The sequence below is a fragment of the Leptidea sinapis genome, chromosome 15 (genome assembly GCF_905404315.1).
Source record: "Leptidea sinapis chromosome 15, ilLepSina1.1, whole genome shotgun sequence".
Lineage (NCBI taxonomy): Eukaryota > Metazoa > Arthropoda > Insecta > Lepidoptera > Pieridae > Leptidea > Leptidea sinapis.
Window position 1 is genome coordinate 1315548 of NC_066279.1, and position 128897 is coordinate 1444444.

Consider the following 128897-nt stretch of genomic DNA (forward strand, 5'->3'; position numbering starts at 1 on the left):
AACTTGTCTAAAAACATCATGTTTGCGTGTTTTCTGCTTACTCTTCGCCTTAAGGGGCTTTTTTTTTATATGAGAGCGGGCAAACGGGCAAGAGGCTCACGGGAGAGGGAGAGGTGAGGCAACCGCCCATGGACATCCGCAACAACAGGTGTGTCAAGAAATGCGTTGCCGGCCTTTAAGGTGGGAGTATGCTTTTTTCTTGAAGGTCCCTAAGTCGTATCTGTTCGGGAAGACCGCTGCCGGTAGTTGATTCCACAAAGTGGCTGTGTGAGGCAAGAAATTTCGAACAAAACGCGCGGTTGTGGAATGCCAGACGTCTACGTGATGCGGATGGTACTTTGCACGTAATGTCCGATGGTGGAATTCGGCCGCTGGAATCAACCCGAGCAGCTCCTCTGAGCACTCCCCGTGATAAATGCGGTAGAAGATGCGGAGCGAACCCACATCTCTACGCAATACTAGAGAATCAAGCCGATCGGAGATGACTTGATCGTCGATGATTCGAGCCGCTCTTCGTTGTATGCGGTCAAATGGAAGAAACTGGTATTGGGGAGCATCCACCCAGAGGTGAGAACAGTACTCCATGTGAGGCCGAATTTGCGCCTTATAAAGTTGCAGGCGGTGGCTTTTAGTGAAGTACTGTCTCGCCTTACTGAGTACACAGAGCTTTTTAGAGGCCAGTTTGGCCTTCTCTTCCAAGTGATCACGGAACTGAACGTCGCTCGATATATCGACGCCACGAGTGATCTCGAATCGAGGGCTTTACTACCTTTTCAAGAATGATAACTTGAAACACTTGTGCCGATGTTTTGATACCTTTTTCACAAAAGTATGGCTCAGTCACTCCTTCATAGCTAATACTCCACTAAACCATCGAACTGAACTGAAGTCGAATAGTGCCCACGATACACTCTGTCGACTAATTGGAAAGCTTCCTTAGTTGCTCATTGTAAAAAATTTCTCATCCGTAAACAATATTTTTCTCTGACCTCCCTTTGCGTACCGCTTCAGTGGTTGTTAAGATTTCACCACCCTATTCCCTTTTAAATTCTCAGTTACGAAATGACCAGTACATCTCTTATAGCGTACAAGTCCTAAGTCATCTTTTGAAATTCTTGACATGGTTCTAGGTCCTATCTTCATCTCCCGAGATACAATCTTTTGCTTTCGGACAGGATTTTTCGAATTCTTTCCCTTACTGCTTTGGCCACCTTTTATGTACGAACACTACGTGGACGGTCAGATCTTTTTCTGTCACAAACAAAGGAGGTCTCATTGTACCTGTTAATAACCCGGTAAAAAAACATTTTAGTAATACCAAGCGTATGGAGAGTTTTAAAAATTGCTCCATACCTAATGTGTAATGCAATCACAGCGATACACAAAATGCACTATGTATTGGCGCCAAAATAAGAAAACTCAATGAACAATCATAATAAAAATGACAGATTCCAAATTCAAATGTAATATTTTGTTTATCTTTAATTGTAACAGTATTTATGGCCAGACTAGGTATTCATATTAAATTGGTAAACCTCCCGCATGTAATTAATTAACATTTATTTCACAAAGCTGGAAGAATTTCTGCACCCTACTTCTTTTAATGTTATTGTTTTCTATTCCTTGTCGTCATCAGCCGGTAGGCGTTGAATGAAACAACATACTTTTCGACCATGTTTGCATCGACGATAGACGACTGGGAGGGGACGGACTGGGACCCTCTTCTGTCTAAATAAACGCAGTGTATAGTTACACTCAGTTTAAAACTACTTCACCGAACACAATAGTCCAATTCTGGACGCGGTGTTCCTAGGAACCTTTTAGGACCAGGAAATAGCCAAATACACTCAGTTTAAAATTACTTCTCCTTGTCATGTAATTCTGTAGTGAAAAGGTGAGGCAACTTTACATTCCGTTTATTAATGAGACAGATTAAGCTAATCTCGTTGGCAAAACCCAGGTCTAATCGCTCGTAGATTCATGATAGATGATGAACCGCGCTTTCGAAGAATGTTTTATTGACTTGTTTGTGTAAAAACTAATGTTACTCCGTAATAAGGATAACCAGTTCAGAAGTATTGCACATTTTGTGGCCACGCAACCTTCGTTTGTGGGTCGAATTTAAAAACATACTCGAAAAGGTTGATAAATGTCATGCATGGATACGAAATAAACAAGGCGAGCTGGTATGATCTAATTGAATCTCGATGGTGGTGAGTTAAGGTTGTGGATTCGATTCCTACATCGATTTAAATATCGATATTTTGTATCGATATTTGTTGAAACAACACCGGTATTAATCATGGCTTTATAGTTTAAAACCTTTTTAAATTTCCATAAAGCCAATAAACGAATTGAACCCTGTTATATTCTATTTTCAAAATGTTTAATTATCGATTTCGAAACAAAAAAAAAATCTTTGGCAATGAAATTTGAGTGCGAGAAAATCAAAATTATTTATTGAGCTTTTTAAGAAGTGCAATTGTTGTTTTTTTTTTATCAACTGACCTTTTTTATGGAAAAGGAGAACAACCGAGCGTACGGGTCACCTGGTCTTAAGTCATTACCGATTAAGTGATTCTCTTGCAATACCAGAGGAATCACAGAAGCGTTGCAGGCGTTTAAGGAAAGTACGAGCTTTTTTTGAAGGTACCTACAATCTCATTTTCCGATTTGTCAATGTTTTTTTTATTTATTTATAAAACAGTATACAAAGTTAGAACTAAACATATTGTACTCGCCAAACTTTTACGTTTGATGGCGAGATAACGCTCTTATATATAACAATACTTTGTAAATATATACACATATATAACATTAATGACTTACAATATTTTATTAACATTAACCTTATCACACATTTTCTAAGAGTAAGTATTTTTTTAGTTTGTTTTTTATACAATACTTGCTCATTTTTGATGTTTTCACGTCATGTCATCATGCCATGTCGTCATTGTCGATCGTTGGAATACGATGGATGAGGACAGCGCAGTACCTATCCTCAAGGAAATCTTTGGGGGAGGCCTTTGTCCAGCAGTGGACGTCTTCCAGTTGATGATATAAATTAAGAAGTATCTTATTATGCAAATTGAAAATGTAATAATTTTATCAAATTAATGTATTGTCATCGGTCCTCGATAAATCTACGAAGTTGGAACTAAATCTGGCCAAAATGAGTCAGTAACAAAATTTATTAAAGTAGGCTTTAATTTGCGGAAATCCATAATTATTCAAATGATTTGAGTTTTCTTTAGTGTTAAAAATCTGGCACGTGCGAAGACTCATAGTCTCGTGCCATATTTTGGCGAGTCAACACATCCTGAGAATGCCTCGTGTAGCGGCGAAACACGTGTCGAATTGTTTATTGGCGGAATTAACACTAAAGAACTCAAATCATTTGGAGAATCAGTTACAAACAAACATACTTACAGGTGAAGCTAATAAAAAGCGTGTAAAATTTGTAATTTGTATAATATAAACCCGTGCTATGTATATTATAATAAAATTGAAGTCATAGGATTATTTTTAAATCAACATATTGATATTGAAATTAAAAAAAAACATATTAGCAATGGCGGGTGAAGATCTTAGCCCACAGAGGCGAGAGTTAATGGTTCCACCTACTTCGCCACCGACAGTTATCACGCGCTTTTTTTCCCATGTCCCACGTATCATAAATTGTAGTAAACACTATAAACAGTTACTTAGTAGAATATCATTAATTAATGATTCATACAAGGACATAACCTAGGACTATAAATAAATAACATTATCGTGAGGAAGTGCGACGGAAGACCTAGGTCATGTGTGTCTCTGTATAATAATTAGCTGTCGTTCTTAAGCTTGCGTCGTTTACGTAGAGAAGATAACGTTGTTAATATTTATTACTGATGATAAATGCGTTTCCTGCCTCTGTTTGTTTTTATACTCTGTATAGTGGCTTTAGTAATCTATGTATGTAACGGAATTCAAATAATTTTATTCAAAATAGCATGTGATATCACTTATAGAAAATCATTCCACCCATTCCAAAAAGTATGCCTCAGAACTAAGAACAACAGGAGCAAGAAACTCAGAGGGTTTTTTTTTCATAAAATATATGGTTACAATGTAATTAATATTTAACAATAAAACTTATTATTTAATAAGCTGAGGCTAACCTGAGTCGCGTTAAAGTGTAGCTAGTGCAACGTGGGTACTATCCGACTTCAGTGATGATTTGGTGAGGTATTAGCTATGAAGGAGTGACTAAGCCATACTTTTGTGAAAGAGGTATCAAAACATCGACACAAGTGTATCAAGATACCATTCTTGAGAAGGTGAAGCCCCTTAACAACACCATGTTTAAACCAAGAATGTTCCTCGAGCAAGACTCGGCGCCGGGTCATAAAGCTCGGTCTACGCAGTCTTGCTTGGAAACCAATGTTTTGGACTTCATCAGAACTGAAGACTGGTCGTCGTCTAGTCCCGATCTGAATCAACTGGATTATAATTAAATAAACTGGTCAGTTTTAGACAGTACGGCTTGCTCTCAACGCCATTATAATTTGGAGTCCCTAAAACAATCCGTACGATTGGCAGTGAAGAATTTTCCCATAGATTATTGCGGCCAATGGAGACCACTTCGAATACGCTTTTTGTATTTTAAATTGTTTCATATTTATATATTAAACTAATACACTGTAAAAGTAATAAATTTTCTTTGCAATAAAATGTTATTTTCTTTGTTTCAGTATTTATGGCAAGACTAGGTACAAATATAATAATATGCTGGCTTTAAATAAAAAATAATGACTAATAGTAAAATTATAATTAACAATACACATGAATTCGTGCTCACAAACGGTACCAAGGCTCTCAGAACGATTGTTATCAGCTTAATTTAATAACAGTTTAGATAATCTGATTACAGTTTACTTTGATTGATTGAACTGTAATTAATTGGGAGGTGGTGTTGAGTTTAAGGGTTAGATGCAATGACGTTATATACACATATAAGAATAAATTAGCAGTCTGATTGTGGAACGGCAAAAGTGTGCTTAAAGCTCAGGATCACGCCAACGACTTTTAAGTTTTAGCACTTGGCGGAGGTAGCTATGTCGAGTCACGCGCGCACAACAATCCCAAACAAATATATTTCTTGTGAATGTCAGCGGCACACAGCCTCCCGTCGCCCGCACACAGATCCGGCGACGGCCGCTTGTAGTGAATATAGTGTAGAGTCCCTTTTGTCAAAGTTATATGTTTTTTTTAAGTTTTAAAACGTTCGATTTTTAGAGCAATAAAATAGCTTTTTCCTCTTGTTAGAGAGATAAGAATATCACCAGTAGCTTAAAAGCAGTAGCAAAATTAAAGTTGAAGACAGATTCATTTCAATAACCTTTATTACATGGTATTTTGCGTTTTACAAAAATTTTAAACTTTCGGGTTGGAGATTAAATGTCAGTAACTCACATATATATTTTTTTTTATATTTTAGCTATCTCATTGTAGAGCATTAGGCCCTCAAAGATGATAATTGCACGATACCAAGCGCCTTAAGGACAATGTAAGCACACTTTTCTCCCTAGGCATAAAAGGCATTTATTTTCTCAAAATTGATTCCTTTAGAATTCTTTTTGATGTCATTTCTAACTACTACATACTACTAACGCTTCGGAAACAAATGGCGCACTGAGAGAGAAGAACCGGCGCAAGAAACTCTCCCAGCATTCTTTTTTTGCGCTCTTTTCAATAAAAATATACAATATTGTACAGTCATTTCTATCGCTATAAAATAATCACAATCTAGTCCCAGGCTGTCCGATCATTTAGATATTCAGCAGTGGAGTAATAGGATTTACGACAGAGCCATTTTTTATAAAACATTTAAATTTATTATAGATCTAGTCGTGTGTCACTGTCCGAATCAAACCCTGAATATGTATATGTTTTATATATACACGCTGTTCATGTTCCATATTTCGTCTTTATTTTTATACGATGATATATTGCCTATATATATAGAACGTGATTTCAACTTTCGGGCAGGATTTCTTCAAATTCTTTCCCTTACTGCTTTGAACACCTTTTTCGTACGAACGCTACGTGGACGGCCTGATCTTTTTTCTGTTACAAAAAGAGGAGGTCTCATCATACCTATCAATAGCACAGTATATAAACATTTTAGTAATACCAAGCGTATGGAGAGTTTTAAAAATTGCATTTGGCTCCATACCTACTTTGTGTAATGCAATAACAGCGATTCGGTTCTCTTTATCAGCCCACTCCATTTTAATATCGCAAAATATTATACAATGTATTGGCGCCAAAATGAGAAAATACAATGTCAATCATATAAAAATGACAAATTCCCAATTCAAATGTAATATTTCGTTTATTAGTATTTATGGCCAGACAAAGTAATGTGAACCTTGGTCAGGGATGTGGGTTTCGAGCCTACACTCCCTCTCGGGAACTCCACCTTAAATCTGGCGCCTTAGTACGCGCACCAAAACTAACTTGAAAGCAGTAGTTAAAATTAATGATACAACTTCACCCCTACTACGGTCGCGGTATGTAAATAATATATCAAATTAACTTTACATTATAATAAAGTATTCACAAGTAAATAATTGAAGATAGTATGAGGCGTAACTTAACATCAAACTTTACTCTTAGTCATAGGACTGGAGCTAGGCGTGTATTAAGTTGTGAAGATTTCAATAGTTTTATTTCATATGCCCAGTAATTTCAGTAGCTAGGGCGCCCTTCAGACGGAAACACTATAATGCTTAACATTACCTGCCTTATTCATAATAAAACGCTTTTCGAAGGTATAAAGCTATATTAGTTAAAATGTGTTTTAAGCTTATCAAACGTTCGTTAAAATTTCTTTTTCATATTCGTTAGATAAGTTTCCCATAAATAATACGTCTTTATAGTACGCAATGTTGCCATTTCGTACAAAATAACATGATTTTAACTAATTTAATGAGGAACTGTCAATGGAAACAGACATCTTTTCAATGTCAATGATTAATAATTGTCAGTTGTCAAAAGTCGATGACAAAAGAATTTCAAGCTTAAAAAATCAAAGTTTTGAAGTCTATCGGTTGTCAATATATGACGGATATCCAACAATTTTGAGCGGTAAGCTATTTATCACATTATTTAACGAACAGCTGATTGATGTCGGCCATGTTTTTTTGCGTTGGAGTGCTTAAAATAGGTATAAAGAAGGCTCCTAGCTACTTTAAGTCACGTCAGCTTTATCGAAGACATAATGCGCGTTTTAGCTCTAATATGCGATTATGAATACCATCTTTTATCATTATATCGTTTTAAATCTCCGCTAAGTCATTATGAATAAGACAGTTAGTCTTCATGGCAGAAATAGGCGCGGTTATGGTAGCCATAATCTAGCCGGCATCCTGTGCAAAGGAACCTCCGACTCGTAAACGTGACGATGACTCAAGAAAAGTTTTCCATACTACACGTTATCACAACAACATCGTGGTAAGTACCAAAAATCGGAGGTCCTTGACTCAAAATTTCCTGAGCTCATAAATATTCTGCACAACCCTACACTACCGGCGAAAGACGTGTAGCGTCAACATAATAGTTTCTATATTATAAAACACACTCAAGTGAATAATTTGTTTATTCATAAAATTCGACATCTAGTTGTTGTTACAATATAAATTACGTATAAATATGTCTCAATAATCTACTATTAATGCAACACATTTTATGAATGTAACAAAAAGTAAAATTTGTATTAGATAAATTAAAAAAAATCCTGAAAAGTATTCATTAATAGAATAGTAACTTTTATCAGTAGCTTTGTAGCTTTTTTAAGAACTCTTGAATTTATTAAATGAATATAAAATTACTACATATTATAAAACAAAGCCCTTCGCCGCATGTGTCTGTCTGTCTGTTCACGATAAACTCAAAAACTACTGCACCAATTTTCATACTGTTTCCACCAACGGATAGCGTGGTTCTCGAGGACGGTTTTAGTATATAGTTTGTTAAGTTGTTGTATACATATACATTAACGATATTTGTTAGAGGTGTTGGAAAAAATAAGCCACCTGGGAGCTTTCAACGTAAACGCTGTCTAAGCCCTTTGAGATATAACAAAATAATGTATGGTGGAATTGTGTATCTTATATAGTTCTACAGAAAAGTCGGGATGGCATAAAAATTACTTTGTATCTAGATAAGACTAATGTGGCCTGTTCATACAAGGCTAATGTATTTATGACACACAAAAAAATAAGGTTAGGTTATAAATTGACTGCCAACTTCTTTATTTGATGTCGGGTGTATGTTCAATACCAATGTTCACATAGTAACGATAAGAATTAAGTTGCTAAAGCACTAAACCATGTAGTGGAAGAAATTGGAAGAGAAGATACTAGACTATAATATTAACTAGCGGCAGAAGAAGAATATTACAGGAATTTTAATGTCATATAAATCTGTAGGTGATATTTTACTTTAGTTTTTTTATCAATCTTTGTGATAAATATTAGTGTTTTGACTCACCCATAGAAATATCACTACTGTTGATTTTTTTGTGTCTATGTCCTTCTATTTTGGTTCAGGAAACTAACTTATTATGTATATTACAGCCATTGTAAAATATTGTATTTGATTGAAAATAGTGGCCGTTGAGTTTCTTAAAAACAACTTCCAAAGTAGGCCGATAATAGCAAGATAAAATATTAAGTATTATATTTTTGTGCTGTCGGTACCGATAATAATGACCTCCAAGAATGTCAAACGTGTGTACCTAGATATACTGTTGTTATCTCAAGGTCTATATATCATCGAGTTATTGTATTTATTTGTATAAATGTTTATCTTTATGCTCGTAAGCCTGGCTTAATAAATGATTTTGCATTCTCATCAATTGCTCATAATTAATTCTATGTAGCCTGGAATGCTTATAGAAGCGTAGAGGTAGATAATAGAGAGTACTAATAGTAATTGATGTCACCAATGGAGTTTTTCACCGACTTCGTAAAGGAGGAGGTTCTCAATTCGATCGGTATTTTTTTATGTATGTACACCGATTACGCTGAGATTTATGATCCGATTTTCGTGATTCTTCTTTAGTTTGATGGGGAATGTTTGCCATTTATCCTCATAAAATTTTGATATAGCTTGGCCCAGTAGTTTTCATTTTATGAATATTTTTTGTTTACGTGGATGATGTCGTTATAGTTTGTGGACTGGTTTTTTATGACTTTTCATTTAGTTTTACTATATATTATTATTATTAACTCGCCAATAAGTGGGTGTTCTTCACTTGGATATTTTAGTGTCTCACAAGAACGTGAAATAAACTAGATTGTTTATGGCACGCGGAATCTTTGTCGGCCTACTCTTATAGTTTACTTGATTAATGACACTAAAAAGTAAAAAATTAAAAACTACTTTTAAAAAAACCGACTTCAAAAACTCAAACTTATAGAATAACTTAATAGAAATTTAATTTAATACACCTCTTATAGCCTTCTTATAGCCCCACCTTTAATTTATGTAAAAAAAAACTATTATTTGTTTATAAGTTCAAACGGCAATCTTGATCTCGTTAAAGACAGCGATTTCACCAAAATATTGTGTTAAATGCGTTCACTAAAACCGATTTTACTTTTTATTAAGCAATAGAATGTATCAAATAGCTGTCAATAACTGTCATCAATAAGTTAAAAAAAAAACAAAAATCTTTTATTTCACTGTCACTTTTATGACACCGACGGTAACAGATTTTGAACGTAGTGAAATATGTTAATTAAAGTCCAAAATTCTGTGGTAAGCGCTTAAATTTCGGCCTCATGTGCGTTTAATTTTTCTTTTGGTGAAATACGAGTTGAATCTGTGAACTATTTTACAGGCGTAAGTAAGCTTGGTTCAAATTGTACTATTTGGGTTCTACGTCAATGGCCGTAGTGGTAACGGTTGTAGAATAGTTTTTAGATACTTTTGTATTTTATCCATCTTCATATAATGTTTGTAATTGACAACCTGTATAGAGTGGTTAGCGATCCTACCTACTAAGCTAGAGGTCCCGGGTTCGAATCCCGGTAGGTGCAAGCATTTATATGATGAATATGGATGTTTGTTTCCGAGTCATGGATGTTTAAATGTATTTATGTATGTTTATATGAATTTATGTATGTTTAAGTAAGTATATTGTATTAAATATATCATTGTCTTGTAACCCATAACACAGGCTATATATGCTTAACTTGGGGCAAGACAATTTGTGTGAAAAGTGTGTCAATATTATTATTATATAATGTTACTTTGAATTTATTAAATTTACGTTTTCTTTGAATAAAATGTATTTTCGTAACGCTTATTAGTTGTATGTCCTTCCATTTTCCTGCTCAAGAAGCATACACTGATCAGATTACTGCCAACACCATAAACTTAAACACCAGCTGATCAAACCTACATATTATATTAATCCATATTTCTGGAAAAAACGATCAAATAAATCAAATTTACCTTAAAATAACATGAATGATAAACAAATAACATTAATGCTGTAGAAATCGAATCGTATCCGACAGATAACCAATGAAAATATAATTAAAATGATTAACATCTGAACGGATATCATAAATCTTATGAATGTTAAAAACGCGTGGAACAAGTAATTAAAATATTAACATATTCAATATTTCAAGATGTCTTATAAAATTACCGTTTAATGCTTTTAATGCAGCTTTCACAATAATGTAGTGAATGAAAGCTATATTTATTATTATATCCATAAAGAACATGTTAGTAGACATAGATATCAACTCCGATGCATATTTGTACAAATATGCATCGGAGTTGATACATCGTCTGACATTCAGTTCTGATAGTCATTCTCTCTTTTCTGGTTACTTGAAAGAGAAGGCCACATTGGTCTCTAAAATCACTTCAAGCCACCGTCTGTAACTATTTAAGGCGCAAATTCGGCCTCACACGAAGTTCTGTTCTCATCTCTGGGCGGGGGCTCCACAGTTTCTTCCATTTGACCACATACAACCAAAACCGGCTCGAATCAACGACGATCAAGTCATCTCCTAAAGGCTTTATTCTTTTGCGTTGCGTAGTGATATGGGTACTCTCTGCATCAGCTTCTACAACATATATCACTGGGATTGTTCAGAAAAGTTATTTGGATGATACCAGCAACCGAATTCTGCCACCGCCATATGGTCTACAAGGTCTTGTGACTCCTGTTGTTTTATAAGACAGTACATACTATCTCACAGATCATATACCAGTGGGAGGCTCCTTTGCACAGGATGCCGGCTAGATTATGGGTACCACAACGACGCCAATATCTGCCGTAAAGCAGTTATGTGTAAGCATTTCTGTGTTTCGGTCTGAAGTGCGCTGTAGCTAGTGAAATTACTGGGCAAATGAGACTTAACATCGTATGTCTCAAGGTGACGAGCGCAGTTGTAGTGCCGCTCAGAATTTTTGGGTATTTCAATAATCCTGAGCGGCACCTCATTGTAATGGCCAGGTAGTATCAATTACCATCAGCTGAAAGTCCTGCTCGTCTCGCACCTTATTTTCATGAACAAAAATCTGTAGTGCTATTCTCGTAATTTCAAAATCGTTGAGGTTAAGTTTCGATCCTATCCAGGCTTTGCTCTATAGATTGGTATTCTAGTAGAATATCAATCTCATCATCAAATTATTTCCCCGGGAACGTTAAAGAAACTATAACGAAGTTACCAAAATTGTTCTAAAAAAACTAAAATATTTCTACTACTATTAAAAGGGTTATCAACTAAACAACGTAACTGTGTTTTTACATAAGATTTTTCGTAAATGTTACCTTTTTATTATTTTAGCCAACCCGACGTTTCAAGACCTTTCCAGATCTCGTTTTCAGGGGGACCTCAGATAAAATACTAACATAAAATTTAAAAAAAAAAACTATCTTGACGCATTTCATCCGCAGTTCCTCTGATAACGAGATCTGGAAAGGTCTTGAAACGTCGCGTTAACAATTTTAGTTATAATCATTGGTTATAATAATACAAATACAAGTTTTACGCAACAATCTAATGTAAAAACAAGGATACCACGTATACACGCGTATTAAGCAGTAACATCAAAAGTGTTTTATTTAAAATAGCTTAAGTCACGGACGATTAAAAAAGAAGGACTCCGCGCCGTGATATTAGCAAGTGCAGCACCGTTATGCTAGTGTGTGTGCGGTTACGGGAGATACTAGTTACACAATTTTTTCTCCCTTAAATAATCATATATGGCCACAAATACATATAAAGTATCGTTTTTACACTTTTTCACAACGCACGACGGCATTTTTAAAATGTTTTATTGAGATGCAAACTGATCTGTCACAGACGATGACAATTCTCATAATGGCCGCCTATCGGCCTGTAGTAGTGTAAGTGTGTGCGTGGGGCTATGTATTTACACGTTAATTGTCTTATTTTGGTGCTACACTGTTATGTAAAGTGATACGGACTCCTTATTTTTTACTAGTCCGCAGACGCAAATGTTTTTTGTAATTTTTTTAGTATCCTGTTATAAACACTTGTCTTATTCATCAAATCGTGGTATAAAAGAATTTATTATTAAATAAAGCCCTGTAATTATATTGTGGCTGGAAAGTAATGGATCTCAGCGTTAATGTTAATAAGTTGGTCGTGTATTGCACATACGAACGAGTGTGTACAGACAACGTACTCTAAGTATGTCACGGTCTTCTACTGATTTTTTAAAAATATCTTCTTATTACCAACTCTAGATCCGGTCTGAGAGCGGGGTTGCCGAGTCACAGCTTGGTAGAAAATAGTACAATATACAAACCTCACAAATATGTCGGTCTCAGTGAGTCTTACATCTTTGTGCAATCAAAAAAAGAAAATCATTCTTTCTTGCTTCAAAATACTTTTTTTATTGCATTATAACAATTATTGATTCATTTTGCAAAGAGGGCTACACCAACCTTTTAAAAACATAGGCATACATAATATACAATGAAGGGCAAAGCCAAATTAACTTCAAAGAAACTGGGCATAAATAGAGCACTTCAAGCCGGCCCACATTTTAGCGCTCTACAAAGCGCAGGTCCGGCCACATACATGTCACGAATTAGGATATCATCCTCACCATCTGGATGTGTGGTGGTCCTCCACAGTGCTGTTTTCACCGGGCTTTCGTCCACGTACTGCAAAGCTGTAGAATGAGCTTCCTTGTGCGGTCCGAGACCATACGGCATGGGTACCTTCAAAAAAAGCGTGTACACCTGCCTTAAAAGCTGGCAACGTTCCTATGATGCTTCTGGTGTTGCAAGAAAATGTGGGCGGCGGTAATAACTTCACACCAGGTGACCCGTACGCTCTATTTTGTCATCCATAAAAGGAATAAACACTAAGCCCAAGTTTTAGAAACATATTAAAAAGGCCTTCTTTGAAGGCTTCCTATAGCATAGAATAGGTTCTAGTCTGGTTCTGCACAGACCAACGAAAAAAAAGATATGCTGGGAGTTTCTTGCAGTTCTTCTCCCCATGTCAAAGGTCCTTTATGAACTGGTGTAGCTTTATGTCATATACCAAGTGTTGTTGTAAAATGTTATGTTACCAATTGTCACACCCTATGGTGGATTGATATATTTTATATCATCACCATCACGCCTAACTCCTACGAAAATAGAATGATAGAGGAGGTCTAAATCTGCGAGATATTTTAATGTCTATATTTTTTATTTCTCTAATATTTCTTTCTAAAAATATGTCTCTTATTCAATAGGACACGTACTTAAACCTATTTTAGGCCTGAAATACCTAAGCCCTTTCCGCAACAGATTGTTCTATAAAATTGAATGTTATCAATTAAAATATTTTATAGTTGGAATATCGCCATATACTCGTATATTTACATATCACATAAAATCAACTTGTGTTCTGATAAGAATGAAGGTAATTTTAATTTATATCGCTCAATATTATGCTGGCAATACTGTCGGGTTTTTAATAACTCATAAAGGCATTCTAGAGTGTGCTGTAAATCAATATAGGTACACGCATGACACTGTAATTACCGAATTTTATTATGGCAACACAGGGTTAACTGGTTTAATTTTAAAAACCTTGGAGACTTCTTTGAACACTGATCATTAAAAAACTTTTCTTTAGGTCATTCGTTGCAAACTTTTTAACATTACACATTGGAAATTGGTAGTCTTCTAAATTCGATTCGTTGTCAGTAAAGACCCCATTTTAGAAAATCTAGGAGATTCAATTGAAATTGAAATTAGTCCTGGGCGCCTACTCCTAAAATCGATATTCGATATATCGTGGCATTAGTCGTGTCGAATCCTACTTTTAGTTACATCGTATTCAATGTCGAAATGATGATTGAACGAACGAAACATTTTTCGATATTATCGGTCTAGCCCTACTCTTAGTTGAAACTGTCAGAGACGAATATTCGAATTCGACAAATAATCAAACGTCACTTTTACGATAATCTCAACGACACCTTCTAGGCTGTCGTTGCTATTATCGTTTCAAGTTGTATAGTTATATTTGCTATACATTATAAATACTTAATAAATAAAATTAAAATAAATATATGTGCTTTACTATTCAACAGGATTTATTTAATACTAAGTAATTTAAGTCATTTTGTTGATCGTTTATGCATAAAAAGTAATGCAAATGGCCGCCTGAGAAATAGGAAGTCAACGAGAAGGGTTGAGTTACTTTTTTTTTCAATTTATTATCCACAAGTTTTATAATATTTTTTCAATTTTAAATGGTCATATTATATTCATTACATAATTTTTGAATATTTACATTTTGTGTAAATGATGCAAATTGGTGCTGCAGAGTCTGGCATGGTTCTAAGCGCCTAAGCTATGTTTTGACTTTTGACACGTAGCAGCGACATAGCACAGATTATACATAGTTTGCGCATAATTCATTCACTCTAGCATCGTAAAAAATCAAAATATTAGTCTATGGTTACGATGTTGTTACGATAAACGATATGAAATACGAACATTTGTTAGAGTAGGGTAGGTGCGATATATTCGTGTATCGTATTGTTCCGAATATATCGTAGTCGATTTTGCGAGTAGACCTACTGATTAGTCCCACGAAACAAAAGACATATTTATACGATTTAAGTATTGTTGACTTTGAATTTGTCATCTGTAAATCAAAGCTTTCATTAATTTACTTCAATGCAATTTGTGCAGAAAAACATTCTGTAAGAATAGAGAAAACATATCACGAAGCAAGGTCTGCCAGTACTAGTGAAGAAAAAATTCCACTGTAACAATTATTTGAGTTTCATGCACGTTCATTGAAGGCTAAAAAATAAGTTGCAACCGAGCCTCTAATTAGCATGCCAAGCGCCTCTTATACAATTGTGCGTAATGTTATAACAGTTAATTAGTTTCCAGCTGAAATATCCCAAATCTTTCCTATAATACTGTTGTATTGATGGAAGAGAGAGACTTATGATGAGGAATTATTTGTTTTATTTACTAGGTGCGCCTGCCCGCGACTATGCCAGAGAAATTTTTGCCTAGCAATTAAATTACGGCATTAAATGCTTATATAATGTCAAAACTCAAATTGGTCTTAGGTACATATTTATTACCACGAACTTAATAATTTTGTTATTCTATTTTTACTAAATTTATAACAACACTTCAATTATATCGCAAAATTATCATCACAAAATCTTTTTCCTCTAAAACAACTTTACCAAATCGATGGTAATCACTTTCCTGGATTGCCTCCCTATCGAGGCAACTTTAAAGACGTTTTGCACCTCAAAAAACCTTCACGGTACATCAATCTTTGAAGATGATAATTAGTAGTTATGTAGGTATATTGTATTGCCCTATCACGCTGTTATCATCTGTCTATATGTAAATGTTAAATTAACATTTAAGTAACCTACATAAACATTTTATTCCATTGTTGACGTGCGTAACTTACTGCTATGTAGTGTGACCATAAATTGTGGGAATACTGGACAGCTATTTTTTTTATTCTGTTTAAACTCATAGCTAAGCTTTGCTGAGGTGTTTATTCTAGCACTGATACTTAAAAGGCGTAGTCCCGCATTTATGGAAGTCAACCCTTGTCCATCCAATCCCAAAAAAAACTAACTACACACGCCTATTGCTATTACCTCCCTGGCTTCCTGAATCTAAGTAGATACCTAACACCTAGATAGGCGGCGGCTATAGTAGCAAGTGGGGAAGGCTTGAGAGTTATGGTGAGATCTATAGAGCGTACTTAGACTTTGCTCAGACTTTACTTACGTAAAACTAAGCTGAATGTAATCTTACCATTATTTTGTAATCTTTGATTTCATTTCATTATAGTCCTTTGACAGGTGAAATTATGCTGTGCTTAAGCATTAGCATATTGGGATGTATTAACAGCCCAAAGTCAAGTTCGCGTTTAATCACACTCAGCTCAGTTTTACTTGAGTAAAGTCTGAGCAAAGTCTTAGTACGCTCTATTGATCTCACCTTTAGTCTGGATATATCCCATCCAAAAGACCTTTGATCATGTATGCCATAAGGCATTCCTCTCGAAACTTCCATCATTTGGTCTCCCTGAGAGCTTTTGCAAAAGGACCACCAGTTTCATCACTGGGTACAGCAAGCAAGTCACTATCGACGAATATTATTTTAATAATTTGTACAAATTTGAATTATAAGTTTATAGATCCCATGCCTTTCCTGCTATTAGGGTTGAGTTCTTGTGGCAGACTTCGTCATGCTCACTTGAATGTTCATTGCTTATCGTCAGGCAGGTGAATACATTCTCTAAAAATGGTCGAGGGGGGTGCTCGTGAACGGGCGCTGTGTGTGTGGATTGATAAATCTATTGTCCTCAATAACTCTTATGTTTTTTGAAGTAAAAACTTAAATTTGGTAAGAGAAAATGGGTTCGCGTCACCCACATGCTCATGACTTGAACACACGATTAATAAATAAGACATAATAACACGTTTTTATAACAAATAAAACTTGAAAAACAAAATTTTTATGAACGATGCGGTTCTCGAACCCACGACCTCCGGCGTTTTTATAACGTTTGTGAAAATTCAACGACGCTCACATTTTAATATTTAATCATCTTAAGCAAAAAATTATGGTATCCCTACTCGTGCTTATCCATAGCATACGTATACAGCTATTGCCAATTGCCGTAGAACGTTACACTTTAACTATTAATGATACAATATTATTACCTACAACATACATGTACGGTCAGCATATTAATATGAAGTTCTTATAATATCCTTTTGTATTTTTACAATGGGAAAGAGGACAGATTAACATGCAGTTCACCCGATTAGATCAGGGGTTGGTAGTGAGCACAATTAGTGCTGATGCCTGATCTAGTGTCATAACAAAAGATAATGCAATAGACCAGGGGAGGCCAAAATAGTTGTGAATTCAGAAATATTTTTTTTCACAGTCGGATTTGAAAATCATTTATTCAGCTTGAAACTACTACTCATTCGAAAAAGTTTGCTTCAGACCTGAGAAGAACGGGCGCAAGAAACTCAGTGGTATTCTGTTTTTTAATAGAATTTCGTCACCATGTAAAATCGTACAATTATAGAGGGCGGTCGCTCCATTCTTAATCATATCATTTATGTAATAGGAACTTTTACCACACAAACTTCTTTCAATTCTTTTGAATTTCGTTTTACATTTTCTGGGATGATGTTGTAAAAGAGTAAGAAAGGGAGAGAGAGTAAGTAGGCATTAAAGTAAAGGCAGTATACACGCTTATATATTTTTTTGTTCTGAATTTAAATTTAAAAAAAAAATATATGCCGTATCTTATGAGTGTTAAAGTGAGGATTTGTATTAATTTTGTTTTTTAAAATTTTTAACACAACGCCAACACCACAACAACAATTGATACACCGCAACAGGGCGATAGTTATTTGGGTCAGAATTGCGACCCGAATTAAGGATTGGTGTAATTTTTAGTAATATTCTTTGTAATTCTGGCTATTATAGCATTTTACCTTTTTAGTTCTGCAATTCTGTTTTCTATAACACCTACAATTCCTTTATTGTGGTTTAATATTATTAAAAATATTTGAAATGACAGGAAATCATTTAAGTTTCTAACATTATAAAGGCGTTCCAAATTTAAATTAAATCAAATAGAAATTAGAAGTTATAAGATATTTATGGCCGGACTAGTTATAATAGTAGATACTGTCTGTACAAGAGCATGTGTCATATGTGGCAGCGTGCAAGGCGAGCAACCGCGCCTATACCTGCTCTACCGCGCTAGTGATGTAGCTGAGGGCATATCGATAACCGCTAGAATAATTTCATTTAAAAAACATTAAGCTTTCATATTTTCGAAGACTATAAATGGTTTTACATAATCTGTTATATACTGTTAATATCAGTATTATACATCATCAAGGTATGTTTGTTATAGGTAGGTATATCATGTTAGAGTTCGGGTCAGTAGATTTTTTTATAAAAAAGACGGTATTTACTAGTGCCCACAATAGTGAAACTATAACCGGAGTGGCAACATGATACAATATAAGACATCTGTAATCAGATCGCATTGTAATTATGTTCTACAAAGTAAAGGTAAATATAAAAAAAAACATTATTTGAGAACCATCTCCTGCCACTTTCTAGTTACTTCACATATTAAAATTAACAACTTAGTTGAGTTTTTTTGTTGCTTCAACAGAACAGAAGCAGTTGTGGTGGTTGTGTTAAAAATAAAATAAATATGACCTTAAAAACAATCTGTATTCATCAATCATTATTTTTGCCTGCATTTTTGTCAAAAATAAGTTTCGAGATCCTTTTGGGCCAAACTGTATCACTCACTCAATCAATATCGACATCTTTAATAAAGGCGATCCCCTCACTAAAACCGATGACCCAACTCACAGTTCGCACGTGTGCAGCTCCGTGTTGTGAAATATGTAACAGCAATCACATTAGCATATAAGCACTGCCTATACTTTCCTAAATCAATCTGATGTAATGTATTAAGACCTGTCCAAATATATACCTCCTGTGTATAAACAAATAACAAAGGCAACAAAATCATGATATATTTTCTCTCCTTTTTCACCCCTCACGTTACAAATACTCTGTCTCTTTCGTTTCCCGTTTGTTTTATATTTACATATATTTTGATTTAGACAATCCCATACTTATGTGAGAGCTCATGGTTGCTCAGAGGGCAATGGAGGGGGCTATCCTCGGAGTTTCCCTGCGAGATCGAATCAGAAATGAGGAGATCCGTAGGAGAACCATAGTTACCGACATACCCCAAATGATTGCGAAACTGAAGTGGCAATGGACAAATAGGTCGACGGACAGATGGCCGTTGGGACAGTTAAGTCCTCGAATGGCGACCACGTACCGGAAGACGCAGTGTTGGTAGGCCCCCCACAAGATGGATCGATGATCTAGTCAAGATCGCGGGAACACGTTGGATGAGGGCAGCGCAGGACAGATCATCGTGGAAATCTTTGGGGGAGGCCTTTGTCCAGCAGTGGACGTCTTGCGGCTGATGATTATTAGTGCGGATTGCATATTTTTTTATAGAAGAGTACAAACGAGCAGTTATACGCGTCTCTTGATGGTATGTGTTCACCGAGGCCCATTCTCTCTTACATTGGAGAGTCATAAGAACGTTGCTGAACTTATAAAGCGTCGATTAAAAGTACATAATATGAATTCGAAAACTGACAACACATTGGTAGGTGGTGGCCGAGGATCAAGCTGGGAGCTCCGTGGTGAGAGTCAATGATCCTACCTTTTTTTTATGAAAATAAGGGGCGAGACGAGCAGAACGTTGAGTTGATGGTTGATTGGCACTACAATTGCGCTCGTCACCTTGAGATAAGATGTTAAGTCTTCTTTGCCCAGTAAATTCACGTGCTACGGTGCCCTTCAGACCGAAACACAATAATGCTTACACATTACTGCGTCACGGCAGAAATAAACGCCGTTGTGGTACCCATAATCTAGCCGGCATCCGATCCGGCGTTTGGATCGCATAAGAAGAATGAACGAAATAAATTTGTCTGTGGTCCGCGGTGTGAGAAGGAGATGCCGCTCTACAATCGTTGCATAAGTTTGTCTCTCTTACTTGAACCATATGCGTTGCGTTTCGAAACCTAAAATAAAATGATTTTAGCGGCTTTTTTGCATAGAAAATACTAAAGTATATAGAAAATGTATATTTTAAAATTGCGCTTTATATCGTCAATTTATAAACCATTTTTTGTACTTATAATATACTTATAATAATAAAATATTATTTATATATTTAGTTCTTTAAATTGCAAATTAAAGGTTTGCTTAGGTGTTTTCGTAAAAATAAAGTGATAAAAACGAGTTATGGACGCACCTCTTTTTTAATTAGTTCTTGCGAACAGGCTATAGCCAGCGGCCTTACTGCCTCGTCTTTAGTATTTTCATTTTCGGTATTTATTTTCAGTATTTTGTTTTACAAAAAAGTCCAATAAATTATACTCATCTCATCTTTCATTAATAAAATTTTCCTTTTCTCTATGTTTTCACTATTTTTTAAAAGTTTTTAACAACACGATTCACTTTCCTCTAAGGAAGTAGCAACTTTTTTCGAATCCCTCACTTTGACACATAAGCTATCCAGTTTAGATTGAAATACTACCTCATGGTACGAATGAACGAACCTTTGGAACGAACTAAATCAGTTTGCGATTCAATGTCTTGATTTGACGTCAACCTAAAATGGATAGCTCTAATGACGTCGTGGTACGAAATAGCAAAGCAGTTCATTTTAGGTTGTCAATTGAGTCGCAATAAGAGTTCATGGTAGGCCCGCAGGGCATTTATTGTTAGTGAGTTGTCACAACGTAATCAGGACAAATAACTCACAAGTAACTATCGTAGTACAAGTCATATGAATAATATGTACTTTACTAGAGCTACTTATTTTTTAGTTAGCGTTCGGGTGGAACCCTATGCAGTTGTAATGCGATATTTCGCAAAGATCTAGAGAGGATATCAAAAAGGTTTAACGGAGCTAGAGTTCAAATAATTTTAAAAAGCCTAGTCTTAATAAAAAAAAAATACAACTAGTAAAATCCCAAAGGGAATCATGAGTAAACATCGAATAATGTACAACCCACTAAGGTTCACGAGAAGTGTTAATAAGTATATTTGAATACATACAAGATTCAGTAAATATGAACTTAAGTATTTTATAATCAGAGAATAAACCGACAGAAATATGGATAATAACATTAATTTTATGCCGCATCGGTAAATATACATTAAAATGGAAAGGAGACGAGACTTTTTGAGCATTTAGGTTACGAAAATCATCAAAGTTATGAATCATTTAATACGTAAGAGATATGCATATATAGTTTTTAAATCTCACTGCTTATGGCAGCAATGGCTGGTGTGATTCTATCATCGTGAACTCTACTTAGTTGATATTATAAAGTTTATGTCTCGTCAGTCTCATGCCAGAATTTGGATACTCAACATCTCTTGAGGATGCCTCGAGTAGAGGCGAAATACGTGTCGAATTAATTAAAGACAAATCTTAGCGGAATACTAACTACTAATACACAGGCAAGTTTAAAGTTTAATGATTTATGAGTACGATTATGAATTGAACGAAAATCAATGATTCACAATTTTTTTCAAAATAGAAACTGATAATCCACCAGTGGGAGGCTCCTTTGCACAGGATGCCGGCTAGATTAAGGATACCACCAACGGAGCGCCTATTTCTGCCGTGAATTAGTAATGTGTAAGCATTACTGTGTTTAGGTCTGAAGGGCGCCGTAGCTAGTGAAATTACTGGGCACATGAGGCTTAACATCTTATGTCTCAAGGTGACGAGCGCAGTTGTAGTGCCACTCAGAATTTTTGGGGTTTTTCAAGAATCCTGAGCGGAACTGCATTGTAATGGGCAAGGTAATAAAATTACCATTCACCCGTTTCTTATTTTCATAAAAATCTAGTTTGGATCTTATAAATAACCGTGTAATTATTTGAAGATATTGTATAAATATTTTACTGGATGCCTTAGCTGTAAATGTTTCTCGCCACTTCTTATCATGAAAGCAATTTTTTTTCTTAGTAGAATATTTGAATTGGAATATTTTTTGAATTACTTCCAGTTAGTCGTCTCCTCACTATATTAAGGGGTGGCTGATCAGTACGTTATCCTCGTGAACGGGTGCTGCTTGGGGTGACTAGTCCAGTGTCATCGCAAACTCTGCTTTTGTTGGTAATATAAAGTTAAATGTTATTAAATTTTTGTTTGCAAAGAAGCCCTTAGATTTCAAATGTTATTAATAAATGACGTTAATTTACAATGTACTGTGGCTTTTAAATGGTACCCTTTTTAATTGTAAATACTTTTTAAATTCATATGTTTCATATTATATTAATTACCTAATGAATATTTTTTTATTTTTAATATATTACGTAATTAGTCTGTTAATTAACCTCCTGTTTGCTGCCGGTGGTCTCATGCCATATCGCAACGGCATGAGACCACCGTTTAGTATGTTATTTGTTTATCACACAAGACATTAAATCAGAATTCAGCTTACACAAATTTCTCTTCAATACAAGTATTTAAAAGGATATTAATATATAGTTGGTAAACAATAGACACATTTACAACATTAACACATAATTAAAACATTGGTAATGACGGTTTATAGTGGCCCTGACACCATTGGAAATACGCCATCTTCAATATTATGCTTCAATTGTATTTATTTCATTGTTTTGTAAGTATCTTATTGGAATAATTGTCTAGTTTTTTTTATTTGTGTCACCAATGACTGAGGGGTTCACTGTATAGAAGGTGATCCCACCTTTTACAATTGATAATTAATGGCTTCTACCGATTTTTGATTTGAAACTTTTTTGCGCGCCTTACGTTTTGTCCAAGAGGAGGGAGAGAGCGATTGAGACCGATTGAGAGAGAATGAGAAAGGGCGTACGTAGCATGAAGCACGTAGTGCCGCTAGTAAGTAGAACATCTTCCTTACTGGAGTTGTATCGTGCATGTTTAGCGCATAGCCGCGAGTAAGTAGAATTTCAGTTCTTCCCTGCTACCGTTGTATCGTGTAGGCTAAGCGCGCGGCCGCGAGTAAGTAGAACATCTTTCCTACTACCGTTGTATCGTGTAGGTTTGGCGCGCGGCCGCTTGTAATTAGAACATCTTTCCAACTACCGTTATATCGCGAATATTGTGCGCGTGTAAGTAGAACATTTTCCTTACTAGCATTGTATCCTACATACTCGCGGCCGCATGGTAAACCTGCTCGATATAAAAGTATTTATAATATAAACGAGATTTAAAAATTAATTTGCCAAGGAGTTTCACTTCTGACATGTGTACTATGTACGCACCCAACATTTTTTTAATGAGAAAGAGTGACAAGACGAGAGCAAGACTTGCTGTAAGGTTTGGAGCTGCATCGCAATAGTGCTCGTTACTTAAAAACAGAAATGTTAAGGCTGGGGACCAAGCTAACAGCCTTTAGGAAACGAGCGGAGCTAGGTTACCTCTTTCGCAAAATATCGCTATAGTTTTTAGTTCAGAATTAGAAGCATTTTTAATTTATCACAAACATAATACCTACAATTTTCTTTACAAAACTATGTCATGTTAAATAGTATTGGTGTACAATTAATAAATTTTCGTACAATTTTTATCTAGTTATAGTGAATGATAAGCATGGCTCCAACTGTAAAAGTAAGGTATTTTGGTGATGTTTCGCAGTCTTTAAAAAATAGAAATGTGAAGAAAACAGACGTGTGGCACTCGGGGACTGCGGCGGTAAAGCTATTGCATAGCATTTTTTACCAACTTGAGTAAAATTTAACTTGCAAGATTTGATTACAGACAGATAACTGGACAGGTAAAACTAAATAAAAATGCTTGTCATAATAATGATAAAAAAACGTGATAAAAAAATAAAGAAAAAAAAAATCAAGATGTACCCCAGGCTCGAACCTGGGACCTTCAAAAAAGCATACGTGATAACTGCTGTTTCACGGCAACTGTTATAACCGTGCCGAAATATTTATATACATCTAGTAAGTAAGTGTTAGGTTATTTTCGTTACGGAATTTCTGGATTCGGTCTCCACGCTCAAGGCCCACGATAGAAGCTATGCAATAACTCAGCAATGAATATTCTTTTCATATTATGTAGATATATATAATTTATTTGTTAAAATATAATTTTTATATAAAGCGTCAAGAAATGGTTTCAATGATGCGCTATTTTGGCGATTTCTTGGGCTAGCGGCCTTAAGTCCCTATAACTATTTACGTACGATAAATAAGTAGTCTCACAATCACGCCATAAAACTGTCTGAAGCAAAACTCCAAAAGGCCGGCAACGCTCCTGTGATTCCTCTGGTGTTGCAAGAGATTGTGGGCGGCGGTGATCACTTAACAACAGGTGACCCGTACGCTCGTTTGTCCTCCTATTCCATAAAAAAACAAACTCTGCATACGCGTCTTCTGTACTTTAAATACGTAACATAACCTTACCACAATGAAACTCAATTTAACATCTTCAAAGGATGAATTGAATGTTTTAATAAAGTTTATATCTCTGTATGGCTATGATACTTTAAGAAGATTAAGAAAGAATAAAGGTGCGTGTCGATTGGTATGCGACGGCGATTAATTCAATAAAATATGCTGCTTATTGAAAATTTATGGAGCTGCCCATTTATGAACGATAATAAAATAATCATGTTACGAAAATTGAAAATATTATTTTTGGTTAAATTAATAAGTTAATCACAAAATATTTTCATGTCGCTCTATCTTAACTCCATCTATGGAGTGTGAGTGGGAAGCTCCTTTGCACAGGATGCCGGCTAGATTATGGGTACCACAACGGCGCTTATTTCTGCCGTTAAGCAGTAATGTATAAACATTATTGTGTTGTAGATCTGAAGGACGCCGTAGCTAGTTAAATTACTGGGCAAAATAGACTTAACATCTTATGTCTCAAGGTGATGAGTGCAATTATAGTGCTGGTCAGATTTTTTTTGGGTTTTTCAAGAATCTTGAGCGGGACTTCATTTTTATATGCAAGGCGTATCAATTACCATAAGCTGAACGTCCTGCTTATCCCATCTCTTATTCTCATAAAAAAAGATAATTACGAATTTATAAATGTGCCTTTGATTAAAAAGTATAACTTCTTTTTAAATAATTGCACAACCAGTGTTTTATTTCTCATTGATTGTTTGATAATGATGCCTCCATCCTGCTTCAAAATGACCAATGTCATCCTTTAATCACAATAACGAGTCCTCAAATTCAAATAAGATAAAAAAAAAATTCAGAGGACAGAATATGGAGTTATAATTATATTGTACTTATCTTCTACAAAACTATGCTTAATATAGTTAATATTTTTCCAGCAATATTTAGCCTAGCCATTCATTCCGCCATATCAAAACTAAAATCAAAATTTAATGTTTGGGTACTTGGATGATGGCACTTTGGATGGTGAAGCGGACACTGTTCTAGATGATTTGAAGTTGTAATAGAAAGTTTTAGCTCAATCGGCCTTGAGTAAAATTTTTCGAAATGCGAACTTTTTATCGGCGAAAATTTCCAAATTTCAGACCGGGTTTGTATTACCAATAAATTTAATGTTCTGGCCCCCAATATTAAAGTTATGGATAAGAATTCACTTCACCTCCTTGGAGCTCCATTATTTCCTGTTTCAATTCCAACGGTCTTAGATGATCACATTAAAAAATGTAATAACGTTTCGGACAGATTATTTAAAATTAATTGTCATATGGCCTTAACTATCATTCGGTCTTGTTTATTTGTTCCAAAATTTACGTACCTTTTAAGGTCTAGCGAATTGAATTGCACGTTTACAGATCGTGCATGGTCTCAAGCCTCTTTACCGATACGGTTTGGTGGTTTGGGTACTCGCATAGTTTCGGGCGTTGCATTACCAGCATTTCTATCTTCAGTTCATAATGCGCAGCCTTTGGTTACTAGAATTGTAAATCATATACCAGGTAACTCAGAGATTGCGTATTTGAACAAAGCTAACAATGCTTGGCTAAATATTGCAAATATTATAAAGTGTCAGAAAGCATGGGACTCACTTCTTTGTAAGTCAGCCTCTGATGATCTTTTGACCTCATCGACAGAACAGAGCGTGCTCGTCTTTTAGCCGTGAAACAAAATGAGTCGGGCTTTTGGTTACAAGCGTTGCCTTCGGCGCCGATTGGAACACTACTTGATAATATGACACTGTCAATATGCGTATCACTCCGGCTAGGTATAAAACTGAATGAACCACATCAATGTAGATGTGACGTTCAGGTTCTTGGGCGCCACGGGCTATCCTGCTTGAAATCGGCTGGCCGTATCAGTCGTCACGCCAGCATTAATGAAGTCATTCGCAGGGCATTTGCTGCTCTTAATATACCAGCTGTTTTAGAGCCAAATGGTATTATCCGCCGTGATGGCAAGCGCCCTGATGGAATGACGCTGGTGGCTTGGGCGAGGGGAAGGGCGCTGGTGTGGGACGCGACTTGCGTCGACACTCTGGCTCCTTCTCATGTCCAAGTTACGTCAGTTGGTGCTGGGGCTGCTGCTTCGACTGCCGACGACGGCAAGCGTCGCAAATATGTTGGTCTCAGTGAGTCATACATCTTTATGCCCTGTGGTGTCGAGACACTTGGCCCGTGGGGCCCAGAGGCGCGGAGAATGTTCAAAATACTATATTCGCGCCTCAATAAGACTACTGGAAACCCAAGCGCTGGCAGCTATCTCGGTCAACAGATCAGCCTAGCTATCCATCGCGGAAATGCTGCCAGTATTCCTGGTACCCTTCCACGTAATGATAGTTTTAATTTTATGTAGTTCATAGTATTGTTAATATAGTTATAAGGTTTGTTTTGTTTGAATAAATAAGTGTTAATATTTACAATACTTAATATGATTGCATGAAGTTTAAACTATCACTGTGAGGACGTGTACCAAGAAAACTGGAAGCATTTCCACGTTGGCCGAAATACTTGCCAGCGTTTGGGTTTGCGTACATAGTACTTTGAACACTCTCCTCACCTGTGGACTCCATGGGCCAAGTGTCTCGACACCGTCACAAAGATGTAAGAAGACTCACGGTGACCGACATATTTGCGACGTTTGCTGTCCTCGACAGTAGAAGCAGCAGCCCCAGCAATAACTGAGCTAACTTGGATCTAAGAAGGATCCAGAGTTGCCTTCCTTTCCCCGTGCCCAAGCCACCAGGGTTATTCCATCAGGACGCGGTGGGTAATAGCATTTAGCTCTAAAAACATAGAAAGTTTATCACAAATTTACTTTTAAAACTTACATTTATATCTAAATTGTAACCTAAATTTTATTTAATTCAGTGTTACTTAGTGTAGCATACCTACTTTATATTTAGTATTCTACGTTCATAAATTAAATTGCGTGCTGTATTTGCCTATTATTAGTACGTACGTACGTACGTACGTAAGCTTTTCAGGGAATGTTACTAATCTAAGTCTATGTGTAATATCTGTTGAAGAACCAATAAATAAATTAGATAAATATTAAGAGAGGCAAATTCATCACAACTGGTACGGCTTACCGATCTTAGGCAGGATAGCCCGTGACACCCAAGAGCGTCTGCACGCCACATTGACGATAGATCTAGGTTATTTAATTTTACACTTAGCATCAATATCATCAATCATCATTTAGTACCAACAATATAAGCGTTTAGCCTGCAAAGAAGTTTTTCAAGTGAATAACTTTTGAAGACACGGTTAGTGTACTTGTACCTTTACATGTAGAGTGATTGATTTGCCGACCTCCGCAAGCTTGTCAACACCATAAGCACTAAAAGTAGGTGAATGTCACGCTGAGTGCTCGTGATTCTATACAGACTAATTGAAAGTGCTTGTATGTGAATAATTTATTGTATTGTGTTCACTATTATGGTAGCTTTGCTGTGTGCAATATACAACTTGTCTAAATAAGCTTAAATCACGGTGCGGACGAGATAAATGTTTTTTTTTTATAATAATACTAGCTGCCCCGACAGACGTTGTTCTGTAGATAATAAAAAAAATACTGTTTTATAGGACTTTACCATTAATATTTCAAAATATCAAGAATTATTTCGTAAACAATACCCCCTATTGTTATAATGAAATTGTTTCACAGCGGAACTGTCAAACCGAGCGTCACTCAATCCTCTCATAGAAAATATGTCCATACAAAACAAATATTGAAAATAAAAATAATATATCCTATCTCTCAAGTTGGACCAAACTGCACTCCATGAAGTAATCCCCATTGAAATCCGTTCATTAGTTTAGGAGTCCATCGCGGACAAACAACGTATCACATAATTTATATATACAAATTATTTAAGTTTTCTTTAGTGTTAATTCCGCCAATATTTGTCTTTAAAATAATTCGACACGTGTTTCGCCTCTACACGAGGCATCCTCAGGACGTGTTGTCTCGCCAAATTCTGGCACGAGACTCGTGTTCGAATTAACACTAAAGAAAACTTAAATAATTTGTATAATTATGGATTTCCGCAAAGTAACGCCTAATTCAATAATTTTTTTTTAATTTATATATATTAAGATTGACACACTTAAAGATCATTAATTCTCATTAAAAACAGATAAATTGTCACTAACATGAGAAAAATATTTATAAATAATAATCTATGAATCTTCCGTATGATAAACATAGTTATAAAACTAAATATAAGTGGATGCACTAGACAAAGGTAGTGTCATCTGTAATAACATTTGGATAAACGGAGCATGAATAAACTAAAAGTGCCTGCATCTTTGATATTTTTAAGAACATAAGGGACGAGATGAGCAGTAGGTTCAGCTGATGGTAATTGATACTCCGAATGAAGTGCCGCTCAGGATTCTAGGAAAACCCATTCACCGCAATAATTGCGCTCGTCACCTTGAGACATTTGCATTTAAGTCTCATTTGCCCAGTTATTTCACTAGCTACGGCGCCCTTCAGACCTAAACACAATATAGCTTACACATTATTGCTTAACGGCAGAAATATGCGCCGTTGCTACCCATAATCTAGCCGGCATCCTGTACGAGGGAGCCGCCCACTGGTATCCGAAGATAGTCCATTTTACAGTTTAGCACCTTCATAAATAATTGTTTTCAGTCCATAATTGGTTATGGCTTTGGAAGTATGAAGTGCGTCATTATTGCGTCTATTTTGTGTTTGTTTATTTTTTTAAATGTTAATTCTGAATGTAAGTATCTGTTTATCTATAATTTTCCTAATTAGTATGCAGGTTCTGTATTTGTATAACTGTAATATATTTATGCATTTATTTTCTTCATTAACTTTGTCTGCACTTTAACCGCAGAGTAGGGATAAAAACTTAGATATCTTTTACACAATTTGTTACAGGAATAGCCTATGGGTGGAGTTTCAAATTTCGTATTAACATAGTTTATTAAGTCTTTCAGTGTAATACATAGTCTTAATCTTGCGACCTCACTATCAAGTGTACCCTATTATCCGTCAATAACTGACATATAAATTAGTTAATCTCTGATAAACTTTTAAAAATAACTTGACACATGATTTATAAATAGTAATTATGTTTGAATAACATATAGTGTGATATTATCAGGCACATATTCACAGGTATTAGATCATCGATATTGCATTCATACCATACCCTGGGGCCAGGCAGCAAGGTCTGCCTTCGACCTTAAACGATTATGGCCTTACGAAGCTTTTTCTTTTAGCTTTAGTTATGTTTGAGTTGGTTTTTTGAGTAGTTTGGGTCTGACCATAGAGGTAGCAACTCTATCTCCGATGGTGGTCCGTTTTTAGGGTTCAGTAGCGAAATGGCAAAAAACGGAACCCTTATAGATTCGTCATGTCTGTCTGTCTATCTCTCCGTAAATTACAGCCACTTTTTCCGAAACTATAAGAGCTTTACTGTTGAGACTTGGTAAGTAGATGTATTCTGTGAACCGCATTAAGAATTTCACACAAAAATAGAGAAAAAAAAATTTTGGAGGTTCCCCAATCCCCATACTTAGAACTGAAACTCAAAAAATTTTTTTCATCAAACCCATACGTCTATTATATACCCTATACTTAATAATGATTGTGAGGTTTCTAATAATGAGCTTTCTTAACTAAATAATTTGCGTGAGAGACACTTCCAAAGTGGTTCAATGTGCCCCCCCCCCTGTAACTTCTAATATCAGAGAATAATAAAACTAAAAAAATGTATAATGTACATTACCATGTAAACTTCCACCGAAAATTAGTTTGAACGAAATCTAGTGAGTATTTTTTTTTAAATATACTATTAATAAAACATCGATCAAAGTTACAACGAACTACAAGAACTTTTATATTTTGTTATTTGCTACTACGGAACCCTTCATGGGCGAGTCCGACTCGCGCTTGGCCGCTTTTTTATTTAATTCATAGTGACACTGTAGGGATATAGGATATAGATTTATACAGGGTTATTAGTAATTAGACGATTTCCTGTTAGGAGTTGATAGAGATGACTATTTGAATAATTTTAAGCTTCATATGCATCATTCAAAAGTGAACCATTTTTGACTTATCAGGCTTTTTAGCTATCTATATATATAAAAATGAATTGTTGTTCGTTAGTCTCGCTAAAACTCGAGAGCGGCTGAACCGATTTGGCAAATTTAGGTCTTGAATTATTTGTGGAAGTCCAGAGAAGGTTTAAAATAGGAATAATAAAGGTGAATAAATAGGAAAATTCTGCTAAATTAAATAAAAACAACAAATTTGTTTTTCCTTTGATGTGTCCATACATAATTAATTCTACGAGAGAATTTATTGACGCACGGTTTGACAGTTCTGCTGTGAAACAATTTCATTACGACAGCAGGGTGCATATTTTACGAAGTAATTTTTGATGTTATGATATATTACTGACAAATTCATATAAAAACATTATTTTATTTATTACATACAGAACAACGTCTGTCGGGTCAGCTAGTATTCAATATAAGTCAAAAATGCAATATCCACATAAAATTTATAAAAATTATCTAAATATAATCTCATTTTTTCTTCTGATTTATAAAACGTTTAAACACTGGTTACTTATAAATATTAAAACAAAAGTGAAAGGTCCAAATTTAAAATGCGAGACCAAGTTGATATTATTTCAATATTTTTTTGAGATTTTTTTAATTAAATGCCTTAAAAAAACGTTTTAAATGTAGCTTACAGAAAATTTAAAAAAAAAATCATCACAAAGGAAGCACCATTTTCGACCTAAACTTAAGGTTGTTCTTTAAAATTTAAAACCAGGAACAGTTTAGTAGTGATATTTTCAACTAAAAACTTGACTATTTACTATATAATACTGCTACTAATCTTTTGTTAAATTTATACTATTGTAGCTAATGATTTAGAAATGTATATTATAAAATTTGCACGTCAAAAATGTGGCAAACATGTACTTAATAATATTTATGTAACATCAATCTAACATGTTTATGCAAAGAAAAACTTTGACTTTGATAACAATTAACAATTAATAATAAGTTACAAATAAGACATTTGTAATTTAGCCTAATTAAATATCTTGCTCGAAGTAATCACAGGATGATTATCCTGGATATCTGGACGCATCTGCTGCGTGTATGATTCTTGTTTTGACTTCCTCCGCAGATTACACAGGCGAGACCTCATAAACTAGGGATTTCATGTGACCCCAGGGGAGTGTATTCGTTTTCTAGCAAGGTAGGCACTGTAGATATAACTAGTCGTGGTTGTAGTACTAGGTACGTACTTGACAGTACTAGGTTTTGAAGTCAACATATTAAAGTTATTTGTGGTTCGCATACAGTTTACCAGGCTCTTTTGCACAGGATGCCGTGAAGCAGTAATGTGTTTCGGTCTGAAAGGCGACGGCCGTAACTAATGAAATTACTGGACAAATGAGACTTAACATCGTATGTCTCAAGGTGACGAGCGCATTTGTAGTGCAGTTCAGAATGTTTGGGTTATTCAAGAATCCTGAGCGGCACTGTAATGGGCATGGCGTATTAATTATCATCAGGTGAACGTCCTGTTCGTCTCGTCCCTTATTTTCATAAAAAAAAGTTGCCAATGGTCATCTAATACTTTAGTTTAATGAGTGGGTGTTCAATAGGTGCTACATATTGAATACAATACTATTGTATTGAATCAATAGAAGTTTGGTAATAGAATAACGGACCAAAATTGAACTAAATCAACATCAACACTAGTGCTATATTCGTTTAGGTTCTTAACGAGGTAGGCACTGCCTAATTGCCTGTATGGTATGCACACCCCTGTGTGACCCAGACTTAAGGCGACACTAAATGCCAGCGACCTTGAGCGATATTAGTTCACCGCTGCCGGCCCGCCACCTATGTAACAAAGCCAATATTTTCAAAATTCTTGCGTGGAAAACAGTTTATATGCTTACAATCCTCGTTATTCATTACTAATCTGAATAAATATACCTACACAAAAATGTAAAGCTATAAGAATAACTTTTTTGAGAGTTGTACTAAAAAAATGCGTCATGCCATGCCAAAAAACTTGTTTAACTGCAAGGAAAAGTGGTAGTTCAAAAAGGCTCTGGAGTGAAAACTATAACCAACAGCAAGCATTAGAAACCTACAAATAAGACTTAAGTATACGTGTAACAGTATTAAGTAGTGTTCATAGCTCGAATTGCTATATTTTCACCAAAAAACTTGTCTAAAAACACCTTGTTTGCATGTTTTCTGCTCTACTCTTCGCCTTAAGTCCAGCCGGCATTAAGTCCGGACTCCTCGCAGGCCTCGCAATGGGCCCTCCTCCCTATATCCAAAGATTAGGAAAATGGCCATCGAGCTATCGGCTTACATTGACACCAAAAAGTGCAGGACAAATCTGGCACGTCCCCACGGTTTGATCGCTAACTTAAACGACTCAACGACTCATGATTCACAAATATAGTTTAAATAATTAATCAAAATAGGATTTAAATCACTTTATGAAAGTCAATATCTACTACCCATTCGAAAATTATGCCTCAGGCCAGAAGAACGGGCGCAAGATTTTTTTTTAACATTTTTTTTTATAATTTCTTAACACATTTGCTTTGTACATCCTTGGATCATGTTTGAGTGCTTCTGCAGAATCTACTTTACCGTTGATAATTTGATTGGCCATAGCTCTTACAATCAGATAAAATTGATTACATATTTAACAGCTTGTAAAAACCAATACGAAACAAGTTAGCCTCTGTAAATGATCTGTGGCCGACAATGCGATCCTGTTCCTCTGTATATATATCCACATACGCGTTGCTCTTGGCCTACATAAGTCAACTACTTTCATTTTATAACTATTAAAATCATTTTGAAAAATCCACAGCTTGATGACGAGCCGTCAATTAATTTTTGTACCTACTCGAATAATTAGCACTGTATGTATCAATGTATATTAAAAGGCATAAAAGGCATTTATTTTCTCAAAATTGATTCTTTTAGACTTCTTTTTGATGTCATTTCTAATATACTAGATACTACTACCGCTTCGGAAACAAATGGCGCTCTGGCATATTTATCTCTAAACGCCACTTTAAGATGTCCGATTTGTTTAAGAAATTGTACAAGTATCGAGGGCAGGATAACAGTCTATACCAATGTTTCCCAAACGTTGTTCTGCCGTGGCCCGGTAAATCTCAGACTTCCACTTCGTGACACATATTACTTACTTTTAAACCCAAGCTGGTTATAGACCAGGGTAGATATTTTGAAACCAAAAAAAATATAGTAGGATAAAAGCCATTAGAAAAGCAAGAGAATATAACTAAAATGAAAGGAAAAATAAATAAAGGCCGGGAAGTGGAAAAGGGGGGGGGGGTGTTTAAGGGCTAAAAACGGTTGATCTCGATTTCCGGCAAAACTACAAGTCCTATGGAAAAAAGTCAAACGGCAAAGTTGTAGGTAATAAAAAGATCTACAACTTTTGTTCTACAAATTCTATATCTATTGTAAACTATTTATAAATAAATAGAAATAAAAAGGTATTAGGTAATAGAAATAATATACCAAAGCTAAGTTTTAATTATTCCTTGTAGTATGATCTTCTCACGAGTTCTCCTTTTTCCGAAAATACAGTAGAATAAGTAATTTAAATTAAATATTAATGATGACGATTCAAAAGAGATTAGTTTATTATTTGAATAAAGTTTATTTGACTTTGACTTCGATGACTGTCGCTTATATATTACATTACTAAGCAAAGTTTGTTTTAAAACTGTATATTGTGGGACTTGAGCAGCAATGGTACGCAAAATTAGGGCAATGTGCATGATCTCACTGTGACAAAAGATCGCCATATATTTTGTAGAAAAGCAATCCAGTACAAGTCCACCATTCGGGCTCCATTCTTAAAATTTATCCGAATTTTATTTAATTTATAGTCATAGAGAAAGTATTGTATACTACGTACGTAAAGGCCAAAATATTGTTGTATTGTGCCATTCAGCCACAACCTTTGCCTCATTACTTATTAAACTAGCAATCATTACTTGGCAGTGGCATTAAATAACTATTTACATTTCTTTGGTCATGGTTAAAACTGGGGTAAATTCAACTATACGCATAGAACGGTAATACAATCGTTGTAACTTACAAAATAGTACTTACTAGTACTACAGTTTATAGTCTACACTGTGTGGGTAGGGTCAGCACATACGCGTCTAGTACGCAATACCACGCCTAGCGACACACATTCGGTAATGTACCGTTGGCAAAGACTAACATCCACAAAATAAATTTTCTTAAGTTAATTTCTGTATTCTCGTGTGCTGCGGTAGAAAAGAACATACTCGTACAAATACCCTAAAATGGAGTAGAAAATATTACTAACTTTTGCTTAAACCAGAATTTTGGCACTATTTAATTTGAGTTTTACCAAGCAGAGCAGCTGGAATTGTCAGCGACCCAGTGCTCTGTGAACAGCTGGATCACTTAGCGTTGTATAGAGACATCGCTTCATTGTGTGTCTTCTACCGCATTTATCACGGGGAGTATTCCGAAAAGCTATTTCACCTGATTCTTGGCGCCGAATTCAACCTTTGTATGACACGCCACAATGTCGGATATCATCCCCACCATCGGATGTGTGACGGTCCTCCACAGTTCGGTTTTCAATGAGCTTTTTTCCACGTACTACAAACCTGTTGAATGAGTTTACTTGTGCGGTGTTTCCGAGACAATACGACATTCAAAAAAGCGCTTACACCTTACTTAAAGGCCGGTAACGCTCCTGTGATTCCTTTGGTGTTGCAAGAGAATGTGGGCGGCGGTGATCACAACCTCTATTTTCCTACTTTTCCATAAAAACAAAATAATCTTATTTAATATACAATTTATATTGGCATCGCCTGTATTGGCATGCTATTTTTTTTATTTGGCATCCTCTTTTTATGCATCAAAGAGCGATAAGAATAAAAAAAAATACAATTCTTACCAGAATCACCAGGACTTAGAAATACATCTTAAAAAAAGGAATTTTGAATTTGGAGAGTTTGTTTTATAGCAATACAAGCTGACTCGACAAACGCTGTTCTGTACATTATAAATAAAATACTGTTTTTGTCAATAATATTTCATAACATCAATAATTATTTCGTAACATATGCTCCATGTTTTTATAATGTAATTGTTTCACAGCAGAACTGTCAAACCGTGCGTCAATAAATTCTCTCATATGTCCATACAAAAGAAATATTGACAATAAAAATAATTATGGGTCCCAAATCGAAATAAAAAGTATCCTATCTCTCAAGTTGGACTAAAATGCACTCCATTAGTTTAGGAGTCCATCGCGGACAAACAACGTGTCACGTAATTTATATATATATTACTAGCTGACCCAGCAAACGTTGTATTGCCGATATTAAAATCGCGATACAAAATTAACTGCTGATCGTGGATGGGTGAAAATTTGAAGTTGTATGTATTTTTTAATGCTGACTCATAATCAAACAAATTAAAAAAAAAATTTAAAAAAATATCGTGTAAACCACCCTAAACATTTAGGGGGATGAAAAATAGATGTTGTCCGATTCTCAGACCTACCCCATATGCACTCAAAATTTCATGAGAATCGGTCAAGCCGTTTCGGAGGAGTTCGGTCCCGCACACCGTGACACGAGAATTTTATATATTAGAAGAAGATAAAGGCTTGCTCTGTTCTTTACAATTACAAATATTCTCAGTCAAAAGACACGCTTAGAAAAATGGGTTACCAACTACGATATACAAAAATAAATAACATTAGTTCGGTCTTAGTAAAATTATAAAATTAAAATTAGACCGTATTAAAATTAAAAATACTTATATTGTCTTTTTACGATAAATATAAAAAAATGTGAATTGGTTATGCTGTCGGTACCAAGCTAACACAGATCGATTTACTGATAATAATGTATGTGATAGTTCGATAGTATTGCTTAATAGCATACATACAAACGTATCTCACACGTCAGTTTCTATTTGTATAGCTACTGAGATTAGACTAGTTTGCGTAATACTTTGCTTAATGGTAGGTACGTACCTACCTATATGGAATTCACGTTGAGACACTCTTTATATAGAATAATAATTAATATTATTATTAATAATTTTATCAAGCTTTTTCATATACATTAGAGATGCTTTTACTATTGGTGTTACTTTGTTTATGTGTGTTTGTGACGTTGTTCTGTATATAATATATATATATGTACATAATAAATTTAATGCTTTTTTTATGGATTTGTCGATAATATTTCATAACATGAAGAATTTTTTCGGGAAATATGCTCCCTGTTGTAATAATGAAATTATTTCACAGATTGAGGCGGCCATCTTGGATTTAATTATTATAATAGATATTATTATAAAAAAAAATTATCCCAAATTCGATCTCTGCACCCTCGAGAACCTCGGACACGACATCCATATTGTTGAAATTATAAATTTGCGCGGCGGCTATCTTGGATTTAAAAAATGATGCCAAATTCGTTCTCTGCCCCCTCGAGAACCTCGGATTCGATATCAATAGCGTTGAAATAATTAATTAGCGCGGCGGACATCTTGGATTTAAAAAAATGGGGCGTATCCGAAAATCGTAACGATTTGCTATAAAATTTCTCTCATACGTCGATATAGTTTTACTTCAAAAACATACCGACGTATTGAGAACCTCCTCCTTTTTTTAAGGTCGGTTAAAAAGAGTGGCCGTTAATGTTCTCACGAGATCAACTTTTTACAAACATATGGTAAATTCAGTAATTTAAAAGAAATATTTATAGTGACTATTCAAAGCGCTTAGTTGAAGCCTAATTGAATGAAGATTATTTGACTTTGACTTTGAATACTTATAACATCATGTGGCGTCGTACAATATAGGCTCTCCCTTCAATATTGGCACGAACTACTAGTAGCTGATTCAATTAATGAAACAATTAAACTTTTTTATTCCATTCTAAACGAAACAATAATTAAATTTATACCAGTTAAAGTCAAACATCAAACTAATTTCCCTGCGTGGTATTCTAAGTCTCTAATTCATATAGTGCAAGAGAAGCTTCAAAAGCATAGACAATGGAAAAAAGATAAAAATCCTCGTGATTACGACGAGTTTGTTATGCTCAGGGCTCGCCAAAAACTCGTACAGAGCAGGTGTTACAAAAACTACACTGAGCGTATGCAATGCTTCATTCGTAAAGATCCTAAACTTCTCTTCTCTTATACTAAATCCCTTAGAAACAGCGAACAAGGATACCCCACTAAGCTTACACTTGGTAATAGTACTTACACGTGAAACTTCAGTTTGTAATGGATTCAGTCAATACTTTGAGAGCATCTTTGTAAAACCAGCAAACTCGTACGATGAACCAAGTTCTCTAAACTTGAATCATAATGAAACCATTTGCAAAATTACTATAAGTGTATATGAGGTTCGTAAATTGCTTAAAGCTTTAAAAACTAATAAGGGAGCTGGCAGTGATGGAATCCCACCGACTTTTTTAAATAAGTGTGCTAACAACTTAGCCTTACCGCTATCCATAATATTTAATCTCTCCATTAACGTCTTCAGTAGTTTCCCTGATGTGTGGAAAGAAGCACTTATAGTACCGTTACATAAAAGCGGATCAAGAGCCCAAATAGAGAATTACCGGCCCATATCGATTCTGAACGCAATGAGTAAGTTATTCGAAACAGTTGTCTATAGATACATATGCCCCATTATAACTAGATCTATTCCCTACGAGCAGCACGGATTTATGAAGAACCGTTCTACCGTTACAAATTTAGCTGTTTTTACGGATTACGTAGTACAGAGCATGGACGAGAGATATCAAGTGGATGTGATCTACACGGATTTCGAAAAAGCATTTGACCGAGTAGATCACGTAATTCTACTGCAAAAACTAAGCGTGCTAGGCATAAATGGGAGCTTTCTTCGGTGGTTTACTTCATACATTAAGAACCGTATGCAAGCAGTTGTGACGGGTAGTGCTAGAAGTAACTTTGTAATAATACCCTCAGGAGTACCACAGGGGTCCATCCTAGGTCCGCTTTTATATAACGCTTACCTATTTGATATTGGAAGTTGCTTCCACCTTGCACAGTATTTAATGTTCGCTGACGACACAAAAATATTTGTCAAAATACGTTCACTTGACGATTGTCATAAACTACAACATGACCTAAATGCATTGACAGAATACTACGCAAGGAACAGAATTATAGTTAATGTTAAAAAGTGCCATCATATTACTCTGACTCGTAAAAAAAATATAATTGAATTTAACTTCAAAATTAATGGCACATGTATACCCAGAGTGACTGCGGTTAGAGACCTGGGTATCCAAATCGATGCTAAGTTTTCAATGAATGAGCACGTTGATAATGTAGCAAATAGAGCTTTCAAACAACTAGGTTTCATAAAACGAGTGACCCGTTCCTTCAGTAATCTGGAATGTATAAAGGCACTTTACTTTGCGTACGTCCGGAGTATTCTTGAATACGCATGTAATGTCTGGACACCCCAATACATTATACATATCGAAAGGCTTGAAACCATACAGAATCAGTTTATTAAATACTTAACTTTTAAAGATTTTAAAGAATTCAACAGTTACGAGGAAGCGTGTTCTCACTATGGTATCGACACACTGGAACAAAGAAGGAATCAAAGTGACATGTTACTTCTGCAAGCAATTTTGAGTGGCTCCATCGACTGTCCTAGTCTACTGTCAGCCTTTTCATTAAACGCTCAATCTTTAAGATCGCGTCACACGCGCCTTTTACATGTTCCCAAACCTAATACAAATTATGCCCAAAATTCCATAATTCCGCGTCTGTCACGAATTTATAATAAACAGTACGCTGAGTTTGACGTATTTCACTTATCAAAAATTAAATTAAAAACAGAAATAATAAAACATCATCTTAAAAAATAATAATAATAGGTAACGCAACACAAACAAACACACACGCACACACACACACCACACACGCATACACACACCACACACGCACACACACACACACACAGACACGCGCGCGCTATTGTAATCATTTATTTGTTAGTATATATAGTACATTTTTAAGTCTATTCTGTTAATATATGATTTCTTTTTATAATTTAAAATTTATGTAATCTTTAGTGGCATTATGTAAACCCTAGGTTAATTTTGTAAAAATAATTGTTGTGTACGCTGTTGATTACTTTTAATAAATAAATAAATAAATATCTACCAATAAACACAAAAAACATTCCCAGCGGAGGAACTCGGGGTATATAGTACATTCATAGCTGGCAACATATTTTTTTAATGGCGTCTGTTTTATTTACAAAATATTTTGCTGTTTTGACGCATGTATTATCTTAAATTAAAAGTTGTGAAATAGTATTTAGGTGTGAAATGTGTGAATTTCTTATCATAATTTTTATGATAAGTCGCTTTGTGACACCCTTTTTTTGCACAGTTAGTAATTTTTCAATTAAATTTCGCGCATTATTGTCCTGGAAGTTGACAGAATGACACTGACGCGGCGGGAAACGTATGTCATAAAAGACCACATTGAAACTGCTTCATTTCGCTTGTGCCTACTCAAGTTCTAAGCGCTATTATTCTAAGATTCATATCTATTTTAAGAGGTCGCAATTTACATTATTATTTTATGTTCATTTTTGTACTCTTAAATTAAAAAAAAAACGATTTGAATCCTATAACCCTTCACCGAAAGTTCATGTATGTTTATGACGTTTATGGTGTCCCGATATATTTGACTACTTTGAATGACGCTATCTATTTGGTCAATTTCTGTGAATCGATGTACCTACTTATATGGTAACGATGGGTTTTGCCATGTTTTTCAATACAATGGATGACGCAATTTTTTTTAACGCTGACTGTACAATAAATCTACTACCGCGCTTAATTTTAAGTCATCTGTTTTTAAATATTATGCTCAGTCGATCGGCAGCATATTTTTAGCATAGTGAGGTAGGTAATCTGTGACCGAATGAACTGTTCATCACCTTCAAAGCGAATATACCAAATTGTATTCTTGCATCTATCCATAGAGCAACACGGTCCACCGGCAAATTCTGTTTCAGTCAGTATGAAAAGCCCTACTATTCAAGAAATTAAGTGTCGACAAAAGTCAAAAGGCAAAAAACTAGCTAAAACACTAAATGATATGCAATATAGAAGGCTATTTAAATATTAGCAAGCTATTTTAATGGTTTTGTGTCCAAAATCAGGAGAGAATACAAGATAATTAAACACATGGCCATATTTTGATTTTGGCCATAGGTCAAGGGTTTTATCGTTGCGGAAATAATTACAATTTCAAGACCAATTTACAAATACATGACGTGTTTATAAATTTTAATGTGATATTTTAAAATGTTAATGTTTTTTCGAGTTTTATTATGCAAAAGTGAAGAAAATTTGGTTGCTAATAATATGAGACTTTTATTCATTGATTAAAAATAACAATATATTGATTGGCACATTTTGTGAATATAATTTATTCGAAGTACTTGTTATATTATGTCGTTCGATATTCCTGCCATCTAGTGATGAGTAGTGAAACTGCTAATGAAGTTTTTTAGCATGACTTCAATGTTGTAGGCACTTGAAACTGTTATGTTATCTTACATAAAATCTTAATAATTATATTCAGCATCTTTATTCTTTAAAATTTAAGAACAAATAGTATTCTGTATGATATAATTTAATTTTTTCTCCAAAATGAAATGTCTTAGTTGCAGAGCAAATTCAAGTACATAACTAGATAATATTTTTGTAACTCACAATTACAGCTCATTATAATACAATACAATATTATAGATTTATTAAATAACAGATGAAAATAAATGTGAATCACCAATTTTGGTACGAATTTCATTTGTAATTTTTTTAAATATTTATTTGATTAAGTACGTCTATTTCAACCACTTCGACAAGTCAGGATGGCCGAGCGGTCTAAGGCGCTGCGTTCAGGTCGCAGTCCACTTCTGTGGGCGTGGGTTCGAATCCCACTTCTGACAAATTTTTTTTTCGTACTGTTCAATGTAATTAATATTTCCGAAACAGATTTGAAGGGTTATTTTTAATGTTAGAATATTGTCTAATATCATCTGGTGAAAAGAATAATAATAACCATATTATTATTGCAAAAATTAGAACCGTCTTTAGTAATTGGTATTTCATTTTATATTTTTAAATCGACTTTTAAACCAGGAGGAGCTGTTATCTATTTGAAGTATTTTTTTTGTTAACAAATACTTAACTCATCATCACAGTTTTTAAGTTAATATATAATATATAGCTGTTGAAGTTCGGGATTATCTATTATTTTTTTAACTTTGAACCATAGAAATATACTCCCAAAGTGATTCTAAAAAAATCAGAAAAGAACGAGTCGTGCTCGCCCATTCAGGGTGCCGTACATATTATTTGTATAAGGTTAACCTAACCCAACCATCCTATACCTATGAAAAAGGCTAAGGTTTTTTTCATCACATGATACGGTAAACTCAGTTCAAAATTTGGACCGCCATTCCTGATTTAATTACAAATGTTTAGTCAACCAATGTGTTGGCAAAGGAAATTCCCTATAAATTTTGATTCTCTTGAGAGATTTTAGGAAATAATCAGCAGTCTTGTGTTTTTTACTGCAAATCAAAATCTATTTAAGTTATCCAAGTTTTTTGAGTTTTATTTATTGTTAATTCCGCCAATTTTTTTGTCCTTAAACAATTCGACACGAGCTTCGCCTGTACACGAGGCATTCTCGGGAAATCTTGACTCGCCAAACTCTGGCACGAGACATTGCTTAAGGGCAAATATTGGCGGAATTAACACTAAAGAATACTCAAAACAGTTGGATAAATATGGATTTCTGCAATGTAACGTAATAAATTTTCTATTTAAAGTGTTATGAAGCAAATAGCAATTCACAATTTGTTATCCTTTAAACTTAAAGCTTTATTTCATCCGGTTATTGCCTGTTTTACTTTTAAAATTTTCGGTATTTATCATTATTTTCGATAGCCTTGAAAAATCTTCTTTACTTAAAGGAAATTTGTAAAAATCAATACAGTTACCTATTATTACCTTTGAAATTTAATTTAATTTTTATTACTGTCGAGACTGTCTCTGTCTTCAGTCAATTTCTTTCTTTAGTGCACTGTTTTGCGATGTTGAAGAGTCGGTTGTTCCGGCGCGGCAGTGATACACAAGACTATAATTTTTAAACTCACCCGAACGCCTTCTAAGCTAAGAGAATCTGGGAAAACCACCCTTAACCGGATCAATGTACCCAATAGATGATCCATACTTCATTTCTCAACTTGTTTTAAAGTCACGTGGGTACAAGAATGTTTTCATATGTGATATTTGTGGGTTATATTTGTTAAGTGAAATCTTATTCAGGAATTGGCTTCCTACCCAATTTATGTTAAACGATTCAGAATTCAGATTAAATTAAAACGACTCTAAAAATTCCAGGATGTCACTTGCGAAGACAGCGACATCTGTTGACATTAAATTGTTTTACTGAATTAAAACCGGCTAATTTTGAAAGCGATCAATTGCTTAGAACGTAGTAGATTTCGACTACCTACCTATCTCCGTTTTTTTTACAAGGTTATTGGTATAGCCGTCATCTATCAAATGTCAATCTATCAATGATTGCACGTTTGAAGTGCACAATCAAGTGTATTGCATTTTTCAACATAAGCAGTAATCGGGTTACGGGTATATAAATTCATAATTAACTCGTTAAGTCGCTTCTCGACATAATGACGACTATAAAAGTGGAAAACGAAGCAGAAATTATCAAGAAATTGTCATCTTACATTGAAAAGATATCAAACGATGCAATTACTAACCGTGGAAAGTTTTATGTCGGTCTTTCAGGTAAATATGGAATTCATTAAAAAAGACTGATTTTTCTGTCTCCACAATTATTGGGGCTATAAACAAAAATGTTTTACAGTTTAAATGCAAGTTACTGTATAGTGCGTAATAGTATGTGCATTATTTAACCATTTAGTTGTATGACTTATAGGTTATATAGTTATATAGTTTTGACAACAAGTAACAATAACTACTATTTTCTGTATGAGTATATATTAAGAAGTGCTGAGAGTTTAATAGGTTGATCCCAATAAAGTGGGCTCTAAGGATGGAGGACTTACTTTTTCAGAGAAAAAGTATACCAGTTCTAACCTAACCTCTGAATTACCCATATCTCCTACTGTCAGTTACAGGAAAACTGTATCACTCCCTTCACATTCCAGACCCCTTTTAACCAAATCATATGATCATGCTGATAGATATATAATAGAATCAATAAAAATAATCTGTTGGTTATTCATGCTATTCATGATTGTATTAAATATACCTACTTCAGTCCTAATCATAATATAAGCTATATTTTTGATTCATATAATTCTTAATTATTTTATACTAGCTAACCCGGCAAACGTTGTTTAGCCATATAAACTATAATTCACGAGATAGATTTATAAATAATAGCCTATGTGTTATTCTAGTGTGTAAGCTATATTATTATAAAGTTTCATCAAAATCCATTCAGTAGTTTTTGAGTTAAAGAAGTTCAAACATACATCCAGTAATACAAACTTTCACATTTATAATATTAATTTTATATTCAATTAAACTCGCAAATAGTTTCTGGTGCATTTTAGTTACTAGAGAACTGCAAAATAAACCATAGAAGATACTAATTTGGCAGCAGGCAAGGATTTGGTTATGTACTCTTCATTCCTCATTCCTGTATTTGTAATTCTTTCAACTTATTTTAATAGAGTATACAGTCCAAGATAGAATTAAAGTATATAACTGTTACCTAGTACTTTTAACCTTCCCAAATCGGCAGTGCCCCAGGGCAATAGATTATTCAGATGTCCCCAAACTATGTGTGCCATACAGCACCCTACTCCCTCACAAGTTCTGACCTTTATTTTCTTTATAAGATGGTTTATTTGGCATGGTGTTATGGCTTGTTTCAATAGCTCTCTGATACAGTCACTCAAATCATCGTAATTATAAGCAATCTATTAATATACATAAACTAATATGCATTGTTGGAACTCTGTGCAAACCATAATCATGCCAATCTGAGGCATACAGTGTGATCAGAGTTTCCTGTAATGGAAAGTTAAGGGCTACCTAACTTATTACATAGCATGTGCAGTTTTTTCTTTTAAGTAATAGCTTGACAAATATATTAATATACCAAATTGAATGTTACAGGAGGATCGGTTATCAAGTATCTATGTGAGAGTTTACCAAAGATCTCCACAAACTGGTCTAAGTGGGTGCTTGCATTCTGTGATGAGAGGGTAGTTCCTGAAGATAGCGAAGATTCCACTTTTGGAGTTTACTGCAGACAATTGTTGCCAAAAGTACCCCTGGAAAGAAGTCAATTTATTTCAATCAAACAAGGAGTGTCAGGTAGGTATTAATACTTGGTGTCTTGTTGCAGATATCAGCATAATCCTTGTACATAAATTCCTTTCATGAATCTGACCAAGTCATTTAAATAATTTTTCACCCACGCAACTTGCTTTACAAAGTATTATAAATCTGTAATAATTCTACTTCCAGTGAAAGACAACCCAGGCAAGGCGAAGACATAAAAGACCGGCAACATCCCTTTCATTCCTCTAGTCCATAGGTTCTCAATGTGGGTGATAACATCCCCTTGTGGGCGTTCGGGGGGGGGGGGGGGGGGGGGCAGTAGGAGATCCAGAGAAAATTAGGGGGCATTGAGATGGCGCAGATGGGGTGTGGGTAGATTAAAAAATATAGTCTAAAAAGGCAAAAAAATACATGAAAATACTCTAGAAAAAAACCTATTCTCAAAGTGGGCAGTGACCAAAATAAGGTTGAGAAACTATGCTAGTCCAACAAGGAGTGTAGGAGGTTATGATCACTTAACATCAGCTGCCACATTACCCCTCTAAACTTGTCTGTTCTTCAATTTCATTAAACTAAAAAAAATTGGTCCTAAAATTTATATTATGACAAACACAAGTTTATTATTATATGTCTTATTTGCAAAAAGTTTAAAATTTCATTAATTTTCAGCTGATGAAGCAGCCCAAGATTACACAGAACAATTAAAATTAGCATTCAACAGCAGTGACTTCAAATTTGATCTTCTGTTACTTGGGATGGGACCGGATGGACACACATGTTCATTATTCCCTGACCACAAACTCCTGGAGGAAACTGCTCTCATGGTGGCACCCATAACTGACTCTCCAAAACCTCCACCTGAGAGAATCACACTGACATATCCAGTTATTAACAATGCAAGGAATTGTATATTTGCTGTGTGTGGTTCTGGGAAGTCAGAAATTATTAAGGTAACATTGATTTTCTGAACTTCATTAATAAGTTACAACTGGGTAATGAAACCTCATTGACAAATCTTAGGACCATAAAGTGTAGAGAGAGTGTATCAGTAGGAGGCTCCCTTGCACAGGATGCCGGCTAGATTATGGGTACCACAACGGCGCCTATTTTTGCCGTGAAGCAGTAATGTGTTAGCATTATTGTGTTTCGGTCTGAAGGGCGCCGTAGCTAGTGAAATTGCTGGGCAAATGAGACCTAACATCTTATGTCTCAAGGTGACGAGCGCAATTGTAGTGCCGCTCAGAATTTTTAGGGTTTTTCAAGAATCCTGAGCAGCACTGCATTGTCATTACAATCGCCAATTGGCAGGGCGTATCCATTACCATCAGCTGTACGTCCTGCTCGTCTCGTCCCTTATCATATCATAAAAAAAAAGAGTGAACCAGTAGCAGGCTCCTTTGCACAGGATGCCGGCTAGATTATGGGTACCACAACAATACCTATTTCTGCGGTGAAGCTGCTGCTTCTTCTAGAAAATAATTACTATGTGTAAGCATTACTATGTATCTAATAGAGATAATGTTAAATATATGTTTATAGGCACATTACCAAATTTTCTATGTGTAAGCATTTTTGTGTTTTGGTCTAAAGGGTGCTGTAGCTAGTGAAATTACTGGGCACAAGAGACTTAACATGTCATGTCTCAAGGGGACGGCAAATATAGTGCCATGTGGATTCTTGAAAACAAAAAATTCTGAGTGACACTGCATTGTAATGCGAGTGCTGTATCTATTACCTTGTCTGATCCAACATCCCTGAATATTATAAAAAAGTTTAGAGTGCAACTTTCGACTTCAATTTCTGAATGTACTCAGAAATATTGTTAAAATAAAAAATGAAGTTTGACTCTGATTTGCACTCCGAGGATTCAGTAATATAATTACATTAAATAAAGAGGTATAGTACAGAAGATTCTCTTAGTTACAACTTTAAAATATATATATATATACTTTAGATTCCCACTGATAAGATTAATTTAAAAAAAAACTCAGTTCGTAGGTGCGTTTGATTCGTAATATATAAAATAGATCTTACATTACTTACTTCTGACTTGTATAAACCATTAAACACTGGTTCACCAGTATTAAAACAACCATTATTGGTCCAAATTTAAAAATGCGAGACGAAAAACGATATTAGAATTACAATGTTTTTTTGAACAAATCATATTTTAATGTATTACATTTTTTTTAAATAATATTTCATGTTGCACATTTGACTTACTTTGAAAAAAAGCTTAAAAAATATGATGATTTTATTTAATGCTTTTCCATAATGCACATACTTCTTAACGGGAATGCATTGAGTAACCTATAAGCTTGTATTGACAGTTGCCTCTCAATATATTCTCGATAATGTTAAATGTATGTTCATAGGCACATTACCGAATTTTCTCGAGACTGATAATAATACTTGGTTAGTTCAAGTTAGTATTTTGTTGGGCAATGAATATGCTTGTACAACATGGTTCCAGAAAATGAACAGAACAAAATAATACGAAATTCAAAAGAATTGTTGAAAACGCTTATGTGGTAAAGGTTACTATAACATAAATGCCTTTTTTAATGATGCCACACACTGAGAATGCAGAGACCACCCTCCTCCTCGCGTCGTTTTCGTCATTACTGGGGGTCGTGGCTCCCCCGCTGCATCAGTTTCTCCCGTACGATTCCCCTCCATCTGCTGTGATCCTTAGCCATATGAAGGGCATCATGGAAGTTGATGCTTAGAGCAGATCGTATTTGGTCCGACCATCTCGTCACCTTGCCTGTCACCATCAGCTGTTCCAGATTATGAACCTCTTTACGAGCAATATGTCCAAAGTATTCCAGCATCCTACTTCTTCAGCATATTATGGAAAGTCTAGTTTTGATGTTAAGTGTAATTCAATTTATAAATTTTATTGTAATGAAATTCTTTATACTTGCACCAGTTCTTCTCAGGTCTGAGGCATATATTTTCGATGAAAGGTGGTAAATTTTGAAATTGAATAAACGATATAGAATACTGACACAAGTGGTATTTTAAATGGGTCTGTACCCATTCATGAGTATGATGGATGATGCATCAGCTATAACTTCCCTGCCATATTTTAGATAAAGGAACAACATGCATAAAACCGCCACAAGCAAATTCCACCTTCCCACGACACGCTACAAATTAGGATATCATCCCCACCATCTGGATGTGTGGCGGTCCTCTACAGTGCGGTTTTCAAGGAGCTTTCTTCCTCGTACTACTAAGCTGTGGAATGAGCTTCCTTGTGCGGTGTTTCCGGGACGATACGACATGGGTACCTTCAAAAAAAGCGCGTACACCTTCCTTAAAGGCCGGCAACGCTCTTGTGATTCCTCTGGTGTTGCAAGACAATGTGGGCGGCGGTGATCACTTAACACCAGGTGACCCGTACGCTCGTTTGTCCTCCTATTCCATAAAAAAAAGTTATACCTTTACAGTATATTTTTGTATTTCAGCGTATATTCAAGGACAAAGAAAATCTACCAGCTGCTCGAGTGAAGCCAATAAATGGATCAGTTTATTGGATTCTTGATTCAGCCGCCGCCTGCTATTTATAGTACTCTGCTAATGGCTAGGTGGTTTGGGTGATAAATAACCGTTAGGTGTCGCCGTAACTTATAGTTTTCTTTCACATTCCGTAACAAAAAGTACCGACGACTTAAGAACCTCCTCCTTTTTTGAAGTCGGTTCAAAAGCGCAATATATACAGTGTTAAATTCTGTGTACATGTTTAGCACCATTACAATTTTTTTCTGAATATGTAGTTCAGATCACAGTTAAAAATTTCAACACAATTTATTTAATATTATGTAAATCATGATCTATATGGAAATATCACATTTTATAGGGAAATGTCACAATGTATGACAAAAATTAGTGCTATTTCAAAAATGGCCTCTTTTCTAAGGTGAAAATTTGTACCTACTGTATATTTAATAAAAATAACTTATGTAATGTTATTATGTGTGATATTATGTATTATGGCCAAGGCATTGTTGTTTGGAATTGGTTATAGTTGTTAAGATATAAATATCTATATTTTTTAAATACCAGTTTGGGTTTTTGTTGCAATAAAATATTTTCAAATACTGTCTCTTTTTGTTTTTAATACTCTTACACACACTTTTAAGTGCATGCCAAAATTGGTCTCAAAAATGTTTGGTGTACTCGTTAAGACGGCAGTACTTCTGGATTTGTGGTGTTCCTACACAGTGCAAGTTCAAGGCACTTTCTTCCACATACAACTAAGCTGTGGAATGACATTCTTTGTGAGGTGTTTCCAGGAAGATACTACATAGGAACTTTAACAAGCACGTACACCTTCCTTAAAGGCCGGCAACACTCCTAGGATTGCTGTGGTGTTACAAGAGAATGTGGGCGACGGTGATCACCTAACATCAGGTGACCTGTAGGCTTGTTAGTCCTCTCCATAAAATCGCAAATAAGGCTTCAAATAGACTGTTCTCACCTCGGGCGGGCGCGCCCCAGTACAGTATCTTACATCAGTCAGATGTAAGAAACTGTACTGGGGATCATATGCATAATGCACATACTTCCTGACGGAAATGCGTTGAGTTACCTATAAGCTTGTATTGACAGTTGTCTCTCAATATATTCTAGATAATGTTAAATGTATGTTCATAGGCACATTACCAAATTTTCTCGAGACCGATAATAATAATGTTAACACCAGGAACAAACATATACTTGGTTGGGTCAAGTTAGTCTTTTGTTGGGCAATGTATATGCTTGTACAACACAGTTCCAGAAAATGTACAAAACAAAATATTACGAAATTCATTGCAGTCAGTTCAACGACGAGCGACTCGAATCATCGACGACCAAGACATCTTTCACCGGCTTATCGCACCTACCGGGATTCGAACCCGATTCGATGATAATGAATTTCTTTGAAGATTTAAAAGGATTTTTGCTAGATCCATCCAGCAGCTTAATAAGTCTCACAGAATTAAAGCCTTGTTGATCTTATGTGATTCAACATAATATGACACCGCCTGTGACAGAACAATTGATTCGCCAGTGAAGATGGAGTTCTGCGGAGGACTTTTGTAACAGATGGATGTGGTGGCTGAATTCAATGAATAAATTCATGGTCATTAATTAATGACTGATGAATGAAAAACTAAGTACCTGTCGATCGTGGATCGAACTGGTGGGTCAGTCAGACTCAATGGTTCAACCTATTGCACCACCGACGCTAATATAGCTTAGTAATAAATGAAGTATTTTGAACAAAATAATGTAGCTATATAGGAATCAGTTCTGCAAATTATTAAAAATAGACAGCTATTTTTCCTTGAACCTCTTTCATAAAAGTATCTAAATATACGACAGCTGTATATTATACATATTATTTTAATTAATTGCTGTTAGATATTGTTTAGTTTCGACTAGTAATATCATATCATTGAGAAATGAGAAGGGCACTAAGAAAAGTTTCACGATATACCTAAGAACATTGATAATTGACTGACTCAAAATAGTGCTATTACGTAGTCAGCTGCAGGAGAAAAAACATTTTCAACTACCGTGACATTTTGCTGGTTAGATATATAGGAAAATAACACACAATATCGTACATAGAAATCTATTTATTATGTATTCCCGCGTTACATAGAGAAGTAGAAAAAAAACTTATGTGTATATATAATTTGTCACAGAATGAAGTATTTCAACTCTTTATTGTCAATATTATTGTCAATCCACCTAGTTGGGAAATTTGATAAAACATTTCAGTTACGAACATGCGGATATAATCATTAAATAAACATATGATGCCGTATTACATAATAAAGTCTGTTTTCGCTCTGTCAAACATGATAGTCATATTTTAACTTTAATTATAGTCTCATTCAATTTTGGTTTGTAGAAATCACTCAATATTAATAGTAAGGCCGCGAAATTTACAGGGGAAATTCAAACTTTAACTTTTTAAACTCTTTTATCAAACTTCCCATAACATTCACCTACTTCATACCATAGCATTCTAACTTTGTACAATTTAAGTCTTTTAAAAACACTAAGCTAGTTAAAGCCGTTCTATTATCTACCTAACACTCCGATGAATAGAAAATAGATGAAACATTTTTTTTTATGGAATAGGAGGACAAACGAGCGTACGGGTCACCTGGGGTTAAGTGGTCACCGCCGCCCACATTCTCTTGCAACACCAAAGGAATCACAAGAGCGTTGCCGGCCTTTAAGGAAGGTGTACGCGCTTTTTTTGAAGGTACCCATGTCGTATCGTCCCGGAAACACCGCACAAGGAAGCTCATTCCACAGCTTTGTAGTACGAGGAAGAAAGCTCCTTGAAAACCGCACTGTGGAGGACCGCCACACATCCAGATGATGGGGATGATATCCTAACTTGTGGCGTGTCGTGCGAAGGTGGAATTCCGCGGCAGGAATCAGGTTAAGCAGCTCTTCGGAACACTCCCTGTGATAAATGCGGTAGAAGACACACAATGAAGCGACGTCTCTACGCAACACCAAGAGATCCAGCCGTTCACAGATCATTTGGGTAAAGTGAATTAGTTACACATAGGATAAGAAGTAGCTACCGATATTTTAAATCTTGTTTCAAAATAACGAGCGAAAGCGTGGAACTACTTAAAATTTCCAAGAATCAGGTGAATGAATGCCTTGTTCATCTCGTCACGTCTAATAATAAAAAAAAAAGTATAGCTGCAGTCGGGTGTCGTGGAAACATACTATCTAACTTACCCTGAGGATAAGATATTCAAGATAGAATGAATCTTAAATCTATTGATGATGACCCATTTCGTAGCGTGATTGCTTTATCTAAAGAAAACTTATTGGAATGACGGTATATTCTTCTAAACGAGGAAATAGGTAAATTGAATTCATAGTTTATTATAATCTATTATTTTACCATGGTTGAAAGACAAGATTCTAATTAAATTAAGTTTTATTTAGGTAATGAAGTAGTAATGACATGAAATGATTCATGTTTTCATATTAAATTTATCTCTTGTCTTTTTAACTTCGAAACCGTGCAATATGGCATTTTTACATAGATTCCAATAGATTTGTAGATTGCGAACAGAGGAACCGAGTCTCGAGTAATGAGTGTGCGAGAGTAAAGTGGTTAAGCATGTTTATTACAAGAGTCTTTTAGCACGCTTGCTATGCCCGATAGGTAAGCCTGAAATATCTATCTATGGTCAATAAATCTATAAGTGGTATATTTAATGCACATACCGTCAATGATAATAAGAGTAATAGTGATGAGTTATGTTTCATCTATTTTCTTTCAAATTTAGCTAATACCTACTAGTTAAGAATAGAAAGTAACAGCATTAGAAGGCTCGTAATTAAAGCTTCTTATCAAGACTTTATCAACAATTGTTCTTTCTAAAATATTTTCAAGTTTTTCTGTCAACTTTACAAAACCGCAGACTATTATGTATGTTGCTGGAAAACAATGAATTGAGAAATCTTCGACACAAACTATTAATTACTATTATTAAGTTGTAAGGAAAATGTTTTCTCATGAAACTAAAAATACTCAATATTTTTCTGTCTGTGTAGTTTTACGATAGAAATATTTTTCTATAAATAATAACTATTTATACAAATTATTTAAGTTTTCTTTAGTGTTAATTCCGCCAATATTTGTCTTTAAAACAATTCGACACGTGTTTCGCCTCTACACGAGGCATCCTTAGGACGTGTTGTCTCGCCAAAATCTGGTACGAGACTGTCTCGACAAATATTGGCGGAATTAACACTAAAGAAAACTTAAATAATTTGTATAATTATGAATTTCCGCAAAGTAACGCCTAATTCAATAAATTTTAATAAATAACTATTTAGATATAATCTACATACCAAAATAATTATATTTAAATTAATTAAAATATGGATATAACATAAAAAAATATTGAATTTCTGTTTGATGGCACTTTAATCTACTTCATAATTTTTTACTCTCCTATTTCAATCTCTATATCGTACGAGTCACTTACGGGCAATATTTCACCGGGACACCTAGGTGTGTAGAACATTTCGTATTTACGAAGAAAATATTATAACATATGTGTCAACACATTATGTATGTATGTATGGTCAATCTCCCATCATCTTCAAATAGTGATGCATTTCATGAGTAGATCAAAAGTGCCATCAAATTATTTAACAGGTACAGGTAGAATCTTTATAAAAAACATCATTTGTATATTAAAAAAAATAAAATCTATTTTTTCAAACAGTATCTAACAGTAGTTAACGTAAAATTAAACCCTAGATCAATAGTATTGATAATTTACCCGGATTACACTAATTATATATCTAAGAAATAGTAGAGAAGAAAATATTCTATTAAAATATTGATAAGCAGAGATAATATTTAATAAATTTCATATCTTAACATTCCGTAAACTTTCATTCAAGTCAAATTTGATATAGGCACATTACACGAGGAACATAAAAATGTAATAAACAAAATATTAATTAAACAATAAGAATTAATATTATTAATAAGAAAAATTAATATTTTTTAATAATGAAAACACGAATAAGTCATCATAATAATATAGCAGCTATACCATATAGAAGGTCTTAATGAAAGTTCACGAAGTGTATAAATTAAATATTTATATGACTCTTAAGCTAGCTATTCTGTTCCAATAAAAGCCACATAGATAGCGTTAATACTAAAACGCTCACAACATGTGCATAAGAATGTCTTCGTATTACATAAAATTTTCTATACCTATTACTATTTATACTAAATATATATAATATAGGCACGCTAACACATCACTCTATAAGCCTAGGCATCGGTTGGCGTTTTCACAATCTGTAGCATCAAGTTTAGTACACAATATTTTGTTCATAAATTATCAAGGTACATATAGACAGAGCGCGCTCTATGGCCAAGCTCGTCGTACACAAGGGGGATTATCTTATATTATTATTAATAGCTGACCTCTACTCGGTGAAACGATATATATATATCTGCCGATGTGTGACGTCATATTATGTGTAGCATATACCACGAATATTTTAAGGCCGGTCTGCCTACTGGAGCATTGATTTCATTTTTAAAAACAAAATTATTTCAAGTAAGTATGTAATTCGATGGATGTTAAATTATTTTCCTTTTAATTGAACGTAAGGTTAATAATTTTAAGTAATCTGTGTGAGGATAACTCATTTTAGGGACATATTGTCCCTCGTATACGTTTGCCTGTAAATTGGATAGTTTTTATAATATTTAAAGTGACGAAAGGAGGGTTTTTACTGTCTGAGTGCATTTTAATACTGTCTAGCTCTCAAATCTCGGCGGTATACGGCGTCGTATTCAATAGTTTTGTCTTTCCAAGATTGCTTAGCGTCCGTGTAAATCGTATGTATGTGTGCGTGCGTCGATTCGGGCGGTCTGGTATAAAGTTATAATACTGTTCTATTAGTGTATTGCTTAAGCCACAGAGCAACGCTTTATCTATCAACAAATTAATAAAAGGTATATATTACTAAACAGTCTAAAATAATTTATGTTATAATATATTTTTTCCTAAATTAAGTAATAAAAATTCTTGAAACATCCACAAATGAGTTTTATAATAAATTATAAAAAATAATTGGATTGAAAATATACGTAATGTTAAAGTAATACTATTATGTAATAAAATTGCACAATTCTTGTATCAATTTATACTTACAACGCAAGGACTTACTACACAAGTTTAATACCTATTACTTTGAACCTGGATTTGGAGCTGGATAGACCACATACTCTGTTGGGATCCCAACCATATACCGAGGCAAGCCCTAGGATTGGAACCCTCAAGGAAAACGCAAACGTGGCCGTCCAAAGCAAACCTGGCGGCGGACTGTCATTGACGAAGCGAAAGATATCGGAAAAACTTGGAGTGATATTAAGAAAGATGCTCAGGACCGATCGCAATGGAGATGCACGGTGGATGCCCTCTGCCCCAGCTAGTGGATACAGGAATTTAATGACTTTGAATCGCTTAATTGGCACTAATTATGAAACAGGCAATGCACACAGATTTCATAATTGTCCGTCCACTCGCCGTGGACGTAAAGAGATATAAATTCGTTATCTTGTATTTTTATATCTATGCGACTACATAATCGGATCTGGATGGAAAAAACAAAAGAATAAAAGCTGATAACTCCATTTACAAAATGGTTTATAGCGGAGCGGCTTATAGCTATGATAAGTTTTACATATGGTACCGCTTTCACTCTAATAAACGACATTTTAAGAAAAATATACTTACTTAAACATTACCTCATTTGTGGACTGTTTCCAAAAACTTTAACAATAAAATATACGATACAATTTTGATTTACTAAATCATCTATTTAAATCAACTATTAAAATTATAAAGGGACGTATTCATTAAAGTTTGGGCCCTAAAACTTCACACTAAAACTAACCGCCTACTAACCACCAACACATCAATAAGCAAGCATATTGGAATATTTTGAATGATAAAGTTATTGTTATAAAAAATCTAGAAAATGTATAAATTCACAACCTATTCGTTATAATTCTATAAAGTTGTGATTTTATTCGAGTTGGGATTGCAGATAGCTCTATCTAAAGGTTTCTAATCTATAATCACACCCGAACACAAATTATAAACCCGGCCAGAGAGGGCATTGGATTGTAATATCGATTATTCTATTACAATAAAGCACACACGCCTTGCATTTATTATGAGCACAATTGTTTTTTTTTCAGGGTTTCGTATCTCATGACCTCTAATGAATTAAAAAAATTCGCAATTGCATAGTTAGGTACACCTCTTGACGTATAATTGTAATAATTATTGATCGAGACATAATAAATCGTTGTACTAGACAATATTTTCTTAATTGACTTGCTTTTATTAGGTTTGCTTTTAATGCCGTTTAATATTATTAATATTCGTGTAAACGTACACGTTAACAATGACAGACTTATTCCCGCGCTTTGTAAACAAGCATTTTCCTTGCTTACCGTTGACGTAGAATAATACAATAGACTTTGAACATTACTGCCACGAAATAAGGTATTAATTTGAATGAATGTTTTAATGTTAGCTGTATAAGTTATTATATACCACCTTAGATTATTTACATGTCTAGACAGAGTCTTCAGATGTGCTATTGGACACAAAAAATAGGCAAGGAATATTCGTTTAGTGTGCGTTACAAGCTACGTCTTACAATCGCGATTTGTGTGACATTTTGTGTTAATGTGCGTGAATTGCTCAAAATAGAGGTTAGTTCTAAAATCTTTTTTTTGACGTTTTCAAAACTGTCACAGTATATCTAGGCGTATAAATGATCTAAGATCGAGACATAATTAATCGTTGTATTAGACAATATTTTCTTAACTACAAATTTAGACTTGCTTTTATAAGTTATGCTTTTAATGCCGTTAAATACTATTAATATTCGTGTACACTGACAGACTTATTCCCGCGCTTTTTTGCAAGTGTTTTCCTTGCTACCATTGACGTACAATAAACAACTTTAAAAAAATTATAGACTCACAATCACGCTCAAAAAGTGTCTGGAGCAAAACTCTGCCTGCGCGTCTATTCGGCAGAGTTGTATTAAACAGACTCTGAACATTACTGCCACGAAATAAGGTGTTAATTTGAATGAATGTTTTAATGTTAGCTGTATAAGGAATTATATACAACCTTAGATTATTTATACATTTATATAGAATCTCTAGATGTGCTATTGGATACAAAAAACAGGTCAGTAATATTAGTTTAGTGTGCGTGACAAGCTACGTCTTACACTCGCGATTTGTATGACACTTTGTGTTAGTGTGCGTGAATTGCTCATAACAGTGGTTAAATATTTTTCGACGTTTTCACAGATGACATAGTCTATCTAGACGTATAAATGATCTTAGTATACAACGCCGCTCGGACATTTACTGACGACTTTTAATAGGCAATTGGGTTGCTACGTCAATCCGCTTACTTATCATCCAATCTTTTACTGATGGTATATTTAATTATTTTACAATAAAATAAACACGTAATATTATGTAGGGTAACTCGGCCACAATATCTGTGCACCTCGCTCGTCGAAATGCGATGGCCCTTCACTTCCCTATTTTGCATTGCATTAGTATGTTTGCATTCAATTAATCATTATAAAAACATGAATATTTTACAAAAAAATAGGATGAAATGTAGTTAAAAAAATAACGGGTTGCACTCCGGGAGTGCCGGATAAGTGAAAACTTGAACATTAACGTTGTGCATTTTTGAATTTTGGAATGGAAGAATTTCGAATTGCTTTATTTATCAGTATAAAAGTACTAGCATTTATGTGGTTAAATACAATATATATTTGTTGCGCTATCGTACACAAAAATAACAATTTATATTACATAAAAATATAACACTTCAGAACTATTTAAAATTCAAGTTTCATCCATAATTTCAACGACTGTCTGCGTGTCTTGACTCGGGCTTAACATTTTATACCCATACCAAGAAAAGTGCTTCACGCCGCTAAAGAAGCTTTCATTTCAACAAACACTATAAATATATTTGTAGCTATATTTTTCAAATCTACTAGAGCGGGCATATGACGTCATCGTCATCAGGTGCAAAGATATTGTGATCGGATTATATCCTTTCTTTTGTATTATATAAATCTGAAAAAAAATACAAATTAAATTTCACTTCTATATAATATGCCGATATTTATTAATAGATCTTTATGTATTATTAGATTATTTTTTTTTCTAGGAAGGCTACTATAGAACTTTCTTTACCATTTTAGTGCCTTAAGTAATTGTTATCAAGTTTGTAGTTTTTTGTTATAATTTATGTTTAATTTTAGTAATAACATATAAACACTTCTTAGGTAAGCACTCTTTTAAGATGTATTCTACAACCTTTTAAATTTGACGATATATTTAAGTGTTTCAAAGGTCTTTAATGACAAATATGTAAAATAATGTATAATGTTTGTATATATTTATTGTATTTTGCCATGAAATACCTCTGAAATTGCTCACTTCATGATCAAAATAGTATATATTTCACGTAGATAAATCAATTTTCAATAATAATTTCGAAATCATAATCAATAATTTTTGATTTGATCGATTTGATTTCACTTGAACAACCAGCAAGTAATCTTGTAGCCGCGCGCTAGCGTAGGCACTGGCACCTACGTGTTTCACGACGCGCTGTAGCAATTCAGAACTCGTAGGTGAGTAGCACCAACGATGTATAACAATTTCAACTATTTACTTTTAACTTTTAGATTAGTTCTACCTAATGGTATGATAGTTGTCTCCTTAGATAATTTATACGTCTAGACTCTAGATAGAGCCTCTTGCTGCTAGACAACGGATGAAAACAGGACAAGTTTGTTACTTAAGTGTGCGTGAAGTGTGAACGTCTTACACTCGCGATTTGTGTGACACTTTGTGTTAGTGTGGGTTCATTGCTCAAAATAGAGGTTAACTGTCAACCTTTTTTTTCCTCGTTTACACAGCTGTCAATTTCTATCTAGACGTTTAAAAGATCTAATGTCACATATTATCTGGTACTGTTCTTTAATGACCTTCCCGGTCCTAGCTTCGCTTGAAAAGCTTTCAGGCTATTAGCGTACAGGTGGTTTTTAGTCCTGAATATGTGAATGTATTTTCCTTGTCTCGAAAATAAACTGATTTGTGGTAAGTAAAGCGATTGTCAAACGCCGTTTGAAACCCTAATTCATTTTATTTTAACTCTTAGCAAAAGGAAAATTTGTAACGTATTTGAACACCCTGTCATAGAGCATAATATAAGCTTTATTTTATTATTGTCTAACTATTAGGCTGAGAGAGATCTATAGAGCGTACTTAGACTTTGCTCAGATATCACTTACTTAAAACTTACCTAAGTGGCTAGGGGCACGAGGGGACAAATAGGCGTAAAATAAAGAAACAAAAATATAGCATAAAAATAACTGCGCCAGTAAGTAAGCCAAAGTTAAGTTAAGTATTTTTTTTACTTACACAATATAAACTATTATTTTTGCTTACAACCTCAGTTGGATTCAATTTATAACAAAAGATAAAATTGACGCATGGGACTGAATAAAACTTTCGCCTACGAACAACCTTGTAGCATCTACATGGTCTCTAATTTAAGTTGGGAAGACACGACTGCAACGTTCACCGCGTCGACTGCAAACACACCGTAACGGCGAGTGAGACGTGAGTATTTGACAGCTGAAATTATGCTGAGCTTAAGCTAAGTATGGAGTATCATCTGTGTATATAAAAAAGTATACGTCAATATGCATTAAATAAGAGCACTTTCGCACTATGTCGGATCCGAATCCGATCCGAACCCGTGAAAATACGGTCCAGTGTAGTCGTATACTATTTCTAACGGTTCACGGAAAAAATTCGGATGACGGAAGCCGGATCTAGTGCGTAAACAACCATAGAAATAGTTCTACGACTACTTCGGACGGTGTTTTTACGGATACGGATCGGTTTCGGATCGGACGTACTGCGAAAGCGCTCTTAGGGTGGCGCTACACTAGCATCAGGGTAAATCAAAAAAGAAGCGCCAAATATAAAATAATACTAATCACTCTAGGTGCACGTTTCTCTACAATAATTCTTTAATTTTCTACATTATTTGTACAACGTAAGTTGTTGCAATTTTCATTAATTAACTACTTTAGTCGACTAAAATAATAGTTTTTTTTAAGTAGGCACACTTCAATTCGTGTACAATTGCTTCAATCACCATACAATGTCTACACCAGCGCCATTTTGGAAGCTTTTTAAACTGTTATTTACAGCATAAGCTGGACACTTTTTCAACTTTTCTCCCATATGAGCTGATTCTCATTGCCTCTACCCTCCATAAAGCTAAGAGGACCAATGCAAAAATCGACAAAAGTCAGCGGTTTATCACAGCTATTTGACATAAGTCATGTCTGAGCAACGTCTTAGTACGTCATATAGAGTTCGACCTTACATTCATCTTTTTTTCGAGGTACCTTTTAAAAAAGACATACTTAAAAATACTTGCCATATGTATACATAAAGCTAATAATTATGTAATCAATATTATTGTCATGACACTAAAACAGAGAAGCTCGATTTTAGGTTAGGTTAGATTTTGAAAATGTAATATCAATTTCAATTTATAGGTACTATGTTATCATTTATTTATATTTTGCTATATGTATAAGTTTATTGTCAATTACGAGTCACAATGTCACATAAAATTAAGAACAATATATTAAAAATATGTGATATAATTTCTAGGTATACATTCTAGTAACCTTTTGGGTGTCTTACGGCCGTTCCCAATATTCAGTCTATCTCCGGGTGTGGCCTTGAGATAAAAATCGTAGCTATCGTTGACATTTCTGTCCCAATAAACTAATCGACGGTAACCAATGATATTTAAAAGTATAGATAGGTTACCTAGACAACATTCGGTGTTTGTAAATGATATTTCAAACGCACACATGAATAATTTAACATTGCAATAGAACACTACATTACGATTACACGTCAAAGAAGGATAGTAAATGCAATTATCGCAAATGAAAAAGAGATAAGTCTAATTTGCCAATTGCTTCGTATTTGCATAGCAAAAACACAGAATCATTCACCAGATATGATTTTTTACCGTACACCGTGATTTATGCCTAAAATAAGATTCATTCATGAGTTCATGTAATAAATGTTATAAAGTAGTAAAACTACATTTAAATTAGGTGTTATTGATTTAAAAAAAGTATGGGAGAAACAGAAAATGATCTTTATTGTATATAATATTATTGACAGTAACTCACCATATCCGTACACGATGTCTGTCAACGGGATGACGTATAGCTTACCAGCGATAGAAAATTGTATGGAAATGGCAATTCACGCGTCTCAATATAAGGCGATAAGAATGACTTATCGAGTATATTGGGACAGCTAATTACTGACAGTAGAAGGTAGTAATTTATCTCTATCTGTAGATAGTATATTGGGAACGGCCGTTAATCAATTTCATTTAAATAAGAAAGTAAACAGAGCTACACATATTCCATAGTATATAAAATTTTTTTTTTTGGCAATTCCTAACAGTTACAACGTAGATTAACGATTAAATGATTACTTCTACAAACAGAAGCAGAACTATTGTACTTGTATAGTTAAAGTACTAACGTAGGAAAAATGGAAGAGTTTTGAAAATAGTAGAATATTCTTCTCTCTAGATACTATAAAAGTATCCTTTTTGTCCACATAAAATTAGATTATCAACCAGAAAGTATAGGTTATAGGTAATCCATGTAAATGTCTCTCTTTCTCTCTGTTTCATTAAGGTGTATAAAAAGACAATAGATACTTAAGACCTGCTTTCGGACTGAGAACCTTCTAGAATGTGGACGACGAAGAGGATCTTTATAGAGTTTACAGCGCAATTATTATGTATAGGTGTTCTACAATAAAGAATTCTTTAGGTTAGATATGTAAAGAAGAGGATATGCAAAATGTATATGATATATATTATTATTGTCTTTAAAAACACAGCCAAAATGCAGTGGACTCGTTTGTAAAGGAGAATTCCTAAATACTTGTAACTCAATCTTTGAAGGGGAATCGAGAGCATTCTAAAAGTACATTCAAATAGCGATACACTTTACCTTTTCGGAGACAAACTTTGGACATAATTCGGATCCATTTCATCCAGATCTCTTCCTTTAGTTTCTGGAACGCAGCAAACCACAAAACATAACCCTCCAACACTTATAGAAGCATATAACCAAAACGCACCGTAAAGGCCTAACGCTTGTTGGAAATCAACGAAAGTTTTGACGCCAACAAAAGCACAGAGATAGCTGAAAGCTGTCGCCATTGCACTGCCGAAAGCCCTGTATTCCAACGGGAACAACTCACTAATTAAAAGCCAAGATATTGGACTCATGCCTAAAGAGAAGGCTATAGTAAATACCAGGACACACAGCAACGGTATCCAATCATTCTGACCTGTCTGGTGAAACATAACATTTTGAATTCTCTGATTTCTATGTACTTCTTCGTAATACGCATAACTTCCAAAACCAGCCAAAGCCATGGACATGAGGACTGAACTAACAATAAGCAATGGAAGACGTCCGACGGTATCTATCAGAAGACCAGAAAGACAGGAAGCTAGTAATTGAACAAACGACACAGCAATAGCTGCCCCGTGGGGGTTCATCCCTCCAAAAGTCTTTCTAAAAATTGGTACAGCGTAAAACGAAAATGCGTGTGCTCCAGAGAATCTTTGGAACATCATCAGGCCACATGTAACCAAAATTGGTCCTACGAGACGGTTCATTGTTCTTACATCTAGCGAGTTGATCAGTTGACTGCCTGTCATTTGACTTTGTCGTTGACTGAAGTTCTTACTAGCAAGTACGTTGGTTCGAATAGTTGCTAGTTCTTGAGCAACGTCAGAATTTGGACCGCGTAACCAAAGCAGACTTTTGTAGGCTTCTTCTTCTTTACCGATGAGAACGAGGTAGCTTGGTGTTTCTGGTATGTAGAGTACAGTACAGAAAAGCAGTAACGGTGCTGCTGAAATGCAGAGAGCCAGTTGTTGCCAATCGAGATATGCCCCAATGGTGAAGCTGAAGAGGACTCCAAGATGGCCGACTATTTTGAGCACGGCGCTGAGACAGCCCCGGATGTCTGGCACAGATATTTCACTGATGTAAACCTGAAACATAAAATACGCCAGTTAATATTTTGCAATTATGAAGTTATTACTTAAAACTGGAAGAAATTAACTTCAAATGGTAGGTATACATGTTTTAAGGTATCAAAATTAAAGAAAAAGGATATACATATGGATATATGTAATAATCTGCCAGAAAGCGATGGAAAGGAGTATGTTGAAAATCAGAAAAATTCAAAAGATTGACAGCATTAGGAAAAGGACAAATTTGATAGATGCTCTTGAGTACACTGTAACACAAAACTGACGCTGGGCAGGTCATGTGGCGAGATTCATGGACAAAAGATGGACAGTAGAAACGACAATTTGGGAAGGACCATCTGGCAAAAGAAAAAGAGGCCGCCCAAGAAACAGATGGGTAGATGACATAATAAAAATAGCAGGAAAAGAATGGAGAGGAAAAGCACAGAGGAGGGATACATGGAATAAGCTGGAGGAGACCTATACCCGCAGTGGGGTTCCAATAACATAACTTTTATATTTTATACTATACGCGTAGTGTTAAGATTATATTATTATGTATTTGAACGTTATTGGAATAAATTAAAGGCTTATTATTATTATATATATAATAATATGTAACCTGGCAAGGTTTAATGTAAGATCTCTACGAACTCCTGAAAAACTACTGAAACTAGAAAAGGCCCACCAGAAATTAAATGGTACCTACCAGTGACTACCTGCCTGTGCCTGATTCCAACATTAATATTTGACTTGAGTCAAGGTCTATGTTCTTGAACTAAACACATTAGGACATGGACACATCAAATTGTTTGTTACTTACAAAAGGGTAACAGAATTATGATATTATTATCTCTCATTATCCAAGACTATCGAAGCTATCTCGGTACACATTTCTGCTTCAAAATAGCACACGTACTTTTTCTGTTGTTTTGGCTTTGGTTATTCATGGTTATACAGTAACTATTTCATTTGTACTACATTAAAAAAATATTACAATTTCAATATCATTATGATTGTCTATAAATTTCTCTAGTAAATACTGCTCAGACTGCGGGCCTACCATGAACTCTTATTGCGATTCAATTGACAACCTAAAATGAACTGCTTTGCTATTTCGTACCACGTCGTGATTAGAGCTATCTAATTTAGGTTGACCTCAAATCATCTGATTAAATCGCAATGATCTCAATTGAATGTCAAAAATGATATCAACTGAATCGCAAACTGATTTAGTTCGTTCATTCATTCGTACCATGAGGTGTTATTTCAACCTAAACTGGATAGCTTATTTGTCAAAGAGACCGATTCGAAAAAAGTTGCTACTTCCTTAGAGGAAAGTGAATCGCGTCGTTAATAACTTTTAAAAAATAGTGACAACATAGAAAAGAAAAATTTTATAGATTAAAGATGAGATGAGAATACTTTATTGGACTTTTTTTTGTAAAACAAAATGCTGAAAATAAATACCAAAAAAAAATACTAAAGACGAGGCAGTAAGGGTCCGGGCTATAGCCTGTTCGCAAGAACGATTAAAAAAAAATGTACTCTGTGGTCCTGTCAAATCAAACATCAATGGAGGTGCGTTCATAAAAATATAAATACAAATAACTAAGTCTCTTCTCTTCGTAAGCGATCCAAACGCCATTCAGTAAAAGGCACTTCATGGTACGAATTTTAGTGATTCAGTTTAGGTACCTAAACTGAACTGCATCGGATTCGCATCGATTATTAAAAGTTGATGGTAGGCCCTCTGATCATCATTTGTATTGTAGGTACGGTAAAAGTTATAGATATTATACACTTTTTTTTTCATATAATAATATTTTTGTTTTTTTATATGAGAGGCGCATACGGATAAGAAGTTCACGGGATGGGAGTAGTGAGGCGACCGCCCATGGACATGCGCAATACCAGGGGTCAAGGTACCAGGCCACCAGTGCTCCTTTGCACCGGATGCCGGCTAGATTATGGGTACCACAACAGCGCCTATTTCTGCCGTGAAGCAGTAATATGTAAGCATTACTGTGTTTCCGTCTGAAGAGCGCCGTAGCTAGTGAAATTACTTGGCAAATGAGACTTGACATCTTATGTCTCAAGGTGACGAGCGGATTTGTAGTGCCGCTCAGAATTGTTGGGTTTTTCAATAATCTTGATCGGTTTTGTTTGGCATTGTAATGGGCAATAGCAATTACGAGAGGAATTTCGCATTTTGAGTTACCTAATGTCTGGTTGTGGAATTTGGCTTATGGTATCAATACGAACATTTTCTCTGAGCGCAGAGAGAACCCACATCTCTAGGCAACTTGTTTATAATTTTATGTATCACTAGCTGACCTAGCAAACGTTGTATTGCCGATATTAAAATCGCCATACAAAAGTAACTGTTGATCGTAGATCTGTGAAAGTTTGAAGTTGTATGTATTTTTTAATGTTGACTCATAATCAAACAAATTTAAAAAATAAAAAGAAATGTCAAAAAAATTTAGAAAAAAATATTTGGCGTGGACCACCCTTAACATTTAGGGGAATGAAAAATAGATGTTGTCCGATTTTCAGACCTACCCAATACGCACTCAAAATTTCATGAGAATCGGTCAAGATGTTAAGGTCGAAGGAGTTTAACTACAAACACCGCGACATGAGAATTTTATATATTAGATACTAAATAATATATTAATACAAGCAGGGTAAGCGTTGTATTGCCAATTAAAGTACCTAATAAAAATAAAATCAATAATTAAATTTTTTGCGGTATAAAAAAAGGATGACGACCGGTTCTCAGACCTACCAAATATATTGTACTACAATTATTGTATTCGATTGCCATCTTGCAACCCTATAGCTGATTTGTGGATGGAACAGAATAATATAAAAATCGCGATACAAAAAGTTTTAGATCGTAGAAGTGCGAAAATTTGAGGTTGAATATATTTTTCAATGCTGAATCATAAATAAATTAAAATAAAAAAATGCCAAAAAATATGAATTTTTTATTTAGCCGCTAGGCACACAAAATTTCATACAAATCGGTTCAGCCGTTTCGGAGGAGTTTGGTATAGTAGATAATATATAAATCGAATTGACATTGCACATAGCATGTTCATTTCGATAAATAATGCGACTAATACGTGATGCTATCTCATGTAACGCTCACGTAACGAGCTCCATTAGTGGACTGAATCTGACTATACTCGCACGAGAGTAACATAGTTGATTATAACAGCTTACTATCAATACCTACAAAATAAAGCGTTCGCGCCTAAAAATTTTTCTTTAATTTTAATTATAGGTATGTGAAGTTCCGTCAGTTCAACTTGGTTGTCATAACCAACATAAAATTCGTCTGGAGAATGTTAAACTTTAGTAATTATGTTATCTTGAAGAACAACACAAACTTTGAGGACTGCAAAAGTTGTGTAAACAATATAAAGAAGCTATTTCGTAAAGTTTTCCGCAGACTAAGCGCATAATATGAAAATCACTAGAAATTTATAGATGGAGCGGGTACACCCAAAGATTTACAACGACTTATTTTATACAGAAATGTTGTTGTTCTATAAACTAGGTTTATCTGTAGTGTGAGAAAAGAAATAACTATAAGTATTTTTTTATTTTTCAACACAAACATCTAATACAACAAATTCAATTGTACAGCGGTTAGATAAATTAATATGGTGTCGGTAAAGCAACTCACATTAAATTTAAATATAATATATTAACAGCCGATATCCACACTTATATTATCCTAGAGGCTTAGGTTAAGAGATGTATTCCACACAACTTATCAATATTTTTTTTTTAGAATATTTATTTAAAATACAATATAGTTATAGCTTACAATATAATAACACACACTTAAACTTTAGGAAGCTTATCTGTGTGTGAAGCCGCTTAGAATTAAATTACATAATATTTAATTTAATATATGTTCACAAAAATCGTCACCTTTTTGCTCTTAATAGTGATTTTCATTATTATAACACTAGAAATAAGGGATTGCTTGTAACTAATTCTAGTAGGCTTCATAAGATACATAATAGCTTTAAGGGTAAATGTATACACTTCTACAATAAAGTCCCAGCCACTGTTCAGGCATTATCTATAAATAAATTTAAATGTTTTATAAAAAAATGGCTCTGTCGTAAATCCTATTACTCCACTGCTGAATATCTAAATGATCGGACAGCCTGGGACTAGATTGTGATTATTTTATAGCGACTGTACAATATTGTATATTTTTATTGAAAAGAGCGCAAAAAAAAGAATGCTGGGAGAGTTTCTTGCGCCGCTTCTTCTCTCTCAGAGCACCATTTGTTTCCGAAGCGGTAGTAGTATCTAGTAGTATAAGAAATGACATCAAAAAGAATTCTAAAGGAATCAATTTTGAGAAAATAAATGCCTTTTATGCCTTTTTATGACTTTTATTTAAAAATAAATTAAAAAATTAAACCAACCAGCTGTAGTAATTGATAAATAAGCCATGGAGTTGACTATCGTAAATGCCCTTCGTTTTAATTTGTGTAATTAATCCCAGAAGTGAGGGTCTTTGAAAAATAATAAATTGTTTAAATTTCAACGAGCGATATCTCAAGTCAATTTCCTAATATGCAAATGTTGGGGTTGAGCAGGTTAAGTGTAAATTAGATCCTGTAGATGAAGCCGCAACAAGACATACAAGATTTATCAATAATATTTGTCACTCGAACGGTTGGCTCAGCGGAAGAGCGCTAGCACGGAACACGAGATGCCGGGGGTTCGAGTCCCGCATCGTTCATAAATTTTATTTTCAAACTTAATATGTATAAGGCGTTATCGGTCAGAAAATATTTCCTACGAAATACTGAGCTACCCGCCATACTAGTAGGCAGTAGTGTGGGATTTTCATTTGTTTACGGTCTTTGTAATCTGGGCTTTTCTCAGGGAATCCCTGATCGTGGAATCAGGCCTTTTATGATATGTGTGGTTTGGCCAAGTGATGAAACAAATTCAATCAAATCAAAATTATCTGTACTTAAAAATAAATCAAGCATATTCGGTGTTATCAACAACACCATTTATTATGTTCTATTTCACACTACCCTCAAAATGGAGAAGTTTTTATTACATAATTATATTATATTTGATGTCGGAATTTTCTTTACACGTCTTTTAAATTATGGATGTGGGTAGATCTAGTATAGTAATTTGTCGTTATAGCTAATCCACTGCATATTTATAGGATTTAAATATTAAGTAATTCCTATCTTCAGCGTCAATAGATACTTAGATAGGAAATTTAATTTATTAGAACCCTTTAAGCTCATTTGGTTACTTTATCTTAAGTATTATTTTGTCGTGAGAAATACATTATGTGACATTTTGTATTCTTCGTCATCAGTTTCATTCCGCAAAATGCCAATTTTTGTTGGTCCTTCTGGAAGAGTAGCGCTGGTTTACGCTATTACCTAATCAGCATCATGCTGAAGACGTGTCAATATCAATTTGTGACAAGCACTCTAGCTATATTACTATATTTGATTTATTTATGATAAGGTATTCTGTATAATTATGCAGATACTCACGGACTAGTAAAAGAAGAAGGACTTCGCGCCGTGATATTAGCAAGTGAAGCACCTTTATGCTAGTGTGTGTGCGGTTACGGGGTATACCAGATACATAATTTTTTCTCCCTTTAATAATCATGTATCCACAAATACTTTTATAGTATTGTTTTTACACTTTTTCACAACGCACGACGGCATTTGTAAAATATTTTTTGCGACGCAAACTGATCTGTCACAGACGATGGCAAATCACATAATGGCGGCCGATCGGCTTGTATTAGTGTAATTGTATGCGTGGGGCTATGTATTTACACGTTTACCGGCGTTTTTTTGGTGCCTCATTGTTATGTAAGGTGACACGGAGTCCTTCTTATTTTACTCGTCCGTGGCAGATACTGTGTTTATTGCAAACTTCTATTTTGTTTCTAAAACAGAAAAATTGCTGTATGTATGCCTATAAATTAGGGGAATTTATCTTAATTTACTAGTGTTCAAATTCGAATTCAAATTCAAATATTTTTATTCAAAATAGGATTTAAAATTACGTATTGAACGTCAAAAAACCACCCATTCCAAATAGTATGCCTCTGACCTAAAAATAACGGGCGCAGGAAACTCAGCGGGCTTTTTTAGTCTTTATGGTTTTCATTTATAAATCCATTAAAACTGGGTGGTTTTTGATTTGACTAATATATAGCCAGGGACGGACAGACGGACGATTAGCGGAGTATGTACCTAAGAGGGTTCCTGTTGATATAATAGGTCCCCCTACAAAAGTACCCACCAGTTGAATACCTCCTTTCTGTATTCGGTCGGATAGATAACATTGCTCGGTCTATTTTGTTTGTAACTCTGTTTTCGTTGAAAAATTTAATGAAATAAGCAATTGTTGGAGTATGAATTTGAAGTGAGCCCAAGTTTATAAAGTTTTGAATAAGCAATTACGCTTAGCTTAAGTTATTGCTTTACAAGAATTTCAATTTAATTAATACAGAGAATAAAGGGGAAACTAAATGCGGGCACATATTTCGAATAGAGATCTTGCTTGAGTTAATATTGTTGGCAGATTTATTGCCGAATCCATATGATTTTGCTTTTTCTGTCCATGTGTCTCTCTTTTTTTTATGGAATAGGAGGACAAACGAGCGTACGGGTCACCTGGTGTTAAGTGATCACCGCCGCCCACATTCTCTTGCAACACCAGAGGAATCACATTAGCGTTGCCGGCCTTTAAGGAAAAACAACCTCTCTGACAAGTCTAAAGAGTTTTTTAAATATGATAATTCAGAGACAATTATTGAATTATGGTTGAAAGTAGACGAAAGTAATGTTTAAAAAATGAATCAATTTTATAAAATTGACGTGCATTTATAAGTATTTTTATATTATATAGATATTAAAAACCCTTTTTCATGTAAAACAGGATAATTGGACGTAGTTCCTGAAAAACTTTCCAAGCCACAAGTATCACATTTTAAGGAATTCGTGTTTAAAGTTTAATAAATATTAGTGTATTTCATACGTACGCTAATAAGTCCTGATGTCAGTTAAAGAGTGACAGTAGGACTGCCATTTTATCATTTCATTTTGAGTCCGTTAATATGAATCACGTGACCAGTTTTGTGTTCTTAACTCAATTCCGACATGATTGTAGTTTGGAACGTTTTTCTGGAATTTACGTCCATTTATAAGAATACAAAAGTAACAACCTAAAAATAAGGTACATTCCTATGACGGACAGTTTATTTTTAGTATTTGTTTACCTGCGATAGCATTGTGAGTATCGAGCAGCAAAATCCTCCAAGGAAGGCAGTGATGCACATCATCCTGACGGACGTGGCTACCACGGTCAATAGCCACGACAGACTGCACGGTGCTGCAGCTAACGACAGCACACGTCTTCTGCCGTGACGCATTGCGGCACCGCCAGCCATGCCACCAAAGAGTGCACCTGCAGTTATCATAGTAATTAAAGACAGCTGAACGTCAAATTTTAATATTGTATAGTACTACTAGCTGACCCGACAGGCGCTGTTCTATCAATAAAAAAAAATTAAGTATTTGTGAATAATGCTGTCTAAAGCCATCGGAAATATGCAATCAAAGTTAATTAAGTTAAAAATGAAACAAAAACGTGTTTCTGAATGATGAGCTTATCGTGAGCAGACAGACAGAGAAACGCGGCGGAGGACTTGGTTTTATTATAGGAAGTTATAATAATTGACGATTCTCAGTTCAGTTCAGTAATTAAAAAACACAATAACGTATTTCTATTGGTCGTTCTACAAACACGTATCGTATTCTCATTGGTCATTTAATTTATTGCAATGAAATGAAAACATGTATTGAACTAATAACATTGATTATCAATGGCTTCAGTTCAGTCATACACTTAATTTCATAAGAATAAATCAATAATATCAAACAGATTAACTTAATCAAATCATAAATAACTTAAAAATAACATAATCAAACAAATAAAATAAAATAAAAAACATCGTCATAAATCATAAACCGCAATTATAATTACAGAAATTTTATAATATGCTACTTGCTGCTACGGAACCCTTCATAGGCGAGTCCAACTCGCACTTGGCCGCTTTTTTGAAGTCGGTTAAAAACCATGTGTCAATGTAATAGTTATTTATGCAACTGTTGTGTAATAAGGGGTATTAAAACACGAATGTGGGCTTGTGGTTTTAATACCTAATTATCAACAGTTGCATACAAGACTTTATCTACACCCAGAATATGAATCCTCTAAAAGATTCTGAAACAGCTTACTGCCTAACATTAAAACAGCCATCCCTAGTAGTAACTTAATAACATCCCTTACTGATCATATACAAATAAACTAAGTATTAATGAAAGAATTATTAATTTTAGTAGTAATTTACATTTTGTATAGTGTAATTATTAAAATTCTCTTGAATATTATGTTATTTTGCAGTGTTTAAAATATCCGGCGGTGTGGTGTCAAAACTTGAATCGCTCATTTTATCAAGAAAAATGGCGGCGTTTTGAATAACCTACTTTTTTTTACGGCGCGCCATGTTCTGGTAGTGTGGAGTTCTTTTTTTGAAATTCATACAGATACCACGCATCGAGCAATAAGAATGTGGCTGTTTGTTAAAACTCTTTGTGCATGAAAGGATCAAAAAAAAAACCAAGGGGTGTTGATATGAAATTCAGTACAACATTACAACACTCGTTTGGATGATGTAATGGTTATTACGACATTGGGTGTTTTAATGTTGGTAATAAGCTAACTGTTTATGAATCTTTAATAGAGGATTTAAAGCATGGGTGTAGATAAAAGCTATTATGATTCTTCTAGTGTTCCATTAAGAGAGTATGGCATATATGAGAGCTGTAATCACTTACTATCATAAATGACCCACACGCTCGTTGTCCTGATTAAGCTGAAATGTTAGTTCTACTATACAGATGCTATGATGATCTCACCAAGCAGAGAGAGAGATGCCAGCCATGAGGCCTGCTGGTCTGTTAGCTGGAAGTCTCTCCGTGTAGAGTTTCCTGGACCCTGGAGTGATGCGATGGCAGGCGAGCTGTAGCCCTTGCCAAGCCCGGCGGAGAATGGAGCCAGCGACACTGCCAGTGCGGCAATTACCTGAATCAAATTTTCTACTTAAGGCGAAGGGTAAACACAAAACACACAAATAAGGTGTTTTTAGACAAGTTTTGTGGTGAAAATATAGCATTTGGAGCTATGAACACTACTTTATCCTGTTACACATACCCTTTAATCTTACTTAAAGGTTGCTAATGCTTGCTGTTGGTTAAATTTAATATCAGAGCTATTATGAAGTACCAGTTTTGTTTGCAGTTAAATAAGTTTTTTCTCGGCATGATGCATTTGTTTAGTATACTACTTTCATAAAAGTAGTTCTTATAGCTTTTACTTTTTTTGTGTTGGTACATTTATTCAGATTAGTAATCAATAATGAGGATTATAAGCAATTAAACTGTTTGCGCCTGTTAAAACGTTACATTTTCGACGCAAGAATTTTGAAAATATTGGATTTGTTACCGTTAGGAGCCGTGAACTCATATCGCTCAAGGCCGGCCTTAACATTTGTCTCCAGGAGGCCAACGCAGATGTAGTGCAACTCAGAATTAACATCTTGACTGTTGCTTCTCAATATATTCTTGATAATTTAATGTATGTTCATAGGTACATAAGTGAATTTGCTAGAAACTGTCATAACCATAATATCAACACCAGGAACAGACAAACTTATAATGCCTACTACTCGGCTTTGTCGAGTTAGTAAGTCTTTTGTTGGGCGATGTATATGCTTTTACAACAAGATCCCAGAAAATGTTCAAAACAAAGTATTACGTTATTCAAAAGAATTGTTAAAAAAACGTTTGTGTGGTAAAGGTTACTTTAACATAAATGACTTTCTTAATGATACCACAGATTGGGAGTGGAGCGACCGCCCTCAGGCTATTAAATATTAAGTTTAATTGTACAATATTACTCTGTAAACATATTTTTTATTACAAAAAAAGCCCGCTGAGTTTGTTGCGCCCATTCTTCTCAGGTCTGAGGCATTCGTTCTGGAATGGGTGGTAGTTTTTGACTTTCAATAAGTGATGTCACATCCTATTTTGAATAAAAATATTGGAAATTTGAATGGGTAGGGCGTATCGTTTGTAAAACAATATTTTTAAATTATCCGTGAAAACGTGAAACTGCAAAATAAATAAATAATAATCGAAATGTACTTTTACCCAAAAATCTAATGTTTCTAGAATAATATATCATCTCTTAAGCGAATTGGCATCTTTTTTGATATGAATAAAACTTTTGAAACCAGACTAAAACCCGAATTTCGCTAACTGAATATTTACTGCATCTATCCAAAAATTGCTCTGTGACAATTCGTCTACCGGCCTATGTCGCATCCAACATTCATGACCTATATTTATGGGGACACTCACTGAAATTGAAAACTCAACACAATTTCATTTATTTATTTTAGGCCCTGTTTCACAAAATGTAAGTAAAGTTACAGTTACAAAACAATAATATGATTATTACTGAAAATTTATTGAAGTGTATTTTTGCGGAAATCCTTAATCATCGAAATGTTCCAGCTTCGTGCCAGATTTTGGCGAGTCAACATTTCCTGTGGATGCCTCGTGTAGAGGCGAAACACGTGTCGAATTGCTTAAAACATTTGGATGATAATTACTATTTTCTTTGAATTTGTAATAATAAAACCTAAGCTTACGCCACAATCTTGGATATCACCTCCACCATCTGGATGCATGGATTCTCTACAGTGCGGTGTTCAAACACCTTTCTACACGTACAACCAGACTATGGAATGAGCTTTATTGCGCGGTGTATCGAAGACGTAACACCACATGGGTGAAAAAAACGCATACACTTTCTTTAAAGGAAGGTAACGCTCCTGTAATTCCTCTGGCGTTGCAGGACCGTGTGTGGGTGGCGGTGATTACTTAACATCAGGTGATCCTCTAGAAAGACAAACGAGCGTCCATTTATGATAGACCATAAAAAGCTTCTGATATTTTCGTTTGACAATTTTGATTTCCCATTAAAGTGTTGAAATAAACGTTTTGTGGTTACATTTTTTCCTTTCGAGGTACAGAAACCTAAAAATATAGCATATTACACATATATATATGGTCGGCACCATATAACACAAGAAATAAGGGATTGCTTGTAACTAATTCTAGTAGGCTTCATAAGATAAATTGTAGCGTTAAGAGTAAATCTAATATATAAAATTCTCGGTCATGGTGTTAAACTTTGAACTCCTCCGCAACGGCTTGACCGATTCTCATGAAATTTTGAGTGCATATTGGGTAGGTCTGAGAATCGGACAACATCTATTTTTCATCCCCCTAAATGTTAAGGGTGGTCCACACGATTTTTTTTTATTTTTTTGTCATTTTTGAATTTGAAATTTGTTTGATTATGAGTCACCATTTTCACCCATCTACGATCAACAGTTACTTTTGTATCGCTATTTTAATATCGGCAATACAACGTTTACTGGGTCAGCTAGTGTATATATTATGTACTTGTAATAAGGTCCCAGCCACTGTTCAGGCATTATCTTTAAATAAATTAAAATGCTTTATAGAAAAAAACGGCTCTGTCCTAAATCCTACTATCCTAGCTGAATATCTAAGAGAGCGGACAGCCTGGTATTAGATTATGATTATTTAATATCAATTACGATGACAGTACAATATTGTATATTTAATTAAAAAGAGCGCAAAAAAGGAATTCTGGGAGAGTTTCTTTCGTCGTTTCTTATTTCTCAGAGCGCCATTGGTCCTGAAGCGGTGGTAGTGTCTGAACTAACATCAAAGAGAATTCTAAAGGAATCTATTTTGAAAAAAAAAATGCCAACCACTCTTATGAACTTTGGTCACAATATACCATCAGCAGTCCCGTATACATGCTCATTTGTCCTCCTCTTACATAAAGAATGTACCTATAAAAACATTTTTATTTTACAAGTTATTTTATTTAGATACTAGCTGACCCAGCAAACGTTGTATTGCCGATATTAAAATCGCGATACAAAACTAACTGTTGATCGTAGATGGGTGAAAATTTGAAGTTGTATGTATTTTTCAAACAAATTAAAAAAAATCTCAAAAAAAATTAAAAAAAAAAACGTGTACCACCCTAAAAATTAAGGGGGATGAAAAATAGATGTTCTCAGACCAACCCAATATGCACTCAAAATTTCATGAGAATCGGTCAAGCCGTTCCGGAGGAGTTCAAAGTTTAACACCATGATACGAGAATTTTATCTATTAGATAGTTATAGTTATTTTTCGTTACAAGTAGAGTAGAATTACAAGTAGAACAAAATATTTAATGTAAGTGACCCATAAAAGGAAACCAAATATTTATCAACGAGTTTTATCGATATCTATTAGGTGAGAGCACGCCTGGGCGTGACAGTGAATGATGCGGTTTTAAACACATAACAGTTTGTAAACATCTTTTGTATGCACAGCACAATACAGGCAAATTACTTTCGAGACTTATTTAAATAAAACACTTTTACGGCCGTTCCCAATATTCAGTCTATCTCCGGTTGTGGCCTACTTGAGATAAAAATCGTAAGTATCGTTGACTTATGTGTCCCAATAAACTTATCGACGGTAACTCACCTTATCCGTACACGCTGTCTGTCAATGGGAGGACGTATAGCTTACCAGCAATAGAAGTTTGAATGGAAATTGCAATTCACGCGTCCCAATATAAGGCGATAAGAATGACTTATCGGATATATTGGGACAGCTTCAGATTATTGACAACTGACAGTAGAAGGTAGTAATTTATCTCTATCTGTAGATAGTATATTGGGAACGGCCGTAAAAGGAGTCAAACTCAAATTCGAATATTTTTATTCTAAATACATTGACATCACTTATTGAAAGTCAAAAACTACCACCCATTCTAAAACAAATGCCATTAACGGCCGTTTTCCATAACGTATCTCTAGTTTTTTTTTAAACGGCCGTATTGTAATTGTAACTGTGTTTTTACATTAGATTTTTGCGTGAAGGTTACATTATTATTTTTATTTTAGTTACCCCGATGTTTCAAGACCTTTCCAGATCTCGTTTTCGGGGGCCTGGAAAAGGGGAAAACAGTTATAATCACACGCATTATAATCCTTTAAAAGTGTTTTATTTAAATAGGTTACACTCGCGTTAATCAACGAAAATACTACTTTCGCGGCGTTTTTGCATTTGTATTGGTATTTAAATTTCCTTGTACAGTACAGTCAGAAAAACGAAGTTCGTTACATTTTGAAGAAGAAAATATATTGACAATCAAAAGTCAGTATTGAATACTAAATAAATTATCATTATATCTTAGATTAAGTATTGCCTATTGGTCTCCTCTGCGCTCCAACATACCACAGGCGTAGTCGTAAAGTGCGGCAACTAATACTACGCCCAAATGGGCGTACTCAAGCCGGTCTCGAACAATGTGTGACGTTGACGTGCCAAATGTTCTGTTAAACTTTGCTAATAATTGAAGCTAAAATGCCAGGTTGCGTATTAAAACTTTGTAAAAGAATACTACAAGAAATAAGTAAGACAGAGGGATCACATATCATCAATAAGTATTTTGAATTTTATTAATTTCAAAGTAAAATAACACGAAGCGTATGTTACACAATTTGAAAGATGCCATTGAGTGTCAAGATGCCAAGCACACAAGCATCTAATAGTGGCCGTAGTAAAAAAGTTGTTGTTCATAGGTAGTGCGATATCTAGTTGGATCGCAGCGGAGACCAATCCTTAATCTAAGTCTTTGAATATGTTTTTAAAGTCATTTGACAGCTGAAAATATGCTGAGCTTCAAGCCAAGACAGCCCAATGCAAAAGTCAAGTTCGCGTTTTATAACACTTACCGAATGTTTACTTAAGGCGAAGATTAAGCAGAAAACACGCAAACATGGTGTTTTTAGACAAGTTTTGGTGAAAGTATAGCGATTTCGAGCTATGAACACTACTTAATCCTGTTACACATATACTTAAGTCTTATTTGTAGGTTGCCAATGCTTGCTGTTGGTTATAGTTAACACTGTCGAGCCTTTTAGAAATACCACTTTTCTTTGAAGATAAACAAGTTTTTAGGCATGTCGTGACGCATTTTTTTTTGGTACTTCTCTCAGAAAAGTTATTCTTATAGCTTGTACTTTTTTGTGTAGGTTCATTTATTCAGATTAGAAGTGAATAACGAGGATTGTAAGCATATAAACTGTTTTCCACCCAAGAATATTGAAAATATTGGTTTTGTTACATAGATGGCGGGCCGGCAGCCGTGAACTCATATCGCTCAAGGTCGCTGGCATTTAGTGTCGCCTTAAGTAAACTCTGAGCAAAGTCTATAGATCTCAGGCAAAGGCTAGTAACTGCTGATTGCTTTGCGAACTTTACTTTTGCATTTGGCTGTCTTAGCTTAAGGTCGGCTTTCAAGTGACTTAAAAAACTGAATCAATTATTATGCTCAATTCTCTCTCTTATGTTAGTAAGTTAGGGGTTATACGAAGACCTACACCGAATAATCAGCGCCGCTGAACCTTACCGAACGACCGAGTTAATTGACAACGAAAAACTCTGCTTCTAACAATACTACACGTATTTTGCCTTAACACGAGGCATCTACAGATGTTGACTCGCCGCGACGAGAGCCTCTCGATCCAGAGTTCAATCGTTTGGGAAAATTTATTTAATCCCTTACGGCCGTTCCCAATATATTATCTACAGATAAATTACTACATTCTACTGTCAGTAATTAGCTGTCAATAATCTGAAGCGGTTCCAATATACCCGATAAGTCATTCTAATCGCCAGTTCACTGTTGCAATTTCCATACAAACTTGTATCGCTGGTAATCTATACGTCCGTAGATGAGTTACCGTCGATAAGATTATTGGGAAAAGTCAACGATAATTACGATTTTTTATCTCAAGTAGGCCACAACCGGAGATAGGCTGAATATTGGGCACGGCCGTTAATGAATAAGAAATAAATTTCCATCCCTTATTTGATTATTGGTAATAGTGAATTAATGAATGATTGACTTGACGTACAGGTCATTCGGTAATTTAGTAAATAGGTCACGCAACCCGTACACGGGGATAATTTTCCGATAAACTTTTTTACGGCTCATTTTAAGATCAGCTCGTTAACCCTTGCAAGCTAACAATGGAAACTACGTGTTGAGAACATAAATGGATGTGGCATATTAGGACAAATATACAATTTTTTTTAAATATGAAACTTGTAATGGCGACAAATAAAACAGGCTTCCATAATTAAATAGTAATAGTTTTTAACCGATGAAGGATTTCTTTATATAACTTTATATATTTGTAAACGCATGAAGTTACGGCTAGTCATGGTCATCATAAAAATTGCATTAAAATTTAAATATATTATAGAGAACGATCCATCCTTTGACTAAGATATCCTTGATATAAAAAAGTGACAATTTACTTCTTCCCACTTTTCATGATTATATCTCAACTTTTCTACCTTTATATGAGTTTTATTTGATTTGCAGTCTTCGTGAGGGCAATCGTCCTGACTATCTTTCACTCGTTGCATAAAAAAGTTACAAAGAGTGAATATACTCCATTCTTATTTGTCAAAGAATGACACAAATGTATCGTACTTTTAAATTTCGGTTACAACAAATTCCTAGTACAATAATACAAGTAAAATCGATAGAAACCATTAGAAAACTTTCTAAGTTTTTCAAAAAATTGAAATATTTATTATCTATTGTAAACTAGTAGATATTTAATATTGAAATGCATGCTTCTACTATTATGTCGTCTGTTGGCAACATGAAGCAAACTTAATATAATCTGTGGTACATGTCAGATGCCGCATTATATTTCGTGCATGGATGCTTCGTAGCTCTGTGTTGATCCGTTTTTGATGACGAAGCTTCCGGAACAAACCGGGTCAAACATTGATTGCTTTTAAACCTTACTGTTATACTTGCACTTGAAGATTTTGTAGTGATTTTGCATTAAATGCATGTAAACATAACAGAAATATGTGCGTACATAATCTATTGTAGTACAGGTGTCTTGATGACATTTTTTTATTAATAGTTTCATCCGTAACTTTATTGGTTTGGGTCAAAAATTACACTTATAATTGTCACAGTGTTTACATTGTACAATATAACATCTCTACGTTAAAGTTTAATGAAAAAAAGTGGCAAAAATCTGAGTGCCACTCTTCTACATCTATTACGGTGGGGCCCCCATATTGAAGGAATGGCGAATAGGCTTAGTTCTGCAGCATGTGCGGTTAAGAAAATTAGACGGTTAACCGACATAGATACGGCGAGATTAGTATACTTTAGTTATTTTCATAGTATTATGTCCTATGGTATATTGTTATGGGGCAGTGCGGCAGATATTAATACCATCTTTGTGCTGCAGAACAGGGCTATTCGCGCGATTTATAACCTAGGTCCTAAAGAATCATTAAGAGAAAAATTTAAAGAAATAAACATTTTGACTGTTGCTTCTCAATACATTTTTGATAATGTTCTGTATGTTCATAAGCACATTGAGGAATTTTCTAGAAACTGTGACATTCATAATGTTAACACGAGGTACAAACATAAACTTGTTATGCCTACTACTCGGTTGGGTCGAGTTAGTATGTCTTTTGTTGGGCGATGAATATACTTCTACAATATGATCCCAGAAAATGTACAAATCAAATGTGTTATGAAATTTAAAAGAATTGTTAAAAAACGTTTGTGTGGGAAAGGTTATTATAGCATAAACGATTTTCTTAATGACACCACGGACTGGGAATAAAGCGAACACCCTCAGGCTCTTTAATTATAAATGTTTATTATAGGATATCACATTGTAATCCATATTTTATATAAAAAAAAGCCCGCTGAGTTTCTTGCGCCCATTCTTCTCAGGTCTGAGGCAGTCTCTTTTGAATGGGTGGTAGTTTTTGACGTTCAATAACTGATTTTAAATCCTATTTTGAATAAAAAAAATTGAATTTGAATTTGAATACATAATAAAGCTTTATCGCTTTACATTTATTATAGTTTGTCGTTGTAAAAAGTCGTTAAGCTCTAAGACTTTATTAAGAAAAATACAAGTGGACTTAAATACAAAATCTAAATAGGCTTGCAATGCAACTGCCTGAAAAAGATTTGAGCCTGAAACGGAAAACGCGGACAACTATGTGTTATTTGTAATGTTAAGCTGTTGGAACGGCCTTTAATCATATTTCAGCCAGCTGAAAACATCTCGAAGTTCTAGAAAATTCGATAAAATGTTTCCTTTAAAATATGAAATAATAAGTTTACGCAGACGGGTCTCTTGGAAGCAGGATTGACTGCAAATATATGAGTCACTGTTGCTCTATATCTATTCGAATGGAGAAATAGTGACTCAAATAATAGTAATAAGTAGTTACTTTAGATTAGGTTTTAGTACTAACGCAGTTTTTTAAGTCTAACTAACATGATTTTAAGTCTGTAATTACTTAAAAATACGATAAAATGCAAAGTGGTGTAACAAAACATTAATTAGTTTGGACTTAAATTAATCATAATAAAGAGTTATTGCGTACCTACAGTAGATGCATTAATGCACACACATTGCAACTGTGTGAACATTGAACATAGTATGTATATATGACTATAAGTATACAAGATAACTTTAAACACAAATAAAAAAAACTACGTTTAAAAAAACCGACTTCAAAAACTGAAAAGTATCAAATAACTAAAAATTTAATTTAATACACTTCTTATGCAAACCTTTACCTTTAATATTAATAATATATTATTATTTATATGTGCTACCTATTGATAGGTTTTAAGTCAGTGCCAAACCAAATGTAAGGTACCTACACTCGCCACGCGTCACTTTGAGCGGGATAGCTTCGTCTAGAACAATACTACCCAAGCGGACAGAAACGCGTTGTCAGACAACCTAAGCAAGTAAGGTGTATTAAATTAAATTTTTAGTTATTTGATACTTTTCAGTTTTTGAAGTCGGTTTTTTTAAACGTAGTTTTGTTTTATTTTTTACGTTTAAGTGTCAGTTAAAAACTCAAAAAAAAAAGACGTACACAGAAAACAATTATATCATCCAGGTAGATGAAAATTTTCATAAAAATGTTCATAAAATGAAAACAACTGGGCCAAACTATGTACAATTTTTATGGGACCAAATGGCATCTATTTCGCATCAAACAAAAGAAGAATTACGTGAATCGGATCATAAATCTCAGAGTAATCGGTGTACACACATAAAAAAAAAATACCGATCGAATTGATAATAAATTGATAAAAATTGGATGTGTGGACGTTGGATGTGTGGCGGTCCTCCACAGTGCGGTTTTCAAGGAGCTTTCCACGTACTACAAAGCTGTGGAATGAACTTCCTTGTGCGGTGTTTCCGGGACGATACGACATGGGTACCTTCAAAAAAAGCGCGTACACCTTCCTTAAAGGCCGGCAACACTCTTGTGATTCCTCTGGTGTTGCAAGATAATGTGGGCGGCGGTGATCACTTAACACCTGGTGACCCGTACGCTCGTTTGTCCTCCTATTCCTTAAAAAAAAAGATAACCTCCTCCTTTTTGAAGTCGGTTATAAAGAGTTCTCGAAAACAGTGTTCATCCACCGCAATTAGCGGCCGTTCACGAGCATGATGCATGGACAATATTTAGAGAAGAGTTCTCGACCGTTCCACGACGCCGCCACAAGCAATTCCATTTAGGCAAGTCCAACGAAGCTCGCCACCAAAACCTAACCATAATGTAAACATATATATATATATGCATTGCACACGAAATACTTGTCACAGTCAATTATGCTTTAAGTATTCAAATAGGCTTAAACTTAGCAATTTTGAATCTTCATTATAACTATTTTGTTTAAATGACTAAATCTACCATATGTTCAAAAAAAATACAGCTCGTGAGAAGAACATACTTACAAGAGACTTATTCTTTGTAAATATCAATAAGTATTTTACAATGGCTGTAATAAACATAAAACAACATGTTATGTTTTTAAAGTGATAACCCTCACTTCTAGGATTATTAATACCCAAATAAAATTTGAAAAACAAAATTTTAAGAACGATGCGGGATTCGAACCGACCTCCAGTATTGTTTACATTTACAAGAGCGACATCTCAAGTCAATTTCCTATTATTTAAATATTGGGGTTGAGCAGGTAATCAACTGTAAAGTAGATCCTGTAGATGAAGCCACAACCTGAGAGTTGAACAAAGCAAACAGAATTTTATAACGAGGCGGCACTCAAACGGTTAGCTCAGTTGGTTAGAGCACCGGCACGGAACGCCGGAGGTCGTGGGTTCGAATCCGGCATCGTTCATAAAATTTTGTTTTTCAAATTTTATTTTTGTAATAAACATAATAAACTAGTTTGTAAGGTGCTGCATCCAATAAGTGTATCATATATTACTTACATTACCTACTAGCTTCAGATCGGGCTCTATAGGATAGGATATTGTAGAAATGCCATAAGTTGTTTTTTTTTGTATTGAAAATTTACGGAATTATGGTACCTATTATAACTGTTACCTGCAATAGTTTTATGTAAATGCTGCCATATATTATACATATGTTAGTATTTAAGTTGTATTTTGTTAATGTGGTGTGAAATAAAAATAGTTTAAAAAAAAACCAAATAACACGCTTTGGTTGTAAAGATAATGGTTTAAATTTAAAATGAATATCAATTCCTTATTGACGGTAGATGAAAAAAATTACATAAATTACCAAAAATGTTATGTTACAAATTGAAAAATGGAGTAATTTTATCAAACTAATGTATTGTCGGTGCTCGATAAATCTACGAAGTTTGAACGACATCTGGCCGTTTAAAGTGGGTCAAAATCGCGCCCAAATGAGTCGGTTACAAACAAACATACATACATGTGAAGCTAATAAAAAGCGTGTAAAAAGTGTAATAAATAATTTAAATTATACAAAGCAATCATAATATATTTATCTTCGTTTTTTCTCCGACTTACTTTGCAAATCACCACCAAAAGACATATTTTGGGTAATGTGGCATTCTATTGTCAACAAAATTTTCTAATTCTGTTCAGTAGATCCAAAGTATACCTTTACAACCTCGCAAAATTATTTATAATATTAGCATGGCTAAACTTTTCGAAAATACTGCCAAAAATATTTTGCCGTGATCCTCATTAACAAATACCGCTTTTGATTAATGAAACTGTATCAATCATCTGTAGAAATTATATAGATGACGGGGAGAGAGAGGCGCGGGGGGAGGGAAACTGGGCAGGGCACGAAAGGTCAAGTTTTCCAATTCATTTATGAATAAAATTGCAAATTGTACGAAGTCACACAATACCTAATAGATATTGAAATTCGCAAATGATGTCCTATTTTCGTGAAAAAATTTTTACATTGTTTTTTTTTTTAATTATTATTTTCTCATAAAGGTGTTCGGTAGTAACTTAATACTAAATATTTTATGCTTGTTAAGTATTAAAAAATGTTAGAATTTTCGTTTAGTGTCGTGTAGAATTCTCTTAAAATTAATTAGCCTCCGCGAGCTAGCACACGTAAGTATCCATCCCTGCTCATAATAATAATTATAAAAGCCTTATTCACTGACCATACTACACTAACTTATATTATAACTTCTCTAATAAAACATGTTTTCTTAAATATGTAAGTAAAAATTAAATAAAATTATATCCATGTTCAGCAACCACCTTGTTGGTCAGGTTGTCTTTCGACATAAGCCTCCCCCAGTTTCTTTCACTTATCTCTATCTCGCTAACCTTCTTCATCCTGTTGGTTAATAATCCTCCCATCTTTTAATTTAACGTTCTCTTTGTTTTTAGAAATGGGTTCTAGGGGTTTCACTCTAATACGTCCTTTGCCGTACCCATTATATGTCCAGTCCAATTCCATTTGAGTTTTCTTATTTTCTCTAATACATCGCTCACCTATGTGTTTTTCCTTATTTTTGAGGTTGTCCACCGATGCACTAGCCTTATGTTTACATACTTCGTTGCATATTACTATAGGCCAAACTGCCATATTGCCAAACCTGGAACCCCGCAGGAGAGGAGTTAGATAAACGGTCGGCCTATAAGAGCTTTTGGTTGTTTTTGCTCGTAGCAGGCCAGGTTTGGCAACCACAAGTGAGACCAGGGAGTATGCTTTTGTTGTACAATTTACTTTTCATAGACATTGGTATTGTTTCGTTTTTAACAATTTATTTTAGTGACCAGTAGGTAATAATGATTAAAACAGAAGTTGTATGTTTTTTGATCAAAATTGAATTGAAGGCATCGATAATATTTAGGTTAGTAAGTTGATACCATAAATTTTCGTTCTTATCCTGCTATGCCGTAAAGAAGTTATAGAATGTATATTTATGGTAAGAGAAGTTCCTGAATATAGGAAGTTTGCAAGTATGCGGTTAATCACACTCTAAGTAAATCAAGCGAAATCTAAATAACTTAGTTAATAATGTACCAAGCTGACATATTTGCTATGTTAGTGCAAACTCATTAGAGACATGGCTGTAATTACTTCAGTATCTACTCGTCTCTGTAATATAATAATATGTACATTATATATATTATTTTATTAAACAATTTTTGAGTATTTACGTTGTTAAACTGTCAAGGGATTGTATTATGGAGAAGATTTATAATTCCATTTGTATTTAGGGATATCATTTAATTTGTTTTGAATAGGTTTTATGAGTTGTTAGTTATTGTAGGTAATACTTTAAAATAATACTCACGTTACATAATAATACATAATTTAATATAACTTTTCTGTTCTTTCCTTTCCAAATTCAAATATTTTTATTTAAATTCTCAAATACTTTATTTTATTGATGAATTTTTCGTTGTCGCGGTGTCTAATGGCCTCTTCCCTAACTTAATTTTAGGAGAATTCTATAGGACATTAAACGAAAATTCGTAACTTGTTTAAAACTTTAAATAAAAAATTATAAACTAGGTAATAATATGTACGTGTGTGTATGTAAACACTGAATCAGGATTTTCAATTTTACAGTATTTTATCATGGTGAAATAAATTTCTTAATGTGACTCTATTTTTATTTCTTATGACGAGCTAGCTTCAAACCGGATAATTATTTTGAAATTATACGTACGCCATATTGATATCCACTCAATATGGCGGACGGCAAGAACTGTTACGTTCCCGCGCACTTTTTTGTAAACCTTTATTTAGTGTTCGAATCTATCTGGTCAAAACTATACCTACATTATTCGTCTTCATTCTAATAATAGAATTAACTTAAAAGAAATGAAAGTTTAAAGGGAAATAGCACTTCCTAAATCCAGCAATCGAATGAGGCGTGTGGATTTCGTCATTAAGTCGATCGGCTTACCGCAGTTCCCAATATACTATCTACAGATTGAGATAAATTACCTTCTACTATATTGGGACGCGTGAATTGCAAGTTCCATACAAACTTCTATCGCTGGTAAGCTATACGTCCTCCCATTGACAGACAGCGTGTACGAATAAGGTGAGTTACCGTCGATAAGTTTTTATTGGACACAAAAGTCAACGACAGTTACGATTTTTATCTCAAGTAGGCCACAACCGGAGATAGACTGAATATAGAGAACAGCCATTACTCGGTATATCGTGCCGTATATCTAAATAAGACCGATCGGTACGCAAGAAGATTTGGAATTTAATGTCTACAGAAAAGCAGCATTATTTGATAAAAACATAATTTTTTAACAAAAATAAACGACTAAATTCACCATAAAACTGCAATCGAAAGTTCAGTGCCGTGCGCTCATACATATAAAATGAAATAGCATTTTTGTTTTGCCATATGAATTCTGGTATAGAGAAAATTTATAACATGATATCATGTCATAAGCCTTAGATAATTTATACGTCTAGATAGAGTCTCTTGCTGTTGGACAACCGATAAAAACAGGCCAGAAATATTAGTTTAGTGTGCGTGACAAGCTACGTCTTACACTCGCGATTTGTATGACACTTTGTGTTAATGTGCGTGTATTGCTCAAAATATTAATTTAGTTATTGGTCTACGAGTGATTTTACATTAAAATATTCCTTAAAATATTTATAACTAAAACCAGAGAAAAAAATATACAAAAATAATTGCAATACCTTATCAATTGAGACTTACCATTTGGGAATTGTTTCAAAGATAGTTACGAAAACGAATAGAGGTTAACTCTAAACTCAATTTTTTTCGACGTTTTCACAGCTGTCATGGACTATCTAAACGTATAAATGATCTAAGTTATTAGCTTAGCTCAGTGTATCAGCAGATTTATAAACAGTTGACCGCTGTCCTCTTTCAAGTAACATCATAAGCCCGCGCTAAGCTCTAACTTACTACAGTCACTAATCCATTTGGGGTGGCGAGGGATTTATATTAATAACGGTCAAATGAAGATAAGAGCAGAAATAAACTTATATACTGTTATGTTTATAAAACTAAGGAATAAACAAAGATCACAGATGGGAAAACTTAAAACTATGAAACGTTTTGCATACAATTGTAATAACAAAAATCTTAACATACTAAATATGTATCTCGGAGATTTATTTGGATTTAAAATCGGGCGTCACCGTGTTGGTATCCGCCATGTTGTTTTAAGTCGATCAGTGCGCACAACCGGCGCGGGCGCTAGCTTGAAGACGAATGCGACTTCTCAATGAGCGCTCTGATGGACAATAATAACTAACTTCAATCAAGTCACCGATAGTGACGTAAACAGTGACAACTTCAAACACACTTTGAAAGATGACGTTCGCCATCAGTTCAGCCCAATACACAGAGTAGAATAAAATCATACAGGCCATATTACTTTTACATTCTAATTCTCCGACATGTATATATTATATTACCTTATGTAATATTCCTAATTGAGTTCGTTTCATTAAAATTTTAAGTTCAGCTTTATTGAGATTCAATAAGTAATAATACCTACTCCAAGTAAAAGCTATAGAATTTTTTTTGTCCGCGAATTTATCCGCGTTGTACCTATGCGTATCGCGCTCCCTCGGGAACTCTTATGAAAGATGTCACCTTGTGTGTGAAATAATTAATATTCAAATGTCTAATTAATATAAAACAAAAACCAACAGAAATATGAAGTAAAATCAAAAACTCATTTAAATTTAAAAAATGAACCTAAATTAGTTGTCTACAACCCTAAGAAACTTGGACACGATGCCTTTATTGTTGTCACATAAGTTTACGCAGCGGGCCTCTTGCTAAATTTAACCTCTATTACCCCGAGTACCTAGGAAATTGATACCGGTGGACATATTTGATTTTAAAAATAATACCAAATTCGTTCCTACAATTATCAGGCGTTCGATACGGACATACATATAGCTACGATGATAATTATAAATTTGCAAGGATTTTGTGCGGAAGCCATCTTGAATTTCGAAAAACCTGGAAACGATGCTCATTTTTATTTCATCCGTCATTCGATACATTAACAATTTGAGTCACGCTCCCTCAGGTGCTCCTAAAATATACGGGATAGGAAGTACCAAATTACGTCCTTTTCTGTACCCCTGACAACTTGTGTGTAAAATTTTATGAAGATCGGTTGAGTTAACTACCACTCTAGGCGTAAAAGCATAACATGCAAATAGTTTAAATCTAAAAAATTCATTTATAATATTAGTAAGATACAACATATAGAGCTAGAGCATGTCTCGTGCAAGTTTCTGTGAAGAGCTTACTTGTGACGGTATGGCTTGCGCCAAAACCACTTTAATTTTTCTATTCATTCAAACCTTTCTATCAATATTCTGGGCTAGTTTGACAGTCATCAGTCATCTGGGGCAATGTCAATGAGATGGGGGATAACCAACCGTTCTCGTACCAAAAAGTGTGGTAGTATTCCCTTGAATATTTAGATAGATTTAGAACAACTTTTTAACAGCGCGAATACAAGGGTATTCGCGCTGTTAAAAAGCTCTTATCAAAAAGGATAGCCCTACGTCACTGTTGGTACATGAACACGTGTAAGGTTTGGTGCATATGTTAGATATATTTAAGATTGCCTATTGCGATTGCTGGGGCTGCTGATTTGACTGCCGAAGACAGCAAGCGTCGCAAATATGTCGGTCTCAGTGAGTCTTACATCTTTGTGCCGTTTGGTATCGAGACACTTGGCCCGTGGGGCCCAGAGGCGTGGAGAATGTACAAAGTACTATCTACGCGCCTCAATAGGGCTACTGGAAACCCAAGCGCTGGCATCTATTTCGGTCAACAGCTCAGCCTAGCTATACGACGTGGAAATGCGGCCAGTATTCTTAGTACACTTCCCCGTAGTGATAGTTTTATTTTAATGAAATCATAGTACTGTAAATAAAGTTATAAGATTTGTTTTGTTTGAATAAATATTCCATGAAACAACTTGGGTATAAAATAGAACATCGACCAATATCAAGCCACGTAATATATATTTAGTAACAAAACCTCCTTAATCACTTTATAATTTGGCTCTTGGGTAAGATTTAAGGGTAGGGCATTAGTGACCCGATCCTAAAACACAAGTGATGCTAAATACATTTAATATTATACTGTGTCCACATACTAAAAGGGTTTAATAGCTTAGTTATTGTGAGATGGTTTACAATAAGGTTGTTTAACATACATATATCCTGCTTAGCAAAGCATACTAACTACATCAGGAAAAAATGTACAATATACGTTCCTCATTGCAATAGTAACTACACGAAACATTCCTATTTTTAACCGACTTCAAAAAAGGAGGAGGTTCTCAATTCATCGTTTTTTATGTATGTTACCTCAAAACTTTCGACTGCGTGAACCGATTGTGATAATTCTTTTTTTATTTGAAAGCTGGTATATCCCTAGTTTGTAGTTACGTTATTGTAATTTTTGGAGTCGGTGTCATTCAAGATAGGTTTGTATACATACATAGTAATAGGTGAGATGTGCTTGAGTCGTGAGGAGGCGAAAGGCGAGAGCGGGTTGCGGCCGAAGGACACCGATTCCAAAAATAACAATAATCGTAACTAGAATTAGATTAATTAATTAGATTGTATAAAAATACGCAATTATTTTTATACTTTTTAGTGCACATTATGTATATTGTTTTGGAATGGTGTTTTTGAAGGCGTTTGTTTTTTTGTTAAAATTTTTTATTAGGTACTAGCGATAAATCAGATATTATTATTAAATTGCCTGATTTCGATCTATTCAATATGTTGCCAAATGCGTTAAGAGGCGTTGGATGAGTGCGTGTTTTCTTGAGTGCTAAGAATACCTGAATACTATAATTTCCATTCATTTTGTGTTCGTGTATTATATCTATAACTTTTATTGTATTAATTCTTGTTTTTTTTGTTTTTTGTAACACTCTTATAGTTTCTTATATGCGAAAACTGTCAATGGTAAATAGATGTATACTTTTTTAACCTATTATATATTTTTTATATGAGAGGGGGTAAACAGGCAAGTGGATTACCTGATGGGAGCCCGCTGCTATACAAGAGGCGATGCAAGAGGTCAAGAGATGCCTTCCCGACCTTTGCAATGAAATGCCTAAAGCTCGCGAATCGTTGCAAGCATGGTATGGTGCCAGGTAGTAGTGGGTTCCTACACATTTCTTTTTATATAGACATTTTGTTTGTGACCAGTAGCCCTATTGACGTAGCAAAACGAGAGGGTCCGTAGCTACTACGTAAGTCGGTACTGGCAACGAGCCGATCTAATTCCTAGCCAACAGATATTTTAAGTGTTTAAGCTGTTTGAAGCGTTTTAGCAGCCTTACTCGGTTTTTTAAGAAGGTACAAAACTTGAATAAAAAAAAAGTAATAGGACATCTGGATACGAACCAGGCCTACTCCTTTCCGGATCACCCAACGTCCCATCTAAGCTATTATAGTCTTGTATATAGTAGCGAAATTTACTTATATTATAGTATTCTAACTTTTTTTTAAATTATTAAAACCTAGCTAGATCGATTTCTCGCCCCCGAAACTACCTGTATAATAAATTTCATTAATATCGTTGGAGCCGTTTCCAAGATTCCGATTATATATATTTTTATACAAGAATTGCTCGTTTAAAAATATAAATTTAATAGAAAATTAATATCTGTCGTCCAATACTGCACGTTGTTATCCGAAATACATAACGGCTTGCATACTGCTACGTTCTTTCACATCGATAAAGGTATCGACCTTTAGTTCACTTGGTCGAATGTTTCTTTCGTTCGATTCGTATCGATGCCCCGGTTTCGAAAATCGTAATAATATTTTTATTAATAAACCCTATCTATCTCAAACTCAAATATTTTTATTCTAAATTTACATCCGCTTAAACAATATATGCCTTGAGAAGAACTGGCGTAAGAATCTAAGCGGGCCTCTTTTTTATAAAATTGTATTTGAATAAAATGCATTCACTTAAATATCTGTGCGCCTGGGAAAGATCGTGTATTCCGAAGTGAAGGTATCATTTATGTCTTTTTTACATTATGTTAACTGATGTGAAAGAAAGCATATACTATACGCTGATAAAATAATCTGAAACTGGTCAAACGTACACCGACTGAATGTGAGTGAAGCCGTGAAAATATTTCACGAAGCTTTTAATAATTTCACAATTAAAAACGCTACCTTCCCTTGGTTTTTCTTATTCACGATCAGATTACCAGTCGGGGCTCCTTTGCACAGGATGCCGGCTAGATTATGGGTACGGTATAACGGCGCCTATTTCTGGCGTGAACCAGTAATGTGTAAGCATTACTGTGTTTCGGTCTGAAGGGTATAGCTAGGGAAATTGCTGGGCAAATGCGACTTAACATCTTATGTCTCAAGGTGACGAGCTCAAATGTGGTGCCGCTTAGAATTTTTTGATTTTTCAAGTATCCTGAGCGGCACTGCATTGTAATGGGCAGGACGCATCAATTAACATCAGCTGAACGTCCTGCTCGTCTCGTCCCTTATTTTCATAAAAAAAAGAAATAATATTGTGGGTCAGAATCACACTTGGCTGTGATTTTAATTGTATTTACGGGTGGGTTATGTAGCATGTATGTATGTATGTATTACCTGAGGTAAGTGCGTAGTACTCCTCGGTGGTGGCGCTTTATTTACAGTTGCACATTTTCCATTTGGAATCGAACGCGGGACCTCCGGCCTCCTGTCTACCTTCAGTATTGGGATGTTATGCTTCTCGAAGTATCCATTTTGTATCATTTGGTCCAGTGATACCTAGAACAGGATGGAAATTAAACTAAACGTTCTTGTTTAGTATACAACAAAGAATTCTGTTCAATTGATTACTTTTCAGGGTCGATACAGAAGTTGTTTGAACAAATTAAGAAAATGTCTTAGTTTTAATTTATTCTCATTAGTATTAAATAATATTGCATCTCTTTATTAACTTAAAAATGTATGGTATTATTATTAATATTATTACTAAAATCATCTATAATTTTCTATAAATATTTTGTTGATTTCAATTCAATATATTTAATTAATATTTATTATTTTCATTACAAATAGGTACTTTTAAATTGTAATTAATTTGCTCGCATTTAATTGTGGAAACTTTTATTGGTCAGTGATTTATATTTTTAGTTTTATTTTTTAAGTGTATTAAGTTGTACTGTTTGTTTCCCGAATAAAATAAAATAAAAATTGAATTTGAAATAACGATTGTATTTACAATTTGATACGATATGGGAATACAACTTTAAATCAAATGAATTCTGCTCTTTCCGAGATGGTAATGATCGTAATTTTGGTACTTCGGCAATAAGGCAGGTTTGAAACTCAATTTTTTAATTGTTTCAAGTCAATGCTTTAAAGAATTGGTAATGAGACTATGAGCCAAGACCAAAATACAATAGAATAAAAATTTTTAAATCATTTTTGAATAGCATACTCGATCAACAAGAGAATCGCCTTTAGGTAAGATCTCGACGGTAAAATCGACTAAAAACACTAGCATTTTTGATAATCCAAGTATCATTTCTTTGACCGGAGAAAGAAGAAGAAATTTATTTTTATTTTATTACAAAACAACAGGTACCAAGGAACATGATCGCATTGGATTTACTTAGAACATCTCTTCTGGTAGATTGTCAACTACCATGACATAAAGGTCTTCTTGATACTTATATAAGTTTATAAATATTCAAAGTATACTTACCTCTAATTCTCTTGCTGCAACAGTCTTCTTTCCACATATTGGATCATCCACGACAGTCTTCTGACATCCGGAAACTTCGGAAAATTTTACAATCTTTTTTGGCTCATCCCTTTTCTTACGTTCTTTTGGAATATCTGTCGTCCAATACTGCACGTTGTTATCCGAAATACGTAACGGCTTGCATACTGCTACGTTCTTTGGCTTCGAAACCTTTAGTTCACTTGGTCTAATAACCCTAACGTTTCTCTCAGTCGATTCGTATCGATTCTCTCGGATTCGAAAGTCGTAGTAATCTTTTTTATATCTTCTTTCGTTGTAATAATTCCTCGGTAGCGAATTGTATTTCGGATACGTCGATTGTAAGTTCAAGTATTCGGGTCTGATTGGTCGGAACAGCGATAAACGGCCTTGAGCTTCATCAAAATCTGAGTAAATGTCTTCGTATACGTAACCATTCTTTCGTCGTGGTCGATCGATGCGTTCGAAACGCTCGTTGCGAACTTCGGGACGATGTCGTTCGTATGTTTTTCGTCGTTCGTATTCGTAATAATCTGATCTATCGTAAAGAAGTCGCTCTCGAGATCCAGCCATGTTAAATCTGCAAGGATTGAATTTTAATTAATTTTGCAATATCAGCTTTAGGGATAAGGACACTTGATGTGGTATTACTCGCTGAAAAGATTCAAGAGCTTATGAAGAGTTGATAAAAGATTACGCTTGAAATTTGTGGAAGATTTTAGGTTAAATTGAAGAATAAAATGGTTTGTGTAAGGATATTTTGTAATTTAGATGTAAGATTATATTTTAAAACATCTTTAAAATTATATATACGTGGGGAATTAGTAAAATAATTTAAACGGAAACGATGTACCTACCTATCTATAACATCAACTCGATTAAAAAACATTTGAACACACACACGTCTGAATTTTGTAGAAGATTGATTAGGTAAATTGGAGAATAAAATGGCTTATGTACGAATAATTTGTAATTTAGATGTAAGATTATATTATATTAAAAGATATTTTAATGGAATGATCTTCTTTGATACAATATAACAATTATCTATAATTTCAACATAATTAAAAAACATTACTATTACCTATAACTTCCTTTTATTTCGAACATCGTATTACAAGAACAGATTATTATTTTATTTACTTATTAAATTTTTTTTACTCTCTTGTCACATCAAAGGAATCACAGGAGCGTTGCCAGCCTTGGTATACGCACTTTTTGTATAGACTGAGGAGCAACATACAGATGATGATCACGATATTTTAGCGTCTTCACATAACACCAAGTCATCGAGCCATTCATAAAGGTGCTGGATCTCGAAGAACTGGAGCAGCTCTACGTAACATGCGCTCAAAGGGTATAACTTAATACTGAGGTGAACCAGACCAGAGATGAAAGAAATATCCAACATGAGCGTTGATTTTTTTTTTAATTCACCACCAGACTCACGTCAAAAAGCGAATTTTAATCCGCACCATATTTACGTCTGGCTTTTCATAAACACGCGATTTCGAAATAACTTGTTGCCTGGCACAGTAACTTTGCAGATTTTTTGCTGACAGCTGAAGAATTCCCGAATCGATACATCGTAAACTTCAACTTTTAAAATAAGCTCATTTCAAAAGCCCGCAATCCTCCTGTTACCCTCTATGGATACCCTCAATGTCATGGGCGGTGACTCCCACTATTTTTCAGATGAAACACTTACTTGTTTGTTTTTTTTTTGTTATTCCTATCAGACGGTACATTATATTTTGGTTTAATTGGAATTTCTAAAAGAGATCCAAATTAAATTCTTATCTAAAAGTTATTTATTAAATTACAAAGAATAATCAATCCCAAATCGGTTTGTAAATGTAAGTATCTGAGGAACTCTGATATTTATGATCATCCATCCTATTTGAGATCCTGATAAAAAAAAAACCTATATGAATTAATACAACTAAGCAATAATGCTCAACGAACTAATAAACGTACATTCAACATTGATAATTAAATGTACCGTATGCAATCAAATTAATTCAATCAAAGCATGCAAATGAATTCCAGCGTTGCTCAAATATGATTTAATTTAGCCAGCACCTAGCGTGTTATAATATGGTTTATTAATTATTATTCAGGCTTTATGGATATCGTAATATTATTAATTAAATTGTTACAAATATATATAATGTTACAGACCAAACCCGATTTTATTGCAAACTAGTTTAACCTAGTCTGTACCGGTTTATCCTATCGCCTAAAGGAAAAACTAGTTTGTCCTAAAATTGGGTTCGGCCGGTAACACATACATAAGAACACAATTGACAGAGTACAAAGTAAAGGGAGGTCAAGAAGTTAAAGTGGCGTTTATTAATAATTTTATACTTATAAAATTTCAATCTGATTGAAATATTCACTTATTTATTCAAACAAAATAAATCATATAACTATATTTACAATACTATGATTACATTAAATCAAAACTATCATTATGGGGAAGTGTATTAAGAATACTGGCAGTATTTCCGTGTTGGATAGCTAGGCTGATCCATTGACCTAAATAGCTAATAGGTAGCGCTTGGGTTTCCAGTTGCCCTATTGAAGGATACCCTACAAGTAGATAGTACTTTGTACATTCTCCGCGGCTCTTGGCCTCACGGGCTCAAAACGGCACAAACATGTAAGGCTCACTGAGGATGACATATTTGCGTTTTGGGCAGTCGAAGCAGCAGCCCCTGCACCAACTGACGTAACTTGGAAATGATAAGGAGCCAGAGTATCGACGCAACTCGTGTCCTACACGAATGTCCTTCCCCGTGCCCAAGCCACCAGGGCATTCCATCAAGACGTTTGCCATCGCGGCGGGTAATCCCAATTGTCTTTAAAATATATTGCTTTAAAATTCCGTTTGCGAATATTGCATAACTGCATACACTTAAATTAAACAAAAACTTTGTTGGTAAAGGCTGGCTGGCAAGGCCGCAATATAACAACTAGAAGATTTGGAGAATTCATTTAATCAAGGCTGTTACTAACAAAAATTCTTGCTCGGCGCTTTGCCGCAGTTGAAGCTGTATTTTTGTACTCTTATGTGAATAACTTTCAGTAAACTTACTAACCAAGATATTTAATCCGTAGATATAGTTTTACTTTTCGTTGGCATTTATTTTTGTTTTATTGAAAGATACTCTCTATTGTTAGTAAGTTGTTATATAAATAGTTTTTAGAGTAGGTATAGTTTATGGCTTTAAGCATACATATTCAATATGAGGTTTCCATTTGAATCTGTTGTCAAGTTGAATCAGTTGTTGTTAGAGAGCCGAGACTAGATTTATTCGAAAACTTTAATTAATTATACATCGAGATGACAGTTGTAAAAAACGTCGAAAAAAAATTAATTTAGAGTTCACTTCTATTGTGAGAAATTCACGCACACTAACACAATGTATACAAATCGCGAGTGTAAGACGTAGCTTGTCATCCACACTAAACTAATATTCCGGGCTTGTTTTTATCGATTGTCTAACAACAAGAGACTTTATCTAGACGTATAAATTATCTAAGGCTTTAACATTATACCATATACTAGTTATAGTTATACCATTTATGCAATGTAATGCAACAAAAATAAGTACTCAAACACTTCAACGTTCAAAAAAGAAGTAATTTAATTATAAAAAACCTCAACACATTAACGAGTGTAGTAGATGCATTATCCCGCATAACTAAAGGCAATACGCAAGCTTTCTTCAACATATAAAATGAAATATACAGTTTGAAATTATGTATTACCAAATAATAAAATAAATTTATAGAAATTAAAATCCTCCTCGACAGGAACAGTCACCAAAAGCGACGACCGTCACGAACATGACACATTGACCAGCCATTGCTTCTCTCACACGTATGGAAAGGGAACGACCCCCTCCATGACGCTGCCACGAGCAGAGAGAGCCATTTCAGCGAGCATTACAAACCCTGTCACGGAAATTCAACCAAATTACAAAATGCTTATGAAAATGCTCGACTAACATCAAAACGCAGTTGAGAATTTTGTCAAATTAACATTCTTTGTATGATGAATAAAGACCGCAAAGAATCGACAATTTACCGCACTTCAGCGATGTAACATGTGATGCTTAAGAGATCAGTTGAATAATCGATAAATACTCATTAACAGGATAAAGATAACAGAAAACAGAAAATTACGTGACGTGGGATGTGAATGTGAGTTGAATAATTGAGAAAGAAACGACAACAGCGAAATGTAACGCATTATAGTGACGTTAACTAAAGTCTTGTTAGTGAGATCTCTACGGTTTCCCATAGACGAGAAAGACAAAGGATTGACGCACTAGAAATATGGTGTTGGAGATGAATGCTACGAGTATCTTGAACTCGATACTTGAAGAACTCAAGGTGAAAGAAAGGCTTTCATCTATAGTCAGAGCGCGTATCCTCAGATACTTCGGACATGTCACGCGACGTGGAGAGCAAGCCATAGAGAGACTTGTTGTTCAGGGAAGAATCGACGGCAGTAGGTCTAGAGAACGCTCCCCTATGCACTGGACAGACCAGATTGAAGCCCTAACAAACACTCCCTTCAACACTTGTGCCAGAGAAGCAACAGCCAGGGATAACTGGCGTAGAATCGTTCGTCTTTTGACGTGACCACGACTGCTCTGTCAAGAGTAATCCGATGAAGAAGAAGAAGAATAGTGACGTCATTTGTCATATTTAATATAATGTAATGTAAATTTATTGCAGATTTTACAGATGAGTTGAACAATCGATACATTTGACTTTATTAAACATCATTAGGCGCATAAGTGTAGCGTCATTTGTAATGTTTTACACATAAAATGATTAATCTATAAACTTGACTCAATAGCAGCAGCCATTTGGCGCAGTTCTGCAATGTCACTTGTAATGTGGCATAGATAAGTAGTATAGTCGATAAATGGGCTCAATAACGTCGATAATTTGGCGCATTAATGTTGCATCATTCGTTATGTTTCACAGATATGTTGAACAATCGGTAAATTTTACTCTAGCAACGAGAAATTTGCGCAGTATTGTGACGTCACTTTAAATGTTTCATAGATGGATTGAATAATCGATAAAAAGCGACAAATTTGGCGCGTAGCTGCTACGTGATTTGATAAGTTTCACTTAATGTGAATTGGATAATCAATAAAAATTTTATAACAGCGAACAAGTCAAAATAAAAACGCGTACACTTTTCTTAACGTCAAGCAACGCGACCGTTAATTCAAAGTCTTTATTCCAAAAGTTAAAATATTATTAATAATTCTATGTTGGACACACTGTTTAAACCTAAAGTTAAATTAACAAGTTATATATTTTACCATCTATAACTTCTTCAGAAAATTTGAGCTTAAGAGGCAATGGACAGTAACTCCTAGCTACTCTACTTAATTGTTAATCATTTTACAGCCTCGGTATTTCACGATTTACGGTATAACCTAGTTCTTGGAAATAAAGTTTATTATTGAAATTGCTCATTTTACTTCACAATCCCATGTCAAAATACGAACCCTGTTTACGAATTGATATAAATACTTATGGTAAATTGTAGCCCATCTATTTATGCTAAATTTAATTCAATTTGTGACAAACATTTGTACGAAAGTAGTAAAAGAAACTCATGTGTATGAATAAATCAGTTTAACAGCAGTCATGTACCGCTGTTGTATCGCAAGCCAACCCCAGTGTTGACGAGTTAAGAATATACTGATATAAACATCTAGTGATGTGATCTAATCGATAAAATTATGACTGTATATCAACAACTTGCCGCATTATTGCGATGTCACATGATACTATTGAATATTATACAAACATATTATAGTCCCGCCAGACTATAGACCAGTACTCATGACCATCATGGGTAATGGAGTTCTGCAACGCAAACTGTAATATACCAAAGTTAAAATAAACTATTATTTTGCACTTCTAATATCAATGTTGATGCAAACAACAACATAAATTTCAGTTTCAATATTTTTCTAAAAAGATAAGATACTTAAGTTTCGAAAATAAAACTTTAGAGTTTTGAATGTAGGTTGCTTAATTTTTAATAACAATCAATGGACAAGACAGAGGCAAATACACCATACAGCCTACTCGATAGCAATTACGATGAGGCATGAACAGAAATCGAGTTTGTCAATCAATGAATGACATAACATTTGTCACTGAACAAAATTGTACTATTATTTAATATTTTGTATGAAAAATGTTCAAATCTTTATGATTATTAAATTATCCCTGCAAATATTTTGTTCACCTTTATAGTATTATGGTATTGCTTTCTTAATAGTTTCATATCTTTTATTTTATTTAATATATGATTATTATTTTAACATGTTATGGAATGCTGTATAAAATAACGAATTGAACGCCAGAAACTTTGCCAAAATCATTAATTTTATATAAGTTCAGATTCTATATATATTTATCGACAAAATACGAGCCCATCACTAAATCGTCGCAGTGCGGTACCACTGTATGCGAAGAATATTTCGCACGATAAATCCCTGACAGAATGTTCCCAAGCGGTCTCGTTATTTATCATTTTATTTGGAACCATTATAGTATTCTAATAGGCATTTTATTTTATAAAAAAATTTTTTTTCAAATTCAAACTCTAGTAAGTACCAAAATATTGGTTTTTTATTTCCACACTTCCCAGCATGGAAATCTCCATGAAAACTGCTCTGTGGGCATACGATGGTGAGGATATTTTACTTTGTAGCCTGTGTGATAATGTAAGTTGACCGCAGGAATCAGGTCGAGCAGCTTCTTGGAAAACAACCTTTTATGTGTCTCGAAGAGTACGCATACTGTAATGACACCTCTAAGCAACTCAAAGGAATCGAGTCGAGCTAAGTACTCAATCCCGACAATTCCAGCAACTCTGTTTCGCACGGGATTCCAATGCTTTGATCTTCTTTGGACCTATGCCATTCAAAACGCTATCCTGTAGGTCGGTTTTGCGTTACAGGTGTTGATAATTGGATGAAAATTTGTGACCCAGTATTCCCGATACCTACAAGGTTAGGCAGTATAAGGAATGTTATCGAAGAGCTGCTGTGATGCGACAAATTAGGTTTACTTTTTTGTTAAGGAACGAGACGAGCAAGACGTTCAGCTGATGGTAACTGATACGCCCTGCCCATTACAATGCAGTGCCGCTCAGGATTGAAAAACCCAAAAATTCTGAGCGGCACCACAATTGCGTTCGACACCTTGAGACATAAGATGTTAAGTCGCATTTGCCCAGTAATTTCACTAGCTACGGCACCCTTCAAACCGAAACACAGTAATGCTTACACATTACTGATTCACGGCAGAAATAGGCGCCGTTGTGGTACCCATAATCTAGCCGGCATCCTGTACAAAGGAGCCTCCCACTGGTAAACCACTTTGTGGTAAACGTGTAAACTTGAGTGTAATTCTAAACTCAAAAAGTTAATTTTAACTTTTTTTTTCCTTAATTCGGCTGAGGTCGACATTTTTTTAAGGGAGCGTTGCATAGCCATAGAGTATAGGACAACTACTTAAAAGTATCATGGCAGAATTTACTATGGCTGGCAATGGGTTAATCATTTCAATATTATAATAATTTTGGATTAATTTTTTTAACAGCCAATTAACTCTAAGAAGTTAAACTAAGTTTTGGTTAGTCAGTGGATAATGGACTGTTTGCAATAATTATTTTATCATCTTCATCATGAAATATAACTTATTTTCATCAACACTATTTATGTTGGAAGAACACGTAATGACTCCAGTGGAAGGCTCCTTTGCACCGGATACCGGCTAGATTATGGGTAGCACAACGGAGCCTTTTTCTGCCGTGAAGCAGTAATGTGAAAGCATTACTGTGTTTTGGTCTGAATGGTGCCGTAGCTAGTGAAATTACTGGAAAAATGAGACTTAACATCTTATATCTTAAGGTGACTAGCACAGTTGTAGTGCCGCTCTGAATTTTTGGGTTATTCAATAATCCTGAGCGGGACTTTATTGTGATGGGAAGGGCGTATAAATTACCATCAGCTGAACGTCCTGCTCGTCTCGTCCCTTATTTTCATAAAAAAATTACTGTTCAATTGCCATTAAGGAACGCAAAACTTACTTACGAAACAGAAAAGATGCACATTTTATGAACACAGGATGAGTTTGTTGTTCATCTCTCTGCCTGTTTGGACAATTCTACGGGATATCAATAATTATTAAGGTATACTGTATACGCCCATTAAATCATTGCAACCCTTTATGAAATAAATTTCACTCTAACCGAGATTTATCTCAGGAAAAGATAGTCCAAGAATTTTCTTTCTCGGCATTTAAAAGGAGATTATTAAACGCAGAAGGTACATGAGTTTTGAAATTGCAAGGATAATTAATATCTAGCCCGCAGACCTTCTCATGGCTTAGGTAATATGCAGTTTAGTTTTATGAGTTTGCAGGATAGCCTTGTTTAATTTAAATGAATAAATTTATTTAATGGTAAGCTTGAACATCTGCTGAGACATTTTAATTAAAATATGTATAGATTACAATTATTGCAAAATTGCAATATTATAAGAAAGCCTGCAATCCATTGCGCGAAGGACATATCATATTAATTCCTGTTCAGGATAACTAACTTGTAATAATCGAAGTTGTTAAACTAGATAATATATCTAAACAAAACTATGTTACCATGGGTATTGAACCCATAAGCATAAAAGAATACCGAAGGAAGATAGCTTACCAGCTAAATATGCCTAGAATATAGAAATAGCTTCATAATACCAGAGTACTCAACTCGCAGATCTTTGAGGTATCAGGAATCCGGAAATCGGTGAAGTAGGTAGTAATTGGACCGTTACGGAGCTATGAGGATGCTAAGTTGCTTCTGGAAGTCAGGCTAGGTTTCTGGTAGGTAGGTAAGGAACTACAAACCTTCGCAGATTTCCTTTCTTTTTATTTCAAGCCTACCAAAAGTTCCTCATTGAATCTAGTCTGCGAAACATCTACTACGCATCTACCAATAATCCTAAAAACATCCTGCTGGAGTGGTAGAATATTAATGGTAGATATCATCTTTATCATTCCACTCTTAAGTGCGATGCCCAAAAACAATTAAATTCGATGAAGAGAACGTACTCTTTCTTGAACCTCTTGACTTAAGGATAGAATACTTAAACTCAGCTAGCAAGGCTTGAGGGCGTGATTTGGGTGACATATTATCAAATTGAGCAAAGAATGCATAATTCCTGCGATTTCCATACCTTCTAAGGTGTCGGAATCGAAGGGCGTGAGTCGTACCCCAAGTAGGTGACAAAATAGATGTGAACACTGGTAAGTCCCTCAGTGCGTGGTGCTTTATTAAATATAGAAATATTTTAATAGCCCCTCAAGACAAAAAAAACCACCGATCTCTACAAACTTTGTTTTAATAATCTAACAAAATTATCCACATTCAAATATGTCAGTCAAGTGAACAGTCATAACTTATAATGTAAAACCCTATTCCCAGTACATGGTTTCAAACAAGATTGAGTCAACATTAACTTAACCCAGTTTGTAAGATGTAACATGAAAGCGTCTTGGGGTAAGCATTTCAATGGATAAAGTTTTGTAGGACTTAAGTTGTTGGTTCGATATTCGGTGATATTTCTATCGTTTTGAATTTTTATTATTTTGTTCCATAAAAGTTTTAAGCATATTTTTAGTTATTACTGTAACTCTTAAAATCTTTATAAGAGTGAGTTGTTATTCGATTCAGTGATTCACAACTAAATATTATCATTCTTACAAAATTGAGTAAAACTTAGATATCTTGAAATGCAAGAAACAAGCCCACTTCATAGATAAAATTCTCGTTGAAACTAAAACTGATATATCCCACTTCTGAATAGTTTCAAACAAGATTGAGTCAACATTAACTTAACCCAGTTTAGAAGATCTAGATATGAATGCTTCTTGACCCTGAGATAATCGGGTTATGATGAGGACTTGGATTAGCTTCAATGAATGGAGAGTCTAATGTAAGATCTGGATTCTGTTCTGGGTGTTTTATGTATAATAAAATCATAAGAAATTAAAAACTGCACACTTAATATTTTTAAGTAATATAAAGAGTATTTGTCTGTGCATCTGTTTGTCTTATTGGCTTATTCAATTCAGTCTCGAGCCAAAATTTGGCGAGTCAACATCTCCTAAATGCATCGTGTTGAGGAGAAATTCGTCACGAGTTGATTAATCGTCGCAGATGGTGGGGATGATATCCTAACTTGTGGCGTGTCGTGCGAAGGAATTCGGCGGCAGGAATCAGGTTAAACAGCTCTTCGGAACAGTCCCCGTGATAAATGCGGTAGAAGACACACAATGAAGCGACGTCTCTACGCAACGCCAAGTGATCCAGCCGTTCACAGAGCGCTAGGTCCCCGACGATTCGAGCTGCTCTGCGTTGCACGCGGTCAAATGGATCGAGCTGATACTGGGGTGCGCCAGACCAGAGATGACAGCAATACTCCATGTGAGGCCGGACCTGCACTTTGAAGAGCGCTAGAATGTGGGCTGGCTTGAAGTATTGCCCTGCTCTATTTATGACGCCCAGTTTCTTAGAAGCCAATTTGGCTTTGTCCTCCAGATGGCCACGGAATCAGCAATCGCTCGAGATTTCGAGACCCACTATTCCGATACTAGGCGAGGCTTTAAGGGAAGTGTTCTCGAAGAGCGGTGATACGGCAAATGGGGATTTTTTAGTGGTAAACGCGCAAACTTGAGTCTTCTGGGGGTTAAATTGGACAAGGTTTAACTTACCCCATTCCGCAACCTTCTCGAGAGAGGATTCGATAGAAGACACAAGTTTCTCCCGGCACTAGTCGACGTTTTCCCGAGAGAGACCTTCATGGCCCGTGTATACGGCATCACCAGTGCTGTCGTCTGCATAGCAATGTAAGTTGGCGGTGTCCAACATATCATTTATATGCAGAAGAATCAGCGTGTGAGATAGCACACAGCCTTGGGGGACTCCAGCGTTCACGGGCTTGGGATTTGGGCAATAACCGTCGACAACGACTTGTATGCTGCGCTCAGTGAGGAAGCTGGAGGTCCACTTGCATAAGCTCTCGTGAAGTCCAAATGATGGAAGTTTTGCGAGGAGCGCCTTGTGCCATACATGGCACTATGACTAATCACGTGCACGTCTCGAACCTACATACCAAACTAGCGTTACAAGGCCGGAAGTGACAGCTCAATCACATTCAATGCCCACAAAATAAAAACCCAACTTGCCCACAGAAGCTCGCACTCTATAAAATAAGTCAGAGCAAGAAGAGATCCTGTGATTCCGCTACGAGGAAGTGTTCCAAGAATACTAGCAGGATTTCCATGTTGGTTAACTATGCTCATACGTTTACGATAGTAAGAAAAACGTAACGTTCAGCTGATAGTAACTGAAATGCCCCGCTCATTACAATGCAGTGCCGCTCAGGATTCTTTAAAAAATCTATAATTCTGAGCAGCACTACAACTGTTCTCGTCGCCATTAGACATAAGATGCTAAGTCTCATTTGCCCAGTAATTTCACTAGCTACGGTGCCCTTCAGACCGAAACACAGTAATATTTACATATTACTGGTTCATGGCCGAAATATTCGACGTTCATAGGAGCCTCCCATTGGTACTGGTTGAACGAAAAAGCTGGCTGAAATAGCAGCGCTTGGCATACCAGATGCCTGTGGAGGCCATTTTAAACCTGGACCCCACGGGCCAAGTGTCTTGACACCAAATGGCACAAAGGTGTAGGAGTCACTGAGACCGACATATTTGCGACGTATCGTCCTACACCAGCGCTCTTTTCCGTGTATTTTGTATATTGTAGAAAAGTATGTATATTCATTAGATTAAAATTATTGGTAAAACTAGCAATGTCCTGCGGTTTCATTCACGTACATAACGATCTCGTGGTAGAAGAAAGTCTACTAAGTCGGAATAAAGATGTATTTTTGGTAACATAAAATTTTTATTTCATTTAGTTATTATTTTATTATTGCATTATTTTATTTCAATTGAGATTTTTTTAATTCGTTATATCTTTTGAATGGTATGTCCGATTTTAATAATTTAAAAAGTAGTTTACAGGTAGTAAACCGGTTTCTAGTAAATTTAATGGGATAAGGATTTATACAGATGTACGAAGAATATGGTTTTATTATTGTCGGCACTTTTATCAACTTTTAAAATGTAAAAAAGTAGTTATAGTGGCATAACTACAGTAGTTGGACATATGGTATCGCGGACTTTTTTGTAGATATGTAGGTATTCATATTTCTTATAATATAGTAGAACATTTTTTTATAGCATCATCAATAGTTTGTTGTAGATGACAGATTTTTGATGAATTTTTTTTCACAACCCATGTTCTATTATTACATGTTTATCAGGGATCCCTAATTTATTTTTGAAAAAGTAATATAGCCTATGTAATCAGTGTAGATACAGCTTTCTAGTGGTGAAAGATTTTTGAAATCGGTAGAGTAATTTTGTGAGATAATATTACAAATATACATGTAAATATGTTAGTGACTATAAATTTCTTACTTTTTCAAGTTTAACTAGTAATAGTTTAATAAGTTAAGTGATATGTTATGTGGGATGTTTAATGAATAAATAATTTATTTGAATAGTATTGCAATCTCCCTTGAAGTGCTCAAAGCTAAAGAAGTTTTCATTACAACAGTCTCTATTTCACTTCTAAAACAATAAACCTATCAATTTAAATGAATTCGCAATAAAATTGAACGAATAAAGAGAACTTCGCCCCCATTTCCAATAGAGTTATAAAGAATTCCCCATAAAGCTCCGCTGTGCTCAATTCGAATCGCTTACAGAAATATTTCGCAGAAAACAATTTGGTTCCAAGGTCGGCCTGATTCGCAACTCACAGATGTCACCTAGGGGTGTCGCTTTTAGTTCACACGAGATTAATTCACAGAAATGTGTGACAAATGCGTTAATCACCAGATGGTCAGTAAACGCCATAGAAATCTAAACAAGAAGGTACTAGAAGTGACATAACAGCGTAAACAACGTATAGGTAAAAGAAGTGTAAATATGATGTGCTCCAGGATATCTAACTGCCGTAACTTTTCACTAAAGATACCAATTAAAATGCGTTTTTTACCACATTTGTCACGAGGGGTGCAAATTTATCAGGAGTGGTTCGGGTTGACAACAGCAGCCGAATTCTATCACCGGATATTACATCAATATGCAAAATTCCATTCGCATTATACGACCGCACGTTTTGCAAGAAATTTCTTACCTCGCACAGCCACTTTTTGGAATTAATAAAGGCTGCTGTTTTCCCGAACCGATATGACATAGGGACCTTCAAGAAAAGACCATACCTTAAGGGCCGGTAACCCCTGGTGTTTCAAATGTCCATGGGCAGTTGCGTCATCACTACACATTAGGTTTCCCTCTAATTTTCAGTACGGATTTATAACAAGAAACCCCCAATATTGATTGATACATTTGCAGTAAATCAGTGAAATTAAAAATCTTAACCTTAATCATTAATTTTCTGACCAGTCTCACTGAATTCAGGTAAGATTAGCTATTAGATTATTATTATTATTCATAGCAATACCCTAAATCGATGCTAATACGCAGAAAAGTGTTGGCAACAGTTCGGTGGTCATGGTGGTCATTCATTTCAGCTTCATCAGGTTAAGTATTTGCTATTCACTACTAGAAGAAGAAGAAAGAATATTAATTTAAGAAACGATCTTCGCATAGGTACATGGAACGTTCGAGGGCTTCTTGAAGATGGAAAGCTTCATATTCTGGAACAAGAACTTCAGCGATGCAAACTCACTATCACGGGAATCAGTGAGACACATTGGAAAGATAGCGGCCACTTTGACTCAGAGAAACATACCATCTATTTCTCCGGCAACGATAAAAGTAGCTTTTCGGGTGTGGCTATTGCGATTCCTAAATTATGTAAAAACTCGGTGCTTGGATATCACCCAATTAATGATAGAATTATTTCCATTAAACTTAGCGCATCACCGACCCCACTCAACATAATTCAAGTCTATGCTCCTACAAGTTTTGCCAAAGATGAAGAAGTAGAAGACTTCTATTGTCAACTTGAGTCTTCAATAGCTAAGATCCCCAAAAGAGAGCTATTAATCATCATTGGGGACTTTAACGCCAAGGTGGGAAACACCACAATGAATACGGGCATACGACATATTGTTGGGACCTATGGCCATGGTGTTCGTAACCCAAGGGGTGAACGACTCATAGAGTTTGCAACCGATAACAACATGGCCATAGCAAACACGATGTTCAAACACCATCCTAGACGCCTATATACCTGGACCTCCCCTGATAGCAGACACCGCAATCAGATAGATAACATATTAGTGAGAACCAGATGGAAACGTTCAATTGCCAATATACATACCCTTCCCGGTGCTGATTGTCATTCCGACCATCAACTGCTCATTGGAAACCTGCGATTGAAATTGCAAAGAGCAAGACAAATTAAAATGGCTAGAAGAATGGAGGTGAACGATCGAAAGTCACTAACCACCTCGATACAGAACAGACATGCCGCATGGAGAGCAGGTATCGGAAACAATGACTCTAACTACTTGTGGATCTCGGAAAAAACATATATTGTGGAGGCACATATACAGCGATTGCTGAGTCACAACCGCAAACCGTCTTACCAAAACGACAACATTGGATGACGGAAGAAACCTGGCATTTGGTTGAAGAGTGCCGAAAACTTAAAGCCAGTGGTGCTAGCATTACGAAGCTAAATGCCAAGTCAGCTATCATACAAGCTGCTTGCCGACGTGACCGCAATAACCATCTGAGTAAGATATGTCATGAACTGGAACAGCACTCCGACAAATATCAAACCAAAGATCTGCATGATAAGGTGCGATACATAACACGCCAATTTAAACCTAAGACGTGGGCTGTTGAGGACTCCGCTGGGAATACGGTTACGGAGATAAAGGATATCGTGAATGTGTGGAAGAAATATAGTCAATCACTATTTTCCAATAATTTGGTACTAAGCTTCACATGTTCTCCCCACAACATACTTGACCGTGAAACCGACATCATGCGGGATGAAGTACGAGCAGCAATTACACACCTCAAATGCAATAAAGCTATGGGTTGTGATGAGATCCCAATAGAAGTCCTCAAAGCGATGGGAGAACCTGGAGTTGATATTTTATAGACCATCTGCTGTAAAATATGGGAGACTGGAATATGGCCTGACGATTGGTCAAAATCCATTTTCATTCCACTGCACAAAAAAGGGTCCATCAAGAAATGCATCAACTACCAACTCATATCCTTGATATCTCATGCAAGTAAGGTGATGCTCCACATAATATATACAAGGCTGTTGGCCTACCTCTCAAGGCAGATTGCACCCGAGCAAGCCGGATTTGTTAAGGGAAGAGGCACTCGCGAACAAATTCTTATACTGCGTCAGATTATTGAGAAGGCCAGAGAATTCAATACAACCCTTTACATTTGCTTTGTGGACTTTCGCAAAGCATTTGACACGGTCATATGGACACACCTTTGGAAGATACTTGCGGAAATGGGTGTACCACCCCATTTAATAGTTCTATTGAGGAGGTTGTATGAGCACGGTACTGCAGCGGTACGAGTGGATGATACCCTTTCAAGCGAATTCTAGACTGAGGCCGGTGTACGACGAGGAGGACGACATCTACACAGAGTATATTATGCGCATTGTCTTGGAAGATTGGAACAAAGGAATATGTGTTGGGGGACGCGTAATAAATAACCTCAGATACGTTGATGATACTACCCCTCTCGCACAGACTAGAGAAGATATGGAAAATTTTCTAAACCGTCTAGAAAGTACCAGTCTCCAATGCGGACTTACTATTAACCGAGACAAGACGAAGGTGATGATAGTAGACCGGGCCGAACAAATTGGAACCAACGTACCCTATATAGCCAACTGTGAAGTGGTTCAGAACTATATTTATCTTGGTTCTACTATATCAAGTACTGGAGGATGTGGCGACGAGATCAGACGACGGTGCGCCATCACCAGGTCTGCAGTGGAACAACTGGGAAAGATTTGGAGGGACAGGAGTTTTACCAAGAAGACTAAAGTCAGATTGATGAAATGCCTTGTGTTTCCAATCTTTCTCTATGGAGCCGAAACTTGGTCTCTGAGACTGCAGGACCGCTGTAAAATCGATGCATTAGAGATGTGGTGCTGGAGACGCCTCCTAAAGATCCCGTGGAGGGCATTTCACACCAATGTATCCATCCTCAAAGAGCTTCGTATTAAAGACAGACTATCGTCAATTGTGCAACTAAGAATACTGAAGTTCTTTGGTCACGTCTCTAGAAATGAGAACTCGATGGAGAGACTGGTAGTTCAGGGCCAGATGGAAGGCAAGAGAGCACGCGGTCGATCGCCAACCCGCTGGATAGACGCCATCACAAAGGCTACTGAGTCCACCATAGTCCAGTGTACTCGCAACGCCTCTAACCGTCAGAAATGGAAGCACATCGCCAGGAGATCTACCCTCAGAAAGGATGTTGACCCACCGAACACTCCACCATGTACCTCGTCAGCGCAACCACGACCACTCTGACAAAAGTGTCCGACCAAGAAGAAGATTCACTACTACTCTGAAATGTGACACCGAAAGCCGCAGCAATATAAGCCAGATATTTTAATCGACCTTCATTGTCATTATGAAATTGCAGAAAACATGAGACACTAATATACAAATGATGTTCCTCAAAGATACAAATAAATATGATGTACGTGTTTAAGTCACTGAATACGGCGGTTATATTGCTATTCAAGATGCGATGCGAATATCTTCGAAAATATTGTTTGTGAATATTGGTAATAAGAGATGTTTCAAGATCTTTTTAAAGAATTTTTGTATGGTTTAACAGACATTTTACGTGTGTACATAAGTACAAATACTGCAATTTTTCTTTTTCAGTTCTTATAAACATACGAGTATATCAAAGAAAGGGATACAATGTAACTATAAATCGTATTGATTACGACAGCAGAAAACTAGCTTTGTGACGGAAATAATATTAATCGATTTACGATGTTACTGGCCTCATTGTCTGAATTTACCGGGATTTTATGATGATTCAGAAAGATTGTTTGTATAAAAATCCCGACATATGGACCCTGCCTAGTTTTAACATTCGGCCTTAATACGTAAAGATCTGTTCTGCTACCTGCTCGAAAAACCATGAACAGTATAATAATTCCTCAGCTCGAGGCATACTTGGAGAATCATTAGCTGACCAACGACCGAAGGTTTTTCTTTCAAAAATAATTATTTAATTTATATAATGAAAATAAGGGTCGAGACCAGCAGGACGTTCAGCTGATGGTTATTGATACGCCCTGCCCATCACAATGCAGTGCCGCTCAGGATTTATAATACTCAAGAATTCCGAGCGGCACTACAATTGCCCTAGTCACCTTGAGACATAAGATGTCAAGTCTCATATGCCCAGTAATTTCATTAGCTACAGCGCCCTTCGGACCGAAACACAGTAATGCTTACAAATTACTGCTTCACGGCAGAAATAGGCGCCGTTGTGGTACCCATAATCTAACCGGCATCCTGTGCAAAGGAGCCTCCCACTGGTAAATGGCTGGTGGTCTTATTTATGGAATGGAATATGGATCATAAAACCGTAGGGATCATCTGATAAATGATCAAATTACTTTTAATTAGTCTTATCTTAATTTAATACACACTATGTCAGTGAACCTGCACCTATTAGAACTCTAATATATTGTGAGCCGATTTTAGGTATTGCCTTGCTCTATTAACCACAAGCTTCTTCCAAGCCAATTTGGCTCTGCCTTCCAGGTGACTGAGGAATTCACGATCACTAGAGATTTTGAGTTTCAGTATTCCGATACTAGGCGAGGTATTAAGGGTGAAGGTGATGGGGTTCTTTTAGTGGTTGACTTTACTTGAGTCTTCGGGGTGAAATTGAAATTAACCTCATTATATCTCATTCCATCGAGACCTTTCTTGAAATTGTCGTCATTTCAAGAAAGTTCTCGATAGAAGATTTAAAAATTCTGCGGCATTTTGGATTATTTCCAGAGAAAGACCAAGAGACAGCTCATTGATATGCTGAAACACGCAGTGTAAGGACTAAATAGCATAGAGCATTGGTGAAATTCAGCACAGGCTACAGTTCGAGCAAAGCAGGTCGTTGTCGACGGATATTGCTCGAATGCTATGCTGCGCCCAGCGAGGAAACGGTTGTCCACTAGCATAAACTCTCGGGAAGACCAAACGATAGAAGTTGCAATAGAAGCAGATAGAAGTAGACGGGGAGTGCTCAGAAGTTGATAAGGTTAATACCGGCAGCCAACTAGCACCACCAGTCGATTTCCTCACCACTTCGCATCAAGCCTCCTCTTATAAAATGGTGCACTAAGATGGACAAGGGTTGGTTCCGATGAGTCCCGGGACTACGCCTTTTGAGCAGGAGAACAGCAAATGTCAAGAATATTTCGCTAAAGATCTGACAGAAATTATTTAATAAGAAATTGAACATTTCAAGCAAAAAAAATTAGATTCGTGAGCAGTCAGCCGATATAATAATTATTCTTTGCTTCGCTTGTACTATAAACGTACATGCTGTAAATCTACATTCATACACCCACGCCTATTTAATGAAATGACTTGATAAAGGCTATTTGTAACTAAACTTAACTTTAATTACCAGTGGGAGGCTCGTTTGCACGGGATGCCGGCTAGATTATGGGTACCACAATGCTGCCTATTTCTGTCGTGATTCAATAATGTGTAAAAAATGTTTCAGTCTGAAGGGCGCTGTAGCTAGTGAAATTACTGGGCAAATGAGACTTAACATCTTATATCTCAAAGTGACGAGCGCAATTGTAGTGCCGCTCACTATTTTTGGGGCTTTTCAAGAATCCTGAGCGGCACTGCATTGAAAGGGCAGGACGTATCCATTGCCATCAGCTGAACGTCCTGCTCGTCTCGTTCATTGTATTGATAAAAAAACTGCACCTTTAATGCTGTTTGTAAGAAGTCAAGATATTCAAATATCATAAAAATGCTGTTGCGGTTAGGTGATATGACATCGACTAAGTCGAAAAACCAGTTAAATGTACTCCTGTAAAAAATTATCGTTTAAATCAATTGAAAAATTGCCTCAGTTCCAATTCTCTATTCCTACCTCAACTTAACTTGGATGCCAATGCAATGTACATCATATTTTTTGAATCATTTATTAAACTGTTTAACTCTATTTTCATTTCAAAATAATAAATTCCAAAAAATACTTCATCTTTTAATGACTGGGCTTTCGTCGATTTACACAAACGTTGACAAACATTGTATAACTTATATGAAGAGACGCGATTCAATACAAGTGCAAAATTTAAAAATTATTTAAGGTTATATTCTAAACAATTCAAGACCGATTGTAAAATAGCTAAGTCTCACAACATATGTTTAAAGATTAAAAATAGCAATGACAAAATAAAAACAACTTGGAAAATTATAAATGAGGAGATCGGTAAAACAAATAAGAGAAATAATGAGTTCAAATTAAAGATTAGTAACAGAAACATAAAAACAGATTCTAAAATCGCAGATACATTTTAAAAGTTTTTTACTGATATACCGGTCTCTACGACAAAATATCTAAATTCCTCACCTATATCTGCAATGAAACTGCTACAGAAAAACGTATCTTTATGTAATACAAGCTTAAATTTTATTATTTTGATCGCATAGAGATTATTAAAACGTTTTGTAGTAAACGCTAAATAGTATCAGCGTTTAGAAAACTTAAGATCTCTGGGGAATCTCTGTTAACGTTGTGAAATCTGTAATAGAAATTGTAGCCACAGACTTAGCTTTTATTTTCAATAAGTGTGTAGATTGCGGTATATTTCCAAACCTAATGAAAAAGAACAAGATCACTCCTCTACTTAAGTCGGGAGATAAAGCTGACCCCACCAATTTTAGACCCATATCAATACCACCAACCTTTAGGTTGGTAGTATTGATATGGGTCAAGATTTATAATATATAGATAGGGTAAAGATTTTCGAAAAAATTATGTTAATGCAATTAATAAACCATTTTTACAATAATAACCTCATGCATAATAAACAATATGGTTTTACTCAAGGTCTTTCAACCATAGATGCTAGTATCGAGTTAATAAGAAATATTTTGCATGCTTGGGAGGATTCATGTAATGCGTTAGGAGTGTTTTGTGTTTTATCCAAGACATTCGACTGCGTCCACCATGAAAGCTTACTTAAAAAATTTCACCACTATGGGGTTAGAGATGTTTCTCTAGATTTAATAAAATCGAATCTGTGTCATAGGATTCAAAGAGTAGACATTAATGGAAAAAGATCAACTGGCTCTATCATACCGCAGGGCTCAATCTTAGGTCCTTTTTTGTTCCTGGTGTATGTCAATGATTAACCATAATATCTTATTCAAAATAAAAACATGATATTATACTGTTTGCTGACGATACATCTTTGTTATTAAAATAAAACGCCAGCAAAAAAAATTCTGTCAGGTTGAAGTATTGTCTGATGTAGTAAATTGGTTTAATGTTAATAACTTACTTTTACACGAAAGGAAAACAAAATGTGTAAGGTTTACACTTCCAAATATAAAGCACCAACCAACACCTATAAAAATTAATAATGACAAACTTGATGTAGTAGAAACGACAACATTCCTCGGCATTACATTAGACTTTAAGCTACAAGGGGGTGCTCATATAAAAAACTTATGTAACCGAATTAGCTCTGCAGTATTTGCGATAAAAAAAAATTAGGCAGCTGACAGATGTTGAAACGGTTAGACTTGTATATTTCAGCTACTTTCATAGTGTCATGTTTTACGGAATTATATTGTAGGGTAGGTCTGCAGATATTGACAACATATTTGTGCTGCAGAAAAGAGCAATTCAAGCAGTCTATAAAATGCGTTCAAGAGATTCATTGAGAAAAAAGTTTAGTGAAATAAATATTATGACAGTACACTGCCAGTACATATACGAGAACCTCCTATACGCTCTTAACATATTAGCCAATTTAAAAAGAAAAGTGATGTCAATACTCGAAACGAACATAAACTCGCAATTCCATCTACTAGGCTCTGTAAAATTGCTAAATCTTTTAAAATGGATTGTGTAATATTTTATAATAAACTCCCAAATGATATTAAAATATTACCTTTTAAAAAATTTAAATGTATCGTAATAAATTAACATCTAACGCCTTTTATAATGTGAAAGATTATTTGAATGATAAAGATAGTTGGAATTAATGTTCTAAATTTTGTTAATGAATATTGTTATACTCATTTGAATGCTATTGTACTTTTGTACTTCATCCTGACTTACACTAAATAACTTATAAAGTTTTACAGTAAATTAAGACTTTTTTTGTCTTTGACTTTGACTTACTGAGGTTACTGGACAGAATTTAAATTCGGGTGCAATGTTTGGGCTAACTATGAAAAGCATCGAACGATGAGCGATATCGAGCGTAAATATGCATATTTTTTTTCTAAAATATGCAACTACCGCTGAAAAGATACCTACTAAATATGCAAAAGCATATCCAAAATGCATTTGCATATAATCCGGTCTCTACTTATAACCGTCGGAGTTATGAAGAAATAGACACAATCTTTACAAATTGAGAACCTCCTCTCATTTGTGATAATGGTTAAAAATAGTATTTTCAAAATAAATATTATTAAATAAAACCTAATAACAAAATTTTAGAACAAAGGCACGTTATCAATAAAACTGGATCAGGAATAAATTCAATTTACAAAACAAATAACAATCCTCGGCATTTCCATTTAAAAATCAATAAAATGTCAAACAAATTCAACTATCGAACGTTCTATTCGTTGAGACCGAAGCGACGCCATTGTTACATTCCTTTGTTTATTTGATTAATATGTTTCCGCTAAGTGAAGCGAGCCGGTTCATTTGTTGTTCATATTGTTATAAATTGTTTTGTTAATTGTTATGAGGCCTGCGGGAAATCCCATTACTTTAAATGAATTTTAGACTGTGGCTCTATTTTTATATAAAAGGGGACAAACGGGCCAGCGGATAACCTTGGGTGATAATTTAGACTAAAAGAGATTTGAAATATCAAAGATACGTTGACCGCCTTAGAGGTAGGAGTTATGCTCTTACCTTGATTGGAGGTGGATTAAAGACTAAAAGTAAAGCTTAACCGGTGGCTAATCTCTAGATCCGTTTGTAAAGTGACTTTGCAAGTTTCCTTGCAAATAATCACCAGCTTCTCAAGTACAAATAGAACGATAAAATCCTCGGTATTTACAATAAGAATCTTAAGAACGCCAACTTACGTATGATAATAGTGGCGAAAAGAATTAATGAATAACCAAGAAAGGAGAAAGTCTTATAATATAAAAGGGGACAAACGGGCCAGTGGATAACCTTAGGTGATAATTTAGCCTAAAGGAGATTTACAATATCAAAGATACGTTGACCGCCTTTGAGGTAAGAGTTATGCTCTTTCCTTGATTGGAGGTGGATTAAAGACTAAAAGTTAAGCTTAACCGGTGGCTGATCTGTAGATCCACTTTGTAAAGTGACTTTGAAAGATAAAAAATTCATTGCAAATAATCACAAGTTATAATCACCAGCTTCAATATAGTGCACATGTCTCAAGTACAAGTAGGACGATAAAATCACCGGTATTTACATTTTTTAATTAAAAAGAGCGCAACAAAAATGCTGTGAGAGTTTCTCGCGCCGTTTCTTCTCTCTCAGAGAGCCTTTTGTTTCCGAAGCGATAGTAGTATCTAGTATATTAGAAATGACATCAAGAAGAATTCTAAAGGAATCAATTTTGAGAAACTAAATGCCTTTTATACCTTTTTACAAAAATGCAAATCGTTCTGCAGAAACAAACTTGGATAAAATAAAATAAAAACAAGTTTTTATTAAATATTTGAAGAATTCTCTACTATAACAAAATGACAAAACTTAGCTCATATTACGTTGTCTTTCTTTCCTGTCTTTTTAAAATTATGAAATTAGCAATAAGGAAATCCTACGAAGGCCCAACCTTGAGTGTAGTCTGAATGGAGAGAAAAAAGTCCGATGTCTTTAATTACTTAAATGCGACAACAATATCTTGTATGTGCAGAGGTAACTTATGAAGAGACCCTTTTAGAAATAAACGTGTCAATCCAGGCCATGACTAACATAAAACAAATTTACATCGAAGCTGAGCCAACATGTAAAATGCCAGCTCAATCGGTTAAGTATAGTAGATCTAAAATTAATTTTTCTTTCAATATTTGACCCATTCAAATACGAGCATGCAATATATGTGGATGGTTTCCATGCCATAATGCGCAAAAATGCGGTCTCCATGTTGCAGCGTCTACGTGTAAGCAGTAACAGCATCCTAAAGATGATTGCTGCCAGAGCTGACTGTTCCTTCCAGAAACACTGGATACAGTTAGCTCTAGGTTTATAAATATATTTCACTAATAATACTTACATAGTTCATAAGAAATATTGTTACTAATACATTTCCTAAAATATATGGAGATCTCTCTGAATTTAATGAATAAATAATTAAAATAAAAAAAGGATTTTGTGGTTATGAGCCACGGTAAAAGTGAAACTTTTTTTCACATTATTTAACTAAAATTTTTTGGAATAATATTCCATTAAGGGTATAAAAATCGCCTTATCAATCTTAATTTTATACTTGGAGAATTGGAATGGTAATGGGAAATAATAAATGTAGACTAAGTTTAACTTAAATAAATAACAACATTTACATTAAACACTGACAAAAACAAAAAAATAGCGTGGAACACTGACACAAATTAGTAATAGTCTATACACTACACGGTCAGCTGCTGCTGCTAACTATAGGCGCCGCCCGACCGTCACGCGACATGCAACACACAGATGAAAAAGTTGGAGACGATGTAATAAAAGTTTCACTTTATTAAATATAAAAGCTTGCATAAAACAAGATTGAAAGCATTCTCCTTACTGAAAGATGGTGGTGAAATAACAAAAGCCTTCATTTCAGTTCGTTAACGTCGTATACATATTTTCACAAAGCTTGGATGCTCGCAACTTCTATTGTCTCACAGAATGCGCAGCGCAAACTTGAGGCATCTGGTTTCTGGAAACTGATACCATTGAGTTTATCAGACAGTAGACACGCCAATGATTAAAGACGTGAGGTGAATTCATAAAGAATTCTGTTTTAATTGGCTTTTGAGCATAAAATAATATTCAATGTTGATTTTTATTTGTTTGGACACATGATGTGATCATCTGCTTATGTCAACAATTTAAATATAGTATCCAAATGTTTTAAGTTTACTTAAGTGTTAATTCCGCCAATATTTGTCTTTAAACACTGTTTCGCCTCTACACGAGGCATCCTCGGGACATGTTGACTCGCCAAACTCTGGCACGAGACTCAACTTGAGTCTTCACTCACGCTCAACTTAAAACATTTGTATAATTATGGATTTCCGCAACAAAAAGCCTACTTCAATAATTTTTTTTAAAAATAATAGTATAAAAATACTAAAAAACACGCTTTTTTCAGAAGTTTTAGCTTGGTTTATTTATTGCTTGTCTATTTAATTTTTTTTTAAATTTGCATTATTGAATTAAAAATTCTCTTTGGTATTCAAAACATTCCTAATATTAGGGTTCGTTTAATCGGTTAAAGATAATGGTTAAAATTTAAAACTAACATCAATTCCTGCCATATAGACGATAGACGAAAATTATATAAATTAACAAAAATCTTGGAAAAATGGAATATTTTTTTTCAAATTCAAGTACTGTTAGCAATCTAGCCGTTTAAAATGGGTCAAAATCACGCCTAAATGATTCGGTTACAAACAAACATACATAATGTTAAGGTGAAGCTAATAAAAGCGTGTAAAAACAAGATACAGTGAATGGAATGGAATGAGAATGACAAACATCAGATAAATCCACATACAAAAGTACAAATGTAACAGTACCTTCAATGTAACGTTTCAACCTCTTATATAAATTGTAATATTTTTTATGTAAATGAGGGACGAGGCGAGCAGGACGTTCAGCTGATGGTAATTGATAGGCCCTGCCCATCACATTGCAGTGTCGCTCAGGATTCTTGAAAAACCCCAAAATTTTCTGAGCGGCACTACAACTGCGCTGGTCACCTTGAGACATAAGATATTAAGTCTCTTTTGCCCTATAATTTCACGACTAGGGCTGGCGCCCTTCAGACCGAAACACTGTAATGCTTACACATTATTGCTTCACGGCAGAAATAGGCGCCGTTGTGGTACCCATAATCTAGCCGGCATCCTGTGCAGAAGGAGCCTCCCACTGGTAAATTGTCATAATATAACCAAATGATACACATGATTCCAAATCCAGTTAGAAAATTATTCGTTTTAGTAACCGTAAGTTAGATTAAGGATAGGTCTCCACTGCGCTCCATTTAGATACCGCAGGCGTAGTCGCAAAGTGCGGCAACTAATACTATGTCCAAGTGGGCGTACTCGAGCCAGTGTCGAACAATGTGTGACGTTGAGGTGCCACATGTTCTGTTAAACTTTGCCAATAATTGAAACTAAAATGCCGGTTTGCGTAGTAAAACTTATTGAAAATAATACTACAAGTAATAAGTAAGACACTGGGATCACATATCATCAGTAAGTATTTTGTATTTTATTAATTTCAATGTAAAATAACATGGAGTGTATGTATACTAAATTAGAAAGATGCCATTGAGAGTCACGATGTCACGCACAAAAGCATCTAATAGTTGCCGTAATAAAAAAGCTGTTATTACGGCAACTATTAGATTATTAATGCGGTATCTAGTTGGAGCGCAGCGGAGACCAATTCTTAATCTAAGAGCCGTAACTACTGTTTGGTTTGATTTACAACATTTGATTTTTTTACTTATGATGTCTGTATGTGATGTTTATTTCGAGTTTACATCAAAAATAAACATTAATTAAGTTTGTTTCTTAAATCTGACTGCACATAAATTATATATCGTGATTTGATTATTACGAATGGGTCTGTTCTTTTGGTAATAGTCCTAGAACACTACGGCATGTTAATTTATTGAAGTAGGCATTACTTTGCGGAAATCCATAATTATATAAATGATTTGAGTTTTCTTTAGTGTTAATTCCGCCAATATTTGTCTTTAAACAATTCGACACGTGCAAGAGAGACTTTGCAGTCTCGTGGCAAACTTTGGCGAGTCAACACGTCCTGAGGATGCCTCGTGTAGAGGCGAAACACGTGTCGAATTGTTTAAAGACAAATATTGGCGGTATTAACACTAAAGAAAACTTAAATCATTTGGATGACTACGACAAGTCTCAGGGATTGCACCTGTGTAAATTGACTTATTGATTTAGCTTGTTTTGCCATGTAAATAAAATACCCCGCGCCCGCTCATTGTATGTAATGTCTGAAACCACATAGTAGAGATGGATACTTTCGTATAAACTGAAACTGAAAACTGAATTATTTGAATTAAAAATATAAAGGTATTTATAAGGAAAATAAAACACGGGTTGCACTCCGGGAGTGTCGGCAGAAGTGAAATCTTGACCAAAAAAATGACAATAATTTCGATAATAAATGACAAAGCCAAAAATTAAAAAAATTAAACTGTAAAAACATTTCACGGATGAGATTCAATCCCTCGCGGTGTTTTAACATCACAATGATTGTATGTTCACATAATGACCGTATGATCATTAAGTTGAATTACCAAACTATAATTAGTTAGAAGTCTTTCATCTTTTGAAGATCTTTCATGCATAATTTCAACGACTCTCTTACGAATTTTCGATCAGGCCACGTGTTCTGACTCGAGTTTAACATTTTATATCCATCCAAAGAAAAGTACTCAACGTGGGTTATGTATGTTTTGATTTCGTTAATATAGGTTCCAAATAAGTAGTCACCATGTATACTTAAACCTTCTTCGAAACACGCTGCATCTTATGGTACAAGTATTATTCCGAACAGATCAGTAGTTTTCGCAGTATATTCGAAAAAAAAATGGTTCTCTATTTATCAGTTAAAATCAACTAGTAAGTTGACTTACGGCTGTTCTCAATATCCAGTCTATCTCTTACTTGAGATAAAAATCTTAACTATCGTTGACTTATCTGTCCTTATAATAAATTTATAGACGGTAACTCACCTTATCCGTACACGCTGACTGTCAATGGGTCGACGTATATACGATGTGAAGTTAGTAAGTAAATTGCAATTCACGCGTCCCAATATAAGGCGATAAGAATGACATATCGGGAATATTAGGACAGCTTCAGATTATTGTCAGCTAATTACTGTCAGTAAAAGGTAGTAATTTATCTCTATCTGTTGATTGTATATTGGGAACGGCCGTTAGATGTACGAAGATATCATCATATAAAATATGATTGATTTTTCTTCTACTTTCTAGCATATAAACCTCGATATCTATAAAAAATGGCGTAGAATACTAGGGGCGGTACGAAAAACCCTATAGATTTTTTTTTGAAGTGACGCGACTAGCAATACATTCACTGATAACGGTAAGTGATACGCCCTGCCCACTATAATGCATAACGCATTACTCATGCTTCTTGATTGATGACAAAGTTCGGACTGGCATCGCAACTGCACTCGTTATTGGAGACATAAGATCTTATGACTAATTAGCGCAGTTACTTCTCTAGCTACGGAGCCCTTCTCACCGAAACACAATAATGCTTCCACACTCTCCACGGCACAAAAAGGTACCGCAGTGGTATCCTCTTCAGCTGGCGTCCTGTGACTAAAGCCTCCCGATGGTAAGCCAGTGCATGTTTTGATTTGGACATCAACTATTTTTCTGGGATATTCTGCATAATATTATGTATCTAAATAATATTTGAATCTTCTAAAGTTTATACGTCTAGATAGAGTCTCTTGCTGTTAGGCAACGCATCACAACAGGTCAAGTTTATTATTTTAGTGTACATGACAGCTACGTCTTATACTCACGATACGTCAGTCATTTTGATTTTAGTGTTCTGTTTAAATTAGAGGTTCAGTTCGCCGCAATTTTTCGACTTGTGTACAGCGGTCACAGCCTATCTGTCACAGTAAGAAGAGTATCAGCGCTTTTTTTATGAAATATCTCCAATCTCCAACTAGCAAAAAAAATCGTAACACTGGTCATAATTAAAATAATTTTTAAAGAATTTGAACAGGTAGTTAAAATATTAGAGTGAAAATGAGTTATTTGCAATTTTTTACACAGTGAGTAATTTTAATTGGTTAAAATTCAAAAAATAACATAAGATAACACATAAGTGTAATCTTTTAACATAAATGAATTAAATCATTTTTGATTTGATTATACTTGGCATAATCACTCACTCTCTCAATAGAAGTTATTAAATACATAAAGGTGAGATTATATAAATAATAAATAAATAAATAATTATTAAGAAATGTGAAATTGAGTTTAAAATTTAGTTAATTATTAAGAAATGTGTTTTTAGAATTAAATATTTTGCTGTTACAATTCACAGATGCACAGGTTTTTATTGAGATTAATAAGAGAGATTCAGTTAATAAGACAGATCTGTCTAAAATTTTAAATAATACATAATTCCTTTGGATTTTGATCAATTTTAATTGAATACGTTATTACGTACATAGAGTTACTTAACATGGTAGAATTTGATCTTGATAGCTATAAAACTAATGAAATGCATTACGAATTAAACCACCACTTGAGCCCTGCTGTCATCTAAAAATGCGCAGTCTTTTAACAACACTAGAACATTGCAATCTGCATTGGTCAATCAATACTTACATTATCCATCGCGGACTTAAACATTTATTTAAACAGACTGCTCTTAAAATAGCGAATGAATGGAGGAAATCGCTCGCAAACGATTAACTTCACTCATTTTGTGATAATCTGTTTGTGAGGGCGTTTGAAACGCTTCGCGACCGTTTTGTGGCGTTTCGCCGAACCGACTGAAGTCTGAAAACCCCCTGATATGCTATAGCTATGTCTGCAGCTAAGGGGTGGGTACAGAGTAAGCAAAGTGTAGAGGCTACAGTTCTAACATGTTTGAGACTGTGTCTGTGTGCAAATTTCTACGTTGAATAGATTATCTTTTACGGCATAAATGGTTTAGCTTGTATGTAACTTTGACTCGATGCTAAACTTCAGGGGGGGTGACCATGTATCTTAGCAATTATCTGACTAACATAGATCAGAATAGTATTTTTAGTAACTTCCACAGCATTATGTGTAATGGTATTTTATTGGGCAATGCTGCTGTGATCGATACGATATTTGTGCTGCAGAACAGGGCCGTTAGAGCCATTTATAACATGGGATCCAGAATGTCGTTAAAGAATAATTTTAATAATATCGGTATTATGATAGTATGTGTCAATATTTTTCGAGTATTTGATGTTCATTCAAAAGAATAGAAATTACTTTGTGATTCACTTAATATTAATACTAGAAATAAGGGTAAACTTGCCATGCTGGCCAAAGACTCCAATAAGTCATAATTCTTTTAATTGTCAATGTATTCGTTTCTATAATAAACTTCCTGTACAAATAGCAAATATGTCAATAAATAAATTCAAAGCCTTCGCATAAAGTAAACTATGCAAAAAAGGCTATTACAAAATCATAGATTATTCAAATGTTAAAGCAGCCCGAAATTGACTATCTTTAGTTAAGTGTGATTTGTTGTTATATTATTAAACAAAAATTTGTTTGACATTATTTTCGATTCTTTTATACTATTTACTTATTCTTATCAAATGTATTGTATGTCTGAAGTTTAGCCACTGTTAAACAATCTTATGAGTTCAATAAACTCTCATTTTCATCTTCATATACTTAAGGCGTACAGATCGTCGCCATATCACTCTTCAGTACGTTTATTGATTTCATTCCAGGCTTTTCCGATGGTTTTAGCTTGTCAGTTCTCTACCAGGTTTTCCTTGGACGGCCATTTTTTGCGTTTTCCTCAAGTGTTCTGGTCTAGGACTTACCGCGGTATGTAGGTGTAATCTCTTCGAAGTGAGTGGGCAATCCAGAACCCCTCTTTGTGGATTTTTAAATATGCTATTTTTAAAGTCATGACTTAGGGGCCTCTATTTATCTAGGGTGTTGATTCCCTCGTTTCAATTTACATCGCTCAAGGTCTTCATAATACCTTGCATCCACAAATAAAATTTAAAAACAAAATTTTATGAACGATGCGGTACACGAAACCACGATCTCTCGCGTTCCGTGCGAGTGCTCTGCCAACAAAGCTAACCGTTCGATGACGTATCGTCATAAAATCTTGTATTCTTTGTTCAACTCTCATATTGTGGTATACCTTACATCCAGTTTCCCAAAAACCGCTCACCGGTAGTTTGCTTGGAGCGGCTAGTTCACGCTTTTCATAGAGATTCCAATCTAGCTTACCCCAGTTTATAATTGGAATTCCTTCAGAGTTTAGTGAAGAATTCAGTTTCTTTTTTAACGTGTTGTCTTCATTATCCTAAGAGTACTTATCTTTAACACCTTACTTGACACTCCCGAGGTGCGTGTGTCGTCTCTCATCTTCACAGCCTAGACGAATGCCATCTAGTTTTAAATGATTTAATGTACATTACAGTTTCTCTATACTCAGAGTGCTCTGTGTAAAAGCTCACCGGTATATAAGTATAGTTTACTGCGTGGAAGTTATTATTACTGGTTACGAATCATTGCGGAAATCTTATTATATTAGGATAAATTATAGACATAATACGTTGACTTGACAACTCGAATTGGGTCAGGGTCTTGATACCGATGTAGTGAGTGTCTTTGTTTTTGTTAAATGTTATATTAATATTATTGAGTTATTTATTATGTGCTATATCGGGTGTTAATAAATATTTTACCATGTGGAACTCCCGTTTTAAGGCCTTACTTAACTAACTTCTATACTAACTATAGATATAGTATATAACAATAATAGTTATCAAAATTAATTAACTCCCTGCCCTCTGTCATAGCAAGCCCTTGTATAAGGAAATTATTTAAAATGATAACATTTATTTGAAATCAGATTAATATAATTAAACGTTGATTTATACCTAAATGTTAAAAATAACAGTTTTCATTCACTACCTTCAGCTGTGTAAATAATTTTATTTTACTACTGACTACCTGACTTACTTTTCAAATTCCTACAACAAGCGTTGGTGGTGTAATGGTCAGCATAGTTGCCTACCAAGCAGTTGATCCGGGTTCGTTTCCCGACCTACGCACACTTCTTTTTTAATTAGTGATGCATTATATTATTATTTTTAAACAATTTTTGTTGTAATCGTTTAAATTTAAAAGCGTAAGGGTTCTAGATCAAAGTTTTTTAGGTTGTGTGTTTACTTAAATAGTATTTAAAATCATTACTTTAACACGTTATTTCTACCACATTCAAAATTAATTTCAAATCGTGCAGCTACCCGGGCTACGGGCTTACATTCTCTTGCAACACCACAGGAATCACAGGAGCGTTGCCGGCCTTTAAGGAAGGTGTTCGCGCTTTTTTTGAAGGTTGTATCGTCCCGGAAATACCGCACAAGGAAGCTCATTCCATAGCTTTGTAGGACGTGGAGTAAAGCTCCTTGAAAACTGGACTGTGGAGGACGGCCACATATCCAGATAATGGGAATGATATCCTATATATTAAAATGGTTTGGTGATGACTACTGACTTATGAATATGCTTTCATTCATTCATTTTTGTTTAATTATTTGTACGATACTATGCTGTTCTAAATAACAGGCGTTACTCCTTATAGCATGAGTTAGCTTCTAGTGAAAGTCCATTGAAATCAGTCGACCCATATTAAAGTTCAGCTGGAACAAATAGACTCGCATTTCATAAACAATAGTATAACAATTCAATGCGATCAAGATATACATCAAACTTAACAGCCCCGGCCAATCATAATTGGCAAGTCAAACCACAGGTCATCACTAAGAAATCATTTGATGTCCAAATCTAATTCAGCCTTTGCTAAGTTATTTTTGTCTAGCGTCTGTATTGAAGCAAGTGTCTAAATACATAATCCGTGATCAAGGACAAAATATATTTTATCTCAGTTGCTTATTGAAGTATTTATATTACGAATAAAAAGGTTTTTTTAAGTCAAAAATATATATAACATAATATCTATCACAATATAAAGCAAAACGTTGCATCTTGTGGTATAAGTTTTATTCCAATCGATTTGGTAGTTTTCGCAACCGAAAAACTGGGTTTCCATTTATCTATACCAATATTATAAAGAGGAAAGATTTGATTGTTTGTTTGTTTGTTTGCATTGAATAGGCTCCGAAACTACTGAACCGATTTGAAAATTCTTTCACTGTTGGAAAGCTACACTAACCCCGGGTGATATAGGCTATATTAACTAGGGATTCTTACTAAAACTCCAATAATGTAACCCGAGGCACAGTAGACGTGCCCGAGGTGTAAAAAAAAATACCTTAAATATTTTTTACATCGCGTGTGCTGCGAAAAGTATTCATGGCTTTACACATAATTATTTACAAAAAGTGTTGCGACAGCGTATTATGTTATGAGTGTTCTTTAATTTTTTCTTTTGTCCTGTGTGTACGCGGACGAAGTTGCGGGGTATTAGCTAGTTAGTATATAAGTTGAAAGAGCCTGACGACGAACGCATATCACCTTTACAAAACAAACAAGGATTTGCTAGTAGCGTAGCATATACTTTGATTTCGTAATAAATTAAAAAAACCCGTTCGTATGTAAAGGTACGGAAAACGCTCGTTAAAACCGATAGCCGTATAGTGAGGGATAGAATGTTGACTCGTATGAAAATAAGTTCCGGAGAAAAATAGTTCCATTCACCTCCATTGTTCGCTGTAACATGTCTCTGTTGACAAATCGAAGTATCGATTCATTGTGCGGCTACACATACGATTGTAACCAAGAATATATCTCAGGATACTTACTATAATATAGTCTGTAAAATACTTTAGCGAGCTCATGAATTAGTGTTTCTAGATAGAGTTATTAGTATACTAGCCGTTCCCGCCCGCTTTGCTGGGCGAATTTTAAAAGGAAATAAATTAAATATAATTCATCTTATTACAGTAAAACTAAATAAATCGAATGGTGGTAGTTTCATGTCGATAGGATCAGTGGCTTAGGCGTGATTGAGCCTCAAACAAAGACCATTTTCACTATAAGTACAATACACTAATATATACAAATAAAGACCATATATATATATACTGGCCTTCAAAAGTAAGTATCACACTTTTAAAATTGGGATAACGTTATAAGTTCACAAGATATACTTTCGAAATAAAAAGGACTCCAAAGAGAATTTAATTTTGTACATAAAAACTTTATAGTCGGTAGCCTTCTTTTAAGAATTGGCTGAAAAAAAACTTCAAAAACAAAACCATTCCTTTTTCAATGTGGACGTTTCCGAATTACAATTTTACCATTCACATTTTTCTTTCTGTTTTATATTTTTTTCAAGATCGATGGGTCTTGTTTTAAAAATTTATGCTAAAAAGCACATAACATTTATTTATCATGCCTCTTTCATTTGAAGAATGTGCTAGGATCATAGCTTTTCTGGAACTAGGCATCAGTATGCACCGCACTGCAAGAATGGTGGGTGTGACGGTACGAACGGTCCAGAAGGTAAAGCGAAGGTACGAAGAGACTGGACACCATCTGAGGAGACCTTGTAATGGCAGACCCAGGTGTACCAGTGCCCGAGAAGATCGTTATATTATTTCCACTGTGTTAAGAAATCGCCACCAAAATGCAGTTGAAGTCCAGCAACAGCTACTTCAGACCCGGAGGGACTACATTAGTGACAATACAATGAGAAGAAGACTTGCTGAAGCAAATTTGACTCAAGAGATTTTCAATGAGTATGCAGGGCCGTATTTAGCAAATATGGGTGATGGATCGATGCTGATGCATGATAATGCCCGGACGGCCACACACGGCTCATATCGTACAAGAGCATATTCAGGAGGTCGGTATCAGCGTGATGGCTTGGCCATCAAGAAGTCCTGATCTCAACCCGATTGAACACGCCTGGGATGAGCTTGGGAGGCTAGTCAGAAATCGCAGACCACCACCTACTACCCTCAGGGCACTAAAGCAGGCCCTGGTAGAAGAATGGGAGAATATTCCCCAACATCGGCTCCGAAACCTAGTGTTCAGTATGCCAAACCGGCTCGAAGCTCTAATCAGAGCTCGAGGAGGCAATACCAGTTATTAAAAATTAAATAACATGTAATACATTTTAGTTGGATTTTTTTGCACTAAACTAAAAATGTCTATTTTCATTGTTTTATCTTTTTTAAGTTAAAAATGTTGCTAATGTATAATTTTAGTTTCAAAACAAAACCAAAATTTGAGGTATTTATTCCTAATGACTAATAAGAATCCCTCGACGTTGATCGACCTTGCGAGATTGCTTGTGTATATGATATGAAAATGTAACTTTGCTATATTTGGACTAAATAACTACTAAAATATATTTGTTTGTTTGATGAGTAGCAATAATCAACATGATCAGTTATTCAATGCTATCCGACAGTGAATTTTTTAGTTTCAATTTTATTGCATTTTTTAGATGGGATCACCCCTCAGCCATCGCAAAACATGCCCGAATAATGTGAGTATACTAGCTTGAATAAACAGATAAACGCTCCTTGATGTTTAGAAATATAATAAGTTATATCTAGAGTACTATTGCAGGAAATATATCTCTTGTATTCCAAACTCGGTACAGTCCCGGGGGCATTGAACGCTTTCCACTCGTTAAGCGGAAAAATCTAATGACGCACTTCTAAATGGTCTCCTGTACTATTCATGCTCCTGTGCTATGCAGTTTTATCAATATTTGAGAAAGCATAACAAATCATTTTTAGGCTAAGACTCTATCGTCGCTTATTTACTCCAATGTAAACAATTTGTTATTTTTTAAGGTAATTTCCCTCAATTCTGGGATTAACTACACAAATTAAATTTGAAAACAAAATTTATGAACGATGCGGGTCTCGAACCCGCGACGGAACGCGAGAAGTCGCAGGTTCTACAATCGGTTGCTCCAAGAAGTCTGCGAACACCTCAGCAATGTTCTGAACTTCTGAAAGGAGCTGGGCTGGTTGGAGAAACTGGCCATTACTGCACGCAAATTGGACCCATGCTAGTGGTTTAATTGCGTAAACAGGAGCCCCTATACCATACCCTTTAACTACACCCATGCTTTAAATCCTCTATTAAAGATTCTATAACAGTTAGCTTATTGCCAACATTAAAACACCCAATGTCGTAATAACCATAACATCATCCAAACGAGTGTTGTTATGTTGTACTGAATTTCATTACAACACTCCTTTGTTTTTTTTCGATCCCTTCAGGCGCAAAGAGTTTTAACAGACAGCCACATTCGTATTGCTCGATGCGTGGTATCTTCATTAATGAATTCAAACAATTTCAAAAAAAGAACTTTTTCGTTTACGCGCGTTCCAAACTAACAGAACGTTTTAATAATGATTGCACTATACAAAATGTAAATTACGACTAAAATAAATAATTCTTTCATTAATACTTATTTTATTTGTATATAATCAGTAATGGATGATATTAGGTTACTACTAGGAGTGCCTGTTTTAATGTTAGCAGTAAGCTAACTATTTCAGAATCTTTTAAAGGATTCATATTATGGGTGTAGATAAAGTCTTGTATGCAACTGCTGATAATTAGGTATTAAAACACTCATGTGATACTATTATCACCATATAAACCCACATTCGTGTTTTAATACCTCTTATTACACAACAGTTGCATAAATAACTATTCCATACCATAGCCCCGTTATTTGTAAGTATATATTTATACCATAGATGTTTTATACTAAAGTCAGTGGAATAGTATATCTATGATTTGTACCATCTCACGGAAAAGGCATGCCTTTGCATTGGTTAACTTATATACGATTTCATAAAATATTTTATTTCATCAAAATTATGACGCCTTTTGTAACTCAGAGCAAAGCGCCGTATTGCCATTGTCACTATGAAGCAAGATCAGGGCTCATAAATTTTATTTCTTAATTTCAAGTATTGTAAGGTATTTGTTAAATCATTTACTTCTTCAAATATATTTGGTTCCTTATATGGAGTAAAATAAATATGTTTTATATCGCAAATAATCATCATCACCACCACCAATGTAAAGAACAAGTCTTATAAAGGAGTTTAAATAGAAAGAAATATTTGAAAAGAATTTTTGTGCCGTTTCTTTTCTCAATGCGTCAGCGATGATAGGATATATATCGACGCCTATATTGAAAGAAAAATCATTCATTGGTCATTGATGGCTGAGCTGGACACAGGAACGCGTCCTTTAAATTCAATATTTTATATTATATATAACGCCTGCACAAAATGTCGGAGCAAAATACGTCAGTGTGTA

At 34.9% G+C, this 128897-nt stretch overlaps 2 protein-coding genes, 1 non-coding gene and 1 pseudogene across 4 annotated transcripts; 3 read left to right on the forward strand and 1 right to left on the reverse strand.

Moving 5' to 3' along the window:
- The first annotated feature begins 41623 nt into the window (after positions 1-41623).
- Positions 41624-41707, forward strand: Trnal-cag (transfer RNA leucine (anticodon CAG)). The gene has a single exon. It is a non-coding gene; the product is annotated as a tRNA-Leu (tRNA).
- Positions 41708-43298: 1591 nt separating this feature from the next.
- Positions 43299-49221, forward strand: LOC126968428 (6-phosphogluconolactonase). Its single transcript, XM_050813460.1, has 4 exons — positions 43299-43580; positions 44943-45143; positions 45780-46060; positions 48584-49221. The coding sequence occupies exons 1-4, from the start codon at positions 43463-43465 to the stop codon at positions 48683-48685; spliced, it is 702 nt and encodes a 233-aa protein (XP_050669417.1). The 5' UTR covers positions 43299-43462; the 3' UTR covers positions 48686-49221.
- Positions 49222-60866: 11645 nt separating this feature from the next.
- LOC126968378 (facilitated trehalose transporter Tret1-like) lies at positions 60867-121378 on the reverse strand. 2 transcript variants are annotated; one of them, XM_050813372.1, is made up of 6 exons: positions 121227-121378; positions 92207-92804; positions 91102-91263; positions 71869-72034; positions 70167-70354; positions 60867-62878 (listed from the first exon to the last, which is right to left on the reverse strand). In XM_050813372.1, exons 2-6 carry the CDS (start codon positions 92795-92797, stop codon positions 61817-61819), a joined length of 2169 nt encoding a protein of 722 aa, XP_050669329.1. In that variant the 5' UTR covers positions 92798-92804; positions 121227-121378; the 3' UTR covers positions 60867-61816. The 2 variants fall into 2 exon arrangements, with proteins under 2 accessions (XP_050669329.1, XP_050669330.1); XM_050813373.1 differs by lacking the exon at positions 60867-62878 and adding an exon at positions 68209-68319.
- Positions 105224-108906, forward strand: LOC126968165 (uncharacterized; annotated as a pseudogene).
- Positions 121379-128897: the final 7519 nt, after the last annotated feature.

Excerpts from the sequence above, each read along its gene's own strand:
- LOC126968428 (XM_050813460.1), top strand. The coding sequence starts at position 43,463 with ATGACGACTATAAAAGTGGAAAACGAAGCAGAAATTATCAAGAAATTG. Across the intron at positions 45,144-45,779 it reads AATCAAACAAGGAGTGTCAG|CTGATGAAGCAGCCCAAGAT; the intron begins GTAGGTATTAAT and ends ATTAATTTTCAG. Across the intron at positions 46,061-48,583 it reads GGAAGTCAGAAATTATTAAG|CGTATATTCAAGGACAAAGA; the intron begins GTAACATTGATT and ends TTTGTATTTCAG.
- LOC126968378 (XM_050813372.1), bottom strand. The coding sequence starts at position 92,797 with ATGGCTGGATCTCGAGAGCGACTTCTTTACGATAGATCAGATTATTAC. Across the intron at positions 91,264-92,206 it reads TTGCAGCAAGAGAATTAGAG|GTATCACTGGACCAAATGAT; the intron begins GTAAGTATACTT and ends ATCCTGTTCTAG. Across the intron at positions 72,035-91,101 it reads GTACTACGCACTTACCTCAG|GTAATTGCCGCACTGGCAGT; the intron begins GTAATACATACA and ends AATTTGATTCAG.